This window comes from Athene cunicularia (genome assembly GCF_003259725.1).
Source record: "Athene cunicularia isolate RWA chromosome 8 unlocalized genomic scaffold, athCun1 chr8_part1, whole genome shotgun sequence".
NCBI lineage: Eukaryota > Metazoa > Chordata > Aves > Strigiformes > Strigidae > Athene > Athene cunicularia.
Genome location: NW_020799109.1, coordinates 17,040,388 through 17,184,566, shown reverse-complemented (window position 1 = coordinate 17,184,566; position 144,179 = coordinate 17,040,388). Strand labels below are relative to the sequence as shown.

Genomic DNA, 144,179 nt, shown 5'->3' with positions numbered 1-144,179 from the left:
GATTCCAGTTAATGAAAGCACCATTTGTGATGTGCTAAAACATGTATACACATAGGTATTGCCCCATTTATCAGACATGAGAGCTAATTACCTCATCCACTGCTATATTTCTTCCATCCTCTGCATTTCAATTCCCAATATTAACACATAGGTGGTCAAGCTGACCATCGAATAGCCTACATGAGCATGAATGCATTAAATAATTTAATGTTAGAAGAGTTTATTAAACTGCCACATTCTAATCAGCATGCGTACCTGCCTTCATTAATCTTGCACTGGTCCATGGTGTGTCTCTACAGTCGACATAGAGTGTGCTAATGTTAATAGGAGCTCTTAACAAACAGGATCAGTTAATCAAGGAAAATTTACTATTAGCCACATGACCATGCATACTGAAATCTAATTACAATCAGATTTAACCTCTTCATTACTGTATTCATCCAAATATTTTTGTTATCACTTGTGATACTAAAGTATTCCAAACTGAGACATGATTATACTAACTTGAACAGGAAATACTTAGATCAACACACTTTTATAAGAAGGGAGACTTACCTTTTGCAATGTTTTCAATGTATAATGGTATATGGCTTATATTTATTGCCAGAAGCAAGAAACCTAGTACCACTTTTTCTCATCCAAAACCTGGCTACAGGAAATAATTGCTAGAATGGAATGTTGAAAAATGAACTTCAGTATTGTGCAGGTTTAAGCCCTGCCGTGACCGGAGAGCATGTTGCTGTTGCCCCTTCCCCACCTGCGCCGGTTGGGCTGGAAGTGAGGCACAAACCCGGGCTAAAATAAGAAGAAATTTAATACAACAGTGTGATAAAACAATCTGAACAACAACAGTAACAATGATAACAACAATAAACAGCAATAATAGTGAAACAAGACAAACGATATACAGAGAAATACTGCAAAATGGTCACGGAACAGGTTCCCGCCACCGAGCCCACCAAAGAGCAAGTAAAAAGGTTCCACCCCTGGGCCTGACACCAGCATGGTATGAATAACCCGGCTGGAGATCCCTTCCCCCTCTCTCTCTGCTGGGGAAACCTAACCCTATCCTAGTTGAACCAGGACAAGTATTCAGGATTAATTCAGATGGAATTTAGGACTTGGTAAAATGTCAGTTAGCACTGGATATGGTGGATATAATTTAGAATATACAGTGGTTTTAGCAGCTAAAGTGTTTTAAGCAATGTATTTCTTTCTGATAACAATTGAACCATACTATTTTATATCACTTGGCTATTTTCATTAGATCTTTGACTGTGATAAGCAATTAAGGTCCATCAGTGGCTGTGATTCTCTGAGTCTGTTCACAGAATGCAAGAGGCTGGAAGGGACCTCTAGAGACTTAGTTCTTGACAGAGACAGGGTGAATGGAAATAGTTCCATTTTAGAGCTATTGATTTTTATTTATTTTATTTTATGTTATTTTATTTTTTAAATGTCCTTTTTCTGTATGCAGAGAGTAGACAGTATTAGTTCAGAGCAGAGAAGGTCAAGTCTGATTCTTTAATTAGGAATCTGCATGACATTTTGGGTGGAAGAGCAATGTATTTTGAACCATAATAGAGGAAAGGATTCTGAACTCTTTTGAATTGCTGAGAGTCATTTGCATTAGGAGTTTCTTGACTGAGAAGCATATCACTGCACCTCTGCCTCATGGTAAAAAGTGTGGATTGAGTCATAACAATGGCATTTGCTAACTTTTGAGTAGGGACCAACCTCCCGCCTTGGGGACACTGCTGAGCCCTTTATTAGTCTCTGTCACTATGTGGCCTTTGCTGTCACTCTTCTCCCTTCCACTCTTCCTCACCCCTTCTCCATTCTTCCTCCTCCTCCATTCTGCTATTTAAACTGAGTAACTTTTGCAAAGGAGATAAAGTCCTGAAATGGCTTCATCGTCTGGGATATCTGTTTGTTAAAAACCTGCCTTTTGGTGCATTCGAGTGGTAAAAGTATTTTTTGTGAGATAGGGTAAAAGTCAGCCCAAGACAGGATGGTAGAGCTGAGTCCAAGAAGTGAAATGGACTTGCTAAGGCAGATTCTTTTTTTTGTTTGCTCCCTCTCCTACTGTTCTAACATCCTCTCTTTTCTCTTCTTTCTTGTCTTCTCTGTTACTTTAGATTTATTAGGTCCACGGGGGTTTGCATTTGCTTTCTTTCACTCCTGTTCTTCTATCTTTTGGCCTCTTTTCCTTCTCTCAGTTTCTTTTTGTATTTCTTTTTTTCATTTTGTAACCTTACTCTTGGACTACTCTTCTTACCTTACTAGCACCTTTAATGCAAGATGCATTAAAGAACTCATTTGAGGGTGCATGAGTGTTTGAGGGTGTTTTATGCCTGTTCTGTGAAGACTTCTCTGTTACAGATAGGCCTTTTCATTATTGCAGCTGTAGGTTAACGTGGCTACTGTGCTTGATAGATGGAGTCTTACATCATACATACAGCTCGGACAGTCAGTGAGCTGGTGAGAACAAGGACTGTTCTCCCTAACCTATCCTAGATTTTCTAGTATCATTCTCTGTAGGGATAGTTCAGCTTTATCCTTGATGAAAACTGAGCAACCCGATCAACTGAACTTTTTATGTGTGCCAAAGACCAAATGAGTTTTCATGTTTGTCCTGTCACAGAAGCCATCTTCTGCTAAACTATATACTCTTTAAGGTATGTGATTGCATTTGGAATGAAGTCATGGCTGTCACCCAATTATCAGTTTGCTGCAGTATACTTACTCTGACAGCATATGCACAGTACTTGTTGAATTTTGGGGAAAATGGTGCATTTTTAGGTCACTATCTAACTTGCAGAGAAACTGTAGGATAAAGAATTTGACTACCATGAATGGGATGTAGTGCTGATGGGATGCGGGAGAGAAGATTTATTCCAACCTAGCTGTTATGCAGTTACACTGCTTGTCTTTTCAGCATATTTTAAATTATAACATATTTAGGGACTGTATTGGTATCTGGTGCTCTGAACAGCCCAAATAACATTGTCGGGGCTAAACAGTGGAATAAATATCACAACATAACAAGACCAAGATCTGATTCTTCATTAGTAGAATATCCTTCCTCTGCTCTGCTTTCTTTTGTACTTTTGGTGCTTTCGATTGCAATTGCTGTGTAAATCTGACCACAAAGGAGAACACTGATAACTTGCTAAATGTACAAATCCAGCATGATAGAAGAATTTAATGCAATAGTATATTACTCAAATATAATGTAGTTTGGAAATGTCATATGATAATCCTACATAAAACCCTATTCATCAAAAGGCTTCTGCTGTCAGGTCATGATGATGCTTTGATTATTTTACACATTATTTACACTGGATAGAGTTAGAAGGCATATTCTATGCATGATTCAAGATGAAAAGTAATCCTTTAAAAGAGAGGGTGTATTCTTTGTACAGATGTTAATTTTGATCATAGGAAAGGGGGGAGAAGTACGAATAATATTGGTCAGGACATAACAGTATTTTGAAATTACTCTTAAAAAGTGAATGGATGTATAACATGAAAGTATTTTTAAAAATTTAACATTACATTAAAGTATCTGCTTGAGTTCTGTGACTGGGAATTTGTAAGCTAAAGGAGATATGGCATTTGCTGTAATGAAATTAGGATGACTAGAAAAAATGTCTGAAAAGGGCCTAGACTGTAGAAAAGAAGGACAATTCAGCAAGATTTGTGGCATCATATATCACAGGGCAATACTGAGATCATAGCAGCTGTTTAACACTGCAAATGTGTGTTTATCAGTCCAACTGAATAAACAAAATCAAAAGAGGTAGAAATGCCATGGAGTCCTGGTGCTGTTGTGCTGACCATTGCTGAAAGGGGCAGGTAGTCTGTGGCAAGCAGTGTATGGGGGAGAAGTCACACATTCATTAAGTTATCATTGAAGGGAGGTCTGAGAATTACAGCAAAACCTGTGAGTAATGAATGCTACAGATGACAGCCCACATTTTCACTCTGCTTCCCCTTCCTTCCCTGCCCCTCCCTGCCCCGCCCTGCCCTGCATTTTAAAGACCATGTTTTTCTTCCAGCAGCTCCCTATTAGGAGTAGATGATATGTGTTGTCCTTGAGATTCACTACTGCTCTGTTTGGATTCACCATTGCTCTGTGAATTCTCCCGGTTTCCACAGGAAAATTAAAAATGCTGATGTAATTTCCCCTCACTTTTAAAGTACCTCTCCAGATTCAGTGTTTCCCTCTGTCCCTGACTTAACAAGCAGATTCCTACCAACAAGGTGATAAATATTGATGTTGTATTGATGATGCCGAAATTATCTTTCTCCATAACGATTTAAAGTAAATATTCTTCATGTAAAAGTTCAATTTGTAATATGTATATCAGAAGACAGTGGTAAATTAAAATCATAAGCTTTACTTAATTATGTACAAGTGTTCCAGTGGTCTACTGCCACATTTTACTGAAGTAAAAAGTGTTTGCCACTAAATATTGATGCAGTTTTATCCCTTTTTTATTATCATGTTTGCTGAATTTCCTACACACATCAAATAGTAGAGAAAATAAAATGGGGCATAAACAGTTTTAGAAAATTAATGTTATAGGGAATTCGCTGAAGGAGCTGGAAGGCCAGATTAAAACATTTTCCAGACCTGCTGAGAGCTTATCTTAAAACATGACCAAGATAATTGTTTTATTTTCCTCTACTGAAACATCTGGAATAAGTTCCTAAAAAGATAAGAAGTGTATGCACGAACTGCAACTGCAGCATAGTGTTACACTCCCACATAGCTTTTCATTTAATGTGTTTCAACTACCACCTGGCCAAACAGAGAGGAAAATTTAGTAAAACATGTTCAAGCTCGATGAAGTGTTCAATCTTTTGCTATTCCCTACCACTCCTCACATGATTTGTCTCCTGCTTCTCTTTCTCAAGGGCTAAATGTTTCAGGGAATCACAGTTTCTAGTCAGCGGAGTAACCACAACAAAGCTCTTCTGGAAATGAAAACTACATCCAGGCTCTTCTGCTTTTATCTGTAAATGAAACACACTCTTGTAAGCCTGAATCTGTTGTTGTAGACTGTGATGTCTAAGGGAGTTAGGCGCCAATTTATAAATCTCATCTTGGAAATCCCATCTGAAGAAAATTATTTCCTTATTCTTTATGATTATATGACATTAGGAGATAAAAGTGTTTTCACTAGAAAAACTTATTTGTAGCTGAGATTTCCATTAACGAGAGTATGATCGCTTTTCTACGCTGCCTGTGATTTATATACTGAAGATATAAGTGGATACAGCTTGAAAATATAGAAACACTTGTATTCAAAATAAATGATAATATATTTCAGTTTAATGGCAAACTGTGAGATGCTAAGGAGGTGCTTTTCAGACAGAAAGCTATATCAGGTCTTTTTGCAACAATATGGTACAATGCTGTCAATACCAAATACATCTAGAAGCAGGAGTGAGATACTTTTCTGGTAGTTCATGATCACCTCCAGGCATCCCTTCTAGGAAAAGCATATGAGAATGATGCATGACTTGCAAAAACACAATTGTTAATTCTTAACAAAAGGAAAAAAGGAATAATTATCCAATTGTAACAAATATATGTGTGACACAGACAGATAACTCACAGCTTCTTGATGCTGCAAACCTGGTAGCAATAGATGTAAAAGGTTGTGAAGACCTTTTGAATGCCAGTTTCTGAGCTATTCTGTCAGAATATCCTTATTCTGCTAAAATTTAAAAATCAAAGCTGAAGTATTCCTTACTGTGTGATCTCATTGCTTTTTAAGTCAGGATTCTGACTTCTACTCCTTCAAAATGAAGGACATGCCAGCAGCAATATAATATCTTATGTCCAGCTGGAAATTACCACCAGAATCATTGTTTCAAAGGTTTTTTCTTGGAATAAATGCTATTTCTGTGACTTCCTCCTCAGCTCCTGAAACACTGTGAAGAATAAATGAATGAAGGAGCCCAGAAAGTATACTTTCACATCTTCTCCCCCAACCTTTTTATTCACCATTGGAAGGTTCTGATCTAATGATAACAACAAATTCTATATGCTTTTCTTTTTTTTTTTTTTTTTTTGGTAGTTTGTCAAGAACTGCTCAATTTTTAAAGTCAATATTTAATCGCATTTCAAATATTTTCAAAACAATGTTTCAACATTTTCAAAATGTAATGATTTGATTTGAAATAATTTTCTATTTCAAGAAAATTACTTGACTGAGACAAAACAAGTACCCAGTTAGTGTTGAAATGCTATCTAAAATTTGGATGTGGTCTAAACCAAACATTTGACTTTTTGGTTTGCTGAGCATTTTATATTTTGTTTGTTTTCAGGTCATTCCAAAATGAATCCACTCTTATCCCCTTTCCTTGGAATTGCAAGTGAGTCTTATTTTAACTTTAGATAACCATCTTATCTATTAAAAAGAAACAAAGAGAAGAAAAATATAGAGATAAGGCACACAGGAGCTACCAAGAGTAACAAACGTTCATAGAAGTGCATTTCAAAGAGTCAAAGACAGACATTTAAATCCTGTTTCAGGTCACATGTTTTACAGATCTCAAAGGCAGGAAAGCTCTATCTTGACTCAGGGTTTTTCTGAAAGCTCATTCCTGGATCAGAGTTTTGACATGATTATAATTCAATCAGATGATAATGGTCCCATCTGGCAATAGAATAGCAAGTCAGCCGAGACCGATGAAGGTGACATTTTACCTTCTCCATATTCTTCATTCAGGAGCTCAAAGGACCTATAAATTTGATATCCAGCTCTTCCTCCTTACTTCCTGGCAGTATGTCCGATTTTCAGTCCTTTCCTTTTCCCTTTTTTTGCTGAGACTATGCCTACATTTCATCTCCTGATGAATGTTGTAAAATCTTGTTTACTTCCTCACTCTTCATAACTTTTCCCACCTTAAATTTGCTGCTTATCTATGCTTTGAGTTTTTAAGTGTTGTCTTTTCTTGCTTCTTAATAGCCTTAACTAGAGAAGGAATTCAGTATGAGCTTTGCTGTGTCTATACCATTTCTGCAGTCCTTTCCACACAAATGAGGAAAGTTTAACAAAGGTAGCTATGCTTTTTTAATACCAATGCAGACTTTCCCAACAGTAGCCTGAATGCCAGTTCTTGGCATTGCGTTGTTTAGACTGGCATTTAATATCTGAATACGTTAGTACCTTGTGCTTAATTAAAGCAAAGAGTGATTAGAAGTCTCATGATGCTTCCTAATTCAATACCGAGGTCTATACTCATAAGATGAGACTGTAACTGCAGATCTTTTTCCTCAGGAGTGAGGTTTTCATGTGTAGTTCCTTGTCTGTGCCATTTGCTTCACCATTGCTTCTTTTTGCCATTTTGGTTGTGCCTGTACCTCTGTCAGTAAGAAACCTGTAAGCCTTGGGGACAAGAAGGTAGTAAGGGAGAGAGGGTTTTAATCCAAACCATTTTGGTGTCTCATAGATCATCCCCTTCCCTTCTAAACAACACCCAGTCTAAACATGAGGGCATGTGCATACAAGAGCAGGAAGAGGCAGAAGGAGTATGTTAGGGAAGAGCTAGGAACTTCGTAAACTGGCTTCATCACTAACAAAACTGACACCATGAAAGGATAATATATGGTAGAGAAGGATGCAGTATTTGTGATCTTGCATCACTGGAGTTACAAAAAGCTTATCTTGCTGTAGGAATGTTCCATGTAGGATTCTTGTGGTGTTGGTCATTGTCCACCCAAATGATACACCCTTGAAGACAACAACTATATCAGTCTGTAGCGCTCTGCAAATTTCCCCAAGATATTTTCAGCAAGCTCTCCTAGGCTTTATTTTATGTGTGCTGGCAGCAACAAACGTAGCAGGTTTTTCTGTCTGACACCTCTCGCTCGTCCTGATCACTATATTGACACACAGATTTGGGGCTTTTTTTTTGAATCTCAACTTAAATCGTACTCATTTTATTATCTCTGAAGATTGCTTGGCACTAATCTGGGTTTGCTTTAGTTTGAGTTTTTGTTTTAATGGCACTTCAACAGAGATCACTAAGTTTCAAAAAAATAAACATACCTTCCAGCCTTTCCAGAAAAACACATTGGAACCTAACAGAATAAACCTCCATCTTGTAGGGTCATCTGATGGATAAACAAAATGTATACTCAGTCCATACTTTGCTGGAACTTATCTTTACTTCTAACATCCATCCTTTGCCAGATTTTCTCATCCTCATTTTACTGATTTTTTTTTTTTTTTTTAATTCCTCCAGTCATCCTATATATCCTAACAAAACTATGAGAGATCATGAGTTTCTGTGCTGTGCATATGTGTAAAATAATTTGACCCACAGTGCTATTGGTTTGTCATCATCAATATTGGGGTGGGGGGGTGTTCCTCTTTTTATTACCTATTTAGTCAATATAACCTCATAGACTTTTAAGATTTTTGAGATGTAAAATACTTCTAATCCTACATATTTTATATTAACCTTGTGTAATGAAACTTGATTTTTTTCTAAGCAAAATATTTTAAAGACCGTATTAGTGTTGAGTCAGCAGCTCTGAAATGCTGAAGAAATAAATTTAGCAGCATTCTTTCATCCAGACTCTAGTCCTATGTCACTGTATCTGAATCTCTAGATAGGGGAGGAGACATCTGAAATGGATTAGGAGTTTCTCTTTTGTCTGTCCTTTCTAAAGATGATTTTCAGAAAGGGGGGAGGATGAGTGCTTAGACTATGGGGTTGCAAGTTCCACATTCCTACTCCTTCAGCCTTTAGGAGATTGCTATAAAGATTGCCCTCCCTGTGCTTGGTCTTGTTCCCACACTCCTGCTGTTGACACCATCACCTGCCTACTCCCAGACTCCCCCTTATCTGCAGCAAAATGCAAATCTTGTTCAAATGACGATAGTGATCTCACATCAAGTAATAGCTATTTTCTTGCAAACCATCAGTCATGTATCCCTTGTGCCCAGTGTTGTCACCAGATACGAAGAATAGGCAGGTCAAAGCAGCTCTCTTAAAACTAAGACATTAGGTCAAGCCTAACAGTGAAAGCCTGGGTTCAGTAAACATTGTCTGAAGGTAAGTTGACATTTTCCCACTTAGAAACTCTCATTCTGTGTGTGAAACAGAGAGAAATTGAGGGAGAATAGAGAATTGTCCGAAAAGCAGTATTAGGAACAACATATCCAGTGCAAGTCTCTTCCTAACAGTAACTTTCCTGGTAGCTACTTAATGACATTAAGTAGCCATGCTCCCTGGGTATATCCTTACTGCCTGGTCTTCTCCTTTGCCTTCTTGCAGGGCATGCTGGTCAGCAGATAGCCCAGGCCCCAGCCGCCTGGGTGCGGGCAGCATGCTCTGTTAACTCCTGGCAGTGCAGCTTACGTTCATTCTTTGACTTCTGCCTGTTCTTGCTGCCGTGCTTGCAGGTCTATTAAGAACAGCAAATTTCCTCAGCAGAGTTCAGGGAGCTCTTCTGTGATTCTCAGAGATGACAGTAAGGACATTCCCCATGCCCCATCAAAAAGCATGTCTTTCTCATACCGCTACAAATCCCTCAATGTATGCTAAGATACACCTGCAAAGTCTTCTCAATAGCACAAAGAGGCTCACTGGAGAGAACAGATTTTAGATCTGTGCAGCTTGTAGTTGCCAAAATCTAGTTGCAGCACTTTTTTCCCCCCTCTCCTCAATTTGTTTCCCTATCCAGCCAGTTCTGAGTGTGTGCAATTTTATGTCTGCTCTCATCATTGCTGACAGGGTGGTGGAGACAGAAAGGGTATGCAAATGGAGGTCTTCCTGTAGCATCTTCCCAAAGAGTGTTTCTGCCATCTGGGAAAATACTTTATGCAAACAAAGAGCTGCGGTTGCTTATCTCTGTTCAATATCAAGTAAAGTGGGGGGCTTTAGAGCTTGAAGCCATAGGGCCCATGCTTTACATCTAATGGTTTTGTTCTGCTTCTTTATGTTGAATTTAACCAATGTGGCTGCATTTAAATAATCTGTAATGACAAAAACCCCATCTAAAATATTATTTTAAAATAATCAGATATAAATTTAGGCCCATAAATATAAGGGAAAAAACACTGCTTTCTACAGATCAGAATTTCCCATTTGGTAATGGCTCATTCAATATCATCTTCAGTGGGTTGTTTTAATTTATAAGGTTTTAGAAAGAATGCTGTTATCATACAGTCTTTTAAAATAATACCAGTAATATTATACCATTAGCTAGGAGAAGAATGCCATGATTATGAAGTCTATTCCTGCCTAAAGGCAGACAGCCATATTTATAAATTGGTGTGATCTCCTTGCTAAGTACTTGTTCAGGTTTGCCTTGACTCACTAGTCTCAGTAGTAAGTGGACTGGTAATTTTATTTCTTTCTCATTTCTGACCATCTTGACCTCTACAATTTCTTTTTACATTATCAAACTAGCATGGTATTTTGTATGCACGAAATAATACAGAATATTTCTGTGTCTGTATTAAAATAGGGAGACATTAGAGGTTTTTTATATAATTTTATTACTTTCTTCTACTGTGCGTCAAAGTTCCACACAGAGTGCCTGTTTTTACTTAGGATTTTTTTTCTTTTTATTAACCAGAACTTTTCAACCTTGTGTGATCTCTCTACAATTCCCTTTAGAATACATAATTGTGCTCGATCAATTTGTTAAAGGCTTTTGAAGTGTTAAAAAAGCTGCATTAAAATTATTTTCTTTCAGGTTTTATGTTAATGAACATAGGTGCTATTCAAAGCAAAGTCAGTGTGTCAAGGGAACTTTAACTAAAGTTATTCATACATAAACTAAAAAAGGAAACATCTTTAGTGGAGGAAAATACATTTAATGAGTAAGTGCAGCACACAATTCCTCCTTTCAAAAATGTCAGTTCATATTGAACCTCCATTCTAGATATCTTACAATTACTTTGTCAACAGAAGGTAGAGTAGTGATGGATGATACATTGGTTCTTGAAACCAAACTTTCTGTGAGTTACTTAGGCTGAAACTAAGTGCTTTTACATTCCAGTCTTATTGATGATAGTGGTTTTATATTTATCACCCTGTCATTTCAGTTGACTGTATCAGCCTCTTCAGTGCAGGAATATGGACACTAATGGAGGTGTGTCCTTAGTGCTCTAAAGGGTCACAGATTCATTCCACTAACACGTTCACAGCCCTGTTATAAGCTCAGAAATTGTTTTGCCATTTTAAACAGTAATCCGCAGCTGTAGCTGTACGAGGCCTGTGAAAAACAAGTTTCTTACTGGTCTTTTTAGACCATGCTACCTGTTTGACACTGAATATGCTTCTTTCAGCTTTCACTAATATAATGTTACTGTTTTGCAACCTGCCCTATAATAGTCAGAATTCTACCAGGGCCTTGGGAGTCCAGGATCAGATTGCAACATTTATTTATAAGAAATTCTGTCAAGAATCAATAATAGTCTTGGGTCTCAAGTTCCTTCTTTAATAATACTTTGATATGATTTGTCACAAGCTAGCCCACAGTATCCACCAGATTTTATTACTTAGCTTGCAGCACAGTCTCTCATCTTTGAGTCATGAGATCAGCCATGGGGAGACCTTTAAAAAGCTATATTCTTTACTGTTTGGTTATTACAGAAAGTCTATATTACTCAATAATATCTTTTATAAGGTGTGCTGTCACATCTTCACATAGATGTTTAACCTCGATGTAGATATACTGAATGCCTGGAGGCCATTTTAGTGACATGGACATTGTTTTTCATGATTGGATGCCAAATGTATCAACAAAAACAACAGAAGTTGGGCCTTATTTTCACAGCTTGGTAGTTCTGACTGAATCTCATACTAACTGTCGATAGCAACTAAGATTTTATTTAGAGTGTAGAGTGTAACATTTTTATTACTTGAAAGTAGTAGAAATTCTGTGAAAGCAATTTAGATTACTTTCCACTGTAATATCAGTTCCTTAGGTTCTACTGTGTATCTCAATAAACAAGATCCTACTGTGTCACTCGCATATTGTGGTTCTAAATATATAAGATTTAACTCAGACCTGAAATTCAGATAGTTACAGTTGGCATTTACTTATACAGGTGGTTTACAAAATGAATTATATGTTTTGTTGACTTAAGGCACAATATGCTTGATTCAATGAAATTTCCAGTAAAGTTTGTTAAAAAGTGCTTTGGGTGAATATAGTCTAATCAACCTGTGAAATTCAGATCCTGCCCTTTCATTTTTGTGAAATTAAGAACTGAGTCATCACAGAGGAAGACAGAGGTTTCCTCTGTGTATCTGGTGTGTCATCAGAGTCATGCACACAAGTAGTACCAGTAAAATAAATAATAAACACATTTTCATAAATAATGTTTTTTTCCAAATGTGTATTTTGAAAAAAAAAATGGTTATAATTTTAAATGTATTAATTCTTAAAGTTTTCTCGCTAATAATAGGAATTGGTTATTGTGTACTTCTCTGTATTTGAAGGCTCTTTCAATTTACTATGTAACCATGTTGTTAGCAGAGAAGGAAACCTTTAGTTAGGGTATTGTTGAAAATGGAGGGTTTTGGGCCTGGCACGTTTTCTTCAGGATAGAAGCACGCACATTTTTCAATACTGCTCATAGTGAGTATCTTAGAAAGAAGTAGATGTGGTGAATTAATATTAAGAGATTCTATCTCCCTGGTTTATAAGTTTTTGAAGGCTGTCCCAGTAAAACTTGTAAAGCAGGTAGGGCTTTGTGAAAGCCAATCCTCATATATAATAAAGTTACATGGCCTGTTTTAGCTCAGAGCTAAGAATACAAAACTATTAATAGATCCATAGAGCGTTGTAATACACATACTGCAAAACAAAAATAATTCTAAATTCTTTATTAACAGCATAGTAAATTTTGAATTACAGGAAGACAATCTTGAATTGACTAGAAATTTCCAGTGCTTTATTTTGGAAATGTGACATTTTCATGAACTAAAGTAATTCCAAGACTAAAAATGCATGTTGTTTAGACAGAGATTTTTACCCTGAAAAGCTACTAAGATTTTCTCCTTAATGAGAATTTAATTGATAACTGGAGATATTTCCTTCAAAAAAATTGGCAAGTTATCCTAAAACAAAGAGTTTAGTACTAGATGCAATCTAAAATGTAGTATTCCCATAATACCTGAGACACTGTGTTAATTTTGCAAATTGTTCCAATTTCTGGCAAGAGCCTTGGAAAAGAAGTCCTCAGGAAATACAGCAACGTGTAGTATTCAGTTGTGGTGTTCATTTTCAGGCACCCTAGTCAATTAATTTTGAAATATTTAGAAGATTGTTGTCTAATTGTGTCTCTGATGTTTGATTTATATTGAATGGGTGAACTAGAAAGATGAAAAATATGTTTTTCAATGGATGTTTTAGAAAAGTTAATGTATCTGGTATCACCAGGGAGTTCATATATATGCACACACATGCACATGCATACACACACACACACACATGCACATGAATATACATATATAATAAACAACTAGTGAAGCAATTTTATTTACCTTTTATAGTTTTAGAGACATATGTAACATAGTCTAACTTTCAAATATGTAAATAATCTACCTGCAGGTAGCATTCGCTTAAGTAAGAAAATACATTTGAAAAAAAAAAAAAAAAGAAACATTGAAAAAGAAGCCTGGAGTAGTCTATGGTAAAAAAGAAATGGTATAAATTAGATCTGGACTTGAACACTTCCTATGTAAAATAAAGGAGAAAAAAGATCAGGAAAACTGGAGCTTAAGGAGTAAGAGGTGGGCCATTTCAACTTTAAAGTTAGAAAGAGAGAAGTGATGGAAACCTGGCTTGCTGCCTAAATTTCGTAAACTAAACTGTGCTATAAATTTATGAGAGACAGAGAACATGTTATCCCTAGACCTGCTTTTCTAGCTTGACCTCAAGTCCTCAGTTGAATCTCTCTCATCAGAACAATTCATTCAGCCCATACCTTGCTCTTTTCCTTAGAGCTGATATTGCCCTTCCTGAGGAATGGACAGAAATATGCCCACTATATGACCAAAATGCAGATGTGGCCTATCATATGATCTGATTTATATCTGCCACATCTGTGCTTAGCAGGTATTTGTTTTTTTCAATAGACTCCTCTGTACACATTTTAAGAGAAAGGCCATTTAGCTGGCCTTCAGTGCCTGCAGAAAAGGATTTGTTATTAGATGCATCTAGAAGGCTCCCCCTTACAAACAGAAAAATATTCTTTTCTAACATGGCTATCAGCTCTGCCACACTCTTGGTTTTCATTGTGCTGAAGTTTCCAGCAATGTATTGACTATCCCTCGAAAAAGAGCATGACACGTGCTTATTTTTTGCATATCTTGAGATAGTGCACTAATAAACAAGAAGGAATAGAATAAAGAATGCACCAGTTTTAGCATTTTAATAGTGTAGTATAAATGTATAAGCGGATACGTGCATACTTTTTAGAACTAGCAGCAGAGACAATCTTTTCAAGTTACTTCATTGTTACCAGTTCTAGAGACTTACCAAGGTACTCACTCTAATGTACAAACCTGATCAGACTAACTCAGATTCTGTATGTCTTTTTTCCTTGAGCCTTGTGATTTACCAGTCAATCTTGACATGCCATTGTCTATTTCCATAGTCAGTTAGCTCTAACTTAATAAAAGGTTCTGTAAAATCCCTCAAAATTCAACGCAATACAACATGCATGGATAATAATTTGGCGAGCTTGATGATACTGTGAAATTTATTGTTTACAGGCATCATTAGTTTTATTGGTAGCAGGCCAACTGTGGCAAAGGTCTATTTAGTGTGTGATAGGAAAGCAAAGGAAAGTGTTAACTTGGGTTTTGATCTTATCAGCTTCAATCACTTCCATAAATCTGTGTTCTAGAAATGCATCTAAGTTTGTCCTAACTTTCCTGGGAAGCCCATATTTCCCTCTAGTCCCATCAAAGTTCACTTTATTAACCCAGGAGTTATAGGTTTCAGCAGAAATAAATTCTTTTAGCAGCAACAAAATGTACTTGTCGAGCTTTCCACCAGATTCTCTGAAAATCTCATTCTTTTGTGTAGGAGCCACATTTTGTATGCTTACCTCTGGCAGCTGCTCTTCTGTAGTACATTTGCCATCTCCTGTACCCACATCCAGACTGGTAATACTCATGTATTCGTCAGCTTACATTTGTATTCACATCACCTCACTTGGGCATACAATTCACAGAGGTCAAAAGAAATAGTTGCTATTTTTTTTGACCATAACTAGGACATCAAAAAAGAGCATAGGAAAAGACAGGTTTTATACTCCCGAGCGTTTGCAAGAATACTGAATGGAGAGGGAGAAAATCAAACTGGATTTACCATTGAAGAAGAATCCTAAATCCTGCATATTCATCCTTGGCTTTCAACTGAGCAGAATAAACAATCATAGTTTAGATAATGGCTTGTTTGCAGTTCTGTTCCAGTTACACCTCATGGAAGTATTCAAGTTCGCTTGCTTAGAAGTAGAAAAATGCCTTTGAAAGGGTGATCCTCCTGAGCAATCTTTTGATTTGCTTCTTTAGCAGATTTACTTGAATTTGCCAGATCTGTTGACTGATCTTTTTGATGTTTTCTTAGAAATCTGGATGTTGCCTATGTTATGTTTATAAATGTTGCATGTATATCTCTATAGCTGTTATATGGCTTCTAAAGGGCCACTTCAGAGTTAAATCAGCTGTTCTGGCCTTAGATCTGAAGAACAGCATCAGTTAACAGGTTTTGACACTCTTAGTAACAGGCAATGGCTCATCATTTTTGAATATTTACTTTCTCTAATCTGAACCAGCTTGATCATGAGGTGAGAGTTTGGCCAGGACTGCAGGGAGACACTTTCAAATTAAGAACTTGAAAGGAATTAGAAGATAATCCTCTGCTGAGCATCTGCTCCCCAATAGAACAAAGTGTGGGAGAGAAAAGAGACCAAAACAAGGAAACCTAATTTGAGCTGTTTAGTCTCCTGAAAGTAAGTGTAGATATGTCTTTAGCCTTCTTCTATTTCTAGCCTTTTTTTTTTTTTAATTGCTATGATATTTGTGATATTCCTGTAGCTAATTCCATTTCTTCCTCCAAACATTGTGACATCGTGATGGTCACAGAGGGAATGGATGACCACACCTACATTGCACTATGCTATAGAAAGAAATATAGCTACAACAGCATGAAGCTCTGTATACTTATAGGGCTGGATTCCTTCCAGAATGTAAGAGAGCTTATTTAAATTTAGCTCCAGGATCTATATATTACTTTACACTGTTCTATGACAGAACATAAACCTAGCACACCCTGCTGGGATTAACATGGTTGATAATCAGGCATTTCTGTAACATTATTAGCTCAGTCTAAAAGTTTCATTGTAGGGAACTAGAAGGTATGTGAGTTTGGGTTGGAAAGAGGAGAGACTGGGATGAAAAGGACAGCTTAATCGCTGAGCTACAACTATAAGTACTTGGGAACAATTAATTCAATACACCAAATATAACCTGAAATGAATATTATCCTTGTGCTTACTGGGACTCTGCTGCATGATGATTTTGCATTAGGTTGTTCACCATACAGAGAAACATGGCAATTCTTAACTCCTCCTGAAAGGAAATCACTGTATTAGGATGCTAGGAGCAAAGTACTGGAATGTGCACTTCCAGTAACTCATTCATTAGCACTGAACATCTAGAGAAGGAACATGCTCACTGCACTCTGACAAACTCAGACCATTTGGCAGGTTCTGAGGCTTTTTGCAGGCTGGCATTGTGACATCATAGGCTGAGCTTTTAACCTTGCCCACAACATTTATAATATTTAAATTGAAAGAATACATACTCTAAGCAGGGCATGTTCCCCAGTTTGTGCCAAGATCTAAGCCATGCTATTCCTCAGGACTCTGAACACTGGAGTGCTTATTAATTTTTTCCTATAATTCTTAATAAAATTGTATTTCAGCATGCAAGCAACAAGGGCCTCTTTGATAATTTACCCTCTGCAAGTTCAAAAACTATGTTAGTGAAAGGAACTGTCTGCCTTATATTTCAAAAGTAATGAATTCAAATTCTGTTGGGATTGTAATTTTATTAGAAATTCTGCCTATCTTCTCTTATTATTTCTGGGTCAAATGGATCATTATATTGATTGATCAACACTTAATTTGTTATTATACATAAGTATTCAGCAAATAATGAAAATACCCTGTCACTTTGTTAAAGAATGAATAAAAGAGCAGTAGGTTACTTTTTTAATTAATTTTTTGTATACATGTAGATCAACTTTATATATCTCTGGAGCTTTGTTTGTCCACTCAAAACATCTGGCAAGAAAAACTGGGTAGTATAATAATCCATATATATATATATATATATATATATATATATATAGTAAAGCCTGCATTTTTACCAGTGTTCATTGTAAAAATAAACAACATGCAGGGCAGTAGGGTTTATGATAATGCTGTAAGTTAATCATCTTGAGCAACAAACTTTTGATGTTGCCATACTAATCAGGCATTTCTATAGCATAATCAGCTCAATCTAAAAATCAAAAATCATGTGGCTTCATTCTAGGTATTAGAAGGTCTGTACTTTCTAGGTGGAAAGAGGAGAGACTGGGAATTTAGTTATGTTTTTTTATTTTTATTTATGGATTTACAGTACTTCTTGTTCTAAACTTACAACTGATTCTCCTGGATTTGTTAAACACATTTTCTCATCACTTCCACTAACTGACATCTCATACAATGTAGAAGAGAGAGAAGCACTGAAGCATTCAGTACATGTAATGTATATGTGTACATATATATGATACCATTAGATACAAGTCTTGAAGGAAAGACACTGGACTTTATTTTCAAACTTTCTTAGTACATACAATCAAAGTGAAGCTTATAAAAGCTGAAAAAATTAATGTTTCTGAATATTGGGACCATTTTTCCCAGTGTGAGTAATCAGCATCTACCTTTATTGTTCTGTGTCTTAGCTTGCCAACTACTGTCTCAAGTAGAAACACCGTTGCCATGATATAAGACAGAGCTCACAGGAGAAAGATATTCTTTTTTCTGTCACAGTCATCTTACATGGACCAGAGTTAGACGCATTATAGATTAAAATTACTGGTTTATATATATTATATCGATAATGCAGTAAGTATCAGGCATATCAGTATATATCATGTATTTTTTTCTACTGAGCAGGTCTACGAGTGTGCTCAAATTATACCACAGTGGGTTGTTCATCATCATCACCACCAATAAATGTAGTGGTTTTGCACATTGTATCCCAGTTAGCTATATCTTCGCACCAAGGCAACTCACTGTTCCTCTCTGAGAGTATTCCATGATGTGCTTGCACATGGGACTTGTAATTACTTCATATGTCTCATAAATCCCTCCACAGTATCCTTGACTAATTACAAGTGAGCAAGCTAATGTATTGTGGTTGGCTCTGAACTACCCACAGACTGGCCAGCTGACAGGCCAATAGTCAACAGAACTGTTAAATTTTCAGTTGAAACCTTTCTTCCTGGAAACACTAATTTGGCTCTTTCTTTACTACCCAGGTGCCAGTTTTCATGAAACTTATGGCAGACTTTATATCCTTAAAGTTTCTACAATGTTGCCCCCTTCTTAAAGGAGGAGAACTGATAGATGGACGAAGGAGCAAACAGTGCAGTTACGTATTTTATCCTTTGGAAACCAGGCTACCAGGCTATAATGATACATAAAACTTCACTCACAAAGTTATGAAATATCAGACAACACTCAGAGTTATGTGACAAACACCACTCACAAAGTTATGAAATACCTTATAAATATGAAATATCTTATGAATATAAAAGGTGAAACTCTGATTTATGCCAATAATCCCTTCAAGCACTAATGTTTATCTAATGGATTCAGCCACCAAAAATTATTGCATATGCTACAGAAAGCATTATAATTTGGGATTCACCTGTGCGATTATATCAAAGCTAAAATTATTCCATGATACTTTGGAACATTCCATGTTGGTTGATACTACGTGCTTTTAACTAAAAGCTTCTCCTTTCACTTTACATCAACAGAAGTGGAACAATTAATGCTTCACAATACAAGAGAGGCTTTTGTTCTTGTTTAAATTTTTGTACCTTAGCTTGAAAGGTATCTTGAGCTCCTTTGAAGTTTTCCTTTAATATACTGCACCCAAACCACTTCTTTATAAGAGCTTCATTTAACTTTTACATTTTAAAGATCTTTCAATGTAAGCCCAAATGTAACAAAAGAAAGTGATAATTGTTGAAACAGGCAGAGTTGTTGAATAGTGTAGACACTGAATCTTAAGGAAGCCACATCCTGGAAGCATCTTGTGCAACTCTGGCTCTGGCAGGTAGGTCACATCACATAGAATTTGTTTCATGCTCTAGACAAATGTTTTCTTGGATTATTAATCAAGTTTAATAATTCATAGAGACCCCAATTCCACAGAGCTTGTGTGGCTCCTTGCAGAGAGCCCCACTTGGTGCCAGTGGCATTCCCTCAGATGTCTGCTTGTGCAGTTCTCAGATGCAGACTTAAATGCCAATTCTCTGTGAAGTCAGTAGTTAGACTTCTATGGATTTCACTGGGCATTGGACTGGACTGTACATTCCTTGATAAAGGATTGAGTTTTCTCCTCTCTGCATTTGAAAACAGTTACCACCCAGCTGATAGTACAAGAACGACAACTGAAATGCTGATTTCAGATCTCAGTGAAACCACTTAGGACTGCAGGCAGAAGGTCAAGACAATCAACACTGAGGAGTGCAGGATTGTTTGCAGTTAATCCTGATACTGGCACTCGCAGTGACTTTATAGTGGTTCCTGCCCAACAGCCAAGTAAAGCGTTTAGTAGAGCCTGCAGAGGTTGTGAATGTTTTCATACTCCTATTTAATTCCCTGAAGTCCTTGTAATTCCTTATAGTCAGTGTACAGTGTATTTAATTTACTGTATTAGAAATTTGCCATTTGAGATTTCTGATGGCTTCGAGGCTCTGATGCTGTCATCAGACTTCATCAGGAATGAGCAAATGTTGATGTCATACTGTGGTTTATGAGCCACAAGCTCATCATACCTCTATTTCTGCTTGGTTTTGTGCTTCTACTAGTGTTGCAGGAACTCACACACCATTTCAGACCTCTGAAAGTCTAATTCTCATGCACCATACTTTTTTTTTTTTTCTTTCTGAACTGGGGCAGATGTCCCTTTCTGTAATAATTTAATTAACACTTTGGAATAATGATGCATTAATTAATGCCAGATTACAGTGGAAATGCTACAGAATTACACTTTATATCAACATTAATGCAAAATGAGTTCCTCCTGGATAATATTTCTTACACAGAATACAAAAAGAGATAATACTAATTAGACCATCAATTTAAATTTACCATAATTTCAATACATGTCACTTACCTGTTCTGTAGCACAAAACCTGCTGTTCTGCCATACACTTTTGCTGCATTGATATCAGTATGGCAGACAGACTGGGAGTCATATAGTACACTCCTGTACTATAATCCTGGGTTTGGTGTCTGCGTTGTGAAGGATTGAACTTTAAAAATCAGGTATAGGCTTAATAGTGTTCTGACATAGATCTTCTCTGGGTAGAGAAACTTCACTGGCAAAAAAATAACCTCACCAGAGGCACAGGATTTTGTATCGTGCATGGCAAATTATTAGACTGTAACACACAATTCAGGTTATTCTAATTCTTCCTGGCATGGCCCAAATTTTCTGCTGCAAATGCAACATCTGCAAAGTCATTCTTTTGTGAGCATTATTATTTTATCTGCTTCATACCAGAATGTGAGACAAATAAGAAACCAAGGTTTCTATTCCCAAGTAGCTTCAGTCTCAGTAGTGTATTCTCACTCTCGAGAATAAAATGTTTTATTTAATGCACATCTGATTTCACTTGCACTTTGGTGCTTTTTTCTTTATATAACCATCACCTAGATGCTGCCTCTTGTGCAGGCAAGAAAAGAGGATTAAAAAGATAATTCTGAAATGCAAGGCATGAAAAAAATTAGCCAAGATGATTCAATATCAATGAACATCCAACAAAGCTTTTCTTTCCATCTCCCCTCCTGAATCTTTCGCAGTCTGCGTGGAACCTGCAGGGTCATCAGAATTTCAGGCTCCTTGCTCTTCAGCAATCAGTGTTGAAGACCAGTAGAGAGTCAAGTCACTAGAGGCCAGTCAGGCTGGCTTGCAAACACTGATGTTCATTTGAAATTCCCCAGGTGTACAGGGAGCTAGCTGCACTTCAGTCCAAAGTAAGTAATGAAAAGTAGTCAGGGACCTGGAAGACTTGGCTGTACCAGCACGCTAGGAGTTTGAGTTGTTCACCCACCATGAAGAACTTTGGAAATTATCAAAGGAAATTTTTTCATTTTCCAGAATGCAATCTTTCAGAATTTGCTGCATGGTGAATTTTAAGATATTTGGGGATTTTATTCCAAATACGAACAACACCAAATTTTGAAATTCCCTAGGAAACAGACTCTGCTCAGCTGTAGTTGCTTTCTTCAAACACTGAAAAATTCTTCTTTATAAAAGTATTTTACTCAGTAGATTTTAATTGTATTCTTTTATACTAGCCTTTTACACAAATTTTATTATATAGAATAGAATTATTTAGTTCAACACAGAAAATGCTGATGCCCTTGTAGAATGCTTTTGCCAACAAGGGGATTTCAAGAAACACTGGCCACTTAGCAGATCAGATCAAGAGGCAGTAGCTGTGAAGAACTACAGAGTGGTGACAGAGTTCAAAGAAAACAAAACTCCTTATAGATAGTCCTACTTTATGGAAAAATATTTCAGCCTGGATAGTGGCTTAGAAAATTCTTTTGCTGGCACATTGTGTATCTTCCAGAGGGGACTATTCTTTTTTTTTATTGACATTTTGAGTGAAATGTATGTCATGAAAAGAATAGCAACTTGTATCCAGTTAAATGACATTAGCCCTAAAACAGGAGTTGTGGGATTCAACCATCACAAATCTACACGGTATTCTGCACCAGAATGAATTTCACACATTGTACTTTGGCTTTAGCGTACTGCTTTCTCTGGAGAGTACCATTCTGGTCTCTCCACCACATGGGCAATTCGATTTAATGCAATAGCTCTTCTCCTTTGCAGAATTTATTTGAAATTTAGAAAAAGTCAGGTATGTAAATCTGTGTGATTTGTTTTATGAAACTACCTCTTTATTTGGGACAGTTCACTATAACTGGACATCACTGCCCAGGACTGTTAAAAGAATATGTAGTTAGGGGTAATGAAGTGAGTGGAGTTTTGAAAATATAAAGAAAATTTACTTTCTGAGTAGCTATCTGTTAGATACTAGAACAGACTTTTTGGAGAAGTAAGCCCTCATCATTAGATGGACTTACAACTCAGTGTAGAGTAGACAATGTACTAGAAAAAAATATTATATTTTTTATAACTGATAACTTAGAAACTTATAACTGAACTGATGTTGATCCCAATGTTCTGGAATTAAGAAACCTGAAAAATCTTTTCTATCTCTAACTTCTCTGAGGACTGACAAAGAAGGGCTTTTGTAGATCAGGACTCAAGCAAGTATATTAAAATGGTCTTGTATAGTAAAACAGTCTTGTGCTGAGGAAGCTTGCTCTGTGCCAGTCTACACTGTGCTTTCCCATCTCAAGTGCAATTAATCCCTTTCACAAGCAATGAAGTATGTTCCGAAAAATGTAAAGGAAAAAAAAGGGAAGATTATTTTTAGATTTTATATGTAACATCAACTAGAAACTAATTGGATTAAATATTTTAGTACAAATATAGCACTCTTCACCAGACTTTCTGTTTAGGTTGCCAGTTTATGTGTTTTTCTCTGTTTAAGTCTTCATAATGTCTTTTTTTCTCATTAAGTTATATGGTCTCAAAATGAAGAACTCTTAGTCTTAATTTTTTAGATTATTTTAACCCTTCATTGCTAAGAATGGAGAAACAAAATATTTTAGCTGGACAACTATCTGATAGTGCTGTGTTTAGTTGAAACTACAAATTAACATCTACAGGGGACGGAAACAGGGTCGGATGCCTCCCTTTATGACAGCATCCTTATGGGATGTAAAAATCTAAATATGCAGATGTCAGAGTTAAGTTCAAGTATTTTAGTACTCACATGTTTAAGTACTAGGGTTTTTTTTTCTAGCACATTTCCATCCTTAAATCAGAGGTGGAATATTTGTAAGGTGGTGACTGATAGAGGATTTCAACAGCTTTCCAATGTTAACTTTAAGGCTTCTGTGGGACATCCTTCTTCTACGACAGCACCAATACATTGGTAACACCTGCCTCTTTCCAATTGACCACACTTGTTGACACTTATGTGCATTGACAAATCAACCAATAACCTTCTTCTGGTTTTCTTTTTCATCAGCATTAGTACAGGTAGCTCTGTGCATAGAGAATTACGATATACAATGTATACCTTGTTTAAATGTATTTTATTTAGTGCCAGACCTATTTCTGGTCATATTGCTTAATGATACCTCTAACTCAGAAAGGATAATTCTAAGAAAATAAAGCTTTTTTGTCTAACTTGAATAATTCCATCCCCAGACCATCCTATGAGTTATATGTATTTAAATTTTGTCCCAGAATAGTAGGACAGTTCATGTTTATGTCATGTTCATGTTCATATCAATTCTCTGTATTTATGTCTATGAAAGAGAAAAGAGCTGACTTTTCAGGTTCTGCTGGTAGCCAGAAAACATCGTACCCTTACCACAGTGCTGCATGTTGGAGCATAACATCAATAATACCAAGCTAATTCCAAAGGGGATAATACATCCACAGGGAGTGGGGCAGCATTGTAAAAGGTTGCTAGCTTGGACTGTGAAATCAAGAGAGGCACAGTCAAGTGATGCTGCACCTGAGTTAGTACATCATCCATCTTGATGGTTGTAATTAATCAGGGACAGCGCGGCACTGATGATGCTGTGCTGCTTCCAGTCCTGCTGCATTGGTACATCCAAGTGTGGTTGCAACCAGTTCAGAAACCATTGCACAGATGTTTGTCAAAGCCAAGACAAATATTAATATCACAGAGTTACATGCTCAAATTTTACAAATCACTACTCAGGCACATTCATCAGAGCTATACTACATAGCTTGGCTAATGACTATTGAATATTTGAAATATGTAAGTTCAAAAGCAATGAGTAAAAACTGCAGCAATTGGAGAAAGTTGAATAAATTCAAAGAAATCATGATCAGCTCCTGGATATTTAGTAAACAATAGTTTTATAAGTCATTTGCTATGCATTGTTTATTCACCTCTAATAAGTATCATACAGTATAAATGGTATTTTTATTTCGGCTCCTAGAACATAAAATGATCTGTGGAAGCTAGCTGAGAGTTTTGCAAGCGTATCTGAATGGAGAATCAACTGAGGTAAGTTGGAGTTTATGTCCCTGAACATATTGTATGATCAGAGAATAAGGCAGGGTTTAAATATAGATTGAAAACCACAGGGTATTAAGTGTCTAGGAATATTTTACCTTATGGAGTTGAAGTCTACAACTAAACTTAACAAAGAGGTAATGTGAAATACAGTGAAAAAAATAATTGCTGGGTGGTCTCTGCCACATACTGTATTCTGTGGTGGAAAAGGCTGAGAGCCATAAGAAAGATATTGGGACCAAACCTGACATACTGTATACATTAAACATCTTACTATTTACCTTCTGAGAAAAGTTCTTTAAGGAACTCGTGGGTTTGTTAACAAAAACTTTATGGCATTATAGGAAGCCCAGAATCTGGGATGAAAATGCTAGTGTTAGCCAAACCTTTAGGTGGAGCAAATTTTCCAGAGTTACAAAAATATTGTTTTTTTGGGAAGCCAAGGAATGGATACCATATAAGTGGATCTCAGCCCATTTGGATAGCCTTTGAAAAAGCACAAACATTACTTTTTCATTTGTTCTCATTAACAATGGTGAACTGAAAAACGCTGAATGCAGTACTGAAAGACATGGCTAAGTAGATTTTGAATCATGAAGAATACACAAGGGAAAATGCAAAATGAAACCAAGGGAAGTCCTATGAAGCAAAATGAATGTAGGATTTGTTTTCTTGATTTTTTATCCTTAAGTGTCAGGGCCCTGAGGGCACCATCACGCCTCACTGGCCCAGATCAGCCCCTTCGGGGCTCCCTCATCCTGCCCAGGGGCAGGACCTCCTTTCAGATGGCAGTGCTGTTAGCCCTGACCCAGTGACAACACAGGAGCGCCTGTCTCCAGCTCCCCACAGCCCTGCCCTACCCGGCCATGGGCCTCGCTTGACCTGGGCCACCCACAGGCCCACAATCTGGGCCAGTCTTGCCCCATCCCTGTCCCTAGGGAGATGCCACTCTCAGCCCCACGGAGGCCTCAGCCTGCACGTGGCCCCAGTGTTAAACAATAAAGCAGGAGGGCTGCACGTTGTGGTGTTACAGAACACATCAGAGCCACGGAATGGTGGCTGTTTCTTTCTCATCTCCTTGTAAAACCGTGTAGGCTCAGAGTGGGACTTCAAACTTGTACAGCTGCAGCCTTCCTGCAGATGGTGAGAGAAGTACTGTGGAAACCTCTCCACTTCTCCACTAGGACTAACACAGAGGCAATGTAAGTAAAACATAGACTTCTGCGAATGTCTAAGGGCTTTGAGTCAAGCCCCTTAACTATATACATTATGTTCTCCCCTCCTCTCTGCTCACTTCAATCTCCTCAAAATTACCACTCATAGCTTAATGAATAAGCACTATAGCCTTAAATGCTGAAGGGAGGCAATGGAGGAAGATTACAAAGTGAAGGCAAGGAAGGAGTGCTAGTGTGCTGCCTTATTCCCGCTGCTTTTTGATCAATGGAACAATAAACGCCAATGAGAACTGCTAGAGATAGTTCAAGAGATGTGGACAGATGCTTGTCTTGTGGCTCTTCAAAGGTCATTTACTAACTTAAATATTATATGATTGTAATTTTCGTTGAGGGTTGGTGACTTTGTTCCATTTGTGTGGGTATCCAATTACAACTCAAATATTTGGTCTTGACAGCAGTTTTAGACTACATAGTTAAATGAAAAATGAACCACATACAGTACATACTTTAATAACAGTCATTCTTAAGAGAATTTTTTGAAGAACGACTTCTGACCCACCAGAATTATTAAACATCCTGTAGCATTTTTTGTAAGATTAGTCACAGTGTCTTTTCTGAAACTCAATATATATCATTACATTCTGCCTCCATAAATCGCCCTATGGTATCAACTGAATATAGTATTCTTCTGTCACATATTCTTGTAGAAAGTTAAAAAGCTGTCATGTTCCATCTCAGAAATGGATCCACTTTGCTAGAATGTAATGCAGTTCTATTACAAGATTTGGATTTTTTTGTTATTTTACAATCCAGTACATTTGCAAGAAAATCCATTATTTTTTCAGTGCTTCTTGGTGTTCTCATCAGCATCAATGAGTATAGAAATGATAAGTATTAGTATTTTGCACAGGCACTAATTTCCAGAGATTGTCCTCTAGGATTGTCCACAAAAGAAAGAAAACCATACATTTTCATTTGCACATGTGCCTGATTGCATGCACCAGCAAAACACCAAGTTTCTAATTTTTCAAAATCTCTCTTTATTTCACAAGCAATGACTACATTCTAGATGAAGGTCCCAAAAATGTATTTACTTACATTTTGTTTCTTGGCAAGTCTTGCAGGTGGTGCAATAAATGTCACTCCTTCCTGTTAAATATCAAGCAAGCAGATCATTCTGCTTCTTTAAGTCTTATCTTTGACCGAGAGGAGAGCCAGTAGCCCTGCTCCTCTTGATTATTATGTATCTCATTATGTGTTTGCCAGAATGGGGATATAAACTTAGTGCTCTATCCAGGTTCAAGTGTGAATAATTACATTCTGCCTACCTAAATTCCCACCGCAATTTCATTTGGGTACAGTATATTTCTTCATTTCCTGCTCTCAGGCCTGTTCTGGCATCTACTGAAGTTAATGGAAAGTTCTCAAAGACTTTGGTGAAGGAAAATGTCCATAAACTATGGTGTAATTCTGTTGCGGTATTAAACAGCTTGAGTTGACATAAGAGCCTGTATCTTATTATAAATTGCTTGTACTGTATATCTTTACCAGTTTGGAAAACTCTTCACATCTCATCAACATTATGTGTATATTCAAGATATAACGAATGCCAATTACCATATTATATATGTATTCTACTACAGACATATCTGTTAAATTTACAGATATATATGGTTAATCCCAGTGTCACTGAACTTTATGAAGATCTTTTTTTTTACTTTAGTCAGGATGTGTAGGTAATACCTTAATATTGGTAGGGCGATGTAGCCTTCTGAGGCATGGAAATTCTGTTCTCTGTGTTTTGTGGATGTCTGTAGACAAAAATTGAAATAAACAAGTTGTTCAAAAATTGCATTCAAGTCTTTTGAACCCTAGATCAATACCTAAACTACAATACTCCATGGCACTTCATCAAGGAATGAATGCAGTTTGCAATTGGTATTCTGTACTTTCTTAGCAAAGTTTGGAATTTTTGAAAATTATGTTTTTGCTTTAATAGCATTTCTAGAGATTAAAAGTGCAGGTTTTGAACTCTTCTCACTTGTTTCTAGTAAGTTCCTTGGAGGAGACAAAAAGAACATGTCTCAGTGAGCAACTCAGACAAAATCATGAAGTAATTCAGACCTTCACTTTCCTAATGTTTTGGGGGTACTCAGACCATCTTTAACCAGAACTGATTTTATTTAGTATTTTAATAATGTAAGGGTCACTGTCTAATGAAACTAGCTTACTCCAGGCTGGAATATTTAATACAGTTGTTCCCAACTTCTTTTCTCTTGATGATTATGTTTTCTAAGTTACTCCATTCACTCTCATGACTTTTGATTGTATTCTCATGAGCCAGGCTCAGGCTGGGGCAGGACACAGACCATCTCTTTATTTCTCCAAAGTCTGTGTCATGTACTTTTTGACCTTGGCCTGAGCTATTGGCATGGAAATTACTAGTATCCTAAATATACAGCATTCTTTTTTTTTTTGGTATTAGACAAAAACAGGAGTAGGGCTGGTATAAAAGTCTGTGATGACAGCTTCATACCATTTCTCAGAAACTGGCAAAAAAATTCTGCAATGAAGCTAGAGTAGTGGAGAGAATCTCATCAATTTAATTCTGTGATTCTTACGGTGGCAGTGGGAGGTCATTTGAATTCAAGAGCAAAAACAAGTCTTGCAGTATCACATACAGCATTTCTAATAATTTCAAAATCCTCTAAATCAGAAGAGTGGTACAGGTAAGCAAGCTGGTAATAACCCTCCTGACAAGAATGATGGTTTTATTTTATTTTATTTTTAAATGTTTCTGCAGCTTGCTAGATTCATAACCTAGGGCAAGTTTAATTAAAGTCAATGAAGCAGTTTAAAGTGAAGAAAAAATAAGCAGTAGAAAAAGTGTTGATTATTTTCTAATTACGCTGTGGACTTCCTCTGTAATGGATTCTTGCCTTTTTAACTCCAGATAAAGCCAGTGATATATGCCAATGTAGACAGGAGACCTGGTAAATTCCTTCATAAAATTTCCTCACTAGTTGCATCTCTAGATATCTTAGCACCCTTATGACATGATCTATTTCATTATTTTTTGTCAACAGTTGGACAAGGTGGATTTTATTTTCTGAATATTGTAACAATAGAATAAAGTATCATGCAGGAAAGGTTTGCATGTGTAGTTTGAAAACCTTTGGTTTAGGAATCCTTTATTCACAGAGCAAACCTATAATTATTTAAGTGTCCAGATTCAGCCTGAATTGAGGAATACCAGTGAATACGGAGAATAGTTGTTGTGAATGCTGCTCTGAACTCATCGATGGACTCAGTAGGATTTTGTTTTGATGTGGCTGGGCAGCTTGCCTACAATATAAATGGCACCCCTCTTACCCTCAGTGGATAAGGATCTGCCAGTTGAATGTTGCTTCCAGTCATTACTTCCAAACATTTCCTGACTTAATACAAGGAACAGGCAGTCCGTATTCCTGCCAGCTGATCATCAGCCAGGTTTGTGATCTGACAGTGATTTGCTTTAGTAGAACCATTCATCTCTTTTGGAACAGTGGATGGATATACTTTCTAGAGTTCATCCTGAGGTACCAGTGAAGCTCAGAAGGGAGGATGATAGGATACTTGACTGTCCCAAGGTAACAGTCCAATGTCCCAGGACAATGTACATAGAATAATAGAATCATTTAGGTTGGAAAAGACCCCTAAGATCATCAAGTCCAACTGTTAACCTAGCACTGCCAAGTCTACCACTAAACCATGTCCCTAAGCACCACATCAACATGACTTTTTATACCTCCAGGGATGTTGATTCAACCACTTCCCTGGCAGCCTGTTCCTGTGCCTAAGAACTTTTTGGTGAAGACGTTTTTCCTAATATCTTAAATTTCCTTCATTTAGATGCTGCATCTCATGCTTTGTTCTTTCTGACACATCCCAGTTCATCTCACCTAACCTATCAGAAGAGGGTATAAGAAGCGCAATTTGTGCTGTAGCCATCTCATCCAGAAATTTACCTTGAGGTTTTATATTTTCAAATCAATCTGCATATCAGTAAGTATTCCCACTGAGCTGTTACAAAAAACCATGTGCTGTATTATAACAGCTTTTATAGTCTACTGTAAGTCTCCTTTGTTCAGGACTACACATTAAATAATGTATTATAACTTTGATACATTTACTCCTTTCTTTTATTTTAGACGATTTATTCAGTCTTCAAAATCCTTCCATCAAGATTTTGGCCTGATGACTGTCCAGAGGCCTCCTTAAATTAGAGCAGGTACATTAGGTTCTGCACTTTGTGAAATTCTGAATTGTCCCATCGTTCTTCATCACCATTTTAATGGGCATATTTCTGGTCTTGATGAAGAAAGAGTCTGCTTGGCAAGACACAGTAAACTAAGCATGAGCTTTGAGTGGGCTTGATAGAGTTCACTAGAGGAATGTAACATTTACAGAGGAATTTAAATGCTCCTAGCAGTGCATTTTTCCTATGAGAAACTCACTAAATGTTCACAGAATTGAAGGCTATAAACAAAATCTTTTGCACCTCTCTAGAGAAGCAATGAAAGCATTTAACAATTATTTTGTAAACAATCAACTTAATATTCAGGTTATTTTGTAGAAATGATAACTTGTTTGTAACTGTGTATTAAAAAACACATCACAAGTCATTTAGGCTGCAAGATCAAGCACTCTCAATGTAGAGGGTGGCCCTAGAATCCTGTTAGCTTCCCTCATGTATGCATTATGATGACGTCCTTATTTAAAAATCATGTATTATTTTTGCCTTATTTTGCGCACAAGAGCGATAGTTCACAGGGAATAAGGAAGGTGTTGAATAGTTCTTTTTAACTTCATTGCCTAGTCTGTAGTCTTGGGGCTTATTTATTGTCCACTGTGCCAGCTAGTGCAATCCAAACCTGCACTGCATTTGGAATTATTAATTTCTTTTTACTGTTTTCAGTGGCATTCTTCATTATGGAATTATTTGAATACTTCGGCAATGAGTTTTTCTGTATGGGGGGAGCCAAGAATATTATCCCTATTTTATAGCTGGGAAAGTGTAAATTAGCTGAGCAGTAGTAAGAAGTCAACATGACTAAAACGTGTCCTGGCACTGGTTTTAAATTTACATCCTCTCATTGATATTGCATGTCCTTATATTCCTGTATTATGTGTAAGGGTAAATAGGAATTTTGGCTTCTTGTCTTTCTATCATTCATTATGTGGCCTTTCTCTATTATACCATCCTTTATTTGGGCAGTCTCTGTCTGTTTAATCTTTGCACATTGGGATTTCCCTTTAGGCCCCCATCATTTTCACTGCTCATATCTAGACATCTCTGCTTTGGAGAGGATAAGATCAAAATTCTGTTTAGTTGTCCACTATAAAAAAAAACCCAAAACAACAAACCCTGATAGATTTTTTTCTGAAAAATATCTTTTTAAAGCAAAATGGATTCCACAAAATGACTGCAACATAGACAGTATCAGTGCTGACTTACTTGGTCCTAGGACTCAGTAATCCCATTCAGGGATAATGAATCTGTATGCCATTAGCCAAGTCTGACAGAGGACGCTCATCAACATTAATTTTTTGTTGATGGTTTTATGAAACCAAATTCAGACTGTTGAAAATTAGACTAAGTGAATGAGCTTAGTTTGGACAGACCACTGCAGGGTATGAAATGGTCCTTTGCAAGGAGTGGGGCTTGATTTAAACAATCGTGCACCAGCATACAGAGTGCATATTCCATATCTAAGCCACTCAGTGACTTGTATTTATTATTCAAACTGTCATTCACTTATGTGAAAACTCTATGTATTTAGATTGGAAACAATTTTAAATAATTAACATAAATACATCAACTTCAGCAACAGGCATGTCATATTAAGTAACACAATATGTAGACCTGGGAGTACTACTAATAAGGTGGATTAGTGTGTTCCTGCAGCCTGGGCCAAGCATACTGTTGATGGCGATTAGAAAATGGTGTTCACAAGTGTGAAAATTAAATGCAGGGCCTTACCATTTGGGTTTATCTAGAGGAAGATAAGTCCTTGAGCAACTGTAGAATATTCAATGACATGCCTCGCTACAATTTTTTCCGGCATAATTTTGGTTGCTTGCAGTGACTATTTTTAATTTCCAAACCAGTACAGTTTTGGACACTGAATCATGCTTTGGTGTCCGGTCACCATGCATCGCTGTGATCACATGGTGGCTAATGGCACATGGTCTGAGTGCAACATCATTGTTCCAAAACAGGTCAACTACTAAACTGATAGGCAGTATAATGAGAAACTCCTGCTGACAGCAGGTATTTTTATTTTATCTGAGAATAATTCACTGAGTAGATAATTGGTGAATTCCCAATGGGAAAAAAACTTGATTCTGTCTGAGCATAGGTTAGCAAGTGTACCACCATAAGATAATTGATTTTGTGATATATCAAGTAGGGATGCAGTTGAGACTATTGAACTTTTCACTTAAGGCCTCAGGGTGAACTTGAACCAAGCTCCCAAAGGTGAAGAACCAGTACTTGACATGTGCAGGGTTTTGCACTCTTAACAGCCTCTTTAACTTTCATTTTCTCCTATTAATCTACTTTCACCAAGATCTAGATGTGCACAGAGTCTCATTAAGATGGTTGAGTTGTCATTGGAGATAATCACCAAAGGAATGTGTTATAAAAGGAGGAAAAAAGTATGTCTAGAAAGTCTGAATAATTTTTTTTATGCTGTTGTTTTAGTGAAGAGGCTTTGGATGCTGATAGGAAAGTTACTATAGCTATAGGGCACATTTAATTGCATTTTAGAAACTTCTTTTAATCCTGTAATAACAAAAAATTAAATCAGTGCTGACATTTTTTTGTTGCCAGAAGAAGGTAGTAAAAGGGTAAAGAAATAATTGTTAGTTCTGAGAATATAATTAGCAACTTTAATGCTTTAATCTAAAAAATGCATATTTTGAGCCCGGGTGAATGATTAAAGAAAAGATATTGAAAGCCTTTGAAATTTCTAACTGTTTGTTTTTAATTGTAAATTATGATCACTATAATTAGCTCATTTAGTACATTTATAATGTAAACAAATATGAATATACAGAAGTTCAGTGATATATTTCAGGGCAAATAAGAGCAACTTTGTGACCCTGGGCTCTATTTATTAAGCCTTTCTTGTAGTGTTTGGCACAGCTTCATTCTTTCATAGTGTTTTTTTTCCCCCTTTTTTTCCGGAAGATAAAAGAAAGCCATACATAATACTTGCAGGTCTCTGCTGAGGTCTTAATGCATCTGGAACTACACCGAAGAAAATAAAGATAGAAATGTGGTTCTTTTGGGGGCTTCATTTAACCCTCACTCTGAAGCTTTCTTATAGCTAGAATATTTATCGTGTTAAAAAAATAAATACTACATTTTCTTAAACACTAAATTGTTAACACTGAGCAATTAGATAAACTGAAAGTGATATTATGTTTCAGGTAGACTTACCTATTTCCATAGCTAGCTATCTGCAGAAATGCAGTGTTTCTGATACCGGCTGTTCTGTTTCCTGGTGACGTACTTTGTGTAGCAACCTGGGACTGGATTTCAGAAATCTGCTCCCTTCCTGATGCACGTGCTGCCCTGCACATCACCAACTAACATGAACGGGAGCTGCCTGGCTAAGACTCCCGGCATGCTAATGGAAACACTTAATGAGTAGCAGGATGTTTTCCCCCACCAAGTTCAAAGATTAAAATTTGGGGTTTAGTCTCACCATTATTTTTATTAAAAAGGCATCTTTTGTTACATTGCCAGAGCTTGGTTATCATGCTGCGACACACTGCATCCAGTTCCGATAAGTCATGGAAAGTTATGATTAGTTAAGCTCCATATGAATAGAGAAGGCTTCCCTGAAGGTCGAAACTGGCCTCTAACATGAGATTTTAAATCATTGTTGAAGTGTTTTGACTAGGCTGCCTTTGTGTACACTAAACAGTTTAAGGTTACTTTTTAATCCAGTGGCGCCTGTTTTATGATGTACACTTGCTGTGGATTGAATGTTGTTCTGTTCATCACTGCCAGCTGTCTCCTTGGGATCCTCTAGTAACTAAGTTATTTTATCTCAGAGGAATGAATTGTCAATAACAAGCAAGTAATAACTTTTCTGCTGAATTCTCAAGATTTAAAAAAACCCTCTTCTTCTGTCATACTTCCCCTATAATGTAAAATGTATTGTGAGGGTTAGTTGCTCTATTCTTGCACTGTGAGCCATCAGGAGTTAAAATGTTCATACCATGAAATAAAGGTGTAAGAGGTACATATTGCAGCGGTGTATTCACCATATTCTGTGGATATTTTTTAGCTGAAGGAAGTAAGCCCTGATTATTACAGCTGTCACGGTGGCATCTGATATTTCAGTATCAGTGATTGCCTCACCCACAACATGACCCTGATCACTACTGTGATTCTCTGTCCACTATTAAACTGTGAAAGGTCTTGGCCCTCCAGGTGCTGTTTCAAGTCTGAAATATCAACTTGTCTGTCATACTCTCTCTGCCTAACTTAATGCTTAAGGACCCAGCAAAAATGTTTAATGTAGACAGGGTCTCATACAGCAACAAAGCAAAGAACACGTCTTATGTCTATTTTCATGGCTGATGCAGAACAAGAGCACTTGTTAATAAATAATTAGTTATTAAAAATTATCAAACTTTGTGGCTTAAATCTCAATAATTACATCTTTTTGCATTTCATTTCTCCTTTTGTTTTTTGCATTTCATTTCTACTTTTGGGGAACACGCTTCTTGAAAGTCCTGAGAGGTATCTTGAGATTTCACACAGGAATGGGGACATACAATAAGGTGATAATTTTCATGAGTCAAAACTGAAAAATTCCAAAGTATTGTTATACAAAATTTCAGATCCAAAGCAGATCTTTTTACTGAATTTTTGGTTTTCTTTCAACAGCACGGAAAAACAAGCAAACAAGAAGAAATTGCTCATGGAAATCTAGTTAAAAAACCTAGATCTATAAACCAAACTCGAGAATTGTATAGTTGAAATTAATAGAACTTCTTATGATGCACATTTTTCTCTCTTTAGTAAGTACCTTACTTGTGGTAAGATTAATTTAAAAGCTGGTTAACCTAAGCAACATGAAAGACTTAGGCAGTAGACTTTTCTATGAAAATAGATAAGGCCCATCAGATCTCCCTAATTTTTAGGAATAAAGTATTGGGAAAGATTCTGTACTTAAAATAACAGAGCTGGCCTAATGGGTTATTGCTCTGTACATTGTACAAGCTCTGACACAGTGGTCATCACAAATTTACAGCACTGAATGCTTATCTTTTTTAGCCTGGTACTGTTGTTAAGTTCATGTAAACTGGAATGTGGGCCTTGACAGCCAAGAACCAGGGCTCATAAATTGAAATTCAGCTGCATGTGGATTGTACCAGAAATTAAGTAGATGTAATGCCACAGTAATAAAGATGTTGGATAATGAGCTTCTGTAATTTTTTTTTGAGTGATTTTAAGTTCTTAAGTATAGTTTTACAAAAAATAATCTTTTGTTTTGATGGACATGCTTGTGAGCATCTGACCTGCACTTCCTCCCCTAATGCAGAGGGAAAGGTACTTTTGTGCAGAGTGCTTCTGGCCACCTTTGCTAAGGTAGTGATGAGTTTCTTACAGTGACCCCCATGAACAGTATCTCTAACACAGCTGCTGCATGTTATATTGGAAAATATTTTTCTTCGAAAAAAGAACTATCTGTGCTTTCATACCCTTTGTGGTATATTCCGGTTTACAGTTGCAAACACCATTTTTTATGGCATGAAAGGTCCTCTTGTCATGTTTTGTCAGAAGCATATCATAATTTCTAATTATATATATGTATATATGCATACAGAGTGTATATTATACATATTTTAAAAAGTGTGACTTCGTATCTCATGTTAAGATAAGAAAAGGCCATCCTTTAAAAATAACACCGTACAAAATTTTATTTAGTTGTAAACTAAAGTTATGAAGTTATATATGTGAAGTTAAAAGGTCATAAATGCAGTTCTGCTTATCTTTGTGGAAAACCAGATCAGAAATTCTTAGCAGAGTACTTTTAGAAGGGTTCCATCATGACTATGAAGATGGAAAGCAAGATAGACAAGGATTTAAAGCTAATGTGAAGAGGCAAAGAGAAAAGGGAGGGTATGTGTTGCTGAGAGAAAACCTTAAAAACAAATGTAAAAAGTGGGAAAGTTAAGGTGTGTCCACTCTGGGCACATCTGACATTAACTTGTAACAGGTGGGGCTTTGCTGTCTGTTAAATGAAAAACTACAACTCTGTTGAGTAAGGTACACAGACCAAACCAACTGGACTGGAAAAAAAAACCAAAACCTTGCCCCTCTGTGGAATATCCATAGTGGCTGAATGTTCTCCATGATCCTTTTGATCTCTGGATCTGCACTGTTACTTTACTGTAATCACAGATGTCACACAACCAGAATTTATTTGGGCTAGAGATGGGATTATGTGGTCTACCAATCCTCCCAAATCCTAAAATTTAAGGAGAAAAAACCACTGGTTCATTTTTGTTTTCTTTTAAAACAAAATTAGTTGCTAAAATTTGTCAGTCATTTGTCTGTAGACAAACTATGGATTTGATGCTGCCATTGGCAGTTTCAGGATGAAAGGCTTTGAGTGTTGTGCTCTCTGGAGTATGACTCTGTGCAGATTTATATGTAATAATTGCTAATAATCCTGATAATCCCCTAAGGAAAAATGCTGTAGGTGGAAAGCCACAGATAGAGTCATTATAATAAAGAGTGACTCGTTCCTTGCACCCATCTTGTAATAAAATAATTAATTCCCATTTTTTTTCAAGGGCAATGAAGAGATTTCTGGAGAGACTTCTTTCACACCAACCCTATCTGCCCATCTGAAAGGCCCCAAAAATTAAGAGTGGAAGAATGAATAGGCCTCTACCCTGATTCAAGAAGCAAATATGATTTATTGACATCAGGCCTTCTGTCTCTCCTTCAGTTTTTCTTAACCCTAATTTTCCTGGCCTTTTGTATTTTCATAAGCCAGTAGAGTGTGTGGTAAAGTGTAGTATTCATAGCTTGGTAGATGACATTTTACCAGAAATTTTTCAGAAAACCTCATTCTCACAGGATATGTTGCCAAATATGTATTGTTTTTATATTCCTAAATTCACTTTTTAAAAAAGTGCACAAAGCTCTGTCTGTGTTTATATACGGCTTTAAAAGAACAGCAGTCAAAACGAACAGCATTCCATGATCATTTAGTCTTCAGACCCAATAACAAAATCCTTATTCACTTATACAAGTGCATCTCTGTCCAGTGGTTTGTCCCATACGCAGAATGTGCCTGCAGCTCTTGGCACCATGGAGGGTGGAGAAAGAAATATTTCTCATTGGCTGGGAAGGCTCTGTGCAGATGAAGTAATGTAATCCCGAACTGTGCACTCAGATTTTTTCAATAAATGTTTTTCGTCACTACAGAGCTTTATATAACAGCAGTAAAGGCAAGAAAGGAAATTAGAAACACAGCTGAGACTGCATCTCATACTTCATAATGGCCTAAAATTCTTACTGTTTATTAAAACTAACACCCCTTGTCAGGGTGTTGATCAAAAATTCTCCACAGTCTCTTTTCTTTGATCTTTTCATTTTACAAACCACAGATATTTGTTGCCATTTCTTTACTTAGTTTTATGTCTAAAACATTAAAACTCAAAACTGTTTTCCAGTAAAGTTGCATGATAAGGAGTAATCCTGAATTCATCAAGCCAGCAAACTCATCGCTAAACAAATTTGTCGACTCCCAGAGAAAGAAGAACACAAACAGAAATGGTCTAAGGTGGCACAAGAAAGGATGCTTTCAAAAACCTGACATGTCTGTGGTCCTCATGCTTCTACTGCTCTCCAGTACATGTGTGAGCATAACCTATTCTAATATACACATTTACCTTTTGTTTCAGCAGCTTCCTGGCTCCTGCACATGCAAACATTTGAATTTCCTGTTGGCTCAGAGGTGAGATTTATAACATTTATTAAAGTTGCTTTTCACTGTGAGTTTACTGGGCAGAAAGCCTAAGAGGGACTTTTTTTTAAGGGGCTTTAATTGCTTGAATTTACCAGAGGGGTGAACATTGTGCTTTCTTTGCAGCACCACTATCCACTAAGATTGCCAGGTGTTGAATTTCCCTAGAGGTTCCCTATTTATTGGAGGAATTCATGAAATACCCATCTATCCAGAGCTGGGGCTCCTAGCATCCCTTTCCCATTCATCATCTTGATTTTGTTTCCTTCATGGCTGCTTTTGAATTTCTTGATTGATCCTGTTCATTTCTGTCCATTGCTCTCCATAAGTGTCCTCCCTCCTCTCTTCTGAGCACCTCGACCATTGAAAATAGGTCAGACTTGCCTCAGAATTGTATGCACCTGAAAGCCTTTTGCCGTGATGTGGCTGCTGGTGCAGAGAGGCAGTTCAGTGCTGGAAGTATACCAGTGCTCTTCAGTAGGGTGGAAGAAAGATGCACAGAGGGCAGGAAAGACAGAATAAGTGGAGGGAAAGGTGAAGAGCAAAGAGGTATTTTGCAACGTTTAAAATTAAAACCCATAAATAGCCCTTTAAAATCCATGAATGGACTTCTCAACAGATGGCAGCCCTACTGTCAGGCGAGCCCAAGGCAGGCAGACCATAATTGTTAGCAAATGTATTGTTAAGGGAATTTACTAATTTACTGATGCAGCAGCCGCTTCAGTTGAAGAATAAATTGGAATATTTTGGTGCATTTCCTTTAAAAAGTCATCCACTTTTAAGTCTATGTATTAAAATGACAAAGTCTTAAATGGGGGTCTCCTTCACTAAACAAAAGGTATGCAAATTACATTTCAAGATTTATATTATGATAAAAACTGAAACACAAAAGAGACATTATCTTGCAAAAATGTAAAAGTACATTGCTTCATGAGTCTATAATGATATAATGTGATGTTGATGTAGTTAAAGATGTCAGAAGGGAGACAATGACCTTAAAAGTTTAAAGCAGACACATTAATATTGATTGATTTTTAAGAGATTGAACAGCAAGAATATATCTATATATAGCCTGGATATTGGATTGTTTGAAAATTTGAGATGAGATACAGAACATTTCAGTCTTGTAATGTTTTAGACCTAATAGCAAGAACATGCTTTAAATGCAGCCATTTGTACCACAAGAAACTGGATGACAATTTGCCTTGAATTTAGCAGACTGTAAATCTTTTTCTTGTAAAAATCACTGGTGTTTGACAAAGCTGGATGATCAGTTCTGGCATAACCACAAATGCAGGTCTGGCATATGGGACATCATGGAAGTCCTAATGTAGGGGGTTTACTTTTTTTTTTAAACCATGTTCTATACATAAGTAGATCTGCATGTAGTCTTATAACTATTTTGTACATGCAGACACAGGCACACCTTCCTATAACATATTGAGCACCGTAAAACCTCTGCACCCTTTTCCCTTGAACCAAATAATGTGACTGTTTATCCATCATGTCATTTTTTTCTTCTTACTTTTCCCCAGTAACACTTCTTGTTTAAGTAGTTTAGGCTCATCTTATACCTGTGTTTATGCAAGCAAAGTTATAAAGAAATGTGCCTCGCATTGAGGTGGAAAGTGCTAAATATTATGGTATTTTTTTGTTCCCTTGAGTCAGTTAATTTTATCATCTCAGGTTGATGAAAGTTTCATCTCTTTCACAAATGAGCTTTACTCTTAATGTAGAGACTTCCACTGGTCAGAGAAATTGAGATGTTGGACATGGTTGGCCTTTTAGACTTTTAGGGACCAGACCACAGATGCCTCAGACACAGAGTCTAAGAACTGAACTTGCAAAAATCTGCTGGCAGCAGAGAACAAGTCTGACCTGTATGAGATGGATCATCTTGCTGAGAAGAGATCCTGCAGCATTGTACAAGCTGGAGATTTTCATTCAGAATCAGACCTCATGCAACATGAGGCAGATAAACATAAGGTGTAGACCATGTTTATAAAAAGGCTTTTTTTAATATCACTTTCAAATGAATCATTAGTCTTTTGCCTTCTTCTCCCCACATATGAAATGATAGAAAATCAATATCTGAAGGAAAGAGGATATCTGGGAACCTGGAGTACAGTGTAGACATTTGCATGATGAGAATTTTTGTTTTCAAGAAGCAAAGTCAAGAAAAATTATAACATGGCCACTTTGCCTCCCAATTAATTTTTTTTTTTTTTAATGTATAACCAGAAATAGAAAAAGATGGATACTTTTGGGGAGAACTATCAAACAGCAAGGTGTCTGGGTGTTATAGCTTCATCCTATAAACCTCTACTTAGTTTCACCAATGGTAAAACTTGCTTTGAACCTCCAGTATAGGAAAATAGCCCTAACAGCCTGTTTAGTAAACCAGAAAAAGCACAGTGTCTCCAAAGGGCCTAGCCTGAGTGAGCATCCAGAATCCCAGAAAGTCAAGAAATTTGAAGGCATTCAGACTTAATTTAATTCTTTTTTACTACAAATCTAATTTCAGAGAATGATTAACAGGAGAAGAGTCATAAATAGCAAAGTCTTGATCAAGGGAGATGCTGACAGGGTACCATCTAGATAAATTAAGGAAAGAATGCTCAGGTTTCTGCGAAAGAAGACTAATGACATTAAGTCAAGATGAAATAGAAAGGAGCAGCATTGCAGGCTGAAAATCATCAAAGTCCAGCCTGCCCTGACAAGAAACCCTACAAAATTTCCTGATCTGAAAAGTAACTGGAAATGCTAAGGAATGACTTTCTATAAGTGCCAGGTCTTGAAGTTACTTAGGACTGAAAATGACCCAGGCACCAAATTTGGGTTTTGGTACCTGTCAAGACAAGTGAAGGAATGTCCTAGGAGCATCTGAAACAGCAGCTGCTAGCAGCAGTTCTACACACTAAGAATGTTTTGCACCTCCTATGCTCAGTCCTTTCACTTAAATCTGAAACACTTCCACCTGGAGGCAAGCAGACAGTGGATAAAAGGAGTCTGTGAAACCTGCAGCCGGTTTATGTAATTCAGAGAACCTGTTTACAAGAAAGCAGAAATGGCAGTCTCCTGGAAGGAGTGGTGGCCCTAGCTAAAATAATGGGGAAACTTTACAAGTAAACTGAATGTATTTGTACAAAGAGGGATTTCTCAGAAGGTTAAGATTTTTACTTTAGGTACACCAAAAAGGATTTTTAAAATGGAAATTAAAACACTGTACTTCAGTGGTTAAAAGCATACTCCCTCAAACCTAGAGTGTTTAAACCAAAATAAAACATGCTCTTTCTCAGAAAATGTTAAATTGTTGTTTAAGTATTGACTTCATCTTCTAAGAAACACTAGTATTCCTAACTAAAGGAGCAGATCTTCCACTGGAAGTCTCCTAGCTTCAGATTTAGATTATAATAGAGTAGCATTCTGCAGCCAAGCACTTAGTGTGATCGGTACTAAAACTGTATGAGATTAGCTAATGTACTTTTCTGTGATGTGCGAAGCGAATGCCAGGACACAGCATTGTACCTGACTGCAGTAGCATGAAGTTATGCTTCAACAGCGTTCTATTGTAATGTAGGATTTTGAAGTCAGGGAAGCAGTCTCTGGAGTATTGCACATCAGCAAGAAATTATTTTTGAAAGTAGACAATAAAGAAAAAGTCTGAACTGATGTTTAGAATAAATAAATGAGAGCAGCAAAACTTTCAGTATTAGTATTACACCCAGCCATATAACAATAACTAAATGAAGCATGTATTTAAAATTTGGTGAGAAGCTTTTGTACATTTTAGTTCTGTTTGGCTCAGTGGGTGTGCTGCACTTTAGACTTCAGTCTTCAGGGCTGTCAATCCAACAACTTTCACAAGCACTATATTCACTTAAAAGCTGAAAGAGAAAAATAGAAGGGGTTGATGTTAATAGCACTTAGCACTTAACATAGTTTTTTCCTTCCTGAAAATACAGTGCAAGCATGAGGTAATTAACAAGTACTTTATCTTGGAGATGCAGATGTGTATCTAAACAACCTTTAAGCAAAGAGAATACAGGCATGTAAGATCAACCTATGCTCAGTTGCACATTTTCAAGGTTAAATATTGCAGTTGCATTTATGGTATCTTTTCTCCCTGTAGTGGGTCAATAAGTCCAGCTTGTGGAAACCAACACAGTGTATTTCTGCATGCAGGGCTCCTTCTTCATTGTGTGAATAACTTACTGTAATTTCAGACTTTATATTAAGTGCCTGCTATAGGAAACCACTGGCAAGTCATACAAGGGGGTGTGTCATTTGAGTAGAGTCAAAACATGTAGTTAGGCAGCACAGACGCACCAATTATTCAAACTGCCAACAGCCTCTGTAGCAATTCTGCTGTGCCTGCTTCTCTCCATCAGCTCCAGCATCTACCCACCTTGTGTTAGGTATTCTGAATATGGCCCACAAAGTCTTGTACTCTTGAACAGATAGCTATCCATCTAATCTGCTTGCTTTGGAAGTTCAGTCTTACAAGGAGAGAACCAGGAAAGAGAGCTTCAGCTGACACTGAGAGCAGTGAAATCATTTTGAGGAGGAGAAGGGACAAAGTCTCAAACTTAACATTTCTCTAGAAACGAGGAAGAAAAGTGTTGGCAGCTATGGTGTGTTTTCAGTGTGCTTTTCTTCTGGTTAAAATAAAAGTTCAGTGGTTTTTGCAAAGCTGGAAGTAGACTCATAAGTCAATTTGATAATTAAAGAGTTCTTCCGAGCCCTTGAAGTACTAAGGGCTATCAGTGGAGATCAGCAAGGATGCAGAGCAAAGTCTACTGGGGCAATTGGCCATTTTACTCTCCTCTTCATTCTTAGGCCATTAGGACTTTAGGATGGCAAATCTGTCAATTTTGCAATTTCCTCCAGTAATAGAGTTTTGGCAGAAGCTGACGCCTGTGCTGTATTGTACTCATGCACAGTTAGGTAACCAATGCATGCTCCATTTAAGAGAGGCACAGAAAGCTTCTCAAAGTTACTGCGTTATAGTCTGGCTCTCTGTGCTGAGCTCAGCTGCTGAGAGCAGAGGAGGTGTGAAAAGGCTTGTTAATAAAAGTCTGTTTAGATTTCATTACTGTGAGCAGCCAAATCAAGACAATACAGATCTTGCCAACCCTCTGAGAATTTCAGTCCTCTCTGGAAATACTTTCTTTCCTGCACTGAGTACCTTTTCCAGTTGAATCTTTATGCAATGCAAAGGGAGTTCTCTTCTGCTGCCTTTGAAAAATAAGGAGAGCAGAGACTCCTTTCCAATTGTAGAGTATTGAGTGGGAAGGAGGAAAGAAGGGAGTGTGGTGGTATGGCTCGTTTCTCCTACTCACATACACTGAAGAAAAAGCATCTAGCTCAGACTTTCGTTTTTCTCCCTTTGGTTTTTAATACTAGAAAGGGGAACTCATTTGAGTTGCCAGAGGAACAAAGGTGTTTGACATGGAGGATGGACTAGATGTGGCAATCTGGCAGACTGTTTTGGCAGAAATGATGAAAGCATTGGGAAAGGGCATATCTAACTGATTGGTCCATGGGATAGGCAATTATAGGTTGGTTGTGTTCATTGTTAGGGTTTAGGGAAACTATGTCTTATCAAGCTCTAGCATAGCCTTTGCATTGTGCCAAAAATATCTTCTTGGCTAGATCTAGAGAAGTGTCCTACCAAGGCTAACTGGAGGATTCAGTGAACCATGAAGAACTTAGAAAAATACTCATTTCTTCTTCAGCATAGCTCTGGCCTCTGAGCAGTGAAATGACTGAAAGAATACTGTAGCTACAGAGGTATCTTTGGCTACATGACCAGACTTTAATGAATTTGAGGACTTCAGGGATGTTTTTCAGATCACCATGAAAGAAAAATCCTAACCTGTGGCAGACTTGGCATGTGGTGTGGACAGGCCTTTTTTTCCCCCAGAAGATTAAATTTCTCCACTTTAAACACTGTGATTTCCTTTGTTGTGGTCTTTTTAATGTTCTGCAAGTTTTACTTGGATATTTATTGAAGTTTTTAATGCTTGAGTCTTGGTGAAAGCAGATACAGGTCTCCTAACCATAAATGCTGCTCTCCTCTCTGTATTGACATAAACAATCACCTGAATATACTGAATATATACATGCAGATGTCAAAACCTAGCTAGCAATAAATGACATGAAATAGTTGGTGGGTCAGTCCTGTTTACCATATATTCCACTGTGTTACACTTGTATTATAAATTCAAAGTAAATTATAAAGATTAGTAAAATCACTTTTTTTTTTCCACTTGTCCACTTGTATCTCCTAAATAAGTCTCAAATTTTACATGATTAATGACCTAACTTGATCAAAAGCAAAATTCTTCAGAGAATATGTTTAAATAGCACATTGCCATACATATATTTTGCATCATTACTGAGTGATAACATAATACAGTTAATGACTACCTTTCTCCCTAGTATAACTTTTTTGTCATCAGGAGTAGAATCTAGTCCTTTTCATCTTGTGTGATGTCATGGCTTTTGGTGTTATGTTCAATGCTTGCAGTACCTAGCCCCATCAGAAGATGCAGAAAGGTGATATTTCACTTATTCCATCACTGAAATCCCTGCTGTAGAGTTACTTAACAAAAACATTATGTTATATGAAGTGTTCAGCGGTGTAGTCATTGAAGTCAATATGACTTTCACAATTCATTTCAATCAGAAGAGAACTGTGTTGACTGTGACTGTGTCACCCCAGTAAAAGATGAACACTGTGCCCTTTTAAGTAATGTATTGCACCTATATTTTTAAGAGATCACTTGTTAAAAATGCCCTGGAAAAGGAGGGGAAGAGAGATGTGCCTGTTATTGCAAAACTTACTTTCTGAATTCTGTTTCTGCTTGCAAGAGAAAAATGCAGAATGTAAGGTGTGTGCTGTATATTAATATTTATTTGAACTGTCTTCTGATACATTGCCTTTCTGATGCTACATGGTGTTCTCCAGCACTGTTTCCTAGGATAATAGCTAATGTCCTGCTCTGAAAATTATCCATTAAAATTTTATCAATTTTTTGTTTTGGTGAGACAGTATGAGGAAATGCCATTGGAAAATTAGATTCCTCTTTGACATCAGGCGCCCAGTCAGCAATCCAATCCCATGTGTTTCTACTGAGACATTAGGATTTGATATAATTTTGGGCAGAAAACATTTTAAAATGAAACAATTGAATTTTCTAGATGGTCTTGGGGACCATTTAGCTTAAGAGAATACACTTCCAAATCAAAAGCTTTTCAATCATTCTAAATATTATTTGGATGATATTTGCTTTATGTGTAGTAGCAGTTTGAATTTGTATTGAATGTTTGACTGGCTCGTGCTCACATAGATGATGTATGAAATTATTATTTCATATTTTTCTAGTGTTTGCATTGCAAGTGACATCTGGCTGACAGGAACTTGGAGAAATAGGATACAAAGTGAATGCTGCAGTTACCACAGTATCGTATTTATCAAAAGGCTTAAGGTTGGTCTGTCTTTGTTTAACATATGAAATTCACAGCAATAAATAAGAAACAGCACTATTTTTTTTAACTGAGCTGCTTAGAAAATGAAGATAGATGAAGAAAAAATGTTAATGGTATTCTATATTCTGTTCATTGAATTAATTTATGTAGACAAGCATGCATACTGGCTGAAAGGCAGTTCCCAACTTGTTTGAAGGGGGGGGGGGGTTGCTGTTATACCTTTAAATTTTGGTTAATGTTATATAATTCATGTACACTATATCACAGAGATAGGGAAGTCTGGAATAAGCTACTATAGCAAACTGGCACAGTTGTTTTTAAACTTAAGGTGTCGAGCTACACAAGTCTAAGGGTGGGTTTCATCCTAATTGTATTATAACTTTAAAATGTACCTATTGAAATACTGTCTTCAACCAAACTCTTACCCTAGCACTTTTTCATTAAGCTCTTGATGAGGCACTTGTCTAATGGTAAATTGTATCTTGACAGAATATAGTACAGGTTTTACAAATGATAATATTATTTTACAGTTTAAAATGTGGTCTGAAAATTTATGATTTTCTTAAGAAATATGACTTCAGCCTTTTAAAAATGCATTTTCAGATTCCATGTTGTTTTGGAGGATGTTCTGCCATAGTGTTATGAAACAATGACAAAAGTGATACAGTGAAGCGTCCAGCTTCTGGATGCCCTGGCAGGGGAGATGAATTGACTGTACTACTCTGGCTAGAAGGGTCTCTTGGACACTCTTTGTCACTATCTTGATATCATTCACCCTTACTGGTTATTAAGACTGTGGACTCTGTGTGGAGAAAACCCACCCCTACAGAACTGCCCCATTATTTCCCAGCTATCCTGGGAAGGAAGAAAACTGGGGGCTGTCACACTTAGGGACGTGGAGTTCGTAAGACTAAGGCAAGAAGAGATTATCTGGAGATGGTGGGGTGGGTAGAACAGACTAGGAGGGGAAAAGTCTGCCTAAGAAAGACAGAGAGATGTAATCCAAAGACTAAGTAATCCAAAAATAGTCACATCTATACTGCTGCCAAGTGATTTTCTGATCTACAGAGTTACCAAGCTGAGAGCACTCAACATCTTCCAGGTCTTGCACCCTTCCTTTTAAACAAATAGAAAATCCAGCTTTGTGGTCCCATTCACAGGAAGAAAGAACTAACAGTGATTTTTCTTTAGGTCTGCAATTGCAAGGACTAGTTGGGAAACTTAAAACAAAAAACTCCAAAACAAACAAACAAACAAACAAAAAAAGTGTGGCAAGGAAACACTTGTAAGTCGTTCAAAGAGGAAAATTCTGTTCCCCTAAGTGAACCTCAAGAGGAGCCCATCTATCTACTGATGATGTAGGGAATTTGCCTGTCCTCCTTTGTTAGACATTGTCAGTATGATTACCCTTCTCTCTACTTCTCTCCCTGCTTTTGCAAACATCTCCAGTCAATAAAGGGACTTATCCATTGCCATACTTACCTTTCCTAGCAGTCATGAACTTTATTTTCTTTTTTTAATAGGTGAAAAAAAGCTCTTTTTTGCAGACAAAGGGTCTTCTTTGCAGACAAACGAACAAAGAATACTGAGATATTCGTCACTTCAGACCAGCAAAGAAGAGTATCAGATTAGAGCATTCACAGCTATATGTGTTCTGAGTGGAGCAATGACAGGAACAGAACTGATCAGAAAAGCAAAAGGGATGATACCGTAGCACAGTCAGCCACTGAGACTGTTTTCTGAAGCATTGCATAGTAGTTCTTTCAACAGTTCTTTAACCATGGAGAATGCTATATATGATTCATTGGAATATGCTTTCCACTTTTAAATGAAGATCAAAGTATTTACCTTGCATTGGCTTAGGATGTAGTGGCAAAGAACTTCTCATGCAGGAAACACTAGTTACCTTATCACTTAAAAAAATATATACAGTAGGTTCTTTTGGAGCCTTTTTGAATGAGTCCTATTCACTGTTGCAATTAGCATGTGCTCTGATGTTTTGCTATAGATGGAGTATTATATAACATAGTCCACTTACCTGTTTTCCATGTTGTCTTATACTCTTTTGAACATGAAACCTTTTCTTGGGTTCCTCTAAAGCTCACTGATCACTGATGTCAGTTATTCCTAAAATGTATTCTTTTGTCCTTCTGCAATGAATATCTCCAAACTCTCTCTTTCAGTTGAGGTGGGTCAGTCCCCATGTCTCCAACCTTTACTCTGTGTGTCTTTTCTTACTAACAGAATGATTCACATATGAAGAATCTTGAACTACTTTTAAGTAAGTCCGCAAGGGCTACCACCTCCTGTTGAGCTAAAATCACATAGGTATTTTTTCACTGTGTTTGTTTTATTGTGTGTTGTATGCTTTTTTGTATTGTATTATGCTAGATAGCACTTCTATCTCTACTTTGTGATATACAAAACAAAGTTGTTCTAGTTTCTTAGAAAATGTTATTTATGCTTTATGATAATGTATATTACACTTGTATTTGTCTACTTTTCTGTCTACCTAGCCACACATTCAGATTTTATCAGCTTCTAGTTAAGATTGCTGGACTTCCTGTATGCCAACACAAACAAAAACCAAGGAAATAAGTAGTTAAGACATTCAGCACACCATTCGCACTACTCTCATCGGCTCTCTTTCTCAGTCTCAACTCCCTCACTTCTAACATCCACAGTCTACAAATTTCCAGCTTCATCCTGATTATATTAGTTTTCTCCTGTTTACTATTCAAGGCAATATTTCTTTGGCCAGATGCATGGTTTTACACTTTCTGTCTTGAGTATTTCCACTCCAAACAAAGTTAAAAAATTAAAAATTTTTAAAAGTCTGTAGATCTATTTGCTATACACTGCAGGTTCTAAGAGTGAAGGAAAACTACCTAGCTGTAGAACTGACAAAGATAAGGCTGGAACCATATGATCTGCATTCTTTATGTTGAGATATTTTGGTAGAAGTTTTCGGGATGAAATTTTCAGAAGTGCTGATAGAACGGACTTTCAAAGCTATGTAGGGGCTGAAAAGTCTGGTGCGCAATCGATAATATTTTTAATACTTTTATTTCATACTTCTATTATTTCATAATTAGAAATCTGTCACTAAACTTAGACACAATATTCTTCATTGTACTTACTGTTTTCTGGCTGGTTTAGTCTTTCAGGCCTGTACCTCACTTTATTTAGCATTATGATGATACCTATCTAGTCCAATCAGCCAGTGTCTTACTCCACCTTCAGTATAAGATTTCAGTTTCTCTTTACAAATTTAGTATGGTCATTTATGCTTGATGTAATATTGGAATTTTTATCAAAGCAATGGATCATCTTTTTAAAAGCCAAGGGTCTGGGAAACACTTTACTGCATTCTTTAATATTGTCTTTTGTGTGTAGAGTAGTGAAGCCATGCTGCTTCTCAATAGTTTGCATTTACAGTCTGTTTCACAGAACGAGGATAGGTCAGACTTCCTCTATTGCTCTTTTGAACCTGTGGGGAAAGTTGGATTGGTCAAAGGTCTAATCCCTTTGAAAGTCAGATCTTGGCGCTTTCTTCTGTGTGGGTGAAGATGAAAGTGAATGAATGACACTCAATATAAAGAACAATTCCTTTTCAAGAGAGGACTAGTAGCACCTACATGTACAGATATTCTATAGAAACTGAGTTCTCTAGATGATGTTAATATCAGTTGAAGTACTTGCAAGTGAATTTTGAGGCATTTTTTAGGAGTGATGTATATATATAGTAAGAGGCAGAGAAAAAGTATTCACTTTTAATTTAAAGACTGAAACTAGTATTAGCTGTGATAGACTGAGTAACTGCCTGAGATCTTTCAGTACAATAGCAGACACTGAGTATATTTTTTTTAAAGTTTGGTTGGCACAAGGCAGCAAGAAGTAGAAAAAAAAAAAGCATATGGACATAAGCACACAGACAAAGCCATGAACCTGAGATTTTTTTCCCTTCACCCTTTTCTTTCCCCTTTTGTTTTCAGTTCTTGCCTCTAGAAGAGTCTTCAGATAAACAGCAATCCTGAGGCATGGTACCATGGCGACAAAAGCTCTCTAAAGAGGTTGAAATGGAATAGAAAGGGGAGATCCCATAGGGCTGCTCATACAATGCTGATAAATAAAGTCATATTTTGTAGTTCACACTTTGTGTTCTCACATTTAGAAAAAGTATAATTGAGACCAATTCCCTAACTGACAAGAGTCCATTTAAAGCTGAATTACAATTGAAAATAAAACATTTTAAAGAAAACTAGTCTTTCTTTGTTATTAACTTTGTTTTCTCAGTTATGCCAAAGGCAGTACAAAGATGTAGAGAGGGGAAGAAGGAAAAATTACTCTCAGCTCCAGGAAAAAAACCCACAAAAACTATTCTGCCAAATGAAGACCCCAAAGTACAGGCACTGAGAAGAATTTGAGACTTACAATACTTGGGTTTCCTTTGCCATGCTGTCTCATATCAGACACTCAGGGTCCAGTTCTCAACCACTTTAAACCTCAGTTGTAGCACTCATTTTCCTTCAGCTTACCTTCACAAAGTTTCAGAGTAGTTTAGAGAAGAATGTTGCCTGCTTGAAACATTACTTTCCCCAATGACAATACACTAATGTATTAGAAGATATTTGCTTTCCTACATTAAAAGAGTTTCAGTTCTTGTCCATGGACATCCTAGGCTGGAGAAAAACGTATGGAAAGACTTCAAAAAGCCATTTATACCCCTCTGTTATGGCTAAATGTTGTTATGACACATCTGAAGATACTGTTGGTGATTGATTTTGGTCGAATCATTTTAACTTTTTGGTGGAATATTTGTTTCTTCTCCTCTCTATATTAACTTTCTAAGGTTTGAGTTCTGTATTCTAATTGTTGTGGTCCTCTTTTTTTTTTTTTTTAATGGCTTTGGTCCATATTAATCAAATTATAGAATTTTTTTGTGGAATAAACACACCCTGCCTACTCTGCAGGTGATCACATGGCACTCAAAGCAGAAAAACATAATGTGAAAAGCTGCCGTAGCGATGGTAATAGCTGTGAATCCCAGTGATACTTTTAGGGATAGAGAAAGTCCTAACTGTATAATCCTTCCAATATATATGTAGGTGTCTGGTCTCTGTGTGTGGACTAATCCTTTTCCAAGTCTTCTGTACAGATAAAATTTGACTCAAATCTGAACAGCCCTTTAGTAACAGCTATTGTGAAGTCTAAAATCCTTTAGAAACACTGTTTCACCATCCAAGAAGTTGACTTTGGCTCGGTTAGTAGAGACCCTGACATCTCAGAAGCACAGAGATCCCATTTCATACCTAAAATAAAATGGGATTTATATTGTTATGCCCTAACCATAGCCATGTGGTTGGAGACTGCTAAATTCATATGAAAGTGCCTGTCTGCTTTCCTTCTGACAAACAACTCTCTCTTTCTACCAGCAATCATTCAATATATGTTTTCAAAGTAATCTTTCCTTGATCAGCAGACTACAGTATTCTATCATTTTGTAGGTTTTGGTTCCTTCGTGGGAATACTTCCACAAATTGCATTTAATATCTATTAACTTGGATTTTTAAAAGATCAAATGGCTTCCATATCTCATTATGTTGTTCCTCATAATTTGTTATTTCTTCCAATTTGATAACACTGCATACTTAGAACTTGCTTTCCGCTCTGTCATCCTGTCTAAAAACAGGATCCTGACAAGAAGCCTATCTTATAAAATCATGAATGTCCTGGGAATTACTGTTACACCCCTCTTTTGCAGGAGGCCTTTCTGTTGATTTTTTTTTACTCTTCAGGTAGTTCTTTCCAGATACCCAAATCTTTTGCTTACTTTGGGCATCTCTGTTCTCAGAACTGCTTGATATGATGGGTTGGATTTTACATTCAGATCTATTAGTGCATTGTTACACTGTTCCACCTGCTCTTTGGCTCTCTTGGTTCTTTGTCAGAGGTCAATGTCGATGATGAGATTTCAAATCATTGAAGTAAATAACACAACCCACACTTCTGCTACTTTCTTCAAAGGGTCAGCTTACCCAGGAAAGAACTGGATAGTTTTGTGAAGTTATGAAGCAACAGTGGTGGAAATAATAAGTGTTGCTCATAGTCTTATTCTGTTCTATTTCTTAAACTCTGAAGTTTACCCTAATATGTAAGACTTCATCCTGGATATGTAACTGTGTTTGTGTTTGAAGATGTGCAGAGTACTCAAGCTATAACTACTCTGAAAAGAAATATACTATGCATTAACATTTGAATATCCATGTCCAGCATGATTTTCTGTGTTGATGCAGGTATATTCTCATCTATATTATGCATAGTTACTATAAAATACAAAATATAAAAAAAGACACAAAATGGAAAATACTAGAAAAAAATTAGGGTTTCTTTTTGAATTGTACTGAATAGAAGTGGAAAAAAAACCAAAAAACCAACACAAAAAACCTGAGAAACTCTTGCTTGTGATGTAAGTGTTGTGGATAGATATACTCCCAGTCAGGGATGGCCGGTGGATATACTTTATTTCCACTGAGGCAGCTTCAGGTTTGTAACTATTTGCATAGAAGACATTAGAGAAATTTGTAGGCTATGTGCAAATGCATGGTAAAGGTGTTCTGGCAGACTTGTACAAACCTAAGTGTCTACCATGAGGCATTAGATCCAAATATGTGTGTGTCCAGTCACAGTGAGTAGGAGTTAACAATATTTTGTTGTTCACATCCAAGCAGGCTCCATTACTAGTTATAGCACTCGTACACATATGCTCCTGTGAGGGCAGAACTGCCCTGTTAGCTATTTGCAAAAGTTTCAAAGTGTATTAATCTCACTTGAAGGTCTATGCATAAACAAACACTCTCTAGATACTTATTTAGTTAATTTTCTACAGACTTCAGGATTGATATGTTCTACTCAGATGCACGTTTTAAGTTTCTTCTTGGTTAACTCTCATGTTGGTTATTTCGTTGGCACCGCCGGATGACAATTTGCATTATGATGCTTCAGACCATAAGAAGTTCAGATGAACTTTTTTCTTAAATTCAATCTTTCGTGTTTAATATTTTATTTCTATTTCCATTTGCAGTCTACTTTTATAGCATTATACAGCAAAAACTATATGCAAGTTTTATGTTTGTACATGCACACATATATATTCATGTATTTATATATATATATACTGTAGTTTGTGTTTATGAATGATGTTCTTGTGAATGAAGCTGTACTAAAAATCCAAAGTCCTCTATTTGTCTGTACAATAGGACTACTAAGGAACATCCAGTATACCTTCTTTCTTGCTGTGTTCCAAATACACTCATTTTAGGTTTGGGTGTGAGTGTGTATATCTCTAGGGTGTCCATGCTGAAACAGTTTCCCCAAAAGAGGACATTCGTTTGTAAATAAAGCTGATTTTCGGAACTCTAACTGCTGTCTATTGTATTTGAGAAGTAATGAAGTTTCTGCCTAGACCGGAGGCGCTGACCTAGAAAGATAAACAGGGAGCACATGTTCAGTGCTTGTGAATTACTGTTTGTGGTTTGCTTTGATAATTTTGGCCTTCATATAGAAGTAGTCACTTGTAGACAACTGGCAATTACTTTTGAGGCTGTGGGTATAATCCATTAATATCCCCTAATTTAATGCAACCATCCAAATCAAACATTCTTCTGTTTTTAAAAAAGCCTGCAGGTAATGGAAGCTTCAGAACATTCATATGTGCAGTGTTATGGTAGAAAAGTCTAAATTCTGTACTCAAAGACCTGGTAAAAGCCCAAGCTCGTATTAATGCCACTTCAAGCTTCTAAGGGAATATTTTGACTGTTTGCCATTGGCCCTGTTGCTTATGGAAAAGCAAGGAACTAAATTGGTGCCCGCTGGCTTTTAGTACATCTTTTTAGGGGAGGTCAAAACTTGGGCCAAAGAAAATGGGGGACCCACCCCAGTGTCTGTGCCTAATGACATTAGCAGATGTGTCTGGAGAACAGAAAACTACATCTATGAAGCCCTACAAATATCCAACCTGCCTAGTTTACTATGGAAAATGGTGGTACTGGTGGGAAGTCTTTCTCTGTGTACAAGTATTTCTGATTAATCTGACATGGTAAATGTTAGGTTTCCTGAGTGAGGAAACATCTCCATTCCTAATTTGAAAGATTTTATGCTGTGAGACGTGGAGAATATTGAGTATGGATTTCTTGTGTTATATTAAAAAATCTGACCATATTTCAATGAAAATGTAAAACACTTCTTTCATTAGTCCATATCCATTTCATTAATCCATATTAACAGAGTGTAAGAAATCTCATAAGCAAATTACCTTACAATTGGCAAATAGATACAAACAGATTCTTAAATCTGTCTTTCTCATCCAGATGCCAGAGTCCTATAAAGCTAGCCTGTAAGGTGCCTTCCACTGTGATTACTCTCATAAAGACAGATCAGATCACAGATGACTTTGAAAAAGTCAGTTTAACATGGGAGGAGGAGTGTTTAAACAGTTGCATTCTTGTCTCTGCTTTTAATTGCTTCTTTCTGCAGTCAGTCTGTTAATAATCTGTTTATGTTGTTTATTATTTCTGAATCTTAGTTTACTTAGCCTGTCTATAAACTTTGTTTCCTTTTGGTACTGCTGCATCGTTTTTCTGAAGAATAAGATCATATTGGTATGAGAGGAAGCAATATGGAGGATCTCAGTTTTGTATTTTTCCAGTCTTAATGTTCCTCCCAATGACAAGAAGAAATCACTAATAAATATAAATTTGATAACCTTCAGAAAACCTTTTGCTGAACAGTCTTGATTTCAGATTTGTACTAGTTTTAAGTCATTCCATTTGCATACAAAAATAATCTCTCTTTTTCCCATCTGTTATATTATTGATTTACATCTTTCAGGTAGTTATCTGCAGTCGTGCACACAAACATTCATAGTTTAATATTGTCATTTTGAGCCGATTTTCTATGGTCTATTGATTATAAACCATGAAAAATTTAGGATACATTTCATCATCTTTTAAAAGTTTATTACAAACTTTGGAAACCAATTGTAAGTGGATTTCACAATAATGAGTGCCTTTACATGCTTTTTTGATGCTCCTTGATACTGATACTTTTGTGACACTTGATAACTATCACTCTGTAGACCAATAAATAGTAATTTTGAACTAGCTTAGACCTTGTTTGCTTTGTTTGGATAACTGAGTATGTGTAATCATGCACACAGACATTCTGAGTCATAGCCTGCCAACTCAGATGACAATAATTGAAAATGCTTCTTCCTGATGGCTGGCTGTATCTTGCCACAAGTGAAATCAGTAGGTAGTTTTAGCACACTCCTGGTTGTCAAGTACCATCACAGACGGTGTTAACTGGGGCCCTTCATGGTATGCTCAGCAGGTGAACCAAATATTGACCTGCAATCTTTGGGATGGCCTTCAGAAGACAATGATGAATTGGAAATAGACTGACAGTGTCACCTATGCTTTAAAATGTCTGCTGAGTCATCTGACTGCAAGGGTTAGTTTGAATTAGTATTTATTATGTCCTCCACCAAAACTTGCCTACTGTGTGCAGATGGAACTCAAATTATATGCAAAACTGGAGTTAAAGCTCAAGCTAATACAGCAAAGACAAAACCTGATGTGAGTTTGACTAGGTGTTTGTCTCTAGTAAAGAGCAAATACTCTGAAAAACATGCTACCTGACAATGATCAGTATGAGACAACCAAGTCAATACCACTGAAGTCCAGTTTGCTTGTCTGTTCATCTGTGAAAGTATGTTCTGTCTGTTGATGAATAAAATAGCATGCTTCCCCTGAGATACAGTACAGGACAATGAAATGCATCAGCCTCACTTTCTAAATATGCAGTCCCTCTCATAGCTCTGAAGAGCTGCTTCTTAACCAATAGTTCTGGACACCATTCTATCCAAAGGTAGTCAACAATTTGGGAGGAGATAAGAGAACACTAACGAAAATTGTTAAGTTGGAATGATGATTGTCCTCTGTGAGGAAAGAGTAAAAGAAATATAAATAGCTTGGCTGACTGGCTCTCAGGGGGAGCTTCATGGTAGTGACACCTGTTAAGAGTATAGTCATGACTTTCAATAATCAAGGAAACTGTCTCTTTAAAACTGTTGTCCGTAAGGCTGGACTAACTCTGGTCCAGAGTTACTCCACAGTGAAAGAATTCAGATGAATTAAAGCTAGACAGATCACCAGGACCTGAGACTTCATGTTACTCTACTGATGAACTGCTGAAGGCTTGAGGTCCCATGATTGCATCTGCCCTAAGTCCTTGCCTTTCCAATTGGTACTTTTAGTGAGAATGGAAGGAAAACCTGCTGTCATACCTCTGTGATGCAGAAAAAGGTAGAGGACTTTATTTCATTGTAGTAGTGTCAGCAGATAAGGAATTTCAGAAAAAATCTCTGAAAGTCCAGTGTTTGAAGAATTAAACGCATTAAATGGGAAAGAAAGAGGTCTTTAGCTTAAGAACAGAATTGAACGGTCCAGTATTGAAGGACTGAAGGATAACTGATACCATTCAGACCTGACACCATATTTTGTGTCTTTTTATTCCTCCGCAAGGGGAAATGTGTTTCTTGATCAGAAGCTTGTGAGTGTTTTTGTAGCAAGGGAAACTGAGGCTTGAAATTATAACCCTGGTTTCCGTATGCTGTAGCAAGGCAGGGTGGGGGCTTAGATTTGAAGAGGGAACAGCCACGTTTGATGCTGGAGGGTAATAATACCTTGTGCTTTCCCTTTGGGAATGGTGGAAGCCCTATTAAAATGAGTAATTTTAAATTTAGACTGAATTAAGCACTTCAGAATTTACTATGGGGAATAATCCAGCATTGGCAGGAGAATGAATGTGATGACCTAATACTGTAAAGATTGTCTATCTCTGTTTCCTGTAGATCTATGAAGTGTCTGACTTTTGCAGGATTTTACTTCAATGTGACCACAAAGAAAACAGAATGAGGAAAGTTTTCTTATTCTTGGTGTGGGTGTAATGTTCCTGCATTTCCTTATGGCAGTCCTAATCTAAATGATCTGAAATCCTTGAGCACAAAGCCTTCAGGTTTAGCTGGGGCAGGTTGCAAACTGCTGAGCCCTGCTAAACATCCTCATAGCTGCAAAAGGCACAGGGTTCTTAAGCTTTTATTTGAATAGGCTGTAGCTATTATTAAAATAACCTTCAAGTGTTGACTCAAAATCCCTTCACACTTTGCTAAAATTGTCCTGAAATTTCTGTCATTCTCACTAATATGTTTCATTTTCCGTCCCACATGCTGTACTTAGCATTGTGAGAATTTCTCTCTCGTCTACCTGCTGTATATTAATAAAATAAAAAAAAAAAAAAAAGTTGGTTCTATTTTCCTAAAACAAATAAATAAAGTTAAATTTTCCCTTTGATCATTTTCTCTGTTCTTATTAAAAAGTACATTACATTTAAAGCTGCCTCTTGTCTCTTGCTCTTTTAAATGACAAGTCCAGATAAGGTGCTTTAAAAGTTTGCAGTTACAAATGGAAATGTCGTTAACTATTTATAATCATCTTTGTTTAAATTGTCTTCACACATAGAAGCAAGGTAAGTGAAGCACAGAAAACAGTGTCTTGCTAAAAAGTCAGTGTTTTTGTGAAAGGACACATGCTTATCAAGGACTGAGAAAGTATCTTTTTTCTTTTTGTTCCTTCAGCATATGAAATATTTACTTGTTAGGCAGTATCAGGAATACCCATTTTCCATAGTGCTGTACCAGCCCAACCCATCAATGTGCTGGTTAATTAAGTGTGACCTAAACCAACTTGACTTGAGCTCTGCATTAAATGCACAAAACCCATTTGAGCTGACCAGCAGCAGAAGTGGTACTCAGAGAAATTGAAAAGGATTTCTCCCAAATGCTTTCTACTTACTTACAGCACTCAAGTAATGGCTGAAGATTAGCATATGACATGACAGATTACATTAAGTCATGTCTTTCCAGTGCTTTATGACAGCACTATCACATTAGCTTCTTAGCACTGGCACATCGAGGCATGCAAATGTTTTCAGACCCTCTTATTCAAATCTACAAGCTGACATGGCAGCCTTGATATGATTATTAGTCATTTGAGAGACTTTAATTCACGTCATCAGATAACAGGTTCTGCTAAAAGGTTAGAGAAACTGTCTGCTTTTAATGAAGCCCTTAAAAAAAAGACCCTCAAAAACCTCACTGCTCACAGAGAGCCTGATTTGACTTTATTGACAAGATCCCCCTAAGAATGAACTTGAGTTGAATAAGTAAGCAGGCATCTAGAGTGAAAAAACACTGACTCCATTTAAAAATTAGAACAAACTGGATTGAAGTCCTATCTTTCTGCCTCCCATTTTCTCTTTCTGGTTTTATCCTAGCTTTAAAAACAAGGTTCTCTGTCTGGAAAATGTTTTCAGCATATGATGTTGAATGAGGAAAGGTGATGCAAGGACTGGTCTGATACCTTAGTGGCAGCCTTTCATTGGTACACTGAGTGGAGGGTCACTGCAGCTTACCACAAAGGGTTAACTGATGGTATCTTGTCTCAAGAAGCTGTAGAGCACAGTTACAAATTCTGTTTGTGCTCTTCTAATTTGCATTTATTAACATGACTTCATATTTAGGTATTATGTTAAATCATGGTGAGTCTGCATTCCAATGGAAATATGTTGTAAGTTAGTCACCCATAGATCAGTGGTGGTTGGCATGGGCCGACCACAGGTGGTCTGCTTCATATGAAGGAGGGATGAGTGAGGTGAGAGGTGATGTTCCTCCTGGGCAGTTAGAAAGGGAAAGAAGCCTTTACTGTTAAAAGGGAGGGTTGTTGCTAGAGCAGTGATTTCTCTTTGCAGAAGCTGTGAGAAGGTGGTGCTGATCACAGCCAGCATTGCCCCTAGGCCTAAGATGTGTCACAAAATTGCAAAGAAATTAATCTCTTAAAATCCTTTTGGCATCAGTGTTGCCATGGCCTCTGCATCAGTAGAGCCTACGTCAATATAGTACTCTCCAGACTAAACTAAGACTTCCAGAAAGGTATTGGTGCCTCTATACCTGGAGCTTGTTGCAATCTTTTGTTACCTGACCCCTTGTCCTTGCCTAAGGAGGAGGCTGGAGTTCGCCTGTAGACTTTGTAAAGCATCTAGTTTAGAGACCACTTTGCTTATGCTTCAGACTTTCTCTAGAGCCTTGCTTGGTTTGCCTCTCAGCAATATGCTCACTTGGAAAGTGGTAGAGATGTATTTGCGTTCACAGACATGTGAACAGTGTATTTAAGCTAATTGTTGCAGTTGACTAATTTTTTTCCCAGTTTTTTGTAAAGCCAATTCAGAGTCCTTAGTATGGGACTCATACTTTGGCTATTAGGACATGCATAGTCTGAGACAAGCGATTGACTGCAGTCAATTCACCTCAGTGTAAAAGACATGGTTTGTATCACCTTTCATGTTGCCTCTCAATGTCACCTCTATAGCACACATGCTTCAGTAGCGCTGGTTTTGTTCTATCTGAATATAAATGTGCCAGGTACAAAACAGCTATGTCCTCTATACTATCTCACTAAATCCTCCTGTCTTCATTTGCCTTTGGCACTCCTGTAGCTTTGGTCTCAGTGGCCCTCTCAGATCCAGTCAACCTACTCTGCTGCTTTTTCCACGTCTTCCCGCTCTTTTTTTATCAGAGCAAAATCAGCTGCTGTAAATACTACTAGTCTAATCTGGCAGTACTTCATCCCATTTCATAGGGGTAAATTAACAGCATGAGCAACAAGGCAGTGGAGCACCATCTCCTTTGTTACTGCCCCCTCTTTCTCAAGAGCTTTTCTGTCCTTAACCAGAGCTCCTCATCACAAGACTCTTCTTCTGTGCTTTGCCAGCATGGATCAACCTTCTTTTGTGTCTGCTTTAATAATTCTCTATCTTCTCTCACATACATCTTAAAATGCATCTTTCAGCCTTGCTTATGCTTGTTAATTTATCTCTCTCATTGGATTTGTGATCAAGTACTTTATTAATCATACAATGTCTTTGTAACTGCATTATGTAGTTCAAACTATTTTATATAACTTTGTACAGTGTTTCAGCCACAGTTTGCATGAAGGCTACTATACAATGAAGTTACTGTGCTGTATTCTAACCATTTTTTTGCATGTGTTTTCTCTGAAACAGTAACAAAAAATCTTAATTATGTTATGTTATTGCTCATAAATTAATTTTCAAGACTAAAATGAACTATTTAGACTTCAGTCTTGCAAACTCTTCCACATGAGTTCTCCCACTGAGCCTGAAGGAGACTGAAAAGGTTTAGGCCTGTTTATTGGACACTGGCAACCGGCAATATAAGGCAAATGGAAACAGGAATTCAGAGCAGCTCTCCCGGGTAAACTGTTGAAGCTTCCTACCTATAGCAGAATAAAGGGATACAGAATTACAATAAAAGACAGGATATGTAACAATAGATTTTCCTTATCACAGACTAAATGTATGGGCTCTCTTACCACAGGTTATCCTTGAAGTTGTAAACCAGATTAGGTAAAACAAATGAACAAAAAGAGTCTATCCATGTATATATGTATGAATGTCAAAAGTATGTATTAGAAAAGATAAAAATATATAATTGCTGCAAGTCTTCATACATTAGGGAAAATCACTCCCAAAAGTGATCCTTATGGGATTTGGAATGAAATAGCCTGGCTGAAGCCTGTTTCTTTTAAGTCATCTGTCATTTCACTACGGCTGGGTACTTGCTGTGAAAAGGACGTTCTATACATCTTTCTCCTGCAGCTCTACTGGCAGCAGAAACCTTAAGCAATCTGTTATGCACGGTGTGGCACTGGGTGCTGAGAACCCATCCCTTGGATGTGGCACCACCAACCCTTGTCAGTGGATGTGTTGGTGCCGGCACAAGCCTCAAGTCCTCAGTCTGTGCAGTCTGGAACAAACCCAAACCCAAAATAGCTCCATCTGGCTTTGTGGGTTGATTTCAGTAGGAGAGGGAAACAGTAAATAGCTTTAGACTGGAGGTTCCAGTTGCTGTCCATCAGTTCCAGTCCCAGGAGGCTTTAGTGTAGCTGCTGACCATACTCGGACATGTCTGACCTGCTTGCATCTGTTCTGTAGACATATTGCTGATCCTCATTTGCCTTTCCTGAAGCACGTCAAGTAGAAGACTGGGATTAGAGAAACACATATTATTTTAAAAGCCCTGCTGAGTCTCTGAAATTTTGTAGTTAGTTCTGTACTTATTTCCATCTTGTAGTTTAATACAAGCTAGAAAATCCATACTGCTTTGCTCCCCTCTGCCTATTTCATCTGCAAGGAATACATGTTAATCAATAAAGAATCTATCCCCCCCCCCTTTTCATTACTTCTAGCCTCCCATCATACTCATATTCTCTTATACACACGTTATGAACAATTCCACTGTCTCAAAATTGTTTTAAATGTAATTTAGGCTAGAATGCTGGAGAGTGACAAATGCCAGTGAGTTGAGAGGGTTTGTTCACCAGAGGCTGCAATCTCTTGCGACAGCAAACTACAGCTCTAATCTTCATTTGCACTCTCCCAGTCCTGTAACAGATTGCATTTCTCTCACCCTTTCTCTCTCTCTCTCTGTTATTAATTCTTCACCTTTAAAAAGATTAATACCTTTCAAGAAATAGACCTGTGTGCTGATTCAACTATTCTGAGTGCTAATATATGGAGCCTACAGCACTGAGAACAGCAGTTTGATATCCACCACCTGATGGACCTTGATGTACAGCCACTGTTATCTCAAGTTTTCATGGTTTCTGAGGCTTAACACTTACCGTACTTGTGTACAAAGGTGCTGCTGGTGGGAATGGAGCAATTGCTTTAGGAGTTAAGAGAACTACAGAATAGTTTTAGATTAATCCTACCTGCTAGTCGTACATTTCAATTTTGAAGGGCTGACCTCAGTACCTGGATTTCTTGTCAACAAAAAAGCTTTCAGTGACCCACCTTGGGATCAAACACAAATATAAGGTGTGATAAAAGGGAATGGCTGAGGTAAGTGACAGAACTACCAGGAATCACTTAAATTTGGCCTGTACCAGAACAGATGATGATGTTGACTTCACAGGGTATCAGCTTTTTCTTGTTACATTATGCTGTTGCTGATACAGAGGTATTTCAAGTTGTCTGCCACTGAAGTCTTCTAAGTATGAATCTGATACACATCCTCATCTTTAAAAGCTGGCATTCAAATATCTTTTAGCAGTCTAGCAGTCATGAAAGTAATCATTCTCATTATTACTGATTACTTAAATTTTTATAAAATATTTTTGTTAACAAACAACTTTGTGCTGTTGTTATACTCATTTTCATGCCTTGACTGGTCTTTTGTTCTTCAGACATTTTATTTTCTAATTATTTAATAATTCTAGAAGCTTAAAAAGTTATGCAACTAAAATTTGAAATGAGATGACATTTCAGGAAACAGCTTATTTTAGCACAGGGCAGTTCCAGGAGCATTTTAATGGAACGGAAAGAGAGCACAAACTAATGCAACTTCTGAGTAATTATCTTTCCTCCTTTGGCATGTTCCATCTATATAGCATCCTAGCCTGTCTTACACATGCATCTTTCTCTCATTTTAGTCTAACTGTCCTTCATACATCAGTTCTGAGGATTGTCTGAATTAGGACAGATGACTTTCAACTCCATCCCACCAGATATGAACAGATGTATTTTAACTAGCTGACCTGAATACAATGTGTATTTCTATACCACCCAGTTCTATACTATGTAAATTTATTTGAGCTTTAAACAAGCTTCTCTGAGTATATTGGACTTGTTGAGTGCTGGACAGTCATGGGTTGTATATTTCTGACAGTGAACTGCCTCAGATATCCCAACAAACATTGCATTCTGAAGTACAAACATACTACATAGTTCAGATTGCATCAGGCTTATTTTAAACATGAATTAGCTGGTGGATGTGGTGCCTAAACTGTTCTTTAACCGTCTTTTTAGAATATGTATTTAAATCCTAGGCTGTGTATGACTGAATTTGATTTAGCACTTGGTCTTAAACCACAGTTCAGTTTTAACATGAGCCAGTAATTGCATTTTCCTCATGGTGACAGAGGATCTCAGAATGAAGTTGCTTTGACAAATATTGTGGGCATTATATTTTTATAGCATGAAACCTTACCCTGTTGTCACTGAAGTCAAGGGTATCCATTGATTTTACTGAAGAGTGGAAGCAGCCCCACAGCCAAGAGGGCTTTAAGACACAGCTTAGCAGAAATAATTCCTTGGGCAGGTGGCATTGTCCAGAATACTCTTGGCGAAAGGAGCTGATTTAGAAAGCAGTTCAACACTTTTTCTTGGTGATGTAGTATGACATTTGATAAATGGGTGTGCTATTAGATGAAGCTTATATGACCCAGAGTTGAAATTAGCTATAGACTTTAGAAATAAACCAATATTGATACATCTCTAGAGAGAAAATATTGCCATATTAATGGTTGGTAGTCATCTTTGCATTTTTGTGAATATATCAGAGCATACATATATGCTCATACAGTGTGGGTAATCACACATGTACATGCTATACTTCTAGTCTGTTGGGAAGATATCATCTTAAGGTCAGTAGAGGGGGTACTTACCTTTACAAGGCACTTGTCCATGACTGTACTTTCTGTCTTCTAGTGTCTCTTGAAAGCTCTTGTCTTCAGTCTCCTTACCATGCTGCCTGTGTGGTGAAGATTTCAAAAGAAATTACTGTGTGATGGTAGGAACTGCATTCTGCTCTACATGGGTCCTTGTACAGAAACACAGTAGAAAGTTTATCTGAGGCAATCGGATCTATTTTATAGGATATGCCATCCTTTGCTTTTGGTTGGCATACCTCTGAAGCCAGCAGGCACAAAGGGCCTTGGTAATGTCATCCTGCAGTTGTAAAGGAGCCTGAGCAGGAGTGCTGGCAATGAGGATGCCTGGGTGTCACCATCCCTCCATGTGCTATGGCTGAGCATGTTTAATGGCACCTAACAGCCTTTCTTCTATCAGATAAACTGAAAATATTTTTAAAAACCCCAAAACTCTCTTTCCTGAGTTGTTAGGGGTATTTTGTTTGTGTAACAAATGTCACTTAGTCTTACTTGTTTTATTTTGGGATTTTTATGTAACAGCATGAATGCAGTGTTTTAAAGAGAAGTGTTTGATAGATAAAGAAGAAAATATTTTTTATTATTTATTCTCAAGACTGTGTAAAAGATGCATGGTTTAAAAAGAACCTGGAATTCTGAGTGATACTTCCTGGTTGAAGGTGATCAGTTAGAGCAGAACAGGCAGTCACTGTGGAAATCTGCATCATATGATGCTAAAATTTTACGCGAGTTCAAAAATGATAGGGGAAGATCAGAGTTGGAGGAATTCATCAAGGGTTATTGTATACAGCTCTAGTGCTGGTGTCTCTGCTGAGAAAGTATTCTGGAGAAATATCACTACGTGCTGATATGCTGGAGTTTCAACCCCAAGCCCCAAACTAAAGTTAACATAAGGGTGATTCCCACAGCCCTTCCCAAAGGGGGGGTGAGTTTGCCTTTAGGCTTCCCTCCAGGGTGCAGCCGGCCTTGCAGGGAGAGCCATGGGTAAATGAGCCCCAGGTGTCTGCATTCAGTAACCCAAGGTCAGGTGTCCCACTGAGGGATAAAAGCTGGAGCCACTTGCAGGAGGGGCAGTGTCTGTCTGTGAGGTGGATGCCCTGTGCAGAGTTCCCTGTTGGGGAAGGACCTCCTGCCTCCCTGGGACTGGGCTCCAGTCAGGTCTGGCTTTTGTAAATGTGAGCTGTGTAGCAATTCAGTGTGTGGCTTCCTTGGTCTTATGTATTTGGCTTGTTGTCTCCTGTCCCTTCTGTGGGAGACTGCATGTCACCATTTATTCCACCCATTGTTGGTTGTGTGGTGTTGTTGTTGGGGTCAGTGGGATTGATGTTGATTATGTATAATCTGACTGATTTGTTTGTACCCCCAGTGCTCACCCATGTACTGACCCTTTTGTATCAAATACAATTTAGTTATTGGTTCATCTTTATGCTGGCTGTGTCCTTTATGCTAGGCCTGATAACTGGCAAAACGCATGCTTACTTCTATTTGTGTGTTTCTCGTTGTCTGCTGGACATTGTCAGAGTCATGACTAGATGAATTTTATATCTGACATGGTTCTATCCTCAAACACTGCAAAAAGAAAACAGCCTGGAGAAATAACCTTATTTTACTAAAATATTTAATGATTTCTTTATTCTTATCCTTAGTGCCAGAATGATGGCAAAATTGACACTCCTATCCACTAGGATATATCTGTCCACAGGTTCTTAGAAAATCTAAATGATGATTGTATTAGAAAAGTGAATTCTGGAATTGACAAATTGTATTCAGGCCCAAGGAAAGAAGGTGTTGCTCGTATGGATAGATAAATTGCTTTATTTCAATAGCTACTGAGACAGAGCTATTAGAACTCTTTTGTTAGATTATAGCATTTTCTGTTAAAACTAAGCAAAAGGTAGCCAGTGTGGTCATCCAGTGACAGGGCTGTTTGTTCACATTTAAGAAACTGCTGGTTTAACTCTGTCCTATTCTCTTCCAGGCATGAGGTACTGGTGAAATTCTAAGGAGACATCCCCTGTAACCCCTTGGGAGGGGAAGAAGAAATAAGGATTAATCCTCTACTGCCCAGGCAGAGTCATAAATGCAGTTTTACAACAGTGGTGATAACAGACCAAAACAGCATCCTGTCAGGTAGGTGCACCTCTCATTTAGATGGAATGGTCCAAAGGAGATGTGGGTCCTTGTCCACTTACTTAAGACAGATGATCAGATGATACCTCCTGTGACCTTCAGCTATAGGTTCTTCTCATGTTTGTAGGCCCAGAGAAGGACAGATACTAGAGAGACAGGGAACTAGCAAACAGCTGTAATCTGGGCTGTAAACAAAGAGTGCTGTAGAAGAGAGGAAGAAGGACTTGCTGCTGGGAAAGGCCGAGATAACCAAACTACACCACTAAACATGATTTATAGGCCACAGCAGAAGGGAACCCTTTTCTTCCCATTTTAGCAATTCCCAAGTGTTTAGTAGTAGTTCATTCACTTCATGATAAAAATCAGGAGATTTGAGGTAACACATTTTACAAGGCTTGTTAAAACTTGACAAAAAAAATAAAAACTTGGCCTCTAGCACAGCATGTTGCCAGCTGAAAGAAACAAGTGTGAGAGGAAGATGGGAATTAGAGCTCCTTGGAGAGGAGAATCTCAAGGGTTTTACAGATACCAGGTCTCAGTCAAGAAGGACCATGGAGAGAAAAAAGAGTGAGTCTGTGATAGCTACGAACCCAGTGCTCTGGGAGGATGAAAGTCTGAAGGACGTGCTGATGCCTGCAAGGACTGGCTAGAGGACACAGTCAGTGAGCATAGCTTATAGTAGATGCCTGCTGAGATAAAAAGTATGGAGAAAATCAGATAAAAAGCATATTTAAAATCTGCTATGTAACAGTTAGCATGTTTTAATGACTAGTTTTTTAACCACAGGCAGACTTTAAACTGAGCTGGTTCTTACTGGTTTTTGTCTTTTTTTTTTTTTTTTTTTTTTTTTTTTTGCATGGTTATTAGAAGTTTGCATTGGCACCCTCTAAATTGTACCTGGATTCTGCATAAACAAAATGCTTCTGTTTCTAAGCCTGCGAAACCCTTTAACTTCATAATATTAGCATTCATCTTGCTGCTGCTGCTCCTTCTGCTTCCGCTAGTCTCTGTTTGCATATGTGTAACCACCACACACTCACCAAAATATACTACCTCAAAAAGTGATTCAGCCTAATAATTGTGCCCTGAGGCATATAGCTGAACATTCACCTCAGAAAAATGAACAATTCTAGGAAGTGAGCTCGTGTGTATCATATACAATCAATCCTCTTCAGGATACTTAACACAGAGCAAAAATGTTACACTGCTTTGTTGAAACTCAGTGTATGTTTATAAAAGTATCTGAGTAATGGTTTTGAGAGGTCCTTTAATATATTCACTGGAAAAAATGACAACTTCTTGGGGGAAAAATGTTTGTATTCCAATATATGCAAATAAAAACAAATTTGAAGATTTGAAGTTTTAAAAACCAATAGATTATCAATGCATTCCAGTCATTAGAATTATGTGACGTGATATATATGAGAAACTTAGCTGTAACAGTGCTGATAGTTTTTTCATAAGAAGGCTTCTTTAGAATGCTCATTTGAGACTGAAGAGAAACCTCTGGGTTAAGCAACTTGTTAAGTTTCTTTAGAAATTCTGTCCATTCAGGACACACAATATATAGCATAATACTCAAGCTTGGCTTAAGGCTCCATGCGATTTACGAAACAAAGTTTGACCATAAATGTTATGATAGTTTTATAGTTCTGTTTTTGTAGGAATATCAACTTGCCAATCTGTTCTATACATGCATCTGTACCCATAGGTGTAATTCACTTATAAATATATATGAAATCAACTCTATGTGTGCAAGTCTCTTACAAGGTGTTTTTATTCAATAGGTATCAAAGGTTTTTATGAAGGAAGTTAAGTATGATCGTTGTCTGTACTTTGCAGGTGGAGAACTGAAACTAAGAAGGGCTTTGTAGATTTGCTGAATACCTAAAAGTAGTTCCCAACACTTGAGTGGTGGTTCTCTAAAAAGCTTTTGACAGTACATGACAACCATAACTGCTGGACATTTGTGCTCTGGTCTCTCCAAAACTTTGCTAAAAGTGTGCTATTACCCCAGAAAACTCCTATCTACATAGGAACAGATCTGTAAAGTGTTAGCTGGATTGATGTTTTGTTGAAGTTCAGTTGGAGGTTTTGCAACTGAGGTTGGGGTGGAAGGCAAACTCCTGTTTTTCATGTGAAGATGTTTACATCAATCCATAGCAGAGCAGAGGCAACTGGCAATGATAAAATAATAAAATATATTTATTTTAGATTCTGGACTTATTGTAAGTCTTACACAAAATGAAATCCTGCACTGTAGTTTCCTTACTTGCCAAACGATATGTATGTTGCCCAATATACATATTGACCAGAAGTGTATATATGTATGCATATAGATACAAGTGTGTGTATAAAATATATACATATGCCTCCATGTATGTACTTTACATTTTATGATCCATCTTTTCCTTTCTCTCTTTGCAGGAAATCATAATCCACATTTTCCCCTTCTTTTCTTGGGCTTCAGTTTTAAAGCAACCTTTGTGGCCATGGGTTTTGCTTTTACAATATTTTCTAAAGTGCTAACTGCAGTAAGTGTTTATCTGAAAAGCTTAATTGAGACTAGCAAAAAAATCCTCATTACAGAAATAATTCTTACTATCATGTTTTATTATTTAAATGTGGTGAGTAGAACTGTTGAACCTTCAGCATCTGTGGTGATGAGATTAAAAAACTGCATATTTTGTCTGCCCTTCAGAACACTTGCAGTTTGTTCTGATGAGATCCTGCCCAGGAGTTACGAGTTTAGTCTTTTCGTGAGTAGCCGGTAGCTTTCACATAGATATATACATGATGGGCTGGAATACTAAGCTAGGTCTCAAGGCAGCATCTGCAACATAGGTGGAAATGACTGCTCTAAGTTGCCTTTTCTTGCCTGTCTTGAAGTTGATCCACATCTATTTGATTCGTTACTTATTAAGCTAAGATCAGCAGGTAAAATGGTCTTCACAGAAAATGTTCTGCCAGCCAGTCATTTCTGGAATACAACCCTTGCCCTGATTCACAGCCCTTAAGAATGTGAGAGGTTGGTTTAGAGGTAATAAAACCTTCAAACTCTTGGCTGTGGTGAGGAAATTTCCCTTTCCCACTGTAGCAGTTTTCTAGCTACTCTGTGTTGCTCAAGCCAGCTGAAAAGCAGCATGGAATATTGTATATTAGAGTACATTATGCTCTTGAGAAAGTTATCTCCTAGCTGAGTTCCAAAACAGTGGGACATTCTAAAATACAGTAATAAAATTGTGTACCAGGCTTATGTGCACAAATCTTCATAACAAACAGCAAATGGGGAAATTAGTCATAAAAATCCAATTTACCAATAACAGAGTTTGTGCCTGTACACACTTGAGTACCGCTTTGAAAATGGCCACTATAATAAAAAGGGAGTAATCAGATTGGATGGAAGCATTGATAATCAGTTTTTTCTAGTAGGCTTTGATAAGCTATGTACGTGCTCGTGTTCAGTGTATAATAGGACATTGTGGTATTGGTACAGTCTGGTTTCTAGCAAACAGTTAAACCAGTTGGGTCTGGTTCCTCTGTGTCTTAATTAAAAAAAAAAAAAAAAAAAGTAAAAAGCAGAACAAGAGCGTTATGGTGAAGCAAAGCATGAGGACACTTCAAAATTCTGGCAGGTCATCTTTAGTAATTGATTGCAATTATAGGCTTTTTTTGCTCAATTTATTGTAAGCTTCTGGCTGACTTGCTATCCTTTCATGAGCTCCATGGGTGAAGAATGTGTGATAGGCAGACTGAACATAGGTAAACAGAAAGGACAGGGTGTTCCCCATGGATAGTGTTCTTTGTGGAAATGTGTTTTTTTTAATGTTACTTATTTTAGTATCAAGGATTTATTAATGTGGTTATGAGGATAATCAGTTTAGCCAGAAGTTAGTGGGGGAAAAAAGTAGATTTTTAAATGTCAAGTTATATTTATAGAAATTGCAGCATAGATTACTTGTAATTGACAGTGTCCTTTAGATTGTCAAGTGAGATAGGATCATCTTATTTTCAATAATCTTTTATGTTTAAGGCATTTCTTTAATGGTTTGGATTGCAGCTTAAAAATAGAAAGCCTGTGCTGCTGCTTGCTAGGGTACTGCAAACTTGATTTCTGAGGTTGCTGACAGCTTCTGAAAGATTTAGGAACTGTCAGCAGGAAACATTCCCATAGAATCTGTACTGTGAACTTTTTCTGGAAAAACAGCATCATTTAGCAGGTAATATATCTGCAATAAAAATACAGTTATGCAATAATGGCTCATTAATATGGTAAATCATAACATGGTCTTTTCTATTCAATTTAAAAAGGAACTTGTGGAAAGAAATAAGTTCCTACTCAGCTAGTTGGTGAACTTGGTTATTTTTGTATATTGTTGGTTTTTAAACTTTGAAATAGCTATTTGATTTTTATGGGAAATAACATTTAGCCATGACATTTTATTTCTTCATAAACATTTCCATTTGGGTTTAGATTAGTACAATAGGATTTTTTGCTTTTTTTCTTCTGCCTGCCCCCCCCCCTAAGCCAGCTCCCCTTGAATATGCTAGGAACTGCTGGAGTACTTTGGTATGTAACTGGTAATTTATCCTTCACGTCTTTACAAACTTGTCAGTGCCTCATATCTTCCATAGTTTTTCTAATCTAAAATAATCCCAGTGAAATCCTTTGATTGTCTGTTTGGACCTGATCCACTTCTAAAGCAGGCATGTAATGGGCTTTATGGCACTTACTTGGAAGTAATTTATCCAACAGAGTGAATATAGATACTTGTTTTAATAAGAGTATGCTTTATGGTAAGTGGGGACTTCTATTTAGTTAGCCAAAGGGAAAGCAGTTCATGATACAATCTGTTCCAATCATCTTGGACATTAAACAAAAAGTCAGACAAAGTTATTTATGTACATGCACTTTATTTGCAGTTGTTTTCCATAACCTCTTGGTAGAACTTTAAAGCGTTATCTGGAGGAAAAAAGTGGATGTGTATTTCTTAAAAAAAAAATAAAATAAAAATAGGAGTTTCACTTATTGCTGTCAGTGCTTCAAGTGCATATGTATTAAAGCAGTTGACAGTGGCAGCAGCGCTCAGTTTATCCTGGATAATACACTCTTTCGACATTTGGTGGTTTACATCTTTCTGGTGTGAAGGCTGATATAGGATGCTATAAAAGCATTACACTCTTCTTTCTAATGTGGATTTTTTTCTATTGCCTTGAGCTGCCTACTGCATGGATAAATAAGATGTATTTCTGAAGCGTAAGGATTTCCATGCAGTGCTGTAGAAACTGTTAGGATTTTAGGAGGGATTAGAGCAGTGTTTGGAAACTACATGGGGACATGCTTCCTTCAGTTCTTCTGACTGTATTGAGTACTGGACATCTACGTGATTCGTTATATTATAATCCGCTGTTAGTAGGAAATGTAGTTATAAACCTATAACTAAGCAAAGAAGGATCAATGTGCAGACTTTAAAGCATTCTGTTATTTATGAGTATGAAATACTTAGTTGTCAAAATGTACTAACTACCGTGCTTCATTTTCCTGCAAAACTGCCTTTTTTTTAAGGGACTAATCCAAAACCTACTTGATTTGATTTAAAAACTATGGACTCCAGTGGTCTTTGGATCATGCCTCAAGGAAGGAAGGAAATCTCATTTATCCAAACAAAGTTGGAGCTATTGCAAACACAGGGCACTGTTGAAAGGTCTCTGTGAGTGGGCTTCAGGTGCTTGCCTTAACATCATCAGTGGCTATAATAGATATTTTCAATTGATATTTTTTCTTCTCTGACCACCATTTTGTTTGCAGAAAATCTTCCAAAGTCTTTTCACTCAAGTGGATCACCAGGATGTCCCAAATAACTGATTTCATATGCAATTTGTCAGTTCACAGGAGCCTATCCAGCATTTTGTGTAGTAAAGTCTTCATTGTGCTGAACAGTCACAATATTTTCTTAGCATTATGATAACAGACACAGATATCATAAATACTCATTCAAGAGCCTGTGGCAATTTGAGTGAAGTCCTAGGGCTAAGTTTTAGTGCAAAGAAAAATATTAAAATTAAGGAAGGGCTTTTCTTATGGCTCCAGTTTCCAACCTCATTTACAGTACATTGGAAGAGTTTTTGATATAAGACAGCAGGTAGTGTGTGCTGATAGTTTCCCTTCTCTTCACAAATATGTATCACCAGCTGGTTTATGTGACCCTGCTTGTTCCCATTAAGTCAATAATAAAACTGGGATATTAAGCAAATATGGCCCATGTACAAACACAAGTTGTGACATAGTCTGGAAGCTTCTTAAAGCTAACAGACTCATGCCTTCCTCCTTGCCACTGCAAGAAGTCAGAGATTAGCAGCTATTGGAAGTTGTATGGGTATCATGAAGAGATCATTTTATTCAGCCACATGATACAAATAAAACCATCATGGTAAAGGGGGGAGATGTTTTATTTGGGTCATGTCGTGATGTATTTCCATATTAGATCATTTAGAAACTCAGTTCTGGCAAATCACCAGTAGGTTACCAGTATCAGAGACTTGTTGCTGTGTCCAGTCCTAACATGATATCAAATGTTAATAGACAGCTCAAGCTCTTGTCAAAATTACATTTTAAAATTAAAGTAAAAAATTAAAATAGCTGTTTATATACAAACAGTAACTGCCCCAAAACCCAGAGGAAAACCTGTCTGAACTTCCTAGACCTGATTGTCTAAGGCCTGTTTTCTGAAAGGTGTTAATTGCCTCCTAAGGGATGCCAAATGCTTTCAAATCCCATTGAATTCAGTGAACTCCAATTGATGTATTTCAGTGAATTCCTGATGAAGTCAACCCTCTGAGCACTACAGACTCAAGGGCTCTCAGCAGCATTCAGGATCATGTTGTACATGGACACACAAAACAAGGTTAGTACAGCATCCTGGATGACAACCAGGGAGGTTAATAAATCAAGAACATCAATTAGAAATTGTGTAGCTGAACTATTCATTTATGTCTTCATTCTTTGGAGACAGATGCATCTTTAACTGTGCACTGTGAGTAGTCCCACTGATTTAGATAGAGGGAACTATTCAGCGTGTGCAACTGAATATGCACCTAACTCCTTGCAAGGCTAATGCCTGAGGGGTTTAATCCCAGCAGATTTAAGAGCAGGGATGGGACAGTTGACAAGCTGTCTGCCGTTCTTCCATCAGCTAGACAGCTGAGCTTCCTCAGGAGCTGCTTCTCCACCACCACTGTTAACAGCTTGGAGCCCATTTTGTGGACTCCAGTGGTTTGGGTGCTGCTGCAGAGGCAGTTTAGCTATATGTGTAGGGGTTAGAGCACATAAGCATCAGTGTGATAATGTCAGTGGTAACCCAAGATTAAAAGTGCCTTCCCCTTTCAAAGCTCTTGAGATGGAACAATGTTTCCAGGGTAGATGTGGACACTTAAAGAAAATACATCAAACACTTTTTAGCGTGTCTCTGGAGCTTTTAAGACTTAAACCACTTACCCTATATTGGCAAATCTAGCTTTTCAACCTCCCTGGGAATTTGATTGTTAATTATATTGGCAACACTTATCTATTACTGACATGCAACCACCTCTACAGTGAAATGCAGTAGCCATTTCAAGGTGACATTGTACACTCATGAGAAATGACAGGCATACTTTAATGACCACAGATCATCAGATCCTAGATTTAGGTCTTGCACAAAAGACCTTCAGATCTCCTAACACCTGGATCAAATACTGAATCAGAAGGAAGAACATTATCTATGGGATCGCTAAGCTGTTCCTGCAGTCATAAGCTTGCTTGGAGGTCTCCCTTCCAAATACTAACCAGCCCAACCTGTCTTAACTTTTAAGATCACAGCACAAGGTGGTATGGCTGCAGGCCATAACTCTAATGAAAACCTGGTACAGTGGGTAGATTGTTCCTGGATCTCATTATAGGCAATTGTTCCACTACTTCTGCTGGTTTTAATTCCTAAACCTAATATTTACCTCTGAGCATTCAAAGTTATTTTGAATTTTATCTTGACAAATCACTAAGGGGTCTATTCTTCTTTCAATGCATGCATTTAACTCTCATTAATGTTCATATGAGTTATGCACAGAGCTCAGCTCCAGCAGGTTTTTCCAGCAGAGCCTGAGTCTCAACCCTTATATGGTGTTTCAAAGTTTCTTATGCTTCTGAACAAACATAAAATTCTTCTGCCTGAATGGAGCAGAACAGTGCTTCCTCCCACCCTCCACTGTGACCTTCTGGTCTGCTACACAGATCAGTCCTGCACTGCAGTGGTAAGGAGCCTGCCCCCTTTTCTTTCCCCATTTCCATCCATGCTTACATATGCATACTGGGAATTCTGAGGGCCTGATTTAGCAAAGAGCTCATTCAGGCTCAGTGTTACAGAAGCCTTGTGCAAGCTTTTACTGTAGGGAAACTGTCGGCAGATTTTGTACTGAATCAGGCTTTAAATTATGCCTAACATTCAGTTAACTGGAAAGGAAAACAAGACTGGGCATGTTGCACACCATTTTGACGTTCTGTGAGCTCTCTGGCAGTCTTTCAGTTATACTTCCTGAAGATGCTTTTGCTTTTTTCTTCATATTCTTGACAAAGTGTTATGTATCCTGGACTGAGCCTGTGATATCTAGAAACAAACAAACCCTAAAGGAATTAATTTTTAGACACAGGAACCCAAAGGTTTAAGAGGATGAGTGTTGTTCATACTGTATTAGTTACTGTAGCAGGAGTTGAGAGACTTAGCATAAAGGTTTTGGAAAATTATGATTTCCTGGGGCTTCTGCATCAACACTTTGATACAGTGCAGGTTACTTTATCAAGCACTGACTGAAGCAATCTCAAAGAAAATGCTGGAAATAGAAGGGCCTATTTCAAAACTTAAAAATGCCTCTGCAGGGCAAGGTGCATTCTCCTCTGCCTGGTGAAAGGAAAATAAATATCTTCCAAATAGAGAAGAGCTGTAGAAAACAGACCTTGAAATATCAATGTCTGCATTACAGAGATCTCTGGATATTGTCATGAAATAGCCAAATACGTTGCTTCTAACAGTGCAGGTAGAGCTGGCCAGGAAACCAAATTTCCATTCTGCCATAGATTTTAATGTTTTCTTTGAGGTTGGAGGAAGGAAGAGGGGAGAATTACCTCCCATTTTTGACAAAAGCCAAAACCACAGGAAGCATGGTATATCCGAAATGAACTGTGCTGCAGGGAACACTGAGCTGACTGATGGTGTCTGACATAATTTTGGTCAGTTTTAGTGCTGTGAGTTACAGAGAAGAGTCAAAATGGAGGAATTTTGTTGGTGCCAGAGCTTCCAGGGCTCACAGTCCATTGTATGGCCTGTGGGAGCAAGAACTCAAGATTTCTAGACCACTTGGCTCCCAACTTGTGGACCAGTATGGGAGCCAGTCAGCCTGCACAGATATCACAAGTGGGAATCTGGAATCTCTGGGATTCAGTATGATGATAGATGTCATCCTGAAGACACCTACAAGCTACAGACCCTGAAAGCTATTTATAGGGATGTGGCAAGGGTCCTTGATCCCAAAAGCTCTGGCTTTACTGAGGTTGACAAGGCTTCTCCACAGATAAGAATCCAGTTCTGAGAACTTCAGCGAAAAGACTTAACAGCAGTCTGGGAAACTGGGCTTCCCAACGGCTCAGCAAACAGGCTGGCAGGAAGCCAGACATGCCAAGACCCGCCTGGACAAGACAGGATTTTGTCAGAGGTTGGCTGAAATAGAGACTTGGGGAAAATATGTAGATTTTGATGAACCAGCATTTTCAACTGGAGAATTCCCAATGAGCTCTAGTTTCCAACAGTTTGAGACTGTTTTCATGTTGTTTGGTTTTAGACCAGCTCTTCTTAGAAAATGCAAGAAAATGGCAATTAGTACGTGCAAAACTATGATGTAGTAAAAGTTATCTGGTTTGGGGCATGGATTACTAACAGAAGGCTAGTTCCTAAATAAATACAGTTTATGTTCTGTACAGAAGGACAGGAGTTCTAGGAATTTGCCTCCTTTCCACTTCCTAGGTAGAGATACCTGGCTGGTCAGACATTAAAGGGGCAGAGTAAATAGCTGCAGCCTCAAAAGAAAAAGTGCTGTTTGATGTTGTGTTTTCTACTTCTTCCTAGAAGACAAAACTAACAACTTCATGATCAGTTATAGTTCTCAATCTGGACTGCCTCTCGCACTCTTAGGAACTAAACATGCTACATAGCCCATGTGTGTTTCTCTTGTGGATATTTCAGTTTATCATGTAAACAGAAGCCACTGCGTTTCTAATTCATCTTCTCATTCTCTTTTAGTCAGGACAAAAATGACTGTGACAGAGCCTGATAGCCTACCAGTCATCTGTGCCCTAGTTGTTTTACCAGGGTTGCTCTTTGGGCTTGTTTTGACCTCATAATATTTCAGCATCTCTTCTGTTTTCTCCCCACTGTCCAGGTTCCTCTCTCAAGGTGCTTTTTGTCCTAAACCCTTGTGCTAACCTGAAGCCTTTCCCATTTTCTGTGTGTCTCCCCAGATTGTGCGGTGATGCCATATGGTCATCATGTTCCTACTGGTTTCAATAACAGCTTCTTTCTTACCCTCAGACTAACTTTCACTGTTGCCTGAGAAAGGTGTTATTGCATCTGATGTATCAGAAACTCCCATCTTTTTTTATGTCCTAGTATCTCATGTTAAAACAATGCACTAATTCAAAACATTATGCCTTGCAGACAGGCAGTCTGATATAAAAGTCACACATTTACAAGCTTTCATATTTGAGAAAATTAAATAGAAGAGTAAGAGCTAATGACTGCATATGTATAGTAGCCATGATAATGCTATTTTTAATATTCTATTTATTTTTTTTTTTTCCCCCTCTGGATGATTTTTCAGAGATGGTACAGTGAACTGTGCTTTCACCAATGGCGAGAGTAGCTTTGATGCTCTCAAATGACAGTTTTACCTTAAAAGGAACAATAATCAAGCCCACTAATTTTTCACTAATTAGTGGCACCAGCAAGCTCTGCAGTTGTTGCCATATCTTTGTTTTAAAATAGTGAGCTCATTAGAGGTGGTGGACTCTGCTTCCATTAGAATGGTTAACAAGCTGCAACCCAGAACATTTCTACATGCCTTTCCACCCCCTCAGAGAATGCCTTAGTCATCTGTGCAGTTATAGGCTGTAAGAAAGACAGATTGTTTGCTGAAATGTGAAGGAATTTTACCATTCTGTGGTATTGGAATTAACATATTATTATTATTGGATTCCAGGCCTTTATTACTTTGTCTTTATTTTGACTACGGTTCTGAAAAAAAGCAGATCTGTGAAAGAACTTCTGGCTTAATACACAAACATAAAACGTATTTAAGGGCAGTATTCTTGATTGAGAGCTGTGGGTATTAATATCACTAATTGAAGCTAAACTTACTTCAGTACCCTGTATTTACTGAAACCACTTGAGCTAAGCAATAGTTCTTTGCCTTATATTGGGAGGAAAACAATTGTCCGTTGTATATGTCTTTTAGTGTCAGGTGAGTGTTAGGTTGCTGGGCTTGTGCAGTTTCATTCTGCCTCTCTGAAAAAGCACAGAGCTGCGCTGTTTACAGCGGTCCTGGGGACTAAGGGACAGCAGTAGAAGGAAGATCTGATATCAGTAGTATTGTCTTTCAAAACCTCCAAGCTTTGGTGGAAGTCATGAGAAAAAGCACCAGATTCACATATGTTCTTAGCAACATGGCAGAAATGAATTAGAATTCAGTCTGTCACCCAGTGGTGAGCCGGGAGCCCCTCACCCCAGCCCGGGATGTTAGAGGGTCAGCTGAGTCTTTCAGCTAGCTTGATGTTGGCCAATCACTTTTTGTATCCAGTCTTGCAAAGGCAGCTGTGTGCTTAGCTCCATGTCTATTGTGAGTCCAGATGACCAGCTATCCCTCTAAAGATGATTTGACCATAGGGACAACCACTGGATTTGAAATAAGACTCCAGAGCTTCTTATTTCAAGACCATTGACCTCAAGGCTGGGAGGGAGAGGAGGTCTTGCTTAAATTTTCCCAATTAATAAATCAGTAGATGACACTAGCAGCTGAAAAGGTTGTCAGGTGTCAATAACTGTAAAATTCAAATAGCAGGCTACCTAATACTCTCCTGAAGAGAAGTCTTGAGAGCTAATTTATGGGAATTCTGAAGGATTAACTGGCTAACATCAATCATGCACTCTGGGTATAAAATCCGCTTTGTTCAACAAGTGCCATGAGCAATTGTATTTGTACATCTCAAACGTGTCTTGAATACCTGGTCAGAGATATAAAAAACATGATTAGAAACTTCACCTTTCCAAACAGTGTAGTTACTGACACCTGACTTAAGCAATTAACAGAAAAATGTGCCCCAAACTCTGTTTAGTAACGAAGCTATCACCTAGGCTGTTCCTCCTTTTGCATATTACTTTTTTAGCTGAGCATAGCCTACTATGTTTGGGGGATTTGGGGATTGTTTGCTACTTATTGTATTAATGGTGATCTATGCATACTACTTCTGCAGGTCAGTAGACCTAGTTTTTTGCTGGCATCAGAGTAGGAGGTGTGAAAATGAGACCTTCTGAAATATGTTCTTTCTATTCCAGTGTGTGCCCCAGTGGCAACAGAAAGCATTTACATTACTCGCCTGATGTTTTCTGTTCCTCACCTTGAAAGAAAAAGGAAGGTAGCATGGTCTGTGTCCTCTGCAATCATGGCCTTTTCTAAATGCTTTGGTATGTTATTGTAACTTGCCTTTTTCCCTCTTAAAAGTCTTTTCTGTACTACATTATAAATACCAATAAAATGTTAGTAGAAAAAAACACATAAAATGCATGTTATTTGTTTTAGAAGTCTATGAGATAGAGTGAGTGTAGGAGGCTGGAATTTTTTACAAGGAGGAGTATTATTTTCACTTTTTAATTTCACATCGACCAATATTTTTACTTTGGGTAAAATAAAAACATACATTTTCCTGAGCCGTTACCAAGATAAATTTTCTGAACATTAGGCATTCCAGGATATACAGCCAACTCCTCCTGAGAGGCCAACGGATAGATCCGTTTGCTATGGGATACAATTTTCTCCCTCTCTTGTCAGCTCTTGACTGTGGCAGCAATGCAAAGTATCAACGACAAAACACATCAAAACTCTGAAATGGACTGGTCCCTGCTACCTTCTCATCTCTCCTGTCTTATCATGGCTTGGGTCAAGAACTGTGGTCAAGAATTGTGACCAAGAGGAAATACTGACCTTTTTTCTCTTCATATACTGGGAAAAAGGTGAGCAAAACAAGTGTTTGGGGTGCAGTTGTTGCACATTTCCTGGGGTGGTAGAGACGACAAGGCACTCTGATCGGGTAAGGAACGAGTGGAAAGTCAGACGATCAGCTTGGTCACCTCTTTCCATTCCTGGCAATGAGTCACTGTATCCATGTTGTTAAATGAAGTCATCTGCTACCTCTCCTCCAAGTCATATTATTAATACATCTCATAACCAGCCAGTCATCATTCATTATTCCCCAGTGTTCTCAGATGCTTCTCTTTTATTTTGCCAGAAGTATCTGAGCCATTCAGAGAGCACTGAGGATGCCTAGTAGGCTGATTGTCTTGCGAAGATGGTGGCTGGTGTGCCTTCTGAGTCCCAGTACAGTCTTTGAACAGTTCATTTATGAATGGAATATATTCCTGTACCTTTAAAAGAAAAAAATTCCTTTAATTTGTACCTTGACTTATATATTTAAAAGTTATAAATACATGTATTTTCATATATTACTGTGCACCAGTTGGATGACACTGTAGGGGAAAACTGTATCACCTCCCTTGGAATTTTGAAGGCATCAGGATTGCTTAGTGCTGCAGTTCTCACACTTAGAGATGCTAACAAGAAAAATTCTTTTACCCAAACAGGTTTTTATTGCTGTTAACATACAGTTACACCATATGCATAGATAGAGCCTTTCACCCAAGGACCTATCAGTGCCTTTAGAAAAACATATCACAGTGAGCTGGTAAGCATTCCTGCTCTAAGACACATTAAGTCCTTATGCCTCTCTTATAGAAGTTTGCACAGCAAAATTGTTTAAAAGATTAATTTCATCAGTCTGAATAAAGACTAAAGAGCTGAGCCATCTGATTTTCATTGCAGACTCTTATATAACAAGGACATGTGCATATAATCGGTAAACCTTACACAGATAATCTTCCAATGGCACTGTGATGTTCTTGAAGGACTCTTCCAATTCTTCCTTCTTTTACTCATAGCAATAGACCAGTATTTCCCCTTAGAGATGAACAGCTCTAATATTTGTTTAAACTTTTACTGGAAAGCTGAATTTTGCTCTACCAAGGAAGCAATGATTTAAGTATCTTATTCATTAATTTTGCCAACATTCATAATAATCCTTTCTTTCTTGTTCATAAAAATGAGGGCTTTGTAGAAGACTTTGTGACTGCCATCGCATTTGGGTCATGAAACTTCTGGTATTATTGAAACTTGTTTGTAGCGTTGAACAGTGCATACCTTGTCTAATTGCAAGCTGCTGTACTTTGACTGGCTCTTACAACTGCATTTCACAAACTGTTCAAAGATTGAGTCCCTGCAACCCGGCTCCAGTGTGTCGATTAAGGTGTACCTGTCTTAACCTTCTATAGCCAGGCATTCACACATGTTCTCCCAGGGAGGCATGTTATAGTCTGGGAAATTCTCTGTAGATTTTAGTTAATAATGTTCCTCGCCTTTGCTATATATTCTAGTGAATCAGTTACAGATGCTACCACTGAATATATCACTGTTGGTTTCAGAGTTTGTCCATTTTGAGATGAACAGGACACTTTATATTTTGAGTTTGGGATTTTTTTCAGGCTCCTTCCAAACTCAAGCAAATCTGTCTGCATTTGTTTTATTCATTTTGTATATGTTTTTTTTTCTTTGAAATTCTACAAACTACAGACTTATTTGGTTTTAAAAAATGTGAGACTCTGGAATGCAAATGAAGGGCCCGGATGTCCTCTCCACATGGACTTGCAGCAGATTTTTGGATTCTCCTTTGCAAAACTTGACATTAGAACATATGGAATTTGAATAGCTAATTTTATAGAAAGGATTACTACTTTGGCAACTATTTGCCTGTTATAAGTATTGAAAAATATTATTCGGCAATTTACAGTGAGAAGTGTGTTTCAAAATATTATGGCAACTCATTTTTATATTCTTGCAGTTGAGTCCTAAGGTGACTATCAGTTTTTATACCAGATCAAGTCAAGTCTGTAGTCCACTGCAAACGTTGAGTTCTTCTGTATGACACAGCTAGGCAAGGCTTCAGTGTGTGTGAGGAACAGAGCTTCATGACTGGCATAAGTATCAGCATTTAGAGGAGTGGACTGTTTTTCACTGCCAAAAGAGGACAAAGCGGGGGTCTGAATTACAGGCCACATAGCAAAATAACCACATTCTCCATTGTGAACATATCATTATTTAGTGACAGCAGATAGTTTAGCGTTCATCTGCTATTAGTTGGTTACTGATTCTGCAGTGTTGACCTGCTTGCTTGGCAAATTGAAATAAATACAATCAAAACAAAGAAATGGAGCTGTCTGCACTCTGGAAAGGACTTTAGATTTTTTTCTGAGTGATCCATGGAAGACACTTGAGATAAGTATCTACATTTGTCCTGCAGGAGGAAGGTGTGAGTTGGCTTTTCTCCCTTATAGTATTCAATGTCTTGATAATCCATAATATTCTGAGACTGGTTTAATAAGGAAGGATTTTAGTATTCCTTCAACAGTCTTTTCAAAACTCAGTTCTGATAACTCTGGCTGCTTTTTTTTACCTCTGTAGAAGTTTTGTCAGTTTTGTATCTTGAAAAGTTTTTTGTTTCATTTTTTTTTCCATTGACTATGAATGGTTCAAGATGTTTTGAATTCCCTAACTTTTAACTTGACTGAGGGTTTTCTGGTTCTCGATCATGACAGAAAAGATATGCTTTACCTTCTCTGTGCCATCCATTATCATGCTTCCAATATGTCCCCCTCTTCTTCATCTCCCTTCTAGGGTAAATAATCTTAGTCTTTTCAGAGCATTCAAACAGGCTAATTGTTATTCACTATATCTCATTAGTCACCTAACACTTTTTATTCCCTCTTTTCTGGCAGTTGCAGATTTTGCTGAGGTTTCACTGTGGTTTTTTAGGTCCTGCTTTTGACTTAAAAGGTGCAAATTTTTTATTTTGATGTACATTACTTTACAATTGTCAACAATTAATCTCTTGTCCATTCTCATGGCTGCAGTGATGTCTCAGCATATCATCACGGTCCTCCTTTGTCCTAAATTAAATACCCTTGCTGCCATGTCAGTGCTCCTGGATCTCCCAAAGCATTAATAGACAATGAAATAATCAGAGGTCTAGTGCAGAACATGAGGCCTTCAGTAGTTAGCCTTTTGCTGTACAGAAAATTGATCTGAATGCTATACTCAACTTTCTGCTATGTAATTTTTACCCCCGCAGTCTATGTTTTCCTAACCATTTATCTTTAACTTCTCATGAAAAAGCTTTTCACAGGCCCTTTCTCACTGGAGTTACCTTGTGTCAAGCAGCTCTCCTTACCTGCTATGATACTGACAGACATGATGAATCACAAGAAATTGTGAGGTATAGCTTCCTACTACTTGAATCAGTTTACCAAATTCAGATGGTCAGACATCTGATGGATGATACAAGACTCTAATTCCTTGATCATTCTGAGATGTCACTTATGCACTGAAGAGGCAACATTCACTTGGCCCAACTTGTTTGGAAAGTACCTTTCTCAAGAAAGAGCTTGCCTTTTGCCAGCAGTCTAGCCAATTTATACTTAAGACCTGCTGAACTCTTGGTGTAATGTCATCATCTGTACCTGATGACTCATTGTTTTTATAATTATCAGTTTGTGTAAGAACCTTTTCCCTGACACCTCAATTTCCCAAAGTATATCATCTTTATTAGCAAAGAGGAAGGAGCTTGGATCCTGGTTTCCACCTACAAATCTCTATTAAATGCCTGGAAACATTAGGCTTTAAAGCATGCCCTGAAGGTCATGATATTTCCTAATGAAACCAAATTTAGAGATATGAAAATGCACCACAAGTAGCATTGCTTTTCTCCTCAAATTCTGTATTTGGTCCTTTTTGTCAGCTTAGGGAAAATAGAGCATTATGTCTGGGCTTTTTTCCTAACCTTTTCTCAAGTTACCAATTTATAGGGTAAATAAATTAGTAATGGGGGCCAAAAAAAAAAATGTGGATTGCTCCCAGATTTGCTCTCATTTGTCACTCAAGAAAAAATTAAAATTTTAGTTGAAAAATCACAGCATTCCTACATAAAATGTTATATTGAAGTAACAGAGAATTCACTTTTCACTCCATTTTTATCCCACGCTGCCCTGAAATTCTTCCTTTTGTGTTTGACTTGCTTCCTATATATGTGTTGAGTATTTATTTAAGTATTTTCCCACCTGTAAAATTTTTTGCAGGAATTTTAAAAAGTAAAATGAAAAAATCCTACTGAATGGTATTTGAAAAGTACCGAACTTCCAGTCCAGAGAGGGCAGTACATGGCACCATTAAGGATAACAAGAAGAAGAATTCTCTGATGGGAACTGTAATAAGCGTAGTCGCGTGCTGTAATAAAGAACACATGAAAATGGATGTGGGATAACAAAATTATTCATGAAGAGAAATGCAAAAGGTTGTCATGCTGAGTGGTTACACGCAGTTATACAGAGCACTAACAAGGTTATTACTAGAAGCTGAGTGTTGAGGTGCTCGCAGATGTTTTCTAACTAGCACAGAGACTAAACTGGTTTTATCTTGGAGTATATAGACAAGGATAGAGTTGAAGGGGTGCTAAATCTTTCTACTGTTTGTTAATAATTCAGAGCCAAATGGTAATAACAGCTCATGTAGGTCAGCATAACAAACAAAGCAACTTCACTTCAAGATGTTTGATGGAAGGTTTTCAGACTACATGCTTTACTGCTGCTGTCTCCTGGATTCTTTTTGATACAATATTATCATATCGTACCCTGTGCTTGTATGTATGTGCATGCACACACTAGTGATAATGAAATATGGCAAACAAACCGAAATAATCCTTGAAAAGGCTTACTGTGGAAGCAAGGAGCTCTTGCTAAGCAGCTACTGTAACGTTAGAAAACCAGAGGCTGCTCACATTCCAGAAGTACAAAATTTCTAGGAAGTGCAGTAATTCAGAGAGTTGGCTAAGCGTTGTTCCAGCAACTCACTGAGCTAAAGCATCATTTACCCGCAACATCAATATGATCTGAGTTTTATACTATCATTTAAACAGCAACAGATTTACAGCATAGACTCACGATATGGCTGTAACTAATACTGTAACAAAATCAATAGACAAATGTTATAGCAAAGGGCAGTTGCTGCTGTTTTCACTGATGTGTGTTTGTGTGCATAGCACAGTCTCACCAATGTGTTTTAAATTCAGCTCATGGGAAGGAGTTTTAAGCTCAGGGATTTAAAGCATTCAGATTTCTTCAGACCAAAATCATATCAAGACACGGCTAGGAGTATCGGTGGCCATGTCTAGAGCCAATAAAAATCTCTGGAAGTGTTTTTCTACTGAAATTGGCCTTTGGGGATTTTCCTTTAAGATTACTTTTTAATTGAAGTAGTGAGCCAGTTCTACATGTGGTGGAAGTAAGAAGGCCACTAACATTAGAGTTCCTCGCAGAGCTCTACAGATTTTGCCAGGTTAGTTAAGACGTTTGTATTGGACTTAGCCTTCAAGCTGTGGAATGATGAAACACTCTGTACTGTTTCATCAGTGCCTCTCATCTTCAGAAGTTGATTTTAGGCAAGCTATTAGTGGTCATGGTGCTCAGCTGGGATAGTAGCTATTTGCTTTCACATTTCAAGTATTTACATCAATCATCATAAGCATTTTGTCACCTCCTAACATCCTGGATTTAAAAATACATATATAGAAACAGGAAGAAAGGTGAAAGCTGAAAGGATGGACAGAGTCTCTGTGGCTTGCAGCAGAAAAAGGTCTGTGTAAATATCAAGCATAAAAGTTATAACTTGGAGCATTTGCCTTCAGAAGTTACAACGTGCTGAATACCTTTGATCCACATACCTCAATCATTAAAGTTACTAAATAGGTTTTTCTTCATATATATGCCTTTTACTCTGCATTTATGGGCTTAGAGCACCAGCCTAGAAATAAAGACTTACATTGATTTTCATTTTTAAATTAACATAAGCTCTAGTACTCAAAGCCTATTTCATGAGAGACAGGTTGTCTTTTCCTTTTATTTTTTTTCCCCAGATTAGCTGTCCAGAAGGAGAGTCAGAAATAGAAATCATTAAGTAAACTTAAGAATTAAAATGTTCTTCCCTCACCTTAACAAAGAGTTGCAGTTTTTATATGAAATAGGGGGTAAATTAATTTGATTTCCTTCTCAGTGAAGAGTGTTTGTACATGCATCTTGAAAGGAGCAGGCAATACCAGGAAGGTGATTTAAACTGATGTATTTTAGTCTACCTTTAGGACTGGTTGAAGGCACACGCATGATCTGTTTCTATTGTTCACCTGACAAGTACTAGCTTGATAAGTTATAGGAGTGCAACCACTTTTAAGGATGAGCCTATATACTATGATATTAATCTGAGGCCCTCTTCTAATTGTCAGAAGTAATAAATTTGTTCATGTGGTAAAGGTGTCACTTGCTGGCATAGGACAAAAGGGTTAATGAATAAGTGATGCCAAAACCCCAAACCACCACATGTTGCATTCGGAAACGTTTCTGCAATAGTGTGTCATTTTAGGGTGAGGAAATGTCATGTGCAGCTTCAGACTATTTATACTGCCTAAAATCAATTTTGAAAAATGTAAGCACTGGCCACAGTGGGGCCCTAGTAAGGATTTGAAATAAACCTCCCAGGAGGAGGATGTAATTATTTTCTCTTAATATCTAAAATATCAGGTTTAAAGGGAAAAGGTAAAAGCATTCATTCAGCACAAGTGCCTCAGTGTGTTTAATGAATGGAATCACACAGCCTGGAGGCCAGCACTGTGCTGCCTCACATGCCTGCTATCCCACTAATTTTGCTGGGATTAGAGGGAGTGTAAATGAGCGCAGAATTTAGCCATGGGATTCTAAATCCACTTTGGCGGAGAAACCAGGCATGGGCATGTGTACGCCTACATGCACAGACACAGATGGTCTGCCTTGTGCCCCTGCAGGTGGAGGTTGCTGTGGTATGCTTGTGGGGTGGGGTCCCTATGGCAGGAATGCCAAAAATCTTTTTTGATCTTAGTCATCTCACAGAAGTTATAGGCAGCCTTGAAAGTAGCATTTTTGTCTCCAAAATGTATTGCTATTTTAAAAACTAGCCAAATGCACTTAAAGAAAGCTGTACTGCCCTGGTACTTTCCATTGCATTTGTGAGCTTCCACCTGTCAGACAGCTTGATCATGTTCAAATGAGACATCCACATACCAGCTTCTCTTGAGTAGCAGCGTATGAGCGTGACCAGGAAGAACCCATAAACTCTTTGTACTGCTGAAAGATAACTATGTGTCTTTCATTCAGGAAAATACACTCATGGGAACTGCTATTGATGAGACATTCTTCTTTCCAGCTACAGAGACAGATGCAGAGATGAACCATCAGCATTCGTGTGTGAAACCAAAGTAAAAGTTCCAACCAGAGAGGTTCTGGAGCTCTGTGAGGGCTGAATACAGAAGGTCAGAGTGAGACTTCCCATTTTAAGAGGTATCATAGTGTCTTATCCCATAGTGATAAGTACTTGATTTTGCAAAATATTGAAAATCTCTTGAAAATTACTTCTATTGCTCTTTGCCATCATTAGTAGAGAATTTATATTGCCCAGCTCTCAGGAGGATCAGCAAGTATGGCATCTGGCCATCTGTGTGACACTAGGACCATGTACAAAATTAGAGTCAGGGCCTGAATTCAAATTTCAGACATATCCAGGTGACTGGAATTCAGACACCATGTTTTACTGTGGGCCCAATCTCTGATTTTTACTCAGATATAGTAGGAGCAGAACAAAACAAGCCAGGTCTGCCCAAGAGAGGAGATTTAAAAGCAAAGATGTGAGATCTACAGGAAGGATTGCTGCTATCTCTGGGCCATATTGTGTCATTGATTTTTAGGCTGATCTCTTAACTGATTCCAATTGGGACTTAGACTTAAAAATTGATGATACAGTATGGCCCTACGTGATGAAGAGTAACGGCTCAGGTTTTCTCGCAGCTCCAGTGATGTAAATCCTGAGTCACTCCACTCAGCTGGAGTTAAGTCACTGGAGCTGGAAGAACTTGGAGCCAGCTACTGTGGGATAAGGGAGAGTGTGGACCCACAGCGCATCAGCTGCTTCAAAGGATCGTCCCATCTGCACACTCTCTCCCCTCAGCTAATCAGATAATTCAAGGCAGCTTACCTCTCTATGAAAGAAAGATAAACAACCTTGAAGTAACCACAGGATAAAAGCACGCACACAGGCAATTACCAGAGAGCAGCTGATGCACTATAAGTTCGCACCCTGTTACCCTGTGGTAACTTGTTTGTAGGCAGGTTCTCTCTGAACACAGTACTGGAGAGAAGGCTGCAGCCCTTTACATCACCCTGCTACTCAAAAAATATTTGCAGCCTGTTAAGCTCTTTCAAGAAAAAAAGAAAAGGGATGAGCTAAGATGTCTTCCTTTCGGGGATATTTTCCTTATGTTTTGAAGTAAGGCCAGCCTGACAGTTCTTACTAGTTAGTGTCTAATAGTACTTAAATGTAGTCCAATTGCTACCCTTAAGATTCCAGCTTCTGTCCACCGGAATTTGTTACAGCTGTCAATAAGCAGTTCACAGTAATAATTACAGTGGTGCCTGCTGACACCTCTGTGGTTAATGTTTGTCATTAATTTTATTATAAATCCACGTTTATTGGTTGTAACTTGGACAGAGGACCTGCTCTTTAAGATTAATTTACCCATATAATTATAAACTATTGCTTTTTTTAAATCCAGTTATTTTTACATTTACAAAATGCCAAAAAATGAATGCTTAAGAATGGTTTACAATGTAAGAAAGCTTTTTATTATTTTTATTTGATCATTTAAAAATCCCATTGTTTGCCAGATTTCCACTCAGACCAACACTGAAACGAGTTAACACCTCAGATGCTGGGATATAATAAACTACAAAATGGCCCCAAACATATGTTCTTTCCAGAAGCATGCAAGTCTTGACAAATGCATGGAAATATTGCTTAGGAACATATTGTGCTATCGGAGATACTGAAACCCACAAAACAGAGAACTAACTTCTGCTTTCAAATATAACCCTGCAACTCGATTAACGACATTCTGATTAATGCTATAATTTGGCCCAGAAAATTTAGGGCAAAGGCTGAACCTATTGGTTAACACATAACTGCACTGAGCTATTGCATGAGTCTCAACCCTCTTTTTTGTCTTACAAATCATTGGCCCTGAAATACCTATTAAAGGCATAAATGGGTAATTTATAGATGAAGGGCCAAATTCACCAGTGCTGGGTCTGGAAGATATAAATAACACTTTCTTGTTTCAGCATGGCTCGTTGCACTCTGCCTTCCTTTGGTGTTTTCTGATGATGGAAGGAGATTAATTTAATTTGTGGTTGGGATTTCATATGAGCCTTGCTGTTAGCAGCTGCTGAATCAGTGCATTCCTGTATTGCTCTGGCCATTCACTGCTTGGCTGTCTAGCACACGTTTTGGGCAGCTGTGGTACTTTCATTCCCCTGCTGCCACCACTGAACAGGGCACTGGACTTTGACACAGATTGGTAGAAGCTGACATAATTTCGGTTTGAATTTGTTGTGGAATTTTAGCTTAAATTTTTTCCAGTCTGTGTCTTCTCATCAAAGCATCATAACATTGCTTTAACACATATATTTGTTTGAATTAATAATAAAGCACCAGTTGTTGATCGGGAAAAAAATTTGGCTCTAGGAAACAAAACTATGTTTTGATTGGGATGTATTGTAATATTTATGGAGAAATTCCTTTGACCAGAAAAATTACAATAAACTACATACTACATTAAACCTTAAAAAAATGTCACTACTTTATGTTGCTTCCAAAAAGCAGATCATAATCCAACAGTATCTGGTCAATGCTGATGGATAAACGGGCACTGTACTTAAAACACAGGGGAGCCTTGAGGCAGGAAATTATATTCATTTATAGGTACTGGTGCTTCATTAGGAAATCATAGCTGTGAACCAAGATTTTACTAGTTCTTGTAATGTAAAAATCTGATTACTTTGATTCTGTTCATTGGCGAACTTTTCAACTAGAGGCTTTAGCAATAAATTTGGACAAAACAGAGACTGTACAATTTCAAAGCCACTTCAGGAAAAAAATGCACCTCTGCTGGTGTTTTATATTAAAATTTATACGATCTATCATTCTAATAGATTTTCTCTATGATTTGTCCATCATATCATGAGAACAAAATGCTATCTTTTCTCCTTGATATTGCACTTTTCTAAAAAGAAATCCTTTTTCTAGTTCTCTCCTTTGAAGTAGCTCATAGCATGAGAGGTCCAGCATCAAGAGTAATTAGACTAAACCATGCAGAAATCCCAACGGAAGTCGGCAGGTAAAGATAGCCTTAACTGCTTAAAAACTAAAAAAACAAGTCGAAATGTTTTAGAGGACAAGGAGGGTGAACAAATCCTTTTTTATGTATACAAAAGCAAATAGGATCATTTTTTGCATATTGTGTACTCTGATACTCTTAATTAGAAAAAAAAAAAATTAGCGTATTGGGATTAATTTTCTGGAACCCACAAAAACCTATCCTTAGAGGGAGTAAATGTAATAAGATTACAGTAATAATTGCCATGCTGCTGGGATGTTACAGAACAGCAAGTTACATGCAGTTTCAGTGTATGCACGTACATGTATTTATATGGACGACTTCTCCAAATTAGGAAGACTTTATACCAGGACACAATCCTTACCTTTCTGCAGGGAATTACTTTTTGGTGTTATGTGTAAACTTTTAATTGACTTCAGAAATCAAATTTATAGAGTAATTTGATGTTGTATGAAGCATTTTTTCTCAACCAGTGGTCTTTCAAAGAACCAGCAAATAACAAAGGAATGGGCCCTACTGCTGGTCCATAAAGAGAGATGCTATATTTCTGTCAGCTCCATGAGGAGATGCCTATGCCGTGTTTCCATTTACTTAACTGCATTATAAAAAAGAAGTAATATAAACATCTCCCCAGATTAATTCTGTACCTTAAAAGCTGCTCTATTTTGTCGTGGATGAGAAGGAAGCTGCCCACGGAAGTATGTTTTACAGTGTAAACTTAGGTATAGCACTTAAGAACCTTGAACTAACCTGTGAATGTATCTAGAATTTTCAGTTATTATATGGGCACAGCTTATTTGTGGGCATATTATGCCCTAATCACTAAAATTAGGTACTCTCAATTGCACATTAGTAAAATGCCTGAAAATCCTAAACTGCATGTGAATAGCTCAGCTTGGAGCAACCCATATAAAAAGTCTCAATCCAACTTGAACCTTTTGCTTACCTTTGACAGAGGATGCAGAGCTGTATATATTTTGGCCCCCATTTGAGAGGAATACATATGCTAGCAGTAGTGGAAGTACCTTGTACAGTCTCCATCACATTCTTTTTAGCCCCAGCATGTTGGTATTCATTATCCTAGATGAGAACGATAATTACGTTTGAATGAAATTTGCAAAATAATGTGCCAGGAGACTGGGACTATTTATCAGACCACATAGTTCTATTTTAGAGTTTTTGTACTTGCAAATAATTCAGAACAATGTTTTTTGTATATTTCTCTATGTGTGGTTTATTTTTCAAATAGAAGAAAAACAAAACAAAGAAAGTGGGAGCTATGAGAATGATTAGACCTCTTGTAAAAGCTTTCTTAGTGCTGCTGCTGACCTTCTCAGTCTGTTCAGCTTTGCTTTAGTATGTTTAACTGCCCCAGGAGGTCATTATCAGACAGTGGTGACTGTTTTTGTCAGGTCTTATTGTTTAATTAGATCACAGTTTATGTCAAAATTCTAAAATTATTTTGGCACATGCCAAAATTTTCACAGTTTTTAGGTTTTAAGTTGAAATATTTCTCAAACAATAAGCAGCAGCTACAAGGGAGTAGACAAATTTATTTAATATTTACAGTATGCACTTAAAAATTTGTGCCTTGGGTTAAATTCATTGAAATGTGACATCTTATTTTCAAGAGTATCCTATGGGTAATCCCTTGAAACTTGTATTGACATTAATATAAGCCCTAAGAAATAGGCCTGCCGAGGCTCACATTATCTATAGCAAAGATAATTTTTTCTACTGATTTTGCCTCCATTCATCTGAAATGGTGTAAGATTGTGTAAACAAACCCTCATCTACAGAATTAGAAAATGATGGTTTTGATATGCCTTTCCTGCCCTTGAAATTACATGCCTGGAGTATGCAATCTGTAATGTACCATGTTCTGCTAATGGTAAGATAATTGGTACAAATTTCTAGGCTAGAGGTAAATGCCAAACTGCAGTACCACAAATTTGTTGCTTGGATGATCTACTTGTTTCTGAATGAGGCAACCTACCTATCTTTTTCTTTGCCATATTTAATTAGAACCTATTACAGAAATTAGTGGAAAAAGAGGTATATTACTCATTCCTCAGCATTCTATTCAAGAATAAATTTTTCGTTGTCATATTCTTATTCATCTTGTGCAGAGCCAAATCAATTAGTGCCTTTGGAAAGATGCAATGCCCAAACTGAGCCAAGAGTGATGATGTTCAAAGGATCAAAACATTAAATGACCTCATACAGGTCCTGTGTTCTGGAAAATGTAGCTTCTTTTTCCATCTTTCTCATATGACCTGATAAAGTGTATTATCTCTCTCAAGACATTTGGTGTCTCTCAGCAAAATAAACCCCAAATCCCCAAATCTCTCTCACAATAAGCTACTCGTAAGGCTATTTTGTGTTGATGCTTCAGAGTGTGAGACAGGAAATCATACAAGCTTTGGGGGGTAATTTATTTCACTAGAGCTATCACCCTTAGATATCTCAGTATCACTGTTTTCCAAGCATTTTTCTGTTGAATATTTATGGTGAATGACCCCACTGCCAGGGATTGCCATGAGCACTGTAGTATATCAGTGCCCAGGCATTTGATAGAGCAAGGTCTTTGCTACACCTTCAGAGCAAGCGCTGTCATTGTTCCTCCATAACACAAGGCACTGAATCATTCACAGAGGCAGATAATTGACAAATGTAGATCCGAGACAACAGCAAATGGTAAAGCATGTAAGTGAGGGACTAATTACTGCTGCAGCTGGGACTAAAGCCCATGAGTAGGGCAGACATAAATTGAAGCTGCCCCAAGCAGGCTGAAGCTGCCCTGGTGTGACTCTGAGGAGGGGGAATTGGCTTGAGAATCTTGATGCCACCTATTCTGTCTTCCCTGAAAGGAAAACAGCAAAAAGTAGTAACTCTTAAACTGGGGAAAGGCCCAAAGGTGACCATATTCTTTGGCATAGGAAAGCGTGTGCTGTGGGATTGGTTTCGATGTTTCCAGCACCCTTGAAAGCTGAGAGCCCTCATCGTGAAGACAGCAAAGCAAACAGGGCTGCTGCCAAGCAGTCATGAGGGGATGCTGTACAAAACAGGGAACCAGAAACGTGGTGTAGCCATCTTAATAAGGCATATTCTCAACCACAAACAAGACCTAAACCTTCCTGAGGAGAATCAGCTCAGGTGTGATGTTGGCTACATTTTCCCCTCCTTGTATTTGGCCAGTGCAAGGGGCACGTAGGCAAGCCAAACCTCCCCTGAAAGTGACCAAGCTTCAGTTGCTCACTCGATGTGCTCAAGGCCTGTCTACATCACTCATTTGCTGGCAGATTGGTCCAAAATATCTGCCTACATTGACTAATGCTGACTTGCTTTATCAGAAATAAGCCTAGCCTCTCCATATTATCATGCACAGGCTCAGTGCCTGCTGTCACGTTTAAGCTTCCCAATGGTGAAGAAATTTTGCAGCCCTCTACTGTCTTGATAGAGACTTGCAGATAAAGAAATTTTATGAGCAATCCCTGTGGGTCTGCATTCGGCATTTTTTCAGTCTGGGCATTTATCATTAGCCCTTCTCTATCACCTGATGCCCAGTGGTAGCTTTTCATAACTGCTCCAGTTGCAGGCCTTTCCTCAAGTACATTTCCAAGAGGTGTATCAAACATTTAATTTCACCAGCGTGTTTGTGGTCTCTAGTGTAAGCTCTTATTGAACAATTCCTTCATTGCCCAGTTTATATATAAAAGTATATATAAAAGCCATCTCAGAAGGTATCCTCAGTTTACTATGTTGACTTGTAGAGGCTAGAGAGAAAGCAGAGAGAAGCCTTTCACCCTCATAGCTCTATAGAGAAGTTCATCATGTTAACTCTGCATAGCTGGGGATAGGGCCAACTCTCTGAGGATAAGCATGCTCCACACTTTCCCATGCCTCGAAGCATGAGGAAAAACAGATCTACTCTGTATGTGAAAGGGTAGTTGGAAGAACCGTTCAAGAGTGTGAACCATTTCTGCAGGATCTTTGCTATAATACCTAATATTAGTATCTCATCTACAGAGGAAAGGATAATGCTCTTCAATACCACATCTTGTAGGACTGGGAAAAAAAATTAGCTCAAATTTGAGCCCAGCCCTTGACTCAAAGAACTGTGTTTGTTTCACATCTGATTAATCTGCCTTTTTTTCTCCTTCTAGACTGTTTTGTTGAGCTCATGTTAAGGTTTTCTGTTTCTGCTGTTGTTTTATTATGAATATTATGTGAGGGATAAGTATTGTGTTGCATGTGTGTAACATAAGGCAATCTCTAGCCCGAGTACTGGCAGTCTAATACAGAAACAGATACTGTAGAATGTGAGGAATCTGGTTTTTTAGATAAAAACAAATGTGGTTAATAAAACATCTTTCTCAGTTTTTTGAAAAACTTAAATTGCCAAATATATTTTGACAGTTTTAAAAATGAAATTGTTAAAATTATGCTATGTGACAATATTTATACTCAGAATCAATATGTACAGTAGTATGTTTCAGGGTGAGTTCATAAGGCTGTGACTACTTTGTAGCAGATACTACTGTACTGCACGGCTGCTACACTGACTTCTCACGTAAAGAACAGCATTGACAAGAAAACGGATGCTGTTTGTGGTATTAAATGAGCATATTGTGTACATATATTTGTAAACAAAATACGCTATGAAATTATTACTTAGTATTCAATTATTGAATACCTCTGAATTAGCATTTAGTATTGGAACTTTAGTGCTAAAATGCTCTATTGGATAGGAGCAATGTGCAGTTATGGTTTCCTCATGGTTGTCTGTAAGCTCCTCCAGAGAATTAGATCACTGCAGCTCCCTGCAGCAGCCGATTACCTGAATATCTGTGGATTCATTGTGTCTACCACACAACCTTTAGTTGTCCAGAGCCCTTTCTAGGCACTAGTAACACCTCCCCACAGAATTATTATGATATTCCAGACCTGCTTATGGTATTTTAAGCCTTCTCAAAAAGTCATGTTTTAAAGTTCACTCTTAGCATGGTTTCTGGCATTGTAACCAGAAAGGAGCTGTGTTTAAGGTTCATAGTGGCTTGCTGGTGTGAAGATGCCCACAGTGCTCATAGTGGAGTGGTAGCGTGTCATAGCACCATTTTTACTTTGAAGACTACATGCTCACTTTTGTGGACAGCAGATTGCTTTCTGACAGAGTGTAATGGGAGCCGCTGCCTCAGGCAGAAGGAAGATGCAACCAAACCTGCACTCGGGGAGGCTCTCCAGAGCCTCCACATGGGCAGCTACTGACCCCCACGTGTTTGGCTAGGATCCTGTTGAGAAAACTGTGTTGAATTTGAACTAGTTTTGCCTGCACATGGAGTGATAAAGGACTTCCCAGGTTATTTCTAAAATGTGCTGTGGTATATGAAGTGTATACATATCTCCAGTAAGTAGGAGACTATATAAGCTGATGGTAAGTGGGTAGAAAAGGTGTTGTACCATCTTCCTCTCTAATTTCAAGTCTCATCAGGTTTTGTTCTCCTCTGCCTAGATAGTGGATTGGTGATGGAGCAGTTGTCTTTGCTATATATAAAGGAAATTCTCTCCTATTTAATTTTCAGCAATGTTGTCAATATGTTCTTAAAGTTTCTTCTATTTACATAGCCTGTGATGGTTTTCTGTGCTGTCTCTGCCTTCTGTTCTTATCTGTTCCACCTTTTCTGTACATGCTCTCTTGGCTTCTTGTAACCTGCAAACCACAGTCATTTCTGTAGTTTTATGTATTATAAGCAAGCGATTTGAATTAGGTACCTAGCCCATACAAACCTCATTCTACTGATTAAACTTACTCTTAAAGCCTTGACTTTGATGTCACTGTTAATCAGGACATGGCTTTCAGTTAGATTTCTAGCTTTCAAATGCAGGTATTAAACCAGATCTTGTTGAGGGCTATTTGAATGACTTCAGTCTGTTCTTTGAGACTCTACTAGGATGGAGCCAATAGGCAAACACAATGTTTTGTTAGCAAAATGAGAAGCTTTTAATTTTCCTCTAACAGGTTAGGAATTTAGTACAGCCTGTTCACATCATCATGAATCACCAGAGCAATATGTAGGATGTGTTTGTTGTTGTTATTACTGTAGGATCTGTACAGCTACTGAACAAACAAGCCCAGGCTTTTTTATACTGAATGGAGACACTGAAATGGAAAGTTTGGAAAAGCCATTGATAATACTGTCAGCGGGTGACTATTCCAATTGTGAATCCCAGACACAGTATTTTAGGGTGGTATTGTAAGTCTCTCAAATTCTATGCACGGAAGTATATCTCTCAGAAGTGTATATTCAGTCTCTGCTCCTATTAATGCTTGTACAGAGGGACTGAAAATCAAGTGTCCTATCTCACAGGTGAGAGCTCAGACAACTAAGCTGTAGGCATGTTTGCTCTGTTCCTTCTCTTGCTGATCAAGCTTTGCAGAGTGGATGCCATTAGAATGAATTCCAGCACAAGGTGAACAAGGGAGTTTCCTCCCCTTCAGCATAACTTGTGGTGTGCTGGTTACAGGAGAGTGCAAGGTAATAAATACTCAGTACCTCCTGAGGGAGAGTTGGAAGAAAACCTGGGTAGGGCTCTATTAGTTGTCCTAAATAAAGAAAAAAAGAAGTGACTTCCTATACTAATTGCAAGTGTCTGGTGATCTTATCGAGAATCCTGGTTGGAAATAGGATTCTTCATGTATCCTAATACAATGCTTAAGTAGTGGTTACTGTAGTTTTAAATTACACCTTCTGCCCCAGAGCTATCTTGTTTCAGCCAGTTTGGATCACAAAGAGAGGCTTACATCTCTCTCCATCTTGTCATATGGATATGCCCTTTATCTTTAGTATCTAGAATTTAATATTTCGTGGGAGACTAGATTCTTGGGATAGGAAATGTTACCCTGAAAATGTAAAGATTCTGACATATAAATTATGAAATCACAGTTGTTAATTGGAAATTGCAGAAATCTGGAGCAATTAATCTTGTATTTCTCTTATGGAAGGCTGAGAGAGGTTAGCATGTCAATACTTCATGCTTCTGTCAGAAAGAAAAGCAGGAGGAACAAAATCATAACTAAAAAAAGATCCCAACACGCATATTTGTCAGATATGTGATTGCAGGTCAAAGATAGTTGTTAGCACATCCCAGAGCTTTGGGAGACACTGGGTTATAAGGCCCTGTTGGAATCAGCTTTTGAAACATTGGAATAATCTGTTAAGCTCCACAGGCCTACTTGCACCATTTGCTACAGTGGCATACCCTACATGATGGCAAACCAGAAAAAGATGACTGGAGAGGTGGGTTGGGTTTTTTTTTAGCTTACAGTTTCTTTCTCTTTCCAGTTAGTTGGTTTTCTTTATTTACTTCTCTTTTCTGCCCTCTTGGAATATGAGCTGTACTAATTTGGACTTGGAATCTGTGCATCATATTCAGAGACAATATGGAACTTAAACATTACTAAGTAGTTTGCTTAAGTAAGTAACTAAGTCTCAGTGCATATGTCTATGTGAGTCTCAAGGGGGTCTAAATTGGTATGATGTGCACAGTGAGGGGTCTGGAAGAAGAGGTGAGCTACCCTAATTTAGACTTCCTCCAGGCTTAATTGGCATTCTTCAATTTACTTAGACTCCCCTCGGTTGTTGGCCCAGCATCTTCTCATAAGTCAATTTCTATTTCACACTCTAGAAATAAAACAGTAGAAGCACAGGATTTTGAATGTAATCAGACTTATTATCTGGTTTGATCATTATTTTGTAGAGATTTGATTGCTATTTATGATCTGTAATAGAGGTCATTATTTTATTACATGCTTTCTGGGTATGATTAAGTCACTTAAATGAAGGCTTTCTTTCAGTTTAAGTTAGTAAGAATAATATATTTCTGATTTCTTGTAAATAAATCTGAATTTCCACAAATCTGCATGTATTGTACTCTGAAAGCTTTTTTGTTAGAATATACAGATACAGGCAGATTAATAAAGTGTAGAACTTTATGCAAGCTAAAAATGTTATTTTTATAGAAAAATTATTTTTGGTTTTAAATTTTGTGCATATTATCTCCAGTGCTGTTCATGTGACAGGCGTTGAGGGTGAAAGATGCAGTTACTTATTGGGTATGTAGTCCTTAACATGAAATGGAAAGCAGCATTACTCAATAAAGTTGAGTGTTTTAAAGATAAATTTAACATTGTTAACATTTACTTTGTTAAAAGTTATTCAGTGAGTGAGATGTGTAATTGTTCAACTGCACTGCAGACGTATGAATTAGATTTTATTCACAAATGCAGTTCCTTCAGATATTTTTCCTGAGGTTTCTTAAGGGCTTGTAATGGATTCTAGCAAGCCTTAAATGTTTCTGAGGAAAACTGAGCTAGGTCAATATTACTTAGTCTTGAGTGAGCCTGTATAAAGTGCCCAGTAGAGATATATGCCACTCATCTTGTTAAATTGAGGACCTGGAAGGAAGAGAACAAGGAGTAGGTAGTGAATGAGTTGGGCAGCTCCTCCAAGAAAGCAAGAGATGCATATGTCTTGAAGGATCACATTAAGCTGATATGCCATACAAGGACCACTGCTGAAACTAAAGCCGAAGAGGAGAATTAGGATAAGAGAGTATTAGTCCTGAATGGAGAGACTTTGAACCTGAGGAAGGATGACATTGATTAGCAATACATGTTGTGCTGGATATCCTGCTCTCAACACTTGGTGTGACCAGTCTATCTGGCCCAAAAGTTCATCCTACTTCTATGCTATGGCTGCTCAAAAGCAGTTTAGCAACAGAAGTATATAAGGGGTGGGACTCTGGGCTAAACTATTTCATGGTTGACTTTCTGTAAGACACTTGGACCCTTCCAACCTTCATATGGACTAGGGACTCCAAAACACAGTCTACAGAAATAGCATTCTTACCCACACCCCAGAGTTTGTACCAGTACATAATAGAAAGGCTCCTTTGCCCATCAGGCCAGCATAACTTCTCCTCTGTACTTACATCAAAATTTTGCACTGTTTATATAATTTTTGTTCTCACATAAACTATATTAATTATGGCCCATTACATGTGAAGCATGCAGGCCAAGCACAGCTGCATTACTGATAACATGTTCCCCTGCACAGCAGGCAAAAGTTTCATGAGATTAGAGAAGACTGGTTAAATATAAATCAAATCTTGAAACAAGCAAACAAAAAAAATCCATAACATCCTGCAGAACCTTTCAGAGTGGTGGCCAGTTTGGCAGTACCAAGCCGAAGTGCACGGTGTACCTCAGAAAGAATCATGAAATATATGGAGCGTGTTCACCACTGGTCTGGTCCCATACAGTGCTCGTGTGTGCCAACTCAGGGCTGTGTTCAAGGTGCTTCAGCAACATCCTGGTTTTCAGACAGAGCTCAGTCACAGCCCACCTAGTGTTTAGACATCTTTCAGCTTCCCACTCAACAGCAAAAAGACTAATTTCTTAGAAGATGCAGCTAGCATATGACTTTGTGAGCAATAGCAGTGGCATGAAGGCTCACCAAAAATTATCAGAAGGGGTGAGAAGTAGAATAAGGGGAATGATCCTACTACTTCTTTTGTGCTGAAAGCAGTTTTGGCAAGCTCTGTTTCTGACTGGTCTAGCCTCCTGAACAATTTTTTTTTATGCTGATGAAAAAATATGGATCACTTTCCCATGGCAGAAATAAAAAATATCCTGCTTGATTGTGAGCTCTAGGAGTGGAGAAAGAGGCAGCAGGAGACCAAGAACAAGAGAGTGTTTTCCATCTGCCACCTGAATACTGTAGGGTAATGATGTTGTATTTAAGTTAGAAAGTTCATGTACATTTCTTGTGGTGCTGTGTACCTCAGGAACCTCACCTTTAGTAGTAAATGTGCTTGCTCTAAATTGTTTCTCAGTGGACTGGCAGCAGTCAGGGCTCACCATCTTTCTGAATGGCTGCTATTTGTGTCTGAGACTGAAGACTTGCTGGGAAAGGTATATGTAATGGTGAGAATTCAGCTATATTACTGTGATATGCAAATAGCTACTCTGTGGTTTGTTACCAAAACCAAGGCAGGAGATTTCAGTTTAGGTTCAAAATGGTGTCATCTCACTCTAGAAAGAAAACTTATTTGGGGAATCTTGTGATTCTACTCTTTTATTTCTTTTTCTTTTTTTTTTTTTTTTTTTTTTTTTTTCTGACTGAAATTGGATGAGCTTGGAAATGTTTGAGTATCCTTTTCCCAACTTCCCTTTGACTGAAGATTGATCCATCATTTCTGTGCAGCTGCCATAATTGGCTCTATATTTATACTTCTAGTGAGCTTAACAGACTCCTTTGTCGTAGAATGCCATCCTAATATAAAGACTCAGTAACTCAACTACTAATTGCATAAATACTACAGAAATTCCTTCTCAATTTTTGTGGAAGCTGCTCATGTCTGTCTGTTCTGTGTAACATAACTTTCTCTCTACATGGTTTCTTGTCTGAGATTTTGACATCATCCTGGTTATGGAGCAAAATAGGTGGCTGAACCAGAGAAGTTTTTCCTGGACCTGCCTCAGAAAACAGCATGCAAGTTGAAATTTCATTTTTAAATTTCACTTCTACCTCTTGGAACAGATTCACTAAAGTCAAAGTCTCACTTTTTATAGCCTCAGTAACTGTTTCTGGATTTTCAAAGTCAATTCAGCTCTAAGCTGAAGTAATTATAGCACATGCTATAAACCACAAGCACTGTAAACTCAGCATGGACTGCTGTATCACCATCTTGAAAGTATATCAATCTCCTTTTACTCTAATTTGTTATACACACTGTTTCTTTGGTTGCTTTTTCTTACCCTCACATTCATCTATTAAAAGAAATGAGAATGGGGTCTGGTCCCAATTCATAAAAAGGTAGGCCACTTTTGGAACCATGAAACTGAGAATTAAAAAGGCTTTAGAATAAAAATTAATAAATTGTACATTTTTCTCCATGTTGTCGCTTCTGTTGAAAAGCCGTACACTATTAACTTAAGGCTATTATTAAATGAGACTGTGTCTACTGCTATCAGTGAGGATCCATTGGCTGCACTAATTATTGAAGCTGTACTTACTAAATTCAACTTATTCCTGTATGCATAGAACCCATACAGTATGGATAGTTTTTTTTCATACAAGGCATCCCTAAGAAGTAGGCAAGGAAACCTTGCTTGTTTTCTCTTTAAGGATTGGCAGATAATGAAAGAACAAACCACTTTCAGTGCCTCATACCTGAACGTTTCCTTGATGTTTGTAAGATTTACAGAGAAATTATTTTTCTTTTTTTTTTTTTTCCTCATTTTTGCAAATGTATGCTCATCCCAGTTTTGCCCAGGCCTGAATATGAAATGCCAGACTACCACAAGAAAGCCTAGGCATCACAATGTTTTTCCAACTCAACCAGCAACTGAAAGTCTCATGAGACAGCTTACAGATTTCCAGCTCAAACTTGTAGAACCAAGATGTTTACATAATTTATATAGGGTGAGGCTATATATATGTGGGATGGTTAGCTATAATAATAGATTTTCAAAGTTGCTCAGCACATGCAGCATTTGGGCCTTCAGACCCTCACAGGATGGTGATAAAATACCTAGTTCAAATAACTGGGAGAAGGGGGAAATTACTTTTTACTTGGTTCAAACTTTCTTTACTTTAGACCATAAGTATCACTGCCTATCATAATTATTACAACTTTATTTAGCATTTCTAGGTGGTAGCCATTCAAGACTTCAGAACAACTACCAATAATTGGCTTCAGGGAGTACTCAAGTATTCACAACAGTGTTTGAGTAACTCTAATATGGCATCTGTAGGTGTTATGAAGGAATAAAAACTTGACTCTCACCTTCATAAGGAATGACAGAATTCTGGTTCCACTAGTGTATAAACTGAGTTACTGACTGAGAAAATGAAAGAGACCTGGATGGGTACTACCAATAGTTCCTCTGCTGTTAAACATTTATGGCTTATCCTATGTCCTTTTATTTTCTAATTCAGGCTGTTCTGAACATGAGGAACAGCTTTGTAAAGCTCAGTAGCTTCAAAGAAAAAGGATATCAATGCTAAAGATCTCCACACTGAAATGTCTTTGATGACAGGGAAAAAAGATAATATTGCCAGAGCTACTGTCCATAAGGAGATAGGTGCAATAAGCATACCATTTACACTTTGATCTTGAATGAAAGGTCATTAAACAGCTGTCTGACTGTGGATCGCACACTCCAGGAGCAACAACATGTATTCCAGTCTTGAAATACTGTAAGATGGAACAAGTTTAAGGGCTGCTACATACGATAGCGTTCTTCTGGAAACTTTAAAAGAGATGGGTCTTGGAAACCCAAAAGAAAACAATCAGTGAGCTCACAGGACATGTTTTTTAAAGAAAAATCATATACCATTGTTTTCTAAAGTACTTGCTGACCACAAAACAATGTGATTTCATGTTACTAATAGGTTAAGTTACCTGTAAGAACCTATTCCTTCCCATACTAAAATGTAGCAGAGTGCAAGAAGCATTTCTGAGACTGATTTCCCCACCACAGCACCAGTATATTTTATAAAGAGGCAAAGTGCACTTTATGAGGAAATGAGAGAGGGCCCAAAATGCCTTTTAATTTATTTTTATAATAAATATCATTAAACAGAATTTTGAAGCCATATATTTTTATTTTGTATGTCATGCTTAAAATGTAAAAAGGAGCCATTTCATGAAAAGGTTGAAATAAGCAGTTGCTAACAATGAAGTCACTATTTTATTGAAACCTGATAAACTTTCCTGGATAATTTGGGATTTTTTAACAACATTTTTCAAGGCTCAGAAGAAAAAGAGGGAACCTTAAGTTTGGCAGAAATGAAAAATTATTGCTCTGGCAGCTTCATTTGAACATGGAAAACCTGTTTCAAACCATTCATGGCTCCATCTCTCACAAACTATTTATTATGTATTATAAAATAACATATAACATGTAACATAAAAATTAAATAGAATTGTTCTGGAACCATAGATACGGATTGAGAGTTAATTAAATGAATGCGTGGGGAAAAAATCTGTGTGAGATACAGGACTAGGGGTTCCCTGCTGTACCTATTTAATGAAGTCTCATCCATCTGATGGCTCCTGGACCCACTCTTCAACACTTCCACAAAAATGTCACATTCTTTATGGGGGAAAAGTGTGGAATGTGCCTTACCCACATCAAGTACACCATTTTACAATTCCAATCCAATTAATTAAGCCTCTATTCTTCATGCATGAGTGGCCGTCTCTCAGTTACACACCCAAGGCAAAGCTCCAAAGGAGCCAGCCAGCCAAAAAAAGAAGGTATGTTCCCAGCTCTCATTTACTTAAATATATATTTTTGGTAGAAACAAAATGTTTAAAATTACTTCAGATAAAAGTGTGTGTATTTCTCCAGGGTCAGAACATCAATAACTTATGTCTCAGGAAAACGAGCTTTTATTATTTTTAATGCAGAGTCATAATTAAAGCAGGGAGGAGAGGACAGCCTCCTCTGTGAATGAGAAAATTAGACTCGGTGTAGTGAGATGGGAGGGTAGAAGGAGACTTCTGATGCGTGATTAAATGAGGAGGCAGTATGGTGAGGGCAGATGAGACACAGCACAGTGGGAGTATGGAAAGCATGGTGAAAGAAATAAACAGAAGACAAGATGTTAAAGTACCATAACCTGGCTGCACTCCTGAAGAGTTAAAAATGAACTGATCATCTGTCAGGAAACCACATAAGAAGGGGGAGATCTGATTCCAGTCCCACCTCCCTGGGTAGGAATGTTGCTCTTATCTGATTAAGGGAGAAGAGTAACTATTTTCTTCCTACTGCACAGCATTGCACTGTTATTTTTAGCACTTGGTTTCTAAGTATGTTTCCTACAGATCATCTGTCATTTCAGTGTTAGAAACAACCATGCTATTTTTCTGTAATTACATAGAGTCTCTTCATTTATGCACTTGTCAGTTTTTTTACTTATACTGATCAGAACCTCAGTCAAATTCACTGTATTGTCTGGACACCTTGAGATCCAGCTCAGGTAAGCACATGCTCAGGTTCTCTCTTGTACTGCAACCTCACCCCAGTATAAAAAGTGCACATTACAAATACAAACATGTATAAAAAACTATGTCTGCCACCTCAGTATAACCCGAGTGTCAATGTGAGGTCAGGACAGGGATGACCTCTTCCAAAATTAGCAGTAGTAGTAGAAAATGTCGCAGCTCCCTCTTGTTAGTGCCCGCCAAATGGTATTACCCTCTGTGGGAAGAATCATGTTAGTGTTGCCCAAAGGCAGTGGCTGTCATTGTGAACAATCAATCATTTTAGTAAAAAATACCCATCGTAGCCATTCTTGGCTTGTCAGGGAATTTAGGGTGGGGGTTGGAACTGGCAGGCCTTGCTGGTACTGTAGCATCAGCTCTCCCCTCCGTTCCCCAGTGATGGTTTCTGTGCCAGTATGTACAAAATGCCAGTGCAAGTATGTCCGTGACAGGTGCTATTAGGCCAGAAGATTGTTTCACCTGTTGCAATTACATCTTGGAACTTTTTTACACTTTTCTGCAGAGGTGAGATTTCCCAAATGAAATTATATTTTTCAACTGGATTGCAAATTTGAGGCATTTCACCAATTTACATATCCCTTCAATCTGTCATCATTGATGCTAGAAGGGAAAAATCTGAAACAGAAAGGGAAAGCTGACAAGTTCTAAAATTAAAAAGTTATTGATTAAGCCATTTGACTTGTTCTTTCATTCCAGTATTGTACTCCAGGAAACAAATGTTTAATTTATTTTGGATAAAGGGATTCAATTTGTGATAATGCCATGAAAATATAATATCCTTACGAATTCAGATTTCTCATAGGAAAATGTTAATGAGTCTTTTCTGTTACACTAAAAATACTCTGTAACAGAGCTGGTTGAATATTGCCCAAACAATGTTTCTGAACATTTGTCAGAATTGTTGCTTGGTTCAAGAAAATTCATATCCCATTATACTCACTGTTTGCCAACATTTACATGAACAGTTTTTGTTGAGGTGGAGGTTGGCTTGCTCCCTAGGACATATCGGTTCATTCAAAACCAGAGAACAGATACAGTATCAGGTCATTAACTGACCAATCACAGTCATCATTGCTAATAATATATATTTTACTTTGCAAGCACCCTGTAAGATCAAAATTATTCATTAAAAATGCAAACATACTTAATACCATGCAAACTCTGATGTAGGTATTATTCATCTGCAGAAAAAGTATCGATGCCTCATTGTCAAATGCAGTTATTAAACATATTGCCAGAATTCAGACTTGGTCCACAAATATTCATTAAAGGGAAAAAAATTCAAAACATTATCACAATTCCTTCACTGCAATTGATTAAACAGCTTGTGTTATTTAATAGCATAAAAGCCTTTTTTTTTTTTTTTTCTCCGAGTACAAGGAAATACGAAGAACTAAGTCTTTATCTTTGTTTTGATGCATTGGCAACATTACAGTCCTAATCAGAGTACTCAATCAGAACTGGGCCTTCTTTGCACATGGTGCTAGTAAAAGACATTCATTGTCACAAAGTACATAACCTAAAGTCATTTCAACAAAATAAATGCCTTTGAAATTGTGAGAACATAGTTCATCAGCTCTTCCCTAAATTATATAGTACAGTTCACCAGCAAGCACTGTGTTCTCTCTAAATATTAAAATTTGACATATTATAATTTCATAATTAGGGCTTTATTTGTGCTGGAGAATTGCTGTGCTTTTTTTCATTCTCATCACATTTCTCAAAATGAGTTTTACTTTGTTTTTTAAAGAAAATCATTAGTACTGGGGGAAAAACCTCTAAAATGTGATGAGTGTTGCAAATGCAGTAGGTTATACCTGAGTCTGTAAAGAGCCTGAAACGATAACAATGAAAGGTAGGATTTGCAAAATTTTTAGTAACTTATAAGATTAGTTCAGATATCCCATGATAATAATATGGAAAATTTAAACGACAACTTTTGTTACTATTTCATCACCCCTAAAACTGATAAGAAAGGAAGGGGTCAGTAAAATATCAGTGGTCTCTCACAAAGGTGGTTTTAATAATAAAATCACTCATTTCAGTAAGTAGTTGGATCACCCCAAGGTCTAGATTTAGGCATGGAGCTCCTCTCCGCATACACCAGGTACATTACTTCACTCCCTCTGGCGATGTTAAGACTTCCCTAGCGAAGGACATTTTGGTGTTCTGACTGAATAGCCATGAGCTGTCACAGAACAAAGGTAGGCAAGACCTGCAATAGAAAGCAGTCAGTACATGTAGTGCCATTCTGCTCTGAAGCACTCTAGTAGCCTCTTCTGGGAAAGAGGACCACTGAATCACACATGGGACAGCTCTAGTGAGCTCACAGTTCATGACTGACTTTGGAATGGTCATAGATCTCAGCCCAGATTTATCATAGCCACTCTCCTGATAGTTTGCAATGAGGAGGCATCAAACCCCTTTATCTCCATTCTCCTCTAGAAAGTGAAAGGAAACAAAATATTTTCCATATCACAGAAACTTCATTTTCAAGAGCAACAGATCTGGACAAATCTAACTATAGGACTGAACAAAAACTGGGTTGAAATAGCAGTTTGGGGTGAAGTTGCATCTAGGGGCTGATACAAACTTTATGATAGTTGCTCATGCACTCAACTGAAATTCTAAATATAAACCACCTTGAACTCTGGGACAGTTCAACTTTGTTTTTCTATGTCTTTCCTGAACCCAACACCAGTTTTAAGTTTCTCATGACTTTTAGATTTTGTTATGAACATTTTCACTATTCTCCTCGTGCATTATTTCATTTACTGTGAACTTAGTAATTAATTGCTGAGGTTTTTAGTAACTGTGTTGGGGATTTCTTGTAAAGCTTTTTGGCTGTGTTTGTTTTTAGACCCCATATCTAATAGTGTTTTATAGGACAATGAGACTAAGACATTTAGTAATATGTTGAACTGTGTTGGTGTTTTGTATTGTTGTTTTGGTTTAGTTCTTAAAGAACTGTCATAAAGTCTGCTGATATTTAGTGATATTAAGTAGTACTCATCAGATTAAACCAGTAGTTTGCTTTACCTACAGTCATCCAAAACATACTCATATTTATTTCCTTCATTCTCATCGATCGCCTCCTAATATTGTCAGGATTGGTGTCATCATTTATCCAGTCCAGAAGGATATTCCCTGGAAACTAATCAATTGGGAGGGAGACTGGGGACTAGAAGCCCAATCTATTTTAGTGATTTTGTGGTGGGGGTTTTTTTAATAGTATTTTTCATGAAAAAGTGGTTCCTAATATAGTATATTTCTTTATACTAGTTTTCTCATTGTTGACTCATCCTCCATTCATTCTCCCTCCCCCTTGTAGCAAAATAAGAAAAACAGATTACTGTAAATTTTGGCACAGGAAGGTATTTGCCTCATTTTCTTAGAAGTCACGTGCTTTGGATTTCCTCTTGTTTATGATATATTGAAATGTCTTCCAGATGTTTTTAATTATAAAAAGTTTTCAGGAAAGCAAAGTAATCCGTAATAAAATTTCCTCTACATTTTTTAAAATAGCCAATAAATTAGTGTACTGTAGCTTATCAAACTGCCACATAATTCTACATTTGACCCCGGTGCAGCAAGGTCTGGCATTTCCTTAGACAGCTAGTTTGGTCAGAGGCAAAGCAGGCTTCCCCAGGCATACTTTCAGTTCCTCTTCCAAGGGAGAGCGTTCCCTTCCTGGGGCCAATCCAGCAGTGCGAGTGCTCATTGGTGCGAGCAGCTCTGACTTCCTACACAAGCATAGCCACCTCTGCTGCACTGGCTCAGAAGAAGCAGATGTGTGACATGGGGATGTGTGACATTCAAAGTTTGGATTCAGGACAGAGAGAAAGAGAAAATATTTTAGCTGCTGGTATGTGACGCTGATGCTGTGCTGCATGAGGAGATTTTCATTTATAAATTTTGGGTGCATGCCCAGATTGCTGTGGTAAAATCTGGAAGAAAACACAATAAAAATAAGATCAGTTCAATTTTCAGGGACATATATGTGGGTGGGCGGAAGACTTTAATCATAAAGGATATTTTCAAATGGTCAAAGCATTAGACAAGGGACAATGGCTATGAATCCGTAAAGATCGTCGCTGAATCTACCCCCTATATTCATTCAGCTGTTTGTTCATCCTAATAACACACCTGATGAAGGTGTTTACTTTAAGCCTGTAATTATATAAGCAGTTAAGGTAGGCAGGGTAATAGGAAATAGAAACCAACTTTGCCATTTCTGTGATTTTTAGAACTCTGTGTGTATGCATGCGTGTGGTAGGTTTTTTTCTCATTAAAAATCAAGCTCTGAAAGAAAGGTAGAGCTTAGCATTCATCTTGGTGAAAGAGTTATTAGGCATTGAATGAGACTTGCTGTTGGTTCATGGGTTTAGTGGCCTGCGTGGATTTGTCCTCCCAAAAGATCACTCCTGGGAAACAGGGACTTCAGCTCGTGTCCTGAAAGACGTGAATACAAAAAAGTAAGCATGTGCATTTGGTACTAGCCAGGTATGGGGATTTTGTGGTACTCTAAGGCAAATTTGAGGCATTAAGACAAACTGTATGATGTTAGGAACTGTAAAAGTGGGAAAGCATACAGGATCCTAATGGATTAGATCCTCCTGCTTGCCAGAATCTGTTCTCTTCTAGAGATGGGAAGGGAAGGAATCACACCAAAAAAGAGTTTTGTATGATATTTTGGGATTTTTTTTCCAGCGTATCTAAACACAGCAGGACTTGTAATAAAAGTAAATTAGAGTTAATGTAGCTATTCCACATTCTCAGGTGGTATAAATGTTGTCTGAATGGTGAAAGTGAGCTCTGTTGGCTTGCACCACTCAAGAATCTTGCTTTTTCTCACTAATTTGCCTTGAGTACTATTTCATCAGCTAGATTTGCAAAGAACAGTTGTTAATAACCACACAAAACTCCAAGCCATTTTGCATTAAGAGGGTAAAAGCAAAGATTTCACCTTGCTATTTAATCTACTTGTATTTATTGCAAAAGCAGCTCAGCACAGAATTTGGACCAAATTTTAGCAGAGAGGAGACAGAACGCTAAGAAACAGATGTAAGATTAATGTCCCTTTTATGCTTCTTAAAAACAGTAACTAGGGGTAGTCTTGCTATCAAAATAGAAAATGATAATCAGTGATAAACAAGCTGAATTTTTTAAAAGGCTCATGGAAGTAAATTGTATGTGATTTAGACCCGATCTGGGTAAGGGTGGTGGCAGGACATGAGAAGGAAGGAGGAAACTGCACTGCTGACCGCATTATAGTGGCCAGCATGGCTGAGAGCATTGTCCAAATTTTGAAAGGGACATAAAATATTAATGCTGCCATCCCCCAAAAAACTTTCCCCCCCACAATTTTTGAGATGACAGAATTCATTTGTCCTCTTTCTTAGAGTAAGAATATAGATCCAGTTATTTCTTGACAAGAGTCAAGAAGTGCAGCGCTACTGATGTTGGCTGGTCATGTGTTCCTCCACTGCTTGCACTCCATCAGTTATCCATACTCAGACAAAGCTACCACTACGACCAGGCAAAGTTTAGGTTTGATTTAGGCTGAGATGAAGGGTATCACTTACCCAGGAACATCTTGTCTGCTGCAGTAGGTTTCTGTGGTATTTGTCTTTATCTTTTTTTTTTTAATGTTAAGGCAGGAAAACATCTTGCCCTTCTGATGCAGTGGTAATGAGGACCCTTACAGACAGCAGTGAAGTGAGATGAACCACTTCTTTGGAAAACAATATGTTATTAAATGTTTGGCTGCAGTTGTTTATTGTTTGTTGGATGCTAGCAGTACCTGTAGTGCTAGAGAGACAGATGAGTTACTGGGGAGTCAATATAAAGCTGGGTTTCTTCACTCCTAAATATTTTCCATACAGAGAGTGAGGAGATTACAGTGCTAAGGAGAATTTTCATGGGAGACAGAGCAACCTCAGTCGTCAAAGTCTGATCACTACTCTTGCTGCTGCCAGCACAGTCGAGGTGAGGAGAATGAAGCTAGGAAAAAAGAACCAAAGTAGAAGATACACACATTTCCACCAAACATAAAATTCTGTACCAACCAGCCTTCTGTTAAATTAACCTGCTGTTACCTAATACTATTTTATGATGAAAAGTTGGTGCTGTAGTACCCAGTCATTGTGTGTTTGAACCAGCAGAGAGTAGCAGTGACGATTTGGATAAAATCATGAGATTTTGCTTAGATTCCTTTTTATTCCACTACTCTTCTCTTGCCCTAGAGTCAAGCCTGATCCTGCTCCCAAAGGGGAGCGCTGCACCCATGGGCTGTCACTGGCTGGAGGCTGCAGGCACTGCCTCTGGAGCAGTGGCAGAGCTGCTCCCCTGGCAGGGAGGTGGTGGCCAACGCTCTTCCAAGTGACAGTGGGTCCTTTAGATTATATTAAGTGTCAGCAGTGTTTTCTTAAGCAGTGGCTGTTCTCTAGACACAATTTCACAAACAGAGACAGGCAGTTGTGCTCCATCTACGAGTGCACAAACTCGTCCTTCCACAGACTTGATGGCCCAAGGTCGCATGCCCAAGTGGAAGAAACTGATCTTTCACAGAGAAACCTGAGGAACTTATGAGAGAAAACATGAGCCACAGGTAGCAAAGAAGGTGTAGCTTCCTCTGGAAAAATAATTTAAAGTGCTTCCTGATTTTTTTGTTAAATTAATACTGTACAAGCCATGCTGTAAATGTCAGGAAAAGAGACTGGGGGAGGATTACACAGCTCTCAAAATGGTGGCAGTTACTGACCTTCAGCACTTGCGAGGGGCTTACTGAGAGTGGTTTGAGGAGCAGAAGCAGTGCTGGTATCGCGGTCTCTGGGGGAGTTACACTGGGTCTAAAACACCTGAGAACTGGCTTTTATTTTCACATTTAATTTTCCCTTCACAGCAGCAGAAGGCTTGAGAGCAAAGAAGAAATGGGCTCAAGGTCTTCAACAGACGTGTTTGTGGGAGTGCAGTTCAGTGTCTGCTCCTCAGGCTACCTGTGGGAATAGGGCTGGGGAGGAACTTGTGGGATATTTGCTGTCTGGCTTGTCCATCAGGTCATATTTATTTGTTCATTAATTTATTTTATGAATACTGTACAGGCTACACAGTGCAATTCCTTACTGATCACTCTTTGTTCAGAGTTTACAAACCATGACTTGATGGGAAGTACGACACTATAGTCCACGTCCTGGACTGCTCTTGGAGCTAGTGGTGTACAGCAGGTTACTAGGGGAAAGACTGTAAAAACAAGCCGCAATACTGTGCCTTTGTGGAGACTGTTATTCCACTTGGGTTTTTTTTCTTAATTCAAAAGTTTTTAAAGTATATAAACAGGACTTTGACATCCTCATTGCACTGAACTAGAAAAGGAACGTGTTAAGGGGACTATGCACACAAAATTAGAAAATAGGATGCTGGCGTAGCTTTCTATTACATGAAATTTCTGTTAAATGAAAAGAAAGCAAGGAAGCGTACAAGAGGTGGAAGCGGTCACCCAAGGACTTTAGGGGCACTGTCTGAGTGTGCAGGGATGGAGTGAGGAAAGCCAAAGACCTTGGAGAGTTGGACCTCATAAAGGGTGACAAGAAAGGCTCCTGCAAATACATCAGCAGCACGAAGAAGGCTAGGGAAAATGTGGGCCCACTGCTGATGGGGATAGTGAAGAATAAAGAGCCAGACTCTTCTCAGAAGCATCCAGTCAAAGGACAAGTGGCAATGGGTACAAACTGAAATAAATACAGAAAATTCTGCTTAAATGTAAGAAAAATCATTTTTAATTGTAAGTGTGATCAAACACTGCAACAGATTGCCCAGAAATGTTGTGAGTCTGTCCTTGGAGATATTCAAAACTGGACTGGACACAGCCTAAGCAACCTGTTCTTGCTGATCCTACTTTGAGGAGAGGTTTGGACTGGGCAGTCTCCACAGGTGCCTTCCAGCCTCCACTATTCTGTATTTTATGAAATTCTGTAATTTGCAATTTAAACCAATAGCTGGGCTAACATTTTGGACTAAATTAATCTCTCTGTAAATCAGTGGAATATTTGTCATCAAAATGCTGTCAACGTAATTTAACCTAGATCTAAGTGTTTTATAAAACCTTTTACTGAATCAGAGGCCAGCAGAAATGTGTGCAGCTTTTGATTTCAATGAAATCAACCTATGGGGTTTTTTAAACAAAGAAATAGTCTTTTCTGAAAGTGAAACTGGCTGGAAGCAAAAGTGAAACAATTTATTGCTTTTCATTGTTCAAACTGAGAGAAACAACAAAAGTAAGTGGAGGTCATGGATAGCGCTAAGTAAACTGAATTAAAAATATTAATTTGTTTACAATACCAATGTCACTTTTAGTAATACAGTGAAGAAATTAGAGTATTAACTGTTACCCTTATTACATTGGCAGGCCTTTTGATATTTTGTTTGAGCTTTCTGTAACTCTTCCTCTTTTCATCGAATTTCTCTGACCCAACTCAAGCACTTCATGGTTGTAAATACCTGTAAAATGCAAGTTGCTGTAATTTGTATGTGACTGTAAGAGGTAGACTAGTGTAAATCACACTAAGAAAGTAAGTAATTTGTTCTGGAATGGGTGCAGCCCACTGCTGTTGTTGGCTTCAGGAGGAGGGATGGCCCATTTGTGTCTGTGTGCGCTGAGAAAGGTGAAGGCTGAGTTAAAGCAGATCAGGCCTGCTTTATTTTACACCCTCCTGTTAGGTGTTCTGCTGATAATTCTGCCTGATCCTGAAGTTCATTTCTGTTCTTGGAATGCTAACTTGCACACATTTCTTTTGCCACTTATACCCACGAACTGTCTGCAACTACAGCCGCTGACTGTAAGCTACGTATGGTTGACTGTGGCTCCTGGGAATCAGTATGTCTGTCTTGCCACCCCTTGATCTGGTTGGGCTCACTTTAAGTATCATATTAAGCAATGTGGATTAAATTAACATATATTTAATAGACCAGTGGTTCTACATGGGACTTAGAATGCTGTCCACCAGGCATCTCCGTAGCTGGATGTGAATAATTTTCAGCATTTTTTTCATCACTCCTAAACTGAAATAAAGAGGTCAGTGACCCCCTTCATTCCTTAAGCAGTGTACAGGAGTTTGTGGCTATTTAATTCCTTCTGTTGTAGACTTTCTGCATGCTTGTAATATATGACCTATAGATATTCCCTCATATGTACTACATGGACTGCCTCCTCCTTCCCTTGGCAGTAATGCTGATACTTGGCAGGAACAAGGACTTTTTCTTGCCCCTCTTATAATAAGTGAACTTCCAGTACATAAACAGATTCTTTTTTAACTAATTTAATATGCACAGTTTTATCTTACTTATTTTGTCTTTCTTCCAGCTCCATCTTGAAATGACTCACTGTAAAAGATTTATTTAAATTTTTGAAGTTCCTTTTTAATGCAAACTCTGATTCAGCCTCTAGTGGTGCAAGATGCTGTAACCCAATAATGCTAAGTGTTCTTTTCTTAATTCTAAAATGTTTTCCTTCCTCCCTCCCTTGTGGAATAGGTGAGAAAAGCAATTGCCTCCACCACTTAATGCATCTCAACTCAAAAACTCTGTCCATGTAATTTTGAATCCCAGCCCAGCTGGTGGTTCCTAGATTTCAAGCTCTGAATATGAGTTCAGCACTTTTAAATGAATCACTTTGATCAGTAATTCTGTCAAAAAGCCTTTTTTTTTTTTTTTTTTCTGAAAAATTTTCCTGATTTTTCAGATGCAGACCCTGGAAAAGGAACATTCTTATAAATGTACCAAGTGAAGAGAAAAATTAAAATTTTCTACTTTTTTTCTTCTGTCTTACAGTGCAACAAAGATGTGTGGGATATCCTACCTGTGCATATAACTGACCTTGTTCTTACTTGTTTGTGATTTCATCAAGATTAAAATGAACACTTTAGTGTTTTTGCAAAGTCCTGTCTCTTGAGGAGTGCTTTTTACCTTGTATTGTGAGCAGTTAGTGGCATAAAGATTGTCCTTTCCATCTGCTGTCTGTGGACAGTTCTCTTCAGAAACGTGTTCATGGATAATGTCTCGGCTCTCATGGGGAAATTTGGGTTTTAATAATCTGCCTCCTTATGAAAACGTATTATCAACTCTGAAAACAGAAACAGTGAATATGTGTAGTGAACCTGGGATACATTTTCAGTTTTGATGATTAGCACATAGCCTTGATCTTCATTCTTAGTTTCTTGTTGATGTTAGCTGGATTGATTAAGTAGGGTGTAAAAGGAAATCACATAGTTTTGGTTTTTAACTTTTCCCCCAAGGATATTTGGTGAGTGGCATGCTGCTTCTTTCCACAGAGGCAGAGTCTCTTAAGGTGTTGGTTCCTTTGTTGAACTCTGAGTGGAAGACATGATTTTGTGGTTAGTCTGGGTGATGTTTGTTGCAATTCAATGCGGGTAGTTAAACACAAAACTACCAAGAGAGGTTTTTGAAAAAATCTTAGCTATATTTATAATTATTATAAATAAATAATGTCAAAATAAATATGGGAAGTATCATCATCTACTTTTAATATTTTGCTCATAGTAGTATTCACATCTTAAAAAGAGAAAAAATACAGACAATTTTGCAGTCAGTTCAGGGTATTTCCTGACTTGGCTGAAAATTAGTATCATTTCAGTGAGAATTCTTAACTTTAAATTGTTCATTTTGAAGTATATAGAACAGTTCTTCTTTTTGAAAAACAGTGTACAATTTGAAATAAATTTGAGATATTAAAAATGTTAATGGAAAGAGTTCGCTCTTTTAAAACTTAACCATCTTTGATAACCCTTTGGATAATGTTTTCAGTAAAGTACTTAAATGAGCCACTGATTGGCAGATATCTCTTATTAAATGTGGGGTTTTTATTTAGTTGTTTTGCAAACCTGAACCTCTTGTGGAGAAAAAGGGTCTGACAAAGAAAAAGTGAATGTGAAACCCAACAGGAACAAAAAACCAACAATTTGAAAAATTGTCAACCATATTTATTCACAGACAGCGAGTTCCTGAGCCTGAGTTATTTGATATTCTTCATTTCTGGAAGAAGGAGCATGGAAAAGGCCTGTAGTCTGTCCTGCCTTTTTCAATGCTTCTTGCCTCCCTACTCCAGTACGGTGACCGAGCTGCTCAGATGAGAACCCTTAGCCTGTATTCCTCAAGAAGTGAACTGGACTATCTTAATTGTTTTAAGTAATGCTGTCATTGTAAGTAGGGTTCATTTTCACTAAAGCAGGTGAGGAAATAAACAGGTAGTCTTAGCTAACAGATTTGAGAAAGCCCCCAGGAATGAGTCAGTGATGAGTTGCTGAGGATGGTAGCCTTTTCAGCTAGCAGAGCTGTGAGTGGAAGAGGTTCTGTGAACATAATGTACTCGGTCCACTATGAAATGCAGATGATTGAGGACAGGCATAAGATGAGCTGTATTAGACCCAAGCGCTCATCTAGCCCCACATCCTTGTCCCAGGTGTGGTCAAAAGTTGAAGAATGTAGATATTCCCCTCTGTAATACTCTTCCAAACACAGACAGGCAGTCCTGGCCTTGCTGAGCCAGAAGAGGGGTTTTTCTACTTGGTAGACCTTCATAAGTATTTTTCTCGAAGAACCCAGTTACTCTCTGAACTTGTGCAAGCTTTTGCATCCACAGTGACATCTTTCTTCAAGGTGTTCCACAGCTTGACCGTACATTACTTTGTTTTGAGTATGGTATCTGCTTGTGGTCTTTGATGCTTCTGAGTTCTCATATTGGAAGAAGCAGTGAATGGATCCCCATTTACACTTATGATTTGATAAGTCTCTGTCATACCTTCCCTCTGGCATGTCTCCCATACTAGAGGATCCCAGTATGTTTGGTTATTTCCTGTCCAGCGGTCATTCTGCAGCTTCTATTATCCTTGCCACTCTTCTCCAAACCTTTTCTATTTCTATTATATCCATTTTAGAAGTGGGATCAGAACCACATCAAGGGCTACGTGGATTTATGCACTGGTACAATCACGCTCTCTATTTATTTCACAGTGATTCCTAGCATTTTAATTTGCCGGGGTTTTCTGGCAACTCTGTTCTTTGAGCTGAGGTTTTCATTATCTGTTATACTATCTGTATTATTTGTCCAGCTATTACATTACCTATACTATGCCTGTAGATCTTCCTCTTGACATGGTAATAAGCTTGGAGCCCATCATTTTATATGTAAAGTCAGAACTGTTGATTCCAATGTGTGTCATTTTACATTTACTTACATTAAATTTCACTGATCATTTTGTCATCCAGCCATTCATCTCATAAAATCCTTTAGCATTTCTTCATAGTCAGCCCTTGTCTTTACTATCTTAGTCATCTTCCCAGCCTCTAGATGAAGCATCTGAATCCCCAAGCCTTATTTCTGGAGCCCCTTTAAAAGCAGGCTTCCTAAAAGCACCTGCTAGATGATGCTGACTAATGCTGAAAGTTCCAGGCAGCAGAGTGAAAAGAAGGCATTGGAGGCAGGTTCCTGAAGGTAGAAAGCTGATGTACTTGTGTACTGTGCAACTTTAATAATTGATAGTAGTTAAAACAGAGCTCTTGAATGACTGTGCAGGGTGATGAAGAATATTTTTCCCCAGTTGGGCCCCTCACCATATGTACAGTATTATTACTATAACTGTATTGTACCATATAAATGAATGATTTATGTAGTGATTTATCCACTCTACCATGACTATGTGACCTATCTCTATTACTAGATCATATTCAAACCTTTACAATGGCAATATATGCAGCTTTGTATTCCAGAGCATTACCTGCTCTTTAAGCAATAAGACCCGATAGGGCGTACATTATTGGCCACTAGAGCATGCCTCCATGTATTCATTAAACAGAAGTCTGGTGACTGCAGTCTGGGGCTGCATCCACAGAAGGAGGAGGTTTCAGGCTGGCCATACAGTCCCAAAATTGTTTTCCTGGGATCAGAGTGAACATTTGTAAATTTTATATGAGACCAAAAAGAGGTTTGATTTGCTTTTACTCAAACTGTTCCTAGACAAAGAAAAATATTAGAGGGTGGGAAGAGACACTGAAGTATAATAACAGTCATTTTTTCATACAGATTTTAATTAATAGTTCAGATGTTTTTGACTGGTGCTGCTGTGGTGGGTTCTTCTGCCACTGTGGCAAGTGCTGCTATGAAACACTTCACTCTTTTAATTTTGATTCTGATTCAGTTGCTTTTCCTGTCGAGTTGGCTTATCTGGCAAGTGAGCCACTTCAATCTTTTGTTTTATGGCAGAAGAGCAGCAGGAGAATAAGCAATGGATGGAAGTGCTGTTTTTAAATTATTTCCAGACTAAAATTAAAGCTGCTGTTTTCTGTGACCTACCTGATGTCCCTGTACCTTCGGACACATAGTGGCATTGGACTGTACAGACGTGAACTTCCACAGGAAGCTGCTTTTGAGGCCTTAAGCTTCATTATGGGATGATTTAAGGAAACTTGCCCTTAGGTGGCAAAAAGTAGGTACCTACACTGTGACTGATAGAAAATCCAGTCTGTCTGTTTGGCAATTCAACAATTAGTTCACACTGGGGAGGAAGAAGTTGATCCTGAGTGTTTACTACTCCCAGTATATTCTTTTCAATAGAAAGTGAAAGATCAAAACAGCCCAGCTGCCAATGAAATGAGGTAAAAGTAGTAATTTGTCTGACAGACTTCCAAATGTGTTTCTCCAGACTTTATTTTGTCGGTGATTTAGTCTTGACTAACATTTATTTCCCATGCAGCTTTTCCAAGAGCTGGACTTCTTCCCTCATTCCAGCCTCTTTTTCTTAACAGAGATATCAGAAGCACAAATGCATCTGATACATTCTTTGTAACAAATTGGGAAAGATCCAAAATGTCCAGCTGCCAGGACTAATCTGCTGGAAGGGCAGTTAGCCACAGTGCCACATGTGCCACAGTGCCACTTCCCAGGGGAAGGTAAGAGGGAAAGGTTTGGAGCACAGTGAGTATCCAGAGAAAGGCACAAGGGTAGTCTGGGCAGTGTAACAGAGCATCCTTCACAGGATTTACAACTTAAGTCACATTTCCATTTGTATTCATTGTTCAAAATTACATTAATGCTATGAAAAAATAAATAGTGTCCTCTCTATCACAGAGTCCCTGACTCCACTTCTTAAATTGAGGAGGAAAAATCCTGGCAGAGGGAGAACCTCCGTCCTGTCTTGTGTTAGTAGGGAACAACTTTTCCAAGTTCCTCAAAAACCTCTATTTAAGCAGTAGCTTGCTAGTTTCAGTATATATACATATGGAGGCCCAAATGCTCCTACACAGACTCTATAGCAATGCATATCCTGAAATGCTCACAGGTCCCTGAGGGCTAGACAAATTCTGCCTTAGATCAGAAGAATTCTTAATTGGGGGGGGGGGGGGGGGTTTTTTTTTTTACCTCTGGAAGAATGGAATCAGTTATCACTGCTGTGATAACTTCACACTTCTACAGCATATGATGCAACACTGCAAACTTGGCTTGCAAAGCATTTGATTTAAAACAGTAGAAGGCATCCTAAGATTTGTTCTTCCAAATTTTGTTTATTACTGACATATGGATATGAAAGGGCATAATTTTGGTAGCTAGATCTAATCAGCACTTTGTATATAAAGTGCATCAAAACCACACATCAATAGCAGTCTATCTTAGTGCGTCTGCATTCCAGATCGTTGTGTAGTGTAACTTAACTGTTCCTTTCAGTTCTCCTGGAGCCCAGCTGGTCTTGCTTAATTTCACACTATTTTATATTCTGTTTATTACTGAGGCCAACAAATATTTTATTTTAGCTGTTTGTACATGTTAAACAAACATGGGATCCTGGTGGAATGTCTCTGGCAGGAACATGCTAATTCCTTATACCCTCAGAATCCCTTCCACACTTGAAGGAGTGGGCTCAGCCAGTTAAATTAGGCACCCAAACAGGAAAACCACAGACACACGATTATAGTTTCAGCCAAAACTAAAGGGTGCAGTTGTGTTGTTGTTTGGCTTTTTCACAGTGAGGCCTTAGTGAACAGAGGCAGCTGGCAATGTCTCTGTCAGAGCCTGCCCATGGGAAGCAGCAGAGAGGGAATTCCTGCTTCATGGAACTGACAGAATTGGTTTATCCCTCCTCCATGAAAAGATCATCATAGGTATGCAGCAACAAAGAGCACATTTCAGCTTCCAGAGAGTGTCTTGGGTGCCCAGTGACTAGAAAAGTCTAGGGATTTTAGGCTTTATTTTTCTTCAGATTTTGCCCTGGTTGAAGTCACCAGGCCCTGAGTACTACTCACAAAGTTAATGAATCTCCTGTATCAGTATCTCCTGCTGATGAGGTTGGACTGGCAGGAGAGGTGGTGAGTGCCCCTGTGCTGGCTGCCTGATTGCTTAGTGGTTAGGAAACACATGCAGGAGATACTAATTTTGGCACTTGTAGGAATATTTCAAACCCAGTCTTCCACTTTCTTGCCAGTGCTCAAACCACTGAGATGTTAGATATAAAGAGAAAGGGCACGACCATAAAACTCTACTTTAAAAGAGGGTAGGCCTGCTGTTTTCATGGAAGGACTGTGGTGCAGACTATTCTGTGGTGTACTTCCAGAATAGCTGGAGACACCTTTTCCTTTGTTCAGATTCCTGAGCATCTCACGTTCAGGGAGGTAGAAATTTAGATCCAGCCTATGTTCATGCCACTTCTTGGCTAGTTCTGGTGGCTCCTTCTGTGCCCAGCCATTACTGTCAGCACTACCTCAAGTTCTCATTATTTGGTTAGGAAACTTACGCATTAACACAAATTTTGTTGTGCCCCACTTTCAGTGGCTGGATGTCCAAAAGTTAGGTGTACCGATGTACATTTACCTAGCCCTCAACAGCTAGGATGGTATGTACATTAGAAACCATTAAGGGACAGAGAAATCTGAATATAGGCTGCTAGACTGGTCCTTTAGAGAGTGACAGTAAATGATCATTGTGACTGTGGTCTGTCATGATGAAGCATGACTGTGCTACTTTATTTATTGTTAATAGTGACTGAGCTGTATATTGTGTTCTTATGCTGCCATTGCCAGACTATATCTGGAGAGTGCTTGGGACTATGAACTAGTGCTCAGTAAAGCTGTCTGGTTTCACACTGTGTCCTTCATGGAGTAATTAGACTGTGAGCTGTGCTGACTTCTGTTTTGCTTCTGAGGAAAGCTCAAGTGGTGTTTTTTAACTCTGAATCTGTAAGCAGTTTCGTCCTTGGCTACCTTAAAGACACAGCTTCACTACATGGGGTGCTGCAGTGATTTAGATTGGCTGCAGTAACCCAGCTAACAGTACCCTCATTTAACTGGGAAAGAGCTTGTTACTGTCTTCTTTTAAAATTCTTCAGATTTGAAAATTATTTTCCAGCCCCTTGGTCCAGAAGAGTCCAGGCTTCTTGATTTAGCTCGTGCATCTAATAGCAGCTATTTCATTTTCAAAAGGACTGAGCCAAGTTGCATGCAAGCATTTTTTTGCATGATGAGTCTTTTTTTGTGATGGTTTGATGGTATTGTAGATATTGATTACAGTTCAGTATTGTTCCCTCAATAAAAATTGCTCAGGCATGGTATTTGTAGGGTAAAATAAGAGTGATCAAAGATGTAGGGCTTCTGGTTACTATGTGAACTGAAATTTTGTTAGTCTTTTCTCACATTGGTGGGTGGAAAAGGCCAAGGGATGGTTGTTTGCCTAATGAGGGCAGGATACAGCTGGAAGGAAGCTTGAAACTCTGTGGCAGGGTCTGCAAACAATCTAGTCACATCAAATAGATGCCCACTGTTTGCCAAAAATCAGTGAAACAGGGAGATAATGAGGGGGATAATGAGGATAACGAAATAAGGAAAAAGAGAGCACTCTTGTTCTTTAATAGAGTGACCTTTTTTGAGATGTGTCATTTACACCAGTGTTTGTATGACCGTTGGCCCATGTTGATTTTACAATACTTAGTTGTGTGATGGCTTCTTACCAAATCTGAGGGAGCACCCTGTGGCTGGCCTCACTCTAGGCTCGATAAGCTATTACAGTAATGCTGTAGTTAATGGTTTCTGGAAAGTTGATATCTATCTGCATTTGAAGGAACACATTTTGGTCTAAATATTGAGAAATCGCAGGTATGTAATGCAAATCCTGGGTGTGCCAGCCAAGCCTGTAGAAAAAAGCTCATTAGGATTAATCTCTAGCAGAGTGACTAATGCAAAGGGAATGAGGTGCTTTCCTCCCTGAGACAGCAGAGATTTGACATAGCTTTCAAAGGGGCTTCGCTGGAATGCAGTCGGTTGCTTTGTGCAATAGGTATGCTACCTTATTTAATTTAGAACCGCTTGCTTTAGACCAGAGAGTACTGTACTAAATTAAGAGAGGCATATAGTAACATACCGCGCAAATAGATTTATAACAAAATATCTTACTCAGTTTGGAAGAAATGAGGTACATAATTATCCAATGTACGTTAAATGCGTTAAAGGCAGCAGCATATGAAAGCTGTCTTACCTCCTGCTCTGCTCTTTGAGCTTTGCCAGATTTTTATGTTTGAGGAACCATATTTATGAGTGATGCATTCGTTACATCCCATCTCTGTCTAGTTTTTACAGAGACTTCCACATGTAATATCAGGAAAATTAGTTGCAGCCCAAGATTACTAATGTGTTATTTTAGGAAGGAGTAGCTAAAGAAGACTCATTTTATTAACAGTTTTCCAAAGTCTTTCTTAGGTAGAATATTACTGGTAACATTTGTGTAAGACAACGGGATTTTTTCCTCACAAGTGTTGTAGTCAGCTAATAGCAGTCAAATTCTTTTGAGTGGTATGTAATTGTTAGCCTCATAAAAAGAAAAATAAATTGCTGGTTTTATCAATAAAGCTGTACAGAGCCAAATACCAACACAAAGAAAATTTCAGTGTAATTTACAGTGTTTAACCATGTTGCACTGCATTCCCAAGTAACACACTGGTATTTGTAGTTTCAGACTGAGAACTTTATGTTTTGCCTCTGCATTTTTTCAAAATTTCATCTGTATTACATGTTTCATTCTGGATAACTTATCAGTCAGGGTGAGGATATTTGGAGATCCTTTCTAAAACTCTTAATCGTTTTTCAAAGAAAGTTAACGGAAAGGGTAGATTTTCTTCATAATCCTTTCAAAATTAAAATATAACACAAAAACACTATGTTTAAGTGACATTAAGGGTCTTACTTAAACCAACTAAAGCTGGGAAATTCAAAGTGAATAACTAATACTCTCTTGTAAACTGCCTTCATGTATTACAGCTGACAGTGGGGAAACAGAGGTTCAGAGAGCAGTTCAGATAATAATCTTAAGAGTTTAGATATTGCCTGAACCCCAGTAGTTGGGAGTGCAGGATAAATGTCATTCAAGTTCATCCTTTCTCATGAAAGATATGGCATTTCCTTTTCATGGTCATACTGAACATGGCTTTTCTTTGACTGGTTTATGCTTCTTTCCCAGGTTAACAGTAAGGGCTGAGTATCACACAAGTAGCTTCCAACAAATAGGATCTAAAATTTGAATCGGAGCCTAGAGGATCCTGATCCCAGGCTTGCTTTCTCTCCCATCTCTAATTAAAACAAACCCCAACTATCCAGAACCTCCTTTTTTTAAAGTATCAGAAGGATCCAGATTCCCCCCCTATTTTCATTTGGGGTCTAGGTTGACCTTTTTTCCGTTAAAATCAGTTCTGTATTCTGTGTTTACATACTTTATTAGCTTCATATTGCCAATATATCCGATAAGTGTTAGGTAGGCACAGCAGGACTTGTTAGGGATAATCTATCATAGAGCTCCCATAATTCATGTGATTTATAGATCATTCTAGAAGTTTATTAAAATTCTCCAAATATTCTGACATATCTAAGAAAGGGGAGCTTTTATATGCCGTTTAGGCTGAATGGCAGATTTTTATGTAGAAAAGGGAATTTAATATTCTCATTTTTTTTCAAATAAGCTAAAAGTGCAGTTAATTTGAGGCAGCAGAGAAACTTTGCCTTTCGGCCACTAACACTAAGCTTAGCCCATATTTTACAGAAGTCTTGCAAGAAGAGCTGGCAGTCTCTGATTAATGTCAGAATCTCCTTTCAGTTTTTCTCTGAACATATTACTTTTAAATTTGCATAATTGTTTAAAGTTGCACATTTTGCAGATACCCCACCTATTAAATGATACAAAACCCCACAACACAACATTACATTACTGACAGGATCAAAACAAAAAGTGACGCTTTTGTGCACTTGTGTATTTTGTGAATCGGGGCAGTAACTGGAACATATTAATGATTTCTTTGACTCCCCCCTACCCTGCTCCACCCCTGCTCCCCCTGAAACCATCTGTGTAAACTCTGAGGATACTTAACACATTTTAAGCTGTCCAGTTCTATGTAGCTTCTTGTAAAGTAATTTGGAATGATGATTCCTACTTGGTGAGATGTGCTCAGACATAAACTCACACATACACATAGCAGCACATAAAGCATGAACCTGTTAAGGATTTCACCTTTTAAGAAATGACAGAATAATTACAGGACAACATGTCCTTCATGAGTAAAAACAACTAAGCTAAAGTGCTTTTAAGGCTGGCATGGGCTACTTCTAGCAAGCTGCATAAATCATAAACTGCTAAGGGATTGATTCATACACTGAGTGATAACTGGAGTCTATACAATAGTGTATATAAATGTGTGGATAACATACACGTACACTGAATTCAGTTCTTAGTTAGAGCTAGGCAATAGTACTGAGTTGATATAACCTACACCCTGACTTTGTATACAGATACAGAAAACATAGAGGATGAACCATATGCTTCCTGAATGCAGGGTAAATAAGTTATTCCATTTTCAGATCCCTTCATGAGGGGATTGTAGTAGTTGGTAAATCAGCCTCAGGCTAAAGCTCAGTGTGTTACAAGTTCTCAGTCCTGGAATGAATACTGGCTTTAAAAAAGCAGGGGGAAAAAAAGGGTTTATCATCTAATTTTACCTGTTTGGGGGTGAATAAAAATAAAAGTGTTGACGTTTGCAGTATGTTAAAAGAAAACATGTCTTAGCCAAAAATAAAACCAGCCCCAAAACAGAAATGTCATCTATCTTTTCAACTTACCTCTTACCTCTTACAGTGTCTTTCTCTGGTGCATAAATTGTTAAATTTCCTTGTATGTTTTTATATCCTGAAATCTTTCAAATGCTGTGGATAATCTATATTAGTGGGATGATGTTTCTTTCTCTGAACACTTTAACTGGACAGATTGCACATATGCTCTAGCATTACCAAAGGCCAGGTGAATCCTGAAGAGCTGTAAGCAAGGGTAACTCAACCTCTGAAGGTTATCCAGAGATTTACGCTACATGAAAATTACACTTGTCGGAAATACTTACTCCTTACAGGCAGGGGTTCTTCTTTTTCTTGCACATAATTTTAGGGCCACAGTTTCAAAGGTACACTTAATAGACTTCTCTCTGTGTATGAAAAACCTTTGCCCCTTAATACACAGTGGCACATTGGTTGGTCTAGATAGCTAACATTTGCATGCATAGGCAGTAGGTTCTGTCATTTATGCATGTAGGTAATAGAATTTACATGCACAAAACTCATTTGGACTCGGCCTCAGAACAGATTGGGAGGACAGGTATTTAAGATTTGAGGGACAGATGCACAGTAGGAGACTGCTGGGGTAAATGATGGCTGAGTCTGGAATATTGAAATAGGGATGCTAAAGAAAGGATGAAGACAGTGTTCATCTGTGTTTGAGTTGTGCTGAAAGCAGAAAGAGTTTAAATACAAAGAGCTAGGCAAGAATGATATCAAAGGTCACCTTTCACTGTGAAGAGAACTCTAACTTGAAATACAACATTTTCTTCTGAAATATGTTTTTGCCCTATGGTCTCTGTCCAGTGATGGCCCTTAATCCATCTTTCATGAAACTTCAGCTAGAGCCTAGTACTTCATGTCACTGATACCAAGTCATTTAGCAGACATTGTAGACATTTAAGGGTCGGTTCTTCAACTCCAGTGAGTTTTTTAGACCCACTGAAGTAAATGCAGCAATGAGAAAATGTGCTTGAATATTTAGATTCTTTCAAAATTACTTCTATTTGTGGAGTATCCCTCTATTTATTCTTGGTCAGCCAAGAATAATATTCTAGTTCTGAAGTTGAGGGATATCTTTTACAGTGTAAGAGGAAGTTGGTACCCAGATCTAAATGTTGCCATTTGGGGCCCCAACTAAACAAAGCTTGTCACCCACGCCAGGGCCACACCACATAGGAAGATACTGTCTGCAATAGGACTATGAAAAGCCTTTTACATTTTAATATCACAGTGGTCACTCAGCCTAGCCAAAAACCACTCCTTGCTTAAATAAGATCTCACTGAAATTAATATGAGTCCCATTGGAATCAATAGGAACTTTTTCTGAGCAAGGAGAAAATTCTTATGGCTCTATTTCAGTGCACTTACTGCGTAATATCAAGGCCTCTGCAGCAATGCACTTAAATACAACTGGGTGAAATATGGAGAGAGCAGAAGTCTTAATTTCGAATTTCTCGGGTTTGTCAGATTATGTTATATAGTATCAGATTGTTCTGTGAAAGCTGAGGCCACAGGAGTCCCATTACAGTTCCGGGCTAGATCCTTGGGTTGATGTAAATGGGTGTAGTGCTATAGAGTAAGTGGAACTGTGTTGATTTCAGTAGCTTGGGATTTAGCCCACTAGGTCCAAGATAGCTATAAAACCTCACTGTGCACTTTGAAAGTTGTACCCCATAAATGCTTCCACAGTGCAGTTTTTTATAGCGTCTATCGGAAACCCACTTTGTCTCTGTGGCTTAAAAACACTAACTAACCAAGGTCAACTTTCTGTCGTTCTCGGACCATAACTGTTAATACTAATAAGTGGTGGTTTAAGTGTACTGTCTTTTAGTGTGTTTGATCTTTTTTTTGCTTTTTAGTTTGTCACTCTGAACTATTTGTATCCTGGACCATTTTTACAAGTACACAAACATAAAGGGAATATTGCTAGCAGGGACTATCTCAGTGCCCTGTGTAATAGAGTATCCTTCTCTGTCAATGCATGTCTGTACTTGCACATAAGTGCTAGACATGTATACAAACGCACACAAAGTTAGTATACAGTAAGTGTCCTCAAGCACCCACATTCCTTTTTCACTTGGTAACTAATGAAAGGACATTTTGTCAAGAAAGGGTTATGTCTCACAGTGTTAGTCGTTCCAGTGTCTAGACTGAACTCCACTGCACTCATTGACTGGGCCAGTGATTTGGCATTGAGAGTTGAGATTGTTTTCGCGACAGACAGTTATTTGAAAGTGTTTTGCAACAATTACCTTATAAATATATTTGTTTCTGCAAGGGGAAGAAAATCATACTACGTGAGGTGTGGAAGCGGTCAACCATGCACTTTTCCGTTAGTATATGGCAGCTTGTATTTTGGTAAACACAAGGATAACATAGGAGAATCTGTTTTTTCAGTTGCACAAACAGTTCAAAAGATATTTGTAAACAAATGGCTTCTAGCAATCTTTTTTTTAGTATTTTATGGTCATTTTCGGGGGGAGAAAACCCCAACTTCTTTCCCCTGTTAGTCTTTTACTTGCCATATGTCACATAAAATGTACTAATGGTTCTGGATGTAAGACAACAGGTTTCTAAAAATATTATGTAAGTTTCAACAATACCTTCAAGATACCTAATGGCTTTCTGGATAGGGAGCTAAACAACCCATCTACATCTGTTTGCTAACTGAGTGTATCTAGTGGATACAGTGTATATTTTTCTTCATTAAGTGTCACATTTTTGAACTTTTCCTTAGTAAGAATGAGGGGAAAGAAGAGAAATCATTAAAAGATAAAAAAAAATTTCTTACTAAGGTGTGGACTGTATAGCAAGAGTGACCACAGTTGCTACCCCACTACTCTTAATGTAAACTAGTATTCTGTGGATAATTGATTTTGCAGCATGGCAGCCAAACTGAGAAAATCTGGATCAGATTGGATTCACTTAAAAAAACACCTCACTTAAATGAAAGTACAGAAACCATTTCATCTGCTCTTTGCAGGATTAACTGTTTGATGTCAGGTGTTGGTAAAGGAAAGAAATGGAGTTAAAGAGTAGATTGATGAAGATGAACAAATAATGGTCCTGTGTTTAGAGTTCCCAGCTGGGATGTGAAGGACCTGAGTTCAGGTCACTGGTCTGTCTGTGTACTGCTGCACAAGTCCTATGTCTGTGGGGCCATGTGTCCTGCAGTGGTGAAATGCTGGCTGCAGTCTGTGTGTGTGCCTGGGCCAGTGCTACTCGCTGGGAGATGGCGTTGCCATGAACCTTCAGGCACTGAAATGATCTGAGTTAAAAGACATCACTTTTACTGGGGTTAGAGTGAGGTGGCTTCTCTTTTTAACCCAAGTAATTCCTGTGACCTGGTTGACACTACAGAAAATGGAGAAGACATACATGGGACTGTATCATTAATTAGTCCTATTCTCATGGATAATCTATGAGAATAGGAATTCAAAGCACCTTCTCCTGGGGGCAGGTTGTTACCAGACACTTGGGACGTTCCCTTGAGAGGCTGCAGGCTCTGGTTGAGATTTCCTCTACGAATTAAGCTGTGAGTAGATTTGAACTTAAGTGTCTTGAGAGAAACTGAGGATAACAATAGCAGCTTCACACTGTGTCTCAGCTCCAGTGAGTAATGCTCAGTTGCTTGCATCGTCACAACCACGCGCTTCCCCTGGTGATCCTAATGGGTCCCTGCAGATCCAGTGGGGATCACAACATTAGCTGCCTACGTTTTTTAAGATTGTTTCAAGATATCATGGAACACATCCAGAAGCCAGAGTGATGTTTTCTTTGGGGCCCTAGACCATAGAGCGTTTAATTACTGATGCGATTAATAAAAATAGCCACAGGAAAAAGCTCAGTTTAATCTTTTACAGAAATGTTTGGGGAATGGGGGTTAGGGCGACTTGGTTTAGAACATAATTTCCCTATAGGTTAGAATCTATATAATTGTAGTAAAATTATTAAAAAGGGTTGTCTGCCCTTGTGTCCTTTTGTGTTCAGACAGTGGGCACATTGTACCCTTATTAAATGAGCATTTCTGTTCCTACCTTCTTGTATATTTTTCTTAGCCCTTTCATTTCATATGCTAATCTTCATCGAACTTGTAAAGTTTTGATTGGGTGTTTGATGCCAGTTTCAGAGGTGATGTGTAGTTTGGATTTCCTTGCATTTGCTCAGACATAATGAACCCAAATTATAGCGAGTGGGATTTGTGAGCATATTGCAAACTGGGTAAGAATCTAAGCCAATAAATCTAAGGGAGTCTAGAAGGTCTCAGATCATGAATGCAGTGTATGCTGAGGGCATAATCTACATTACCTTTGAAAACTCCTAGAGTCTGCTGAACTTCTGAGTTAATTAGAGTCACAATGACCACTAGATTCTTATTCCTCTTTCCTGTTGAAGCTCAAATATTAGTCTTGGGACACCTTTTCAAATTGACTTGCCCATCTGTACTTTAAATTACACAGCTAATAGCAATAATAAGATCTTTACATTTCTGAATATGGATGTGTGTGTCAGAAGGCTCAAGAATGTCAGACAGATGAATTTTCACAATGAGCCAACAAGTGAAGATATGAAAGTAGCCCTAGTGACCCTGTAACATGTATCCACATCTCTAAAAGTTTTTTGAGAACTTGGAAAATTCAAACTGCAACTGAAAAGCACTGTGTATCCCCAGGCAGCCTTAATTTGCATGATCAGCACTTACTCAGCAGAGTACCATAGGTATTGGAGACCTTGGTGTATATTAAATGGGTCACATTTAACTGTCCTTGAACAATTCCTTCTATGTATTAAACATAAACAAGCTTTTTGTCATATTCAGCATCACTTTCTCTTTTCTCCACATTTTCTTTGATACAGGGTAATTTTTCTATAGGAAAATTCTAAAGGATCACAGTGAATGTGTTATGCCACTTTCCTCCCATAGTCTTGTTTAAGAAATCTGCACTTCTCTTGTTTCATTTTCCTTGTTGTTTTCTCCCTGAGAGTTGGATAATTATATTTGAGCAAAATTTAAAAATTAAAAAAAGTTGGATTTTGTGCTTGAGGATTGTAGGACAGATTACACAGTCTCTTTTACTTTTCCTAATAGCCTTTGGAGACTAACTCCAACTATCTCTTGTCATGTAAATGCACTGTCAAGGAAATTCACTGCCCACAGATCAAGCTGTTGGTAACCGGAAAGAAGATGCAAGAGACTACTGGTGGTTCAGAAACTGCAGAAGGAAGCTGGTAACAGAGTTCAAATGTAAATAAAGATGGCAGGGAAATGTACATTTCTCTTTCACAATAAAATCCAAACAAGTCCTTCTTTAACACCCTTTGTTGTTTTCCTGTGATGTGTTAAATAAAAGGTTTTTCCTTTATGTTACAGGAGATACATCTCTGCCCATTAATTTTTTTTTTTCAATAGCATCCAGGAAACTTTTCTCAAAAGCTAGTGAGTAGTTTTATACCCTGAATAATTTTGAACAGAACTCCACGAAGTCACTGTATCCTATGCCAAAATGTAAGACATTCCCATTCAGTGAAGAGAAAAAGGAAGAGAGTGGGGAAAAAAGACTTAAGTTACTTTACACAAAGAAAGCTTTAAAAATCGCTGGTTTTAAGCATGCTACTGCCTTTGATGTAATTGGCTTGTTGTTGAAACTATTGTACATAATGTCTGAAAGAAAGGGACTGTGATTAAATTATAAATTCTATTTCTATTTGCTGTGCATCTCTGTTTCACAGATTTGTAAGTCTATAGTCCTGCATATGCAAAAATTCTCTATTTAGATCACCCATTTCCAAAATGCCCTTTATTGTGAAATCTTGGATGGTAAAATTGAACATTACTTTCTGTGAAATATGAAATGATATGTCAGCAAAAGAAACAGGTTTGTTCAGGATTATTGGAAATTTGGCCCATTCACTGTGAAAATCTAAACATGTCAGAAGATTTAATTCCTAGAGAAACTGAACACTGCTAAAGAGCTCTCAAGATAAAACCTTGAATTTCAGTAACTGAGTTTGAAATAGCTTCATTTTCAAAAGATGTTCATTCCTACTATAACTTTTTTTTTTTTTTCCTAAAAGAAAAGCCTTCACATTCTTGAATACAGGGTTCATAGGACACTTTTACTACAGATTGCCTTTAAGGACTCTTGAATACATTACATCCCTAGTGTTCTTAAATTTGACTGTCTTAAAACAGTCAAATAAGTTGGATAACTCCCTTCAATGTGTTTTCAATTGGAGATCATGGCACTTTCATCCAACAATTTTGAGGAGATAACTTTTAATTACAATAATAAGAACCACATGGGCAATGATTGATGCAAACCTCATGCATTCTCTTTATTAATCTTTTTAATTAGAAGCTAAATAATGCTTTATCAGTTGAGAAGAGGAAGAGATGAGTTGTGATATTCTGCTGTACTTTTTTGACTTTAAAAATGTTATTCCTCAACAGAAGCGTGCGTTTACCTGGATATAAAAGGTGAGAGACATTTGCAGAGTTTTGTCCTCCAGCTTTGCTTACCTTCAGCAATGTATAGTGCCCCATATGGTACCATACTGTTGAGGATATGATGCTCTATTAATTTTCCTTTAGTTCTACAGGCTTCTTATAAGCAGTTTACAAACTCAATTAGAGGGTAAGAAAAGGAGAGACAGTTTAACACCACCAGATGTCAGAGCAGTTGCTTGCAAAAGGGTAGGTTGTATGGGATGTTGAGAAAGACCCATGAGATGTCTTGTTCTTTAACTCTTCTTAGCTTTAGGAGCTGAGAAAGCTTAACAAGTCTTGTGTCCACTGTAGCTGTGGTTTGGAGCAGTTGTAGTTTAGTATGGCGTGAAAGACACACAAATGGGATGATGCTGATTCAGATGCTATGCAGGTCTTTGAAACGGGTACAGTGAATTGTTTACTTGAACGGGTTTAATGTATTCACTTGCCTTGAGCATACAGAAGGTTTGATTCAGTTCTCTCTGTGGCTGAGATACTTTGCAAACTTACAGGTAAGGCTTAGGTTTCACACATTTGCTTGGAGTTTTTGTTTTGCACATGCTCTGAGTAGGATTAATGGTTTATGGTGGAAAAACAGCACAGAGACTTTTCCCACTTACTATGTTGTGATTTATTCTTTCATATTATATAGTGCCAATAGTGTACCAAGTGAGTTACTAACAAGTAAAGGCAAGGTCTCTGCTCTAGAAGGTTCATATTCTAACTAAAAATATGACATCTCAGGGCTTTATAGAGAGTCATGAAGGCAATGAAATTTCTGGACAGGAAAGGAACAGAAAACTTATGCACGTAAGATGTCAAAGGCAAAGTCAGTTTGTGATATCTGGATTTTGTGGCTCAGATGAGAAACCTGTAAATTCACCTATATCTGCACAGGTATTAGTGGAACTCCACAAAATGTTCTGCAAACTAACAAGAACAGCACACACTTTCAGAGACCTGAAGTTGTGTAAGCTTCCTGCACTGCCTTGGCAATAGCATATAAATGACATGGATTCCAGACAGTGTTGTGGCTTGGTAGTCTGTGCTAGCATGTTAGGATGCTGACCTTGGGCCTTATCCAAACGTCTTTGAAGTCAGTGGAAGACTTTCAACTTCAGTGAGTAGAGCTGTGGAGGTGTTCTGAGGTGCTTTCTTGTGCCAACCAATTTGGAAATATAAGTGGGAACAGAGAAGGGCAGAAGTTCATTTTCCTGTATCAACTGAAAGAAGGGAAAGGGAATTTAATTTTTTTTGCCAAAAGGTCTTTATGCCTGTCACCACATGGATAAATGGACTAAGTTTGGGATTGGGATGGTAATGGAAGAGAGAAGGGCAGTTTGTTGTGAGGCCTCACTTTATGACTCTTTATTTGTGTCGTAGAAGTGGGTGTGCAGCTCATCATTGATATAAATGTTTAGTCAGATATGGTCTACTTTAAAGCCATTCCAGACAACCTTTAAGTAGACCTACTAGCACTCAGTGCCATTCAAACGGTGACCTTGCCTGAAAATTAGTTCTCTGTGATTGCTTAAGTGGTGATACTTGCAGCAACAGAACTGGAAAAGTTAAGCCTAAAAAAATTGGGCTTGCATTAAACTTATTGACAAAATAGTGGTTTTAGCCAAGCCCATTCATCCATCCCCAGGTCTGGACATAGTAACTCTCTAGAACCACTCTCTAATGTAACAAGAGTGGCACGAGGGAGTTGAAGTGCTCAGAAAGCCTACATTTGTTTCAATCTGTCACACTCAGCATGAGGATGTATGGTGAAAGCATGGAGGGGAGATTGCATTTTGGGATTCCTAGAAGGGTGCCCTGGCATATATTCCTACACACGTTTGTCATATCTAAATTATTGAGCAATTGAATTTAGTAATAATGACCATGAATTAACCATCTGTCAAAGATAAGGAATGTCTACTTTAACCCTCAGGCTGCCACACATGCCTTTAATGATGCCCACAGCATTCCTTTGGTTGCCAAAGTAGAAGCATGGCAGCAGACCAAAAGTTAACATGGGGGAGAGGGCAGGGAAGATACATTCCCTTCCACTTTCTGAGAAATTATTATTCTTTTGCTCGTTTGTTTCAGCCAAACTAGCAATATCAGACTTGTTTCTGCAGATTGTTTTGATTTTGAAAAAGAGTGACTGCTTTATGCTGCAAATACATTTCAGCTTTAAAGAATCAGGATCTTTTTTAATTATCTTTAATGTTACCTAAGAAGAGATGTACATTGCATAGAAGGCTTAGAACCAAAAGCTATTGGATTTTCTACCTACATTGTCCTCCATACTCCAATCCATCATCTAAATGAGATAGTGTATATCTTTAAAAACGTAGTACAACTGTATCTTTAAAGAGTCCAGAGTAGTTCAGAGATCATTTGCCAAACTTACTTCCTTGATGTGCACCTTGATGTGCACCTTGATGTGCACCTGTGAAAATGAGATTAAATGTTCAACATTCAGAGCAAATCTTATAAACAAATAAATGTAGCAACTCATTTAGAAAGTTAGCAGGCTAAATGGTGGACATGTAAGTGGGATTTTTGAGATGGGATTTTTTGTTTTCTTTTTTCCAGCTTGGACTGAATTTGCCAACTCACCGCTGTTTTCTAAGATCTGTTTTTCCACAGGTTACTAGCCTCTATTAAAGTTTTCTATAAAGACTAGTTAAAATTTGTAATTATATTCTCATTAATTCCAGTATGAGCACTGACTGGATCATTTTATGTGGATGTAACTACTGAAGCTGTTTTAAAAAAATATATGGAAATATTTTGGGGAAAAATTTTCAACAAAACATCCATCCATTTGCTGAGACTGTTGTGGCAGTCTTCACAAAGGCATCTGATTTCAGTAGTCTGGGAAATGGCTATCTGTAGCATCTTGAGAAATGCAACTTGTCCCAGGATAGTCTGATTTGGAGGTGAAGAGGTTTTTTTCTTTTAAAAGTGAGCTGCTTTCCCTGCCCCCCTTCTTCTTTTCAGACCTTTCTGATGGTCTTAAGGTCTCCTAACTGGTCCACTTTGACCTTATAACTTGTAGAAACATCCATATGGAAAACATCAAGATGCTTAACGACTTTCATGATTTCTTTGGGAGGGGAAAAGGGAACAGGGGAAACAAAGTTCATTCTTCGTACAGTAAGTTCATTGGTATACCTGAAGTGATCAGTCTTCTCACCTGTCTCTCACAGTAGCTGAATGTAGTCACAAAGACTTGCTGCTTGGGAATTAAGAGCTGATGGTGCTGAGGAGAAAAGTTCCTCATCCTTTGCCATGGGCTGTGAAAAGCTGAGCAGCTAAATGACTGCTAACAGTTATACCAGCTTGGGGAGTTTTTGTAAATCTCCTGCTCGATGCATTATCTTAGGAAGAACGACCCACTCTCTGTCTGGAGCAGGTTCAGGTTCCTTTTGCACAACCTGGGTTACAGGGCTGAGGATCTAGCCCAAGCAGCTGGCAATGACTTGCAATATTTTCTTGTCCCATGACATGAGATTGTAAATATGCTGTCATGTGTATCTTGCAGAGTCTTTTCAGTGGCTACACTAGAACTTCCCTCAGGTTCAGATTGGACTTTCCCATTTCCACTTGGTAGCTTTGCTGCTTTTTACTAGCTTTGCTGCTAGTATCTGAAAAAAATCCTGAAATGGAACAGAATACAAGCAACACAAAAAGAAATGCAAATTTTCAATATCAGCTGAAGTGATCACAGAGTATGGGGTATGTTTTTAAAAGATTTCTCTCATTTGTTTCCTGAAGAGTCACATTCCGTAAGTGGTTAATTTGGGCTGGACTGTGTCTTAAGTTTTAACAATAGTTCACGCTAACACACAAGTATGTAGCTTCATCCTGCAAAATATTGTACAACGCAGTCCTTAAACAGTCTTTATCGTGCAGTTTTAGCTTCCCCCCTGCACCCCCCCTTGAAATGTAGGTGGTCACCCAAAGTAAACAGAATTCCTTCTACTCCCTCCACATCTGCTATGTGTTATCTGGCACTCACCTCTGACCCTGATATTCATCATAAGAATAAGAATTGCATCCTATTCAGCTGGTTGCATGCACTTTAACTCCAGTGATCACTGGCTGTTGAAATAGCATGTGCTGGGAGAAGAAATTGCTGAGACAGCATCAGGGTGTTCAAACTGGACTGTTCCACTTACTTGTAAACTTTTGGATAATTAAACAGAACTCTAGAGAAAAACAGGTCAGCACAGTATACTTGGGAACAGACTTTGGTTTAGATCAGGATTATACTTCCTAGTGGATGCAATGAAACAAGTTCGATACTGACATTTAATGAGAAGGATTTTTGAAAACAAACTAGTTCTCTTCCATAGCTGCTGTATCAAATGACATTATGCATCTGTGTAGAGAAACAGTATCCTTCTGTATGGAAGCAGTAAGTTTGAAGGTATGTTTGTGTTGCAAACAGCAGTTAGTGATCCTGTTACTTTGGTTTAATAACACCATCCTCCATGACCTAGTGGTATCATTCAAGGAACTAAGTAATTTTTGTTGTGAGTAAGAGTTTTAAAATATGACCTTAAATGTGAGGATCCATATGTTAGGATGAATACAGATCTGGTCTCTGTGACCCTGCTAAATGGAACCCATCTGAAATTTCCCTTTTCACAAGGATGAATAGAATTACTTTTTAGACACTGTGGAGGAAGAAACAAAACTGCTAATCTGCTTGCCAAGGGTGGATCAATTAAAACTTTGGGAACTTCTGAGTTGAAACTAGAACCTTCTTTGTTTACTCTAGAATTTCTCATACTTTCTTCTCTTCTTTCATGACAGAGGTGTGAGGGAGGAACCCTCTGCTAGTCCCTTAATCTTCAAACACACATCTTCAATTGAATTATGATCATAGTCATGCAGTGCTCTCAGTTATATAATCTGGCTTTGGCCTGTCGGATAAACTGCAAAAATCTTATGGGCCTTTAGCTGCAAAGTTTATCTCACTCTCTCCCCCTCCCCACCCCACCTCCCTATCCCTAGTCCTTTTGATTTTCAGAAAAAAAGATTTGAGAATCAACAGTGTGAGACCAATGCGGTTTGCCAGCTGCCCCTATTGCCCTTAGGTGCTACAAGCTGCATGACTGATTACAGACAAACAAAACTTAGCTCTCCTTGTACCCACACTTTTGGGCTATCTCTGCCATCCCAGCAAAAGCTGTTCTTTCATGGGCACTTCCAGTCAGAGGGCCATTATGTGGATTGCAAGGATCTAGTAATGCTCAGTGACACATACTGATTATCAGTATGTAAATAGATATTTTTTTCCTTTAAAACGGTTATGCTTCTTCACTTGCCAAGTTTGTTTCCTTGAGCATGGCTGTATTTATATTTAGCAAAATTAACAGGCGATGAAATAGGTGCTGAGGATGTTAATTATGTAATTATATGAGCAAAGAAGGACCATGTAATGGGCGGAGAAGAAAAATGACAAAGAAGTTACATGAAGAAATTAAATACCACCTTAGGTTTCTGGTTAAGGTCCTTATTTTTACTGTGTTGCCAGTGGTCACTGGTGACCTCAAATGCAAGGGTGAAGGGATTTATTTCTTGTTTGTGTTTATTTAAGTATGCACAAGTGATAGCTCTGATATATATTCACATTAGTTATTCTTTTTTACAAGTAGATTAAAATGGGGGAGGCAGGATTCTCATCCAGGAAGTCATCTGTTTGAAAAAGACTGTAAAGTGAAATTAAATGGGATCATATGAACTTTAGTGGTGTCTAAGTGGTTTCAGTTTGCACATTGTTAAGAATCATACAGTGTCCTTTGGTGCCCTATTCTTCTTGTGTATTTTAATAAAGAAGACCAGTTAGTTTGAAAGGTTGATCTCAGTATCAGAATTGACTTCTGATCACTCTATCGCTTCACAATTCTTCATAAATCAGGAGCGCTTGAAAGTATATGCACATGTTCATGGGGATTTTTCTTTTCCTCAAGAGAGATTCAATTCTTTATGCTAGAATTCTTATTGTGAGTTATTTTTATAATTGAATCAAAACTGTGTAGGCTGATACAGCCCCAAGTTACCTTTGTCATCTGAAAAATCCTCAAAATGGCCAAACAGAATAACTTTGTCACTTGTTTGTCATACCAGTTTTGACAATGGGTCATTCCATAGATGTCTAAAATGATCTTTAGCCACGTTTTATGAAGCCAGAACTGTAATCCAATAACAATTTTCTGGCTAAGTGCTTCTCAGTTGCCACTGGGGACTAACTGCATCACTGTTGCTGTTCTTAAAATGAGCTTAAGCTAAAAGGACACAAATTTCATATTTCTTTCCTTATTTTCTTGAGAGTAATCTAAGAAAATAATATTTTAAATAATTGCATTCTGGTTCCTGAGGGACATCAGCATAATTGCATTGAGGATACCTTTATTTTTTTATGCATTTATTTATTAACAAAGAAGTACATTCCATCTGTAAATGAAACGATTGGTCCAGTGGCACAAAACAATAAAGCAATAAAGCCTCTAGTTCATTAAATTGGAATATAGGGATTGAATTACTAATTCATGTTGGTTTAAATTTCGTGTTATAAATTACAGGATTCTAAGATGTAAGGGAAAAATGTTCCCCATGATGCAGGCTACCTACAGTTCTAGCCAGGAAGATTTATATAACTCTCATTGGAGATGAAGGAAGGAGAAGTACTGAAAACAGACTGGCATGTTTCATATGGTACATTGGTGGGCACGTCACAACTGAAAAAACTCAAACACAAAAACCTCCCAAACCCTTATTTAAACTGAGGATACTCTGGAGGGCTTGCTTTTAAATATGGATAATTTGAAATGCTGCTTTCTGAAGGTACAACATGAAGGTCAGGTAACAGAAGAAATGAACAGTGAGAGAAATGCTTCATAAACCTTAAGTGGTTTCATTTCAGTCCTATGTTATCTCTCCTGTCATCCACCCTAGTGTTTTATTCACTGTAATCTTGTATTGAAAACTTTCTGGTGAATTTCAATCTGCTATTAAATTCCCTCTATTCTGATCATTTTAGTTTGATTTCTGTGTTTAACGGTCTCTGGAGTTGCCTGTAGAAGCAAATATAAAACCCATATAAGACAGTTTGTTCTCTTCAGTTATTGTGTTGACTGGATTCCTACTATGGGGACCTGGTCCTCTGATTTTGGAGATGAAAACTTTACTGGCTCTTATTTCAGCCTCCAAGACCACAGGCAAGTCACTTTCTGAGAGTGTGAGTCATGTGCCTCAGTGTTACACTTCTCCACAAGTTGTGTTTGTTTCGTTCTTGAGTAATAAGAAGTGTTTCACAAAGGCTGCCCTCAGATTTTCTGGAGAAATATTAGTTTATGTAAAATTGATAATTAATCTAAGCCACCTGTATGGCAATCTGTCATGAATGTTTGGGGATTGACAATTGATCTAGTGAATCTGAGATGATGTTTCCAGTGTTTCTACAATGGAGCCATGCTTGCTATGAACTTAAACTGCCTCTCCCCTTCATTCAAGCCTTCTCTTCATCCTCTGTGGACTTTTGTTTGGAAACCAAATAAACAGAGCAGGGTATTTTAGTCTTGTCTCTATACTGTGTCAGATCTCACCTTTTACAGGTTTTTAAGGCAGCCACTATAGTAAGTAGTTTAATATATCTATGAAATAGCATGTGACATGCTTATTGCACAATCTTTCTCAGGTGGAGGATGCAGTTATGATGGGTGTATTTGCCTGCTAGAAGTGTGGTATTTCTTTGTAGAAAACTTATTCAATTATTTGATCTACTCACTGATGTACTTTGAACCACTGTTAAATCTGATACACAAAATAAAAGATCAAGTTTCCTGCAGGTTATTGTTTCATGAGAAGGAAGATTTCGGTCTCTTCTGATCACTGGAAGTGGTCTGCTCTACTGCACCGCAGAGTCAGGGGAAGGCTGTGAGCCCCCAAGCAAGTCAGTGAGCAGTTTCATGAGTACCAGATCTCTGCTCAGAGCAAGGCCAACTTGGGTCAGGTTCCTCAGGCCTGGTCCTCTCAAGGTTTGAACATCTTCAGAGGCAGGGATTGCACAGTCTCTCTGGCCTACCTGCTAGTATTTTATTATCCTAATGGTGATTTACTTTCTTTTTTTTTTTTTTTTTTAACAATATTTAATTTTTTTTTTTTTTTTAACAATATTTAATTGCAATATTCCGTGTGGCAACTTGATGTCCATTATCTCTCATCCTGTCACTTGTGCACCTCACAGGAGAGTCTGGCGCTCTCTCAGTAGTGCAAGACTACTTCAGACAGATTGGCTGCAGTTGCCCTTGTTTTGGTGAACCTTCTCTATCTTGCAGACCTTTAGAATTTTCAAGAAATAGTATTTTGCCTTGAGTAATTCCTTGGACCTTATTTTTAGCATTTTGTTGAACCTCATCTAAAGTTGATTGAATGGGGGTAAACAAATTCTTGTACTTTTGTCTAAGAATCAGGTTTTCTATTTCAGGGTCTGTAATGTGGGCACATTTGGAATCTGTAAAGAGTATAATTTGGATTTGATAATCATATTCTCGAAAGCAGGTTTATGAAAGACAGTTGTGCCTTTGCAGGTCATACTTTTGCTACAGGAACTCATGACACTTTGAGTGCATTATCTCACCAAAGCTCCCTGTATTTCCCTTGAGGCAATGGCTAAACACCATAAACCTTGATTGTTTCCAAAGGCTCAGAGAGGCCCAGGGGTCCTGAGCTCTAGTTTATGCTGATTGTCCATAATGCATTTGAAGCTTATCTTTCTATACCTCATTGACTCAAGTATATAAGTGTTTGCATAATATGAAAACTGTAAATAGAAGAAAGGTGCCAATTAACAAATATGAACCAGATTTCAGGGTTATAAGACATTCACTTTTCATTACAGTTCTGGCCTTGCTATTCCTTAATCCTGCCAGAAGGATGATACTAGGAGGTTTTATGTATACTTGGCTGGACGAGATAATCTTTAAATAAGTTTAATTACTAACTATCTGGTTTGTTTATTGTTGTTTTTTCTAGTGTCCTCAAATGGGAGATAATCTGAGATGCAGAGAATTTACAGCACAGGTAAGTCACAGAACTGAGTATATTCACATTTTTTTACAAAAGTATTGGATTTATTGATGTGAAATTGACAACTGGCAGATCAGGAGAGCAAGGTCTAGGTAGTACTCTAGAAGTACTAGCAAAATGAGAGGCACTGAGTTGGAGAATACAGCACATAGCTGTATGTCATTCTAATGCTAACAGACCACTTCCAAGGCATAAAACCTATTTGCGAAATAAGTCACTTTTCCATATCAACTTCCTCTTGAATCTCTTAATTGAAAAGACAAGATTCTGGGTCCGTAAGTCATCTCACATGCCAGATAGATAGAATTCAACCTATTGTTTCCTCAGATACAGTTTTGTCTGTGAATTCCCTTCTCTCTTCTGTGGATATGTACACCCCTACCTTCTCCAATCAGCTGTCCTCTGCGATAGAGAAGTGTAAAAGTCTCTTCCCCTGCCTTCAGAACAAATAAGGGGGTGGATTTACTCTGTTATTTTAAAGGGGATGTTCCTCTACTTTGAGGATGAGTTACCTGAAAAAATGAAGGAAAGAACTTGCATTTCTCTTTATTGTGTAGTAGATGCTCTTTGTCTGAAGTAAATTACTGAATTGTATACTTCAGAGGTGTGTCTGTGAAGAATAAGTAGCTGATCATATTAGAAGTTTGAGTTTATATGAAACAACATGAGTTGATAGACAAATACAGCTTGAGATTTTTCTCTAACTTTCACTGATTCTTGCCAGCAGCATATTATCAGATTAGGAATATTTTACCGTCAGAATAAATTACTGAAAATTTTTGCTGGACCCTGTGCTCCAAGGAGCTTTTATTATCACCAGTCAGATGCAGCCCACCTGGGAAGACACTGTTGATAGCTGCTTATAATTATGTATATTAATCCTCTCATGAGTGTCACATGCAAACCATATCTCCCATTATCTTTTCCCTTTCCTCACATCATCCTTCTTGTCCAACCAATTTGTGACTCTCTCCATTGCTCCTTTGAAGTGGGTTTGCTCTTTTCAGCTCCAGCACAGGCATTTCTGCATATGCAGCTCCCAGCTGTGTTCCACAGGCCTATATTCCAGACGCCTGTGAGGACCAAACAAAGCATTACTGTCTATAGCACAAAGTATATGGGAACACATCTGGAAGAGGGAAATATCAACTGCCTGATAACAAGGAGGCTGCTGTGGATGAAGAACTGTTATAAAGAATTGTGGCTAGAGGAGAAATAAGCTGTCCATTTTAAGTTAATTTTTCTTTTTTTTTTCACTTTGCCCTGACAAATTAGGAGTTTTAAGCCTACTGCTGGGACATTAGTTATTTCTTGTCTGAGGTATTGTATTTAGTATTGTACTAGGGTATTGTGGACAGGTTGTGAAGGGCCTCAGTGCTGAGGATTCAGTTTTGTAACAATGTGGACTCTCTGCCATCTCACATATTTTGCTTAGTGATCATTTGTTCTTTAACAGTGATCTGTTGGTGACAGGATGGAGTTCAGTTTTGGCAGATAAGGTTCAGAATTGGAGACTCAGTTTCTCAAGTACACGAGATCTGCACGCTTTTGCCATCCCTCAGCCTGCCTCTGTGCTGTCTGCTCTTCCTCTGGGCCACATACACAGTGTGAGCCCTTCAGATCTGTGGGACTGTGGGGCAGATGGGGTGTTTGTCTCACAAACACTGTCACAGCTTACATGCCAGCCATGTCTGTGTTAGGCTTCAGACTTCCATTAATCCAGATAGGGTCCTCTTTTGACCCTCACATCACTTTGCATGGCAGCTTTCAGGGCATCAGAATTGTTACTCAGGTGGACTGGACTTGGCCTCAAAATACACATAAAGCACATACACGTGAAGCACATGTACATGAAGCACGTAAAATAAGAATGTTGGCAGCTAAGAATAAAAAATTAAAGTATGGAGAGGATATTGCAAGCATTACTTTAGAATGAGGGTAAAATTGCTTTCCAAACTGAGTGGCCAACATTAGGTTAAGAAGGAAATTTTAAGTTTAACTTGATATACATGCAAGAACAGTTCTTAAAAACTTAAAATAATAAAGAAATTTGTGCCATAGCACACCTAAACCAGTTTGTTTCAGTACACCTAAAACAGGTTGAATCTTCTTTTGTGTTGAGAATAACATTGTAATATTCAGGATTTTTTTTTTTTTTCTGAAAATCTTAAACATAAAACACTGTTCTACACACTTGTTTTTTATAAAGCCTGGATTTGGAAGGGATGTGGGCCAGTGGATGTCCTTTTTACTATGGTGGTACTGGGGGTGTTGCAGTTCTAGTTTTAGCTTCAGCCCCTTATAAATCATGCTAGTGTACTCTTGTTCAACCAAAAAGCAGACATTCCATTTGTACTATTTAAGCACATTGGACAACTGTCAGTAAAGCCGACAATAGCAGCTTTCTCTTACTCACATTTTTAAAAACATATTTGATAGCCTTAGTATTATAGTCAGGAAAGGCAGCCCTCTGGTTCTATCATTTCTATTAAATGGTACTGCTTTAAACTAACTGGCAGTAGACCTTTTTTCTACTCACCAAGCAGTTTACTAATTCAGATAACTCCTCAGTCATCAAGGGCTCCTTTGGTCACATCACAATCATTGTGACAGTTCCAGGTAAGAGTATTTGGCAGTGATAGCTCAAGGGTTCATTCTTCTCAAAACATTTACTTTACCTGACATATCTTTCCTGGGTGCCACAGTGATTAGTCATCTGCGTATTATTTAAAGGAAGCTGAGAAATGCTATTCTCTCATTATAAGAAACAGCTATGGAGTGTATAATAAAAATAAATAATTTCAACCCCTCAGCACTGAAAGAGACATGCTAGGGGAGAATTAAAATAAGTTGCACAAGAAGCAAAACACTGTGTAAAACAGTGTGGACGTGTGTATCCTAGGTAAGGTGGAGAATATTTACTGCCGTAAGACAGACTGAAAATTCTCACTTATAAACTACTGTATACAAGATTTTTAAAAAAAAATATTTTTAATCTTCACAGACTTTAACTCTTTGGGTTGATATTTTCTATGTTGGGCTTCCTCCTCGGGCAAAGCATTTGGAATGAGTATGATCAAAACGGTTTGGCTGTTTCTGGAAAGGGAGTAAGTATTGCTCTGTATAACATTTTGAGCACTTCCTCCCCTTGAATTGTATCTTTCTTTTGTTATTACACAATACCATCAAAATCTACTTCAAAGTGTGATCTGCTTTCCTTGAAGTACTGGTTCCTGTTGAGAAAGATGCTATTGTTGCTTTATTTCATGAGCTGAAATGGTAGAGGTCTGTACAGTGACTCTAAATATTGCCAGTGATGATACTGAGCCATGGGCTCATCAGTGGGATTCCATGCTATGGCATTTGTGGAGAGCTGTTTAGCTCTGAATTTCTAGAAACCTGGTAATTTACAAATAAAAGATGAGATTACAACTTCAGAGTTTAAAATCAGGGTGAAAACTGCAGGATAAAGCATGGACAGCACTCACATAATGAGCAGTTCAAATATTTTGTTGAAATATTTCAAATCCAATATTTTATTTTTTCTCTTCTGTTAAGCATGTGCCTTCAAGGCTTTTTTATTGTATGCTTTTCAAAACTTGCTCCAGAGACAGATTTATTAATTTCCTCCTAGGTTTCTATATAGCACTCAACACTACAGTGCTTCAGAAACCATTAATGAAGTTATTTTCACAACACCCCAGTGAAATGAGGAGGAATTATTGTCCTCATTTGACAGATGGAGACTGGGACACAGTAATTCAAGGTTGAAAGTACCTACTAATTTGGGAACCCGGTCTGAGACATCCTGCTCCAGTCTTTTTCAGAATATCTAACATGAGATAGTAAGCTGAAAGCACAGCTCCCTTTAACTTCAGCTGCATTTGTGAGTGATCAGCACTTTAAGCAAGGTAGAACCCAGGTTTCAAGTCAGGCATGGAGCACATGAGGAACATACAATTGATAGATGACCTTGTGTGAAAAGCTAGGTTTTAAGAAACTTGTCCTGTGTTTTATAGACGGTCTTGTAAGCAGGTGTAGACTCCAAACTCTTCAGGGCAACTTTTGAACTACCTTAAGTAAGAGACTTTTTTTTTTTTTGTTCCTGCATTCCTCACTCATTACATAACTCTGAACCTCAGCAGTGCAGGGGACAGCCCTTCTCATTCTCAGGCAGCAGCCTCCTGCCCTGCATTGATTCATCCCATAGACAAGTCCATGCCGTGCACTTCATGGAACGGTGACCTAGTGGAAAACTCAGTTTATGGTTAAATTACTAAGTCGTATGATGTGTTTACCAAATGCCAAACCCTTGTCCTGTCCTAGATCATAAACAACTGAAGTCTGAGGTATATCAATGGACTACAGAGTATTAATGTGATGGTGAGTATACTGGCCTAAAATGCCTCTGGATATGTTTGTAGGCAGAAATAGTTTGAACAGTGATGATTACTGCTTAACTGTACTAATTTCCTCTCATTCCATATCTCTTGTCCCTTGTTTTATACCTAGATCCCAAATAATGTAAGGTAGACACTACTATGTTTTGCTTTTATAGAAATTAGTATACTGTGACCTTGATCAAGGGACCTCAGCTGCTCTGATAGAGTCCCTCTGCGCTCACATTATTCATGTTATCATGTGAAAAAAAAATTAGTGTCTCATCTGCTTAATTGAAATATTTGCTATATAGACTGTCCTTTGTGGACCTCAGAAGTGGTGATCACTGACAGTTTGGTATGTGTATTGTCCACCTAGAATGTTGTAGGGACAATTGCAATTTGTTCACTAACTTTTGTTTCTCTTAAGTGAATTTAATGTGTTTTATACTTTTCAATTTACTAAAGTGCTAGTAGTTTATTAAAACAGAACATTAAATTGACCTGTATACCTGTATCACAGGACTGTTGTGAAGATTAATAATTAGATAATGTTTGTAAAGCACTTTTTATAAGTGAAAAGTGCTATAAAGTGCTAAGTATTGTTATTGCAGCATGATAGAGATCACAAAACACAAGTGAATTAGCTCTAGGTTTAATCCTTATAAGGCAAAGCATACCAGGGGCAAAATAACATTACAGTTATTTTTCTTACATCCAGCACTTCATTAACTACCACATAGGGTTATATAACTCTGTGAGAGTCTAACTTAGTAACGTTTATAATCATAGCAGGAAAAGTTCTCACGGGTTTTGCAGGCAAGACTTGTATGTACAGCCTTTAAGGTCACACAGAGTTCCTCCAGCTATGCAGCATTAGTTCCTCCAGTTGCATGTAGGGACATCACTGCCCACTTTGGCTCTCTCCAAGTTAACCCCTATCACAGGAATGCCACTGTCTAGGTTAGATAATGCATGTCACTATATAGAGGTCTTCACTACATGTAAAGTGACATAATGCCGCTGAACGAATACAGACACCTATGATTTCTCAGGATTTTACTATGCTTTCTCTCACCAGCTCTTTTACACAGTCTCAGTCACTCCTTAATCTCTGCTTTTCCTCTAAATTTTTACTGAAGATGTGAGAAAGAAACACCCCAGCAAATCCATCGCTTGTTTTCTGGCTCCAGTCAAGTCTTTAACAGCTTTGAGAAAGTCAGTCAGCACTTTCTTTCCTCTTTAATTCTCACTTATTGCTTATCTTGCTGCAGGTGGCCTATTGCTACTGCTGCAATCATTGCTTTTCCTGAGGATGCCATAAAC

The 144,179-nt window shown here is 37.9% G+C and overlaps 1 long non-coding RNA gene across 1 annotated transcript; it reads left to right on the top strand.

Moving 5' to 3' along the window:
• The first annotated feature begins 24,398 nt into the window (after positions 1–24,398).
• LOC113483097 lies at positions 24,399–138,471 on the top strand. Its single transcript, XR_003398953.1, has 5 exons — positions 24,399–24,475; positions 25,579–25,686; positions 37,642–37,694; positions 45,094–45,196; positions 138,421–138,471. It is a non-coding gene; the product is annotated as an uncharacterized LOC113483097 (long non-coding RNA).
• Positions 138,472–144,179: the final 5,708 nt, after the last annotated feature.